The 144,179-nt window shown below is 42.4% G+C and overlaps 6 protein-coding genes and 1 pseudogene across 13 annotated transcripts; 4 read left to right on the top strand and 3 right to left on the bottom strand.

Moving 5' to 3' along the window:
- Window positions 1–26,511: 26,511 nt before the first annotated feature.
- On the top strand, window positions 26,512–31,778 carry LOC311148311 (microphthalmia-associated transcription factor-like; the record flags this gene model as incomplete). 2 transcript variants are annotated; one of them, XM_084185232.1, is made up of 9 exons in its annotated part: window positions 26,512–26,682; window positions 27,310–27,513; window positions 27,789–27,884; window positions 28,433–28,547; window positions 28,757–28,849; window positions 29,342–29,398; window positions 29,543–29,618; window positions 30,977–31,124; window positions 31,350–31,778. In XM_084185232.1, exons 1-9 carry the CDS (start codon window positions 26,650–26,652, stop codon window positions 31,776–31,778), a joined length of 1,251 nt encoding a protein of 416 aa, XP_084041358.1. In that variant the 5' UTR covers window positions 26,512–26,649. The 2 variants fall into 2 exon arrangements, with proteins under 2 accessions (XP_084041358.1, XP_084041359.1); XM_084185233.1 differs by lacking the exon at window positions 28,757–28,849 and having other exon boundaries at window positions 28,433–28,586.
- Window positions 31,779–35,023: 3,245 nt separating this feature from the next.
- On the bottom strand, window positions 35,024–42,233 carry LOC311148105 (2-epi-5-epi-valiolone synthase-like; annotated as a pseudogene). The gene is made up of 7 exons (XR_014615636.1): window positions 42,064–42,233; window positions 41,857–41,867; window positions 41,232–41,764; window positions 40,985–41,071; window positions 38,817–39,045; window positions 38,413–38,642; window positions 35,024–35,895 (listed from the first exon to the last, which is right to left on the bottom strand). The product of XR_014615636.1 is annotated as a 2-epi-5-epi-valiolone synthase-like (transcript).
- A 5,946-nt stretch (window positions 42,234–48,179) lies between these two features.
- LOC311148303 (forkhead box protein P1-B-like) lies at window positions 48,180–73,066 on the bottom strand. 5 transcript variants are annotated; one of them, XM_084185219.1, is made up of 16 exons: window positions 72,934–73,066; window positions 64,056–64,216; window positions 56,171–56,302; window positions 55,633–55,722; window positions 55,371–55,497; window positions 55,010–55,151; window positions 54,816–54,923; window positions 54,592–54,679; window positions 54,397–54,480; window positions 54,007–54,226; window positions 53,782–53,858; window positions 53,558–53,659; window positions 53,276–53,403; window positions 52,840–52,897; window positions 49,168–49,250; window positions 48,180–49,060 (listed from the first exon to the last, which is right to left on the bottom strand). In XM_084185219.1, exons 2-16 carry the CDS (start codon window positions 64,200–64,202, stop codon window positions 48,904–48,906), a joined length of 1,743 nt encoding a protein of 580 aa, XP_084041345.1. In that variant the 5' UTR covers window positions 64,203–64,216; window positions 72,934–73,066; the 3' UTR covers window positions 48,180–48,903. The 5 variants fall into 5 exon arrangements, with proteins under 5 accessions (XP_084041345.1, XP_084041348.1, XP_084041347.1 ...); XM_084185222.1 differs by having other exon boundaries at window positions 49,168–49,296; window positions 72,934–73,051; XM_084185221.1 differs by having other exon boundaries at window positions 49,168–49,247; window positions 72,934–73,050.
- Window positions 73,067–73,133: 67 nt separating this feature from the next.
- LOC311148316 (eukaryotic translation initiation factor 4E type 3-like) lies at window positions 73,134–83,178 on the bottom strand. The gene is made up of 7 exons (XM_084185241.1): window positions 82,829–83,178; window positions 80,317–80,389; window positions 80,037–80,131; window positions 79,854–79,914; window positions 79,667–79,733; window positions 74,638–74,793; window positions 73,134–74,479 (listed from the first exon to the last, which is right to left on the bottom strand). The coding sequence occupies exons 1-7, from the start codon at window positions 82,990–82,992 to the stop codon at window positions 74,433–74,435; spliced, it is 663 nt and encodes a 220-aa protein (XP_084041367.1). The 5' UTR covers window positions 82,993–83,178; the 3' UTR covers window positions 73,134–74,432.
- Window positions 83,179–91,674: 8,496 nt separating this feature from the next.
- Window positions 91,675–100,149, top strand: LOC311148310 (serine/threonine-protein phosphatase 4 regulatory subunit 2-A-like). The gene is made up of 9 exons (XM_084185231.1): window positions 91,675–91,893; window positions 92,391–92,472; window positions 92,771–92,941; window positions 93,085–93,178; window positions 93,497–93,534; window positions 94,490–94,564; window positions 94,875–95,015; window positions 96,820–97,094; window positions 97,248–100,149. Exons 1-9 carry the CDS (start codon window positions 91,860–91,862, stop codon window positions 97,604–97,606), a joined length of 1,269 nt encoding a protein of 422 aa, XP_084041357.1. The 5' UTR covers window positions 91,675–91,859; the 3' UTR covers window positions 97,607–100,149.
- A 1,668-nt stretch (window positions 100,150–101,817) lies between these two features.
- On the top strand, window positions 101,818–112,497 carry LOC311148317 (guanylyl cyclase-activating protein 2-like; the record flags this gene model as incomplete). 2 transcript variants are annotated; one of them, XM_084185242.1, is made up of 4 exons in its annotated part: window positions 101,818–102,021; window positions 102,180–102,329; window positions 102,437–102,551; window positions 111,576–112,497. In XM_084185242.1, 4 exons carry the CDS (start codon window positions 101,818–101,820, stop codon window positions 111,725–111,727), a joined length of 621 nt encoding a protein of 206 aa, XP_084041368.1. In that variant the 3' UTR covers window positions 111,728–112,497. The 2 variants fall into 2 exon arrangements, 1 of the variants encoding a protein (XP_084041368.1); XR_014614885.1 differs by lacking the exons at window positions 101,818–102,021; window positions 102,180–102,329; window positions 102,437–102,551 and adding an exon at window positions 102,965–103,429 and having other exon boundaries at window positions 111,576–111,660.
- Window positions 112,498–115,763: 3,266 nt separating this feature from the next.
- On the top strand, window positions 115,764–117,882 carry LOC311148322 (ADP-ribose glycohydrolase OARD1-like). Its single transcript, XM_084185249.1, has 5 exons — window positions 115,764–116,310; window positions 116,554–116,719; window positions 116,908–116,966; window positions 117,063–117,175; window positions 117,294–117,882. Exons 1-5 carry the CDS (start codon window positions 116,140–116,142, stop codon window positions 117,466–117,468), a joined length of 684 nt encoding a protein of 227 aa, XP_084041375.1. The 5' UTR covers window positions 115,764–116,139; the 3' UTR covers window positions 117,469–117,882.
- The last annotated feature ends 26,297 nt before the right edge of the window (window positions 117,883–144,179 follow it).

The following is a 144,179-nucleotide window of genomic DNA, read 5'->3' as shown; positions in this document are numbered from 1 at the left end:
CCAACTATTTTGCAATCTATATGGGACGGCTGTCAATCCTTTGGTCCTTAAGTGAAACTGATATACTTTTTTATTTATCACAGTTTTCCTTAACCAATTATGTTCTTTAATGCAAGGCCGACAGACAAGTTCCTTACTTTCTCCCCCTTCCACTTTCCTCTTCCACTTTTGCGGTAAGGCTGCAATTATTTGGTTGTAATTTTGGGTAGAGCAGACATTTCCATATGTTTTTGTTAGCTGCATGTGCGACATAACTCCACCAGTCCTACCGATGATATCATTTACGAAGATTATACCTTTTTTAAACATTCTGTCAAAAAATTAAGTTTTTTTGTCAATTAGCATATTTGAATTTAACCACAATATTTGTTGCATTATTTGTTCTGTCGTTTCTGGAGGATTAAATTGAAATTGCAACCAACTTTCTATGGCTTGTTTTAGAAATAGTGATATTTGGGAGATTATTTCCTTTTCAAATAACTGAAAGTGAGAGGTTGTAATCTGAATAAAGGGAAAAAGGCCTTTCTTGAACATTGGGTGAGACAATCTTACTAATTTGCTTGAGAACCAGTTTGGATTTAAGTATAACTTTTGTATGACTGAAGCTTTTAGTGATAGGTCTAATGCTTTAATATTGAATAATTTCTGTCCTCCGAATTCATATTCATTATATAAATATACAATGTTGCACAATAGGCTTATAGTTGTAGTTACACTGTAGCCTACCTATCATAGTCAGAAAAGTAAGATATGTGTGAAAATGATGGAGATGTTGATAAGGATATTATTTTTAAGAACGAATATTGATATTTGTAAATTGAAACAATGTAACCTGCTCCGGTAATTTACCTGAGCAGATTTGAGGGTAAAATGTGGTAAAATCCCATCGGATGTTGCAACCAATGAAAAAGCTGCTGACATTGACAGATCAAAACACCAAACCTGTGGCCTATGGTGCTTGTAGTTTTCTATGCCACAAACCCCCATTTCTACGAGCACTATTCCCTGCTCTACAGAACTACATATTTTTATGCGCTGGGTCTTGGAGCAAGACGGGTTTGCGTTTTCAGTGGCTGGTACAGCGAGTGTTTTAGAGAGGTGGCCATAAAATCGTTGGTTTCTTTATAATTTGAAATTGCCAAGAAGTTGACAGCCGCAAGTATGCAAGCGGAATCGGGCATAGTTCCCGACTTCGAGGTTGGAGATGAGTTTCAAGAGGAACCAAAAACGTATTACGAATTGAAGAGTCAGCCCTTGAAAAAAAACAGGTCGGTGTTTTGACTGTGTGCACTGCTATTTTCTGCGGTAAAGAGGTATTTGCTATTCCATTGATGTTTGTAAAAGTTTTAATAATTGAGGAGATTATTAAAAAAATTTTTTGGGGGGGGGGTATAATTACATTATTTCCAATGGGGGCGTTTCAGCAAGGATGTTATCCTATAGCAAACGGTCCTATCCTATTGAGGACTTTCTAGGAGGAATTTGTTTGCTTTCCATTCCTTATGTCTCTTCTATATTGCTCATTTAGTTATGCAACACTTGGGTGTTGTCTTGTCAACATACAACTTCAAATATTAACCTGTGAAGAATACAGTTTGTTCGTGGATTTTGAACAGCCACAGGGAGTAGACTATGATGTCTTATTCATAGTGATTCCCATAGCGAACTAAACTCCACTTCATGGTGAACTTCCTTCACCATGGAGTGGAGTGAAGTCCGCTTCCATAGTTATTTTCCACATGTATAGTCTAAATGCATTTTCTTTTGAAATAAATATATTTCATGCATTGTAAATGTGTTCAAATGTTTGTCACATTTCACTGGTAAATTACATTTAAAAAACAAGACAATTGTGCCATCTGGTTTGCTTAATATAAGGAATTTGACATTATTTATACTTTTACTTTTGATACTTAAATATATTTTAGCAATTGCATTTACTTTTGATACTTATGTATATTTAAAACCAAATACTTGTAGACTTTTACACAAGTAATATTTTACTGGGTGACTTTCACTTTTACTTGTGTCATTTTCTATGAAGGTATCTTTACTTTTACTCAAGTATGACAATTGAATACTTTTTCCACCACTGATCAATATCAATAGAGACCTAGTAAGAAAATGTGTTATAGATTCTAAAATTAATTCAATAAATATTGTAGGAGCCATGTTACTTTCCAATATAGCTTATTTAACTACATAAAGGAACATGTATTGATACTTTCCTAAACAGTTAACAAATGACTTATTAGAGAGCTATTTGCATCCATATTGTGTCCTCTGTCCCCAGCGCTGAACAAAGAGCAGGGAGCTGAGTCAGGTCTGTTCGCTGGACATTACCTTTTACCCCTCTGCCGCCTGGGGTCCAGGCCTCCGCTGAATTGTTTTCACTTTGGTTATGTCTCTCTGTGTAAGATTACAAATAACTGGGACTTTTCTATTCTAAAGACTTATACATCAGTGGAGGCTGCTGAGGGGAGGACGGCTCATAATAATGTCTGGAATGGAGTCAATGGAATGGTATCAAACACATCAAAGACGTGGTTTCCATGTGGTTCATACCATTCTATTGACTCCATTCCAGCCATTATTATGAGCCGTCCTCCCCTCAGCATTCTCCACTGTTATACATTTAAGTCCTTATACCATAATATTGCCTTCTGTGTAATTACAGTGGGGGAAAAAAGTATTTAGTCTGCCACCAATTGTGCAAGTTCTCCCACTTAAAAAGATGAGAGAGGCCTGTAATTTTCATCATAGGTACACGTCAACTATGACAGACAAATTGAGAATTTTTTTCTCCAGAAAATCACATTGTAGGATTTTTAATGAATTTATTTGCAAATTATGGTGGAAAATAAGTATTTGGTCACCTACAAACATGCAAGATTTCTGGCTCTCACAGACCTGTAACTTCTTCTTTAAGAGGCTCCTCTGTCCTCCACTCGTTACCTGTATTAATGGCACCTGTTTGAACTTGTTATCAGTATAAAATACACCTGTCCACAACCTCAAACAGTCACACTCCAAACTCCACTATGGCCAAGACCAAAGAGCTGTCAAAGGACACCAGAAACAAAATTGTAGACCTGCACCAGGCTGGGAAGACTGAATCTGCAATAGGTAAGCAGCTTGGTTTGAAGAAATCAACTGTGGGAGCAATTATTAGGAAATGGAAGACATACAAGACCACTGATAATCTCCCTCGATCTCGGGCTCCACGCAAGATCTCACCCCGTGGGGTCAAAATGATCACAAGAACGGTGAGCAAAAATCCCAGAACCACACGGGGGGACCTATTGAATGACCTGCAGAGAGCTGGGACCAAAGTAACAAAGCCTACCATCAGTAACACACTACGCCGCCAGGGACTCAAATCCTGCAGTGACAGACGTGTCCCCCTGCTTAAGCCAGTACATGTCCAGGCCCGTCTGAAGTTTGCTAGAGTGCATTTGGATGATCCAGAAGAGGATTGGGAGAATGTCATATGGTCAGATGAAACCAAAATATAACTTTTTGGTAAAAACTCAACTTGTCGTGTTTGGAGGACAAAGAATGCTGAGTTGCATCCAAAGAACACCATACCTACTGTGAAGCATGGGGGTGGAAACATCATGCTTTGGGGCTGTTTTTCCGCAAAGGGACCAGGACGACTGATCCGTGTAAAGGAAAGAATGAATGGGGCCCCCTTCCATCAGCAAGGGCATTGAAGATGAAACGTGGCTGTGTCTTTCAGCATGACAATGATCCCAAACACACCGCCCGGGCAACGAAGGAGTGGCTTCGTAAGAAGCATTTCAAGGTCCTGGAGTGGCCTAGCCAGTCTCCAGATCTCAACCCCATAGAAAATCTTTGGAGGGAGTTGAAAGTCTGTGTTGCCCAGCGACAGCCCCAAAACATCACTGCTCTAGAGGAGATCTGCATGGAGGAATGGGCCAAAATACCAGCAACAGTGTGTGAAAACCTTGTGAAGACTTACAGAAAACATTTGACCTGTGTCATTGCCAACAAAGGGTATATAACAAAGTATTGAGAAACTTTTGTTATTGACCAAATACTTATTTTCCACCATAATTTGCAAATAAATTCATTAAAAATCCTACAATGTGATTTTCTGGAACATTTTTTCTCATTTTGTCTGTCATAGTTGACGTGTACCTATGATGAAAATTACAGGCCTCTCTCATCTTTTTAAGTGGGAAAACTTGCACAATTGGTGGCAGACTAAATACTTTTTTCCCCCACTGTACATAGTTTATGGGGATGTCGACTGTGATGCTTGATTAACTGAGACAAACGTTACATTGAGCAGTGGTCTAAAACGCCTGTCAATACTGTGTGCTTGGCTGCATGCCTATTGCCAGGAAGTAGTTGAAAGCAATCTTGTCTCTTTTCGTCTGGTAATTATGTATCACTTCATTATTGTGCTTAGTGGTGGAGATGTGACCTTTCTGCTAAACAGAAGTTCCCCAGATAGAAATGTTGTGTGTGTCTTAAACACTGTCTAAACATGACAGTGCTCTTCTGTGTCTAGATTTCCTATATCGTACATGTGGTGGACCCAATGAGTTTTTCCTTTCTGGATCTTTTTTTTTCCTCTTTTTTTTTTAGGGGATAGATCTGCTATGAAATGATCAGATAGAATTGAAGTCAAATAACATTACTTGCATCATTTCTAATCCCCTTTTTTTGTATATATTTTTAATTTTTAATTTTTATTATGCCCCTACCCTCCTCTCACCTGGTTGGAGAACTTGGTGGAAAAATGTGATATATATACAACGTTTATATCCTAATCGCGCTGGTCTCCAAGTGTATCGGCCAATCAATCACTCCAATCTTAATTCCAACCCTCAGATGTCCACAGACTTTTTTAATTTTTTTTTATTTCACCTTTATTTAACCAGGTAAGCCAGTTGAGAACAGGTTCTCATTTACAACTGCGACCTGGCCAAGATAAAGCAAAGCAGTGCAATAAAAACAACACAGAGTTACATATGGGGTAAAAAACATAAAGTCAAAAATACAACAGAAAATATATATACAGTGTGTGCAAATGTAGCAAGTTATGGAGGTAAGGCAATAAATAGGCTATAGTGCAGAATAATTACAATAGTATTAACACTAGAATGCTAGATGTGCAAGAGATGATGTGCAAATAGAGATACTGGGGTACAAATGAGCAAAAGAAATAACAATATAGGGATGAGGTAGTTGGGCGGGCTAATTTCAGATGGGCTGTGTACAGGTGCAGTGATCGGTAAGGTGCTCTGACAACTGATGCTTAAAGTTATTGAGGGAGATAAGAGTCTCCAGCTTCAGAGATTTTTGCAATTCGTTCCAGTCATTGGCAGCAGAGAACTGGAAGGAATGGCGGCCAAAGGAGGTGTTGGCTTTGGGAATGACCAGTGAGATATACCTGCTGGAGCACAGACTACGGGTGGGTGCTGCTATGGTGACCAATGAGCTAAGATAAGGCGGGGATTTGCCTAGCAGTGATTTATAGATGGCCTGGAGCCAGTGGGTTTGACGACGAACATGTAGTGAGGACCAGCCAACAAGAGCGTACAGGTCACAGTGGTGGGTAGTGTATGGGGCTTTGGAGACAAAACGGATGGCACTGTGATAGACTAATCCATATTTCCCAGTCCACTACCATTTTACTATTTCCTTTTGCAATACATCCTTCTATTTTACTGTGATGTCTTACGAGGGTCTTGAACCTCTCTATATGTACTATTTCTAAAAATAAATACTTTACCTAAGAGTATAATCATATTTCCCATTGATTGATCTGTTCGATGCCCCATATATTGAGCATTCTTTTTGTGGCGAGAATTTTATATAATAATTTAAATGGAAAAGAACGGATTGATCCGTCAATTGTTGTTTTGTATATCAGTTCAGTAACCCGATGCCATGGTATTTCCTTTCTGGAACTTGGGATTTTGTCAGCAATTAGTTTGATATTTTTTGCAACGAAACATTGCTGTGGAGTTTTTTCCTTTTATTTTTCCCCAAATTCCACCTAAATGTCAGAGAGAGCGAGAGAGCAACCGTCATCTTGTGCAGCCCTTTAACGTAATTCATAATTTAAAACTAATTTCTTCATTAGTAATTTCATTACATTGTTACTAATTTATAAGCTGAATGGTATTTTTGTGCAGTTGCATTGTTAGTGTAACTTAAACAGGCTAGCTGTAGCAGATGCTTTAAGTTGTGATATAATGTACTTTTTTATTGTGACTTCTATGTGTCTCCAAAATTATCTGACATCCATGAATTAATTCAATTGTCTGCTTTTTCTCTGAACTTGAGAATGGCCCACTAAAAGCAGTGCATCCTAATGGCTTTGCAACCATGACAGAAAGCCAAACATTGAGTGCAGTCGTTTTAACCATGCTTATCCTCACACTGTGGTTCATTAGTTTGATGCTGCATACCCTGACTCTACAGTAAAGCAAGGCCAAAGATAAGACATAGATTGACTGGCATGATAGGCCTAAAATGCAGTGTTTCTTCATTTGAAATCATGACGTTGATAACATCATGAATTATCTTGTTTTTACTGACGGACGTTAGTTCGTTTTCTTGCAGTCTCAGAAAGCTTTTGGCACAGACAGCCGAACGAACCCCTGCAGAGTCAGAGCTGTGTGTTCTTAATATAGACGTGAGACAGACGGTGAAACTTGTCTTCTATGCGGTGTAAATTAGCTCTGTAAATTTAGCAATGGATATGTCACCTCCAATGCAAAGAGGGCCTAGCGTTGTTTGTTGCTGGGATTTTTTATCAAGGAGCCAGCTTCACATTCTAATTAGACTGTCAATATTCTGCACATTTCTTGACAGGATTTGTTCACATCTCAGTTTTAATTCACAGTAAAGGCTCATATATTTTGCTTCTGGTAGGCCCAAAGTCAGGATTGGTCAAAATATGTGCTACACCATTTGTAGGGCCACAGCACTAAATGGTAAAATTTACATTAAAATAGGAATGACATAGTTAAAAGCAAACATTTTGATACAGTTTAGAGAGATATTCCATGTCATGACATTATGAATAAAAAAATATGTATCATCACTGGTGTCCAATGGTCACATACCTGTCATACTGTATCTTTCATCTGTCACAGATGTGGATGAGTAGTGAAGTGTCAATGCAGCATGAAACCTGTGTCAAAACGTGTGGCATGTCTGTAAGTCACTTTGTCAATGTTGCATCCTTTTTCCATCATGGATCTTCCCGTTTGTGTAATATGATGACTCGTTGAGCTGTTAAGGATGCACCATTCATGCAGTCAAAAACGACATACAGTATGTGACTATATTACGCTTTCAAGGAGCAGAGATGTCCCAGTTGTCCTCCAAAGGCCATGCACTCCATGCACCCGAACTCAATGGTTTTATAGACTCCCTTCAAGCCCCATTTGACCTAGAAGTTAAAGAATATCAAAGAGCAGAGGTTGTCTTAAGAGTTGTCCTTACATGCAATTGTCTTTATTGTGTTCTAGGCTCTTCCCAAGCCACATCTTGGCCTAGGCATTGAAGTACATATAGGGTCAAGTGTACTCACAGAACGTACATACTGTATTGCATTATAATAATAATAATAGGTCATTTAGCAGACGCTCTTATCCAGAGCGACTTACAGGAGCAATTAGGGTTAAGTGCCTTGCTCAAGGGCACATCGACAGATTTTTCACCTAGTGGGCTCGGGGATTAGAACCAGCGACCTTTCGGTTACTGGCACAACGCTCTTAACCACTAAGCTAACTGCCGCCCACATATTATGATATGTGTTTTTACATGAGCATCCAGTATCCAGTGCTGGTGTCAATGTGGCCTCTGTAAGGGACACTCAAAGTCTCAGGGAGCACTCTGTCCTGTTCTGTTTCTTGGAGTCCATATCATATACCAAAGAGGGAGGCCAGGACCAGGGTGTTCTTCTCCCAATCCAGGATGGGGATCCGATGGGATCTGAGTGACACAGACAGGTGCTAGAGTCCTTACTCCCACTTTGGCTCTAAACACATTCACTGGACGGTGGCCATGAATGTGTTAATTTCATTTATCCATCATTCCAGTTGGATCTGACAGTCAGAGTAAACAGATGTGAGACTGACAAAGGATTTTCTTTATCAATCTGACTCCTCTTCCAGGACACAGTGGGAAACCCAGGTCCTTCTGTATAATTTCCTGGCAATACATAAGCAAAAGAGTAAAACCACAATGTTCCAGTCTACATCATCTATATTTGTGACCATCAGGCACAGGCAGATGTGATCAGTTATTTTCCTCAAGAGTGGGAGGAGAAAGATGGATTATATTTTCAGGCAGCTATCTGTGTACAGAAACTGACATGAGTTATTTTACACTGTTGTCCTGTTTCTGAATTAACAGTATGGTAGCCAACATACACTTCATGAACAAATGTATGTGGACACCTGCTCGTCGAATATCTCATTCCAAAATCATGGGCATTAATATGGAGTTGGTCCCCCCTTTACTGCTATAAGAGCCTCCACTCTTCTGGGAAGGCTTTCCACTAGATGTTGGAACATTGCTGCAGGGACTTGCTTCCATTCAGCAAAACTGTTGCCACAAAGTTGGAAGCACAGAATCGTCCCTTCACTGGAACTAAGGGGTCTAGCCCGAACCATGAAAAACAGCCCCAGACCATTATTCCTCCTCCACCTAACTCTACAGTTGTCACTATGCATTGGGGCAGGTAGTGTTCTCCTGGCATCCGCCAAACCCAGATTCGTCCGTTGGACTGCCAGTTGGTGAAGCATGATTCATCACTCCAGAGAACGCGTTTTCACTGCTCCGGAGTCCAATGGCGGCAAGCTTTACACCACTCCAGCCGATGCTTGGCATTGCGCAAGGTGATCTTAGGCTTGTGTGCGGCTGCTCGGCCATGGAAACCCATTTTATGAAGTTCCCGACGAACAGGTCTTGTGCTGACGTTGCTTCCAGCAGCAGTTTGGAACTCAGTAGTGAGTGTTGCAACCGAGGACAGACGATTTTTACGCACTTTAGCACTCAGCGGTCCCGTTCCGTGAGCTTGTGTGCACTACGACTTTGCGGCTGAGCCGTTGTTGCTCCTAGACGTTTCTACTTCACAATAACAGCACTTACAGTTGACCAGGGCAGCTCTAGGAGGGCAGACATTTTATGAAGTGACTTGTTGGAAAGGTGGCATCCTATGACAGTGCCACGTTGAAGGTCACTGAGCTCTTCAGTAAGGCCATTCTACTGCCAATGTTTGTCTATGGAGATTGCATGGCGGTGTGCTCGATTTTATACACCTGTCAGCAACGGGTGTGGCTGAAATGGCCGAATCCACTAATTTGAAGGGGTGTCCACATACTTTTGTATATATAGTGTATTATCAAATAGAGAACACATTGATGCTGTCAAGGATAATTTGAAGAGCATGTCAGTAGTAGGGTGTGACTTATCTCACATTATAGCCACCCACCATTCTGTATGCAGCAGCAGTAATAATACTGTAATACATTGATACTCTGAATGTGGTTGTTGTTTTTTGATGTGCTTCAGAGTGCTGTCCTAGTCATAGCACACAGAGAGGGGAAGGCGAGCTGGACTGGAGTAGGCCATACTACTGTAAACACGTGAAGAGACTATGAAAGGCATAAATCCTAATTACAGAAATAGGACCCGGCAAGTTCTAATTATCCCAACCAGCCCTTCCCTGGCCGTAACTACAACAACAAAGAACCCCATTATCTGTTGTGATAGTTGGCAACTTGCTGTTTTGTTTTCCTGGCATAACATACACTGAGTGTACAATTAAGTGATAATGCCCGAGAAGCCGGTGTTTGTTGGATATATTGGCACGGGTGTTGTTAGGCCCGAGACAAAAAATAAATATATATGTAAAAATACAAGTTTGCATTTCTGCTGTGCAGGAAAATTCTCAGCAACAAAAGAGTGATCAAATTAAGATCCTACATCTGTAGATCACGCCTGACACTAATAATCCAACAACATATTCAAATAATGATTTACATATTTTCATTAAAAACGTTATTTTGATGAATTTATTCGTACTATTTCATCCTTCCACAAGATATAGTCCAGACACATATCTAGGGTTGCTAGAGACGCGACCCAGTCGTTCGCCTGGCATAGAGAATGTGCTCACTCATCAGGACACTGTTGTTCAGAGGAGCTAGTAAACAACACAGCTACAGTAACATAATCACTTCAAACTGAAGCTGGAAAGACAGCAAATTAGCTGCGTTTCGTTTTACCTTTTTTCAATAGATTTTTTTTTTGTATATATCCAAAAAAATTATGCCAGCTGATTCATGATTTCAACTGGCTGAGAAACGCTGCCTGCCTTTCTGTCTCATCCCGACTCCCGACACGTTCATTACTATCGGACAGCAGGAGATCGAATTTGAATATTGAAACAATGTTGCAAATGTCAGCGAGACAGACATCAAGGTTTATACAAATCTCCACTGTTGAAAACTATATGTTAGTCTAAAAGCAATGTGAGATAATGTCTAGATGCTTTTTATAGTGGAGATCAAGTTTATAAAGTGCCTGACTGGGTTGATGAGACAGTGGATTGGGCAGTCAGATGGAACAGAGTAAATAGGCATTTTAACGTCATAGATTTAGCTGGTGGTAACTTGTGGAATAGACACTGGGTGGAATGCGGTTTTCACAAATCAGCATTCAGGATTAGACCCACCCGTTGTATAAAGCATTAAGAACACCTGCTCTTTCATGACAGACTGACCAGGTGAATCCAGGTGAAAGCTATGATCCCTTATTGACGTCACTTGTTAAATCGACTTCAATCAGTGTAGATGAAGGGGAGGAGACAGGTTAAAGAAGCCTTGAGACAATTGAGACATGGATTGTGTATGTGTGCCATTCAGAGGGTGAATAGGCAAGACAAAATATTTAAGTGCCTTTGAGAAGGGGTATGGTAGTAGGTGCCAGGCACACCGATTTGTGTCAAGAACTGCAACACTGCTGGGTTTTTCACGCTCAACTGTTTCCCGTGTGTATCAAGAATGGTCCACCACCCAAAGGACATCCAGCCAACTTGATACAACTGTGGGAAGCATTGGAGTTAACATGGGCCAGTATCCCTGTGGAATGCTTTCAACACCTTGTAGAGTCCATGCCCCAACGAATTGAGGCTGTTCTAAAGGCAAAAGGAGGGGTGCAACTCAATATTAGGAAGGTGTTCTTAATGTTTTGTACACTAAGTGTATACATCAAATTAATTAATTTGTAACCATAGCACTCTTAACTTTTCTTACTTAACCAAAGCACTGTATACAAGTGCAGAGACTTTCCTCACTGAGTGTTCTTCACAGTTATGTCATGGTCAGTTTTATCTGTGTTAATGTGTCTCTTTCCTTACTGTAGTCAGTGTTTTAGTTAACGTGACCTTTTAACCAGTTTATACATTTGAACTGCAGAATCATTTACATTCTCAGAGATTTGCATAGTAGTAGTGAAGACTCCACAGACAGAGAGGTACATGGATATGCTAGAGGCAGCAGGCGGCAGTGTTCTGAGCAGTGGGGGTTGGGTAGGTCAAGGCATGCAGTAGTGCAGCCAAGCGTGTCATTAGTGCTGCTCTAACTCCACCTCCAGCAGCGCTGTCGGGAACACCTGATCCAACCAGGAACCAAGACACCTGCAGACTGCAGTCACTGGGCTCTGGGTGTCTCAGAAGGTGATTGTGAAGGTGAGCCGTGAGGAAGAAGTGTACCTTCTGGTGGGAGAAAGGGGCGGAGCCAGGATATTTACTTCGGTCCTTCTGCACACATGGCTATTCATTGTTTGAACAGGGTCAATCTTTCCGGTCTGAGGATCTTGATGTTTATGCAGTAAGGAATCTAAGTAGCTCAGTTAGTGTACAAGACCTCCTGTTTGATATAGCATGTCTTGAACAGACAACACAGCACTGCTCCTGCTCTCTCTCTCTCTCTCTCTCTCTCTCTCTCTCTCTCTCTCTCTCTCTCTCTCTCTCTCTCTCTCTCTCTCTCTCTCTCTCTCTCTCTCTCTCTCTCTCTCTCTCTCTCTCTCTCTCTCTCTCTCTCTCTCTCTCTCTCTCTCTCTCTCTCTCTCTCTCTCTCTCTCTCTCTCTCTCTCTCTCTCGCTCTCGCTCTCTCGCTCTCTCTCTCTCTCTCTCTCTCTCTCTCTCTCTCAGGCCTGGCCCTAGAGCCTCCCCCTTGTGACACACTTACAGGGCTGCATTGGCAGCATGACTTTCACTGCTCTCCAAGGACAGCTGTCTGATGCACCTTCAGGAAAAACTAACAAACATGGAGGCCTTAGGAGTCCAAGTGCACAGACCCTGCTCCTTTTACACTAACCACCTGTGAGTAGTTGCACCTCCATGCTGCTATGTGTGCATGCATGTGTTTGAGAGTTGAATGTGCATGTGTTAGAAAGAGTGAGAAAGAAGGTGTATGTGTGTGCAGAGTGAAATGTGCATTTGGACTATAAATACAATACATCTATATGGCTATTAATAGCACTCTCTCTAGGCAGTAACTTTAGGTTGCAGTTTGTTTGCTGCTCAGGGTTGTACTTGCCAATGCAATGTTTTGATTTTGGACGGATAGGTTGGAAGCTTTTGCGTTGGAATTCAAGAAATGTATGTGCAATGTAGGCTAAGTACTATAGCCAGAATGCATTGAATGCTTTGGTATATTATCCTTTTGTTTGGAACTCATATGTCATTATACAGATATGCAGATATGGAAATGTGAAAGATATTCAGCCATTGAAGGACAATTAAAAGTTGACTAGAGAAATACTTATTTAAATGAAAAACAAACGTGTTTTGTCTAATAGCATCGTTATGACGTTTGCAGACAGAATGCAAAGCATATAGATATGCTATAACATGTTATTTATTCAAATCAAATCAAATCTTATTTGTCACATACACGCGTTTAGCAGATGTTGTTGCGGGTGTAGAGAAATGCTTGTGCTTCTAGCTCCGACAGTGCAGTAATATCTAACAAGTAATATCTAACAATTTCACAACATATACCCAATACATACAAATCTAAGTAAGGAATAGAATTAAGAATATATACATATATGGACAAGCAATGACAGAGCGGCATGGACTAAGATACAGTAGAATATTATAGAATACAGTATATACATATGAGATGAATAATGCAAGATATGTAAACATTATTAAAGTGACTAGTGTTCCATTTCTTAAAGTGGCCAGTGATTTCAATAGGCAGCAGCAGCCTCTAATGTGCTAGTGATGGCTATTTAACAGTCTGGTGGCCTTGAGATAGAAGTTGTTTTTCATTCTCTCGGTCCCAGCTTTGATGCACCTGTACTGACCTCGCCTTCTGGATGATAGCGGGGTGAACAGGCAGTGGCTCGGGTGGTTGATGTCCTTGATGATCTTTTTGGCCTTCCTGTGACATCGGGTGCTGTAGGTGTCCTGGAGGGCAGATAGTTTGCCCCCGGTAATGTGTTTTTGAATAGGTATTGTGTTTTTGAAAAGGTATTAGTATTGTTATTGAGCTGTTATTGTGCCATTGTTCATTGTGAGGCAAGATTGACGGCTCTGCCACTAGACCAAACCATTCTTTATCCAGCAGGTCATTAAGGTGTGTGAGGGTGGGCTGCAGCCTCCTCTCCTAAGCTATTGAACCACCTCCAGTCCAGGAGCTCTCTCTCTCCATTAAAAACCTCTCGGCCAGGGGGTGTGGCCATGCAAGACTGTGCAGCCATTGTGTTTACTGATACATATGCACAGAGAGGAGGTGTGTGCACACACAATAGTGGAAAGTTAAACCAGACAAAAGGTCTTTTTATGGGTTTCAGTATTCTGCTTAGGAACAACTGGGCAAAATGCCATCTGGCAGCCGGTCAATGTGTTAGTGAGGGCAGAACCTACACACACAGTGGTCACTGGTTGTAATCTTGAGCCTGCCTCAATACAGTTCTGCTTATTCAACAATGTAAGATGATAGAGGTATACCATATACACAAGGGTTTACTGGTTATGAAACTTTTTCGGATGCAAGAGTTGAGAATCAACATTTGCTGATCTTTGTGTCTCCTGAATGCATGTTAGGGGATGTCCTACAGATGAACTTAATAAAGGGGCACAGCAGCACCACAGATCGATATTGAAAACATTTAAAGTGAGGATGAAAATGATTTTGAATCCACCACAGGAAGCGTTTTGGTCTTGTGTAAGTCAGGTCTCCCAACCACAGTGTCAAACGAAATGATTCACTTGCCCCAGACAAGCCATAATCAGTTTGCAAAAATGGGGAAAAGGCACCGACTGAATTTCCTCCATGTTCTAGACCTCAGAGATGTATATTAACCCCTCTCATTGCGGTTAAAGTGTGGAAAATGGCATTTGGTGCCAGGCTTCTTCAAGTTTATGAACATTTTGGGGCCTAACATTTAGTGTTCAAATGATACAATAAAAAAACGTTATATAAAGTATCTAGGCCTATCTTTAATGCATCTCAGTTGTCAGAAATGTGATGCATAAGATAACTTTTTTATTTTATGAGGGGGTTGACATGTTAGACAATGAGCTTATATAAAATAAAGGGAAAGCTCAGTGTGGAGGGATGGCTGTAGACCAAGGTTACGTTTGACCAGACTGGCTAATTAGTCTGATTACTGCACAGCTTGATTGGCAAGACGTTTTGCTGAGGCTTTTATCAACTCACTTGGGGAAGGCTCCATCCCGACAGCTTCTGCTCCAGCACAACCTCTCTATTTTAGGCCTACAGCAAGTTTCGGTCTGGAAAATAGCAAGTGTCTAAATTTGAGAACATATGGAGAACTGAAACGGTGTGTGAAGAAAAGTTTCCCTTTCTGTGACAGAGTCATTGTTTTGATCTAAGTATGGGATGTTGGCTACATTTAGACACTATACAGACAAGGCTATAAGGAGATGAGTTAGGGTTAAGATTCCTCCTCAGTGAGGGTGTTCAGTATTCTGAAGCAGAAAGGACTCTCTGGCTTGCAGACCAGCAGCTCCTTGTAATATCTAGGAGACATTTAGAAGAAATCTGTAGGTTTTTTCACTGTGAAATGGTGTCTTCCTGATCCCAGTACTGTAGATCCTAATGCTCCAATGCCCCTCTCTTTTCCCTGACCTCTCTTTCACTCCTTAACGCTCACTCTCACCTCCCTAACCCCCCCCCCCCCCTCCTCATTCTCCTCTCTCCTGATGCCCTGCCTGGTGTCTGTCTCTCCGTCCTGCAGTAATCCGTCAGACCAGCAATGCTCGTCTTCCAAGCCCCCGTTGGGCTCTTCCGCCATGACATCACGGATCCTGCTGCGGCAGCAGTTGATGCGAGAGCAGCTCCAGGAGCAGGAGCGGCGGGAGCAGCAGAGACGTCAGGCCTCCTCCACCTCACAGCACCCCCAGACCACCGGCGGCCACACCCACACCCAGACACCGGCCATCAACGTCAGCGCGCCCCCCAGCCTGCCCCCCGCATCCCAGCTACCCATGGAGGTGTTGAAGGTAAGCAATAAGTATTGTCCTCAGTTCTCACACCTGATGACACAGGTGACACACCCCCTCTCTTGCTTGCTGCTTCACTGTGATCTGACAACAATGCCACTCCTCACACAGTTCCAGAGGTCTCACTATCACCTCTAGATGCAGGGATTCATACTCAGATGTTGTTTGAAGAAGATACTGTGGGTTGGATGACTCTGTATTGGCAACTTGATCATTAAACTTCTGGACAGTCGAGCAAGCACGGTTTACTATGATAAGTGTGTTAAAACGCTTATGGGGATTATCTTTCCTGAGAGAATTCCTCTTTAATGCATGCTGTGCTTCCAGCCATTTGGATTTAGCCATCTTTAATCCTATTTGCTGAGCTACATTCATATCTTTTCATAGCTTTGATTCCTTGTTAGTCTGCTCTGGATGACTAGAGACTGTTGCACATTTTCTGAAAGCTAGGGGAGACAGAGATTGATAACTACAGTGGCTTGCAAAAGTATTCACCCCCCTTGGCATTTTTCCTATTTTGTTGCCTTACAACCTGGAATTAAAATATATTTTTTGGGGGGTTTGTATCATTTGATTTACACAACATGCCTACCACTTTGTAAATGCAAAATGTTTTTTGCAAACAAGAAATAAGACAAAAAAAACAAGAATTAAGACAAAAAAACAGAAAACTTGAGCGTGCATAACTATTCACCCCCACAAAGTCAATACTTTGTAGAGCCACCTTTTGCAGCAATTACAGCTGCAAGTCTCTTGGGGTATGTCTCTATAAGCTTGGCACATATAGCCACTGGGATTTTTGCCCATTCTTCAAGGCAAAACTGCTCCAGCTTCTTCAAGTTGGATGGGTTCCACTGGTGTACAGCAATCTTTAAGTCATACCACAGATTCTCAATTGGATTGAGGTCTGGGCTTTGACTAGGCCATTCCAAGACATTGAAGTGTTTCCCCTTAAACCACTCAAGTGTTGCTTTAGCAGTATGCTTAGGGTCATTGTCCTGCTGGAAGGTGAACCTCTGTCCCAGTCTCAAATCTCTGGAAGACTGAAACAGGTTTCCCTCAAGAATTTCCCTGTATTTAGCGCCATCCATCATTCCTTCAATTCTGACCAGTTTCCCAGTCCCTGCCGATGGAAAAACTTCCCCACAGCATGATGCTGCCACCAGCATGCTTCACTGTGGGGATGGTGTTCTCGGTGTGATGAGAGGTGTTGGGTTTGCGCCAGACATAGCGTTTTCCTTGATTGCCAAAAAGCTCAATTTTTGTCTCATCTGACCAGAGTACCTTCTTCCATATGTTTGGGGAGTCTCCCACATGCCTTTTGGCGAACACCAAACGTGTTTGCTTATTTTTTTCTATAAGCAATGGCTTTTTTCTGGCCACTCTTCCGTAAAGCCCAGCTCTGTGGAGTGTACGGCTTAAAGTGGTCCTATGGACAGATACAGTGGCTTGTGAAAGTATTCATCCCCTTGGCATTTTTCCTATTTTGTTGCCTTACAACCTGGAATTAAAATTGATTTTTGGGGGGATTTGTATCATTTGATTTAAACAACATGCCTACCACTTTGTAGATGCAAAATATTTTTTGCAAACAAGAAATAAGACAAAAAAACAAGAAATAAGAAAAAAAACTGAAAACTTGAGCGTGCATAACTATTCACAACCCACAAAGTCAATACTTTGTAGAGCCACCTTTTGCAGCAATTACAGCTGCAAGTCTCTTGGGGTATGTCTCTATAAGCTTGGCACATCTAGCCACTGGAATTTTTGCCCATTCTTCAAGGCAAAACTGCTCCAATACTTATTTCCCTCATTAAAATGCAAATCAATTTATAACATTTTTGACATGCGTTTTTCTGGATTTTTTTGTTGTTATTCTGTCTCTCACTGTTCAAATAAACCTACCATTAAAATTATAGACTGATCATTTCTTTGTCAGTGGGCAAATGTACAAAATCAGCAGGGGATCAAATACTTTTTTCCCTCACTGTATTTCTCCTTTGTCTTTTCCTTTGAATATGAGCATTTCCCTGTTGTTTCCAATATTGTCACTGCAACATTCTGATTGATTGTTATCATTGGAAAAAATCTAATGTTTTCATTTCTTAAGAAAATAGTGAGAATATGAATCATAAACGATAAAGATAATAACACAATGATACCGTTTTATGACACAATGATACAGCACGTGGTAGCTTTATAGCATGAACTGCCTGACAAGCATTTCTTAAGAGCATACTGCCACCCATTCACAAAACGGTGAGGGTATGTTTTTACAATGAATGCATGATTGTTTAAAAAAAAATAACACTTCTGGGGCACAACCTCATTTTAAGTAGATCAGGCGAGACTGAGTCATTTCTGATTCGGAGTCTGACTGCTTTAGAACTTGTTTATCTCTGAACCCTCTGAACATGCAGATTTACTGGAAGTATTGTAGTAATTTAGCAGTAGAAAAGCCCTAGTCCATGTTTTACTGCAATTTGCGTGATTGTTTTGATTGAAGTTTACGCATTTAGGATTTTGCCATCTGGGTAGTCCATTTATAACAATTTCTGTTTGTTAAAGTAGGTTGTATGTGAGCAAGTGTTCCATAGCACTGTAATATTTGATAATGGCAAATATGATTAATATTGTATTGATTGATAGCTTTTGTGGAAATATTTACAGTGCATTCGGAAAATATTCAGAACCCTTTACTTTTTCCACATTTTGTTACGTTACAAGCTTATTCTAAAATTGATTAAAGTATTTTCTTTCCTCATCAATCTACACACACTACCCCATAATAAAAAAGCAAAAACAGGTTTTTAGAAATAGTTGCAAATTTATTGAAACACTGAAATATCACATTTACATAAGTATTCAGACCCTTTACTCAGTACTTTGTTGAAGCACCTTTGGCAGCGATGACAGCCTCGAGTCTTCTTGGGTATGACGCTACAAGCTTGGCACACCTGTATTTGGGGAGTTTCTCCCATTCTTCTCTGCAGATCTCTCAAGCTCTGTCAGGTTGGATGGGGAGTGTCACTGCACAGCTATTTTCAGGTCTCTTCAGAGATGTTCGATCGAGTTCAAGTCTGGGCTCTGGCTGGGCCACTCAAGGACATTAAGAGACTTGTCCCGAAGCCACTCCTGCATTGTCTTGGCTGTGTGCTTAGGGTCATTGCCCTGTTGGAAGGTAAACCTTCGCCCCAGTCTGAGGTCCTGAGCGCTCTGGAGCAGGTTTTCATCAAGGATCTCTCTGTACTTTGCTCCGTTCATCTTTGCTTCGATCCTGACTAGTCTCCCAGTCCCTGCCCTTGAAAAACATTCCCACAGCATGATGCTGCCACCACCATGCTTCACCGTAGGGATGGTGCGAGGTTTCCTCCAGACGTGACACTTGGCATTCAGGCCAAAGAGTTCAATCTTGGTTTCATTAGACCAGACCAGAGAATCTTGTTTCTCATGGTCTGAGAGTCTTTAGGTGCCTTTTGGCAAACTCCAAGCGGGCTGTCATGTGCCTTTTACTGAGGAGTGGTTTCCGTCTTGCCACTCTACCAAAAAGTCCTGATTGGTGGAGTGCTGCAGAGATGGTTGTCCTTCTGGAAGGATCTCCCATCTCCACAGAGGAACTCTGGAGCTCTGTCAGAGTGACCAAGGCCCTTCTCCCCCGATTGCAAGCTCTAGGAAGAGTCTTGGTGGTTCCAAAGTTCTTCCATTTAAGAATGAATTGCCACTGTGTTCTTGAGGCCCTTCAGTGCTGCAGAACATTTTTGGTACCCTACCCCAGATCTGTGCCTTGACACAATCCTGTCTCGGAGTTCTACAGACAATTCCTTCGACCTTATGGCTTGGTTTTTGCTCTTACATGCACTGCTAACTGTGGGACCTTATATAGACAGGTGTGTGCCTTTTCAAATCATGTCCAATCAATTGAATTTAACACAGGTGGACTCCAATCAAGTTGTAGAAACATCTCAAGGATGATCAATGGAAACAGGATGCACCTGAGCTAAATTTCGAGTCTTTCTGGTATTTCTGTTTTGTATTTTTAATACATTCGCAAACATAAAAAAAAAAACTGTTTTCGCTTTGTCATTATGGGTTATTGTGTGTAGATTGATGAGGAACATGTTTTATTTAATCCATTTTATAATAAGGCTGTAATGTAACAAAATGTGGAGAAAGTGAAGGGGTCTGAATACTTTCCGAATGCACTGTATGTGATTATTGTGATTATGTGATCATTTTGTTTTAACTTCCTAAAATTAAAGCCTTAATTCCATTATGTAAAATTCCATTCCATATAGTATAAAGTAGTAGGATAGTAGTAGAAGTAGTGCCCCCCTCTTGTCATCATACGGAACATGTGTGGCATGGGTCTCCCGGTGGCGCAGTGGTCTAAGGCTAGAGGTCCTGGTTCGAATCCAGGCTCTGTCGTAGCCGGCCACGACCGGGAGACCCATGGGGCGGCGCACAATTGGCCCAGCGTCGTCCAGGGTAGGGGAGGGAATGGCCGGCAGGGATGTAGCTCAGTTGGTAGAGCATGGCGTTTGCAACGCCAGGGTTGTGGGTTCGATTCCCACGGGGGGCCAGTATGAAAAATAAAAAAATAATGTATGCACTAACTGTAAGTCGCTCTGGATAAGAGCGTCTGCTAAATGACTAAAATGTAAATGTCCAACCATTGAAACCATTGCCCTCCACATACAGCATAGACATTGCTTATCCTATACTCTGTAAAATCATTATCTCTTTGAGAGGTTTAGGATAACCCCATGAAAGAGTACGATACAACAAGCTGGAAGACATTTCTGTGATTCGGGTTTGGAGCATTCTTCATTGACTGAAATTCCCCCAAATGAAAGGACTGTTCCTGCCTAGCACTAAGCACTGTAGAGTGGGGTTTACCTGCTCGCTTGTCTGTGACTAGATTAGCACAGTCCATACACAAAGCTGCACAAAATTAGCTTAGGGGTACCAGGCGGGGCTGCTGGACCTTAAAAGTGAAAACATTAAGCTCAGATGAGTTTGTCTAAAGACAGATTGGGCCCTTAATTAACCAAGTGACCCCTGACCTTTGAAGGAATATGTACGGGATCAGTTTGGGGATCAGGACAAAGGCAAGCAGTCTTACCACACACCCTAACTCTAATTCAGCGAAGAATGCTCATAATTAGCCCCACTGCTTTCATTCCATGGCATAAGGGAAAAAAACACTAGCTTTGAAATTTATGTAGGATCATTTCTTAAAAGGGTTCAACATGATTTCTAGATTTAGTGAAAAGGAATTAGCGTATTATGAGAAGAACAAAGCATTGTGCGTAGTGTTCAGCTCTGAAAATGACAGGATGTGTTCTTTTGGATCACACTGCATCAAAGTTATGCATTAATGAAGCATTATATACAGATGTAGGATCTTAATTTGAACCAGTTTGCTACAGCAGGAAAATAATCCTGCAGCAACATGAAATGTGAATTATAACGTGGATTATAATTAATGGACATTTTTTGTAGGGGTTGATATGTTTTTCGTTAGGGCAAATCAAGTCTGACAAATTACAAACTTTAGAAGCCTTTTTACACCTCGAATACACTACAAATTTGCAATTCCTGCTGTGCAGGAAAATTATCAGCACCAAAAGAGTGATCAAATTAAGATCCTACATCTGTAATTATCCATGGATGTCACATACAGTAATTTTCGTATTTACTAGTTTACAGATGGTTACACTTTGGTTTAGCTTCAAAGAAACAGTTGAGTTAAACTTGAGAAATTCATCAAATACAATTATTGAACCTTTGAGACATTAGACATTGTAAGATGTCATAATATAATTAAATGAATAGCTCAGGAAAATTGCATTAGGTTTACTCTCATGGATTAGATCAGGGTTCGCAAACGTTTTCACTTAGGCCCCCCTTCCAGCATTGGGGAACATCCCGCGCCCCCCCTGTGTGCGCGCACCACATCTATTTCTATGGGCACAAGCACTGTTCATGACACAAACTGTTCACACCCTTCTTGTTGTCGGAGAGAACATTTAGCAGGTTTAAAGCTTATTTCCTGCAATTCTACACATTTTGTCATGGGGTGCAGAGAAAATGTTGCCGTTTTAATGCTCATTTTCTTGCAAACATTACAACAAAATCTATGGGCTAAAAAACCTAGCTAAAAAAATTGTAATTTACTTTATCGAGGAGGAGTTGCTTGTTGCCTCAGGACTGTGTTGAACAGAGGCCTGTCTTATTTTGGAGGATATTATTTATTGTTTCTTTTATTCTAGTAATGTCCCGTTAATCAAGTTTGATCTAAGACAAAATTCAAGCCATGTACCTTCTGACTTCACACTAGTTACTAGTGTTTCTCTCATGGAAGTTATAAACACCAAATGAGAACCGTAAGGCAAAGAACTTCTAGTTTGAAAGAACTTCTAGTTCAGTTACTAGAGGCGTAAAGTTAAATCTGTATTGAGTGAAATCAAATTGACAAAGCCTGCATTCTGTATTCTGGCCAATTCTAATGCATATTTTAAGTAATGTACAAGTAGTGTCGATTTTTTACCTGCTTCTTGGCTCACTATATTGAGGTAATCCAGTGTTATAATCCATGTTATTATTTCAATTTAAATGTCAATCAATCAATGTAAAAAAAATACATAAAATAAAACGCTGATCTTGTTCCATTGTCTCAATAACACCCTGGTAAATAGATGTCGCTATCGATTCAAACTAATTCATCATAACAAAAGCACTATCCAGGTCAAAAAAATACTGAGTCAGATTAGCTGGAAGTATGCCTTGGTATTCCCTGGTGGGAACAGATGTAGGACTGGAGTGAGAATGTAGAAAGATTAGCGTAAGATGTAGAACTCTGAAATATACAGAAAACATAGTGTCAATGGATTCTAACTTGTGTTTTCCATATGTCAGATTTGCAGCAACATTTGCCTGTCTACTGCACTGTATAATTGTCTCCCGAGTGGCGCAGTGGTCTAAGGCACTGCATCGCAGTGCTAGCTGTGCCACTAGAGATCCTGGTTCGAATCCAGGCTCTGTCGTAGCCGGCCGTGACCGGGAGACCCATGGGGCGGCGCACAATTGGCACAGCGTCGTCCAGGGTAAGGGAGGGAATGGCTGGCAGGGATGTAGCTCAGTTGGTAGAGGATGGCGTTTGCAACGCCAGGGTTGTGGGTTTGATTCCCAGGGGGGGCCAGTATGAAAAATAAAAAAAATAATGTATGCACTCAATAATGTAAGTCGCTCTGGATAAGAGCGTCTGCTAAATGACTAAAATGTAAATGTATAATGATGAAATGTATTGTTACTGTTGGAGGTTGTGCATGTGGCCGTCATATTAGTAGTAATAATAGTGTTAATTGCATGTCAAGACGTTAAGAGACTTATCAGATTGTTCAGCATGTGTTGTTATTGCGCTTTCTAAGAAAACATACATGCTAATTATTTTTTTATAATCAAACACACATGTACAAAAACAGTGCAACTAGTACTTACTCCTCAATTACAGCTCAGAGGCCAAAGTCACCTGTAATTTCGTGTCTAGGATTGTTGGATGATTATTTGGTGTGCCAGGTGTGCCATTTAGATACAAATCAGGGATTGCTCCCACCTCTCTAACATTTAGAAAATATTATTTGATGGTTTGATTTATTTAGGATGCATCTAATTCTGCACAATTCCTCCACCTCTTATTGTTGACGAACAGTGCATTTAAAGGACATTTAAGGCTGGCCCAGAGGGTGACTGACGTTTTAATTGGTCAGGATACATTCTCAACTTTGACCCCTTCAGTTATCACATGTTAACATGCCTGAAATAACTTTCGACTCTCCCCAGGGGAATTCCCAAAATACCTCAGAGCGCTATTAATAGACCTGCCAGTTAGGATACATTCCTTTGGGAATTACTAGAAATAGGGAATGCCAATTTACATTGAGCATTGCACTTCCATTGAATTACCTTTTTTTTGTTTTTGTTGCATAAAACAAATAGGCCTACCAGTAAATGCTTATTACCATGTTATAGTAGAACATTGTACGATATTCTCTATTGATGCTAGTGTGGTGTCAGTTGTTACTGTAGATACTATTTGCAAGGTTAAATTACCCCAGCCAATAAGGGCCCGGGGGAGGAACAGTCTGGTTCTGTTGCTGTGTTGTTGAGCCAAGAGTTCAGGAGGTGAATGGGGTTGTGAGGAGCTCCATCTGCCTCAAGCCTTTCCAAATAACCAGACTCTGTCATCCACACATTTGGTTATCCTGAGCTCATTAACCACCACACCAGTGAATTCAAATGTCATTCTATAAAGTAGTTTATATATTCTGTTGCCTGTGTTTTTTGGTGGATAAGAGTACAGCTGTAAATGCTCTCTAACAGTATTTGGTTTAATTTGAAGTTATTCTACCAGTGATTTTTGTTCAGGTCATAGGGTAGACTGTTTGAACCCTGTATCTGAATTGAACTTACATTTGATTGCCTTTCACATTTACCCCATGTTTTGTCATGGTTTTTGTAACCCAGGATTCTTGTAAAGGGCTTGAAAAGGAAATATTAGATAGTTACAGATTTGAACATTTGGACTTTGGATGGTAAGACAGACTGTCTTTCTCCAGAGCTTGGCAAGGCTTGGCTACAGTCAATTTCTACACGTGATGGATACACACATGCTTCAGTACAACATATTTTAAACTCTGAATTACAGTACCAGTCAAAAGTTTGGACACCCCTACTCATTCCAGGGTTTTTCTTCATTTTACATTGTAGAATAATAGTGAAGACATCAAAACTATGAAATAACACATATTGACTCATGTAGTAACAAAGAAAGTGTTAAACAAATCAAAATATATTTAATTTTTGAGATTCTTCAAATAGCCACCCTTTGCCTTGATGACAGCTTTGCACACTCTTGGCATTCTCTCAACCAGCTTCACCTGGAATGCTTTTCCAACAGTCTTGAAGGAGTTCCTGCATATGCTGAGCACTTGTTGGCTGCTTTTCCTTCACTCTGCGGTCCGACTCATCCCAAACCATCTCAATTTGGTTGAGGTCGGGGGATTGTGGAGGCCAGGTCATCTGATGCAGCACTCCATCACTCTCCTTCTTGGTAAAATAGCCCTTACACAGCCTGGAGGTTTGTTGGGTCATTGTCCTGTTGAAAAACAAATGATAGTCCCACTAAGCCCAAACCAGATGGGATGGCGTATCGCTGCAGAATGCTGTGGTAGCCATGCTGGTTAAATGTGCCTTGAATTCTAAATACATCACAGACAGTGTCACCAGCAAAGCACCCCCACTCCATAACACCTCCTCCTCCATGCTTTACGGTGGGAAATACACATGCGGAGATCATCCGTTCACCCATACAGCGTCTCACAAAGACATGGAACCAAAAATCTCCAATTTGGACACCAGACCAAAGGACAAATTTCCACCGGTCTAATGTCCATTGCTCATGTTTCTTGGCCAAAGCAAGTATTTTCTTCTTATTGGTGTCCTTTAGTAATGGTTTCTTTGCAGCAATTCGACCATGAAGGCCTGATTCACACAGTCTCCTCTGAACAGTTGATGTTGAGATGTGTCTGTTACTTGAACTCTGTGAAGCATTTATTTGGGCTGCAGTTTCTGAGGCTGGTAACTCTAATGTACTTATCCTGTGCAGCAGAGGTAACTCTGGGTCTTCCATTCCTGTGGCGGTCCTCATGAGAGCCAGTTTCATCATAGCGCTTGATGGTTTTTGAGACTGCACTTGAATAAACTTTAAAAGTTCTTGAAAGTTTCCATATTGACTGACCTTCATGTCTTAAAGTAATGATGGACTGTTGTTTCTCTTTGCTTATTTGAGTTGTTCTTGCCATAATATGGACTTGGTCTTTTTCCAAATAGGGCTATCTTCTGAATACCACCCCTACCTTGTCACAACACAACTGATTGGCTCAAATGCATTAAGAAGGAAAGAAATTCCACAAATTAACTTTTAAAAAGGCACACCTGTTAATTGAAATGCATTCCAGGTGACTATCTCATGAAGCTGGCTGAGAGAATGCCAAGAGTGTGCAAAGCTGTCATCAAGGCAAAGGGTGTCTATTTGAAGAATCTCAAATATAAAATATATTTTGATTTGTTTAACACTTTTATGGTTACTACATGATTCCATATGTGTTATTTCATAGTTTTGATGTCTTCACTATTATTCTACAATGCAAAAAACTGTAAAAATAAACAAAAACCCTTGAATGAGTAGGTGTGTCCAAACTTTTGACTGGTAGTGTATATCCAAGCAAATGTCTTAACAAGACATCTTTGTTTTCATTACTGGTTTATAATTGCTAATTTATCAGTTGGTCATCTTTGCTATTGTTGGAACCCTTGAATGCAGTGATGTACTGTCCATGGGTATCTGTTATGATTCAGGAGTAACTTCATATTAGAGATAATGTTACAGGTAGCTGAAGGCTCATGTTTAGAAACATAGACATTTTATTACAATCTGCTGTCTCTCAGGCTTGAGTAAACAATTAATAAAGTAGACCTCCCTTCAGCAACGTAATCACTTTTTTTTTTTTTTTTTTTTCAATTAAGATGTTTAGACAAACAAAAAAATACAGTATATATTTTACTTTATTGTGAAGCCTGTAGTTTACAAGAATAGTTTTAGCTCAGTGATCCTATCATCCAAAAAGAGCAGAGGAACCAGCCAGTGTGCAACAGCTATGCATGGGGTTAAAGAGGAGATGAGAAGTTATCTGGCCTGGGGCAAGTGTCAGTAGACAGGGTGACCTGGCCTAGGCTGTAAAAAGAGCCTCTTTGTAAGACTCCCACTCTGACGTCAAACTAGCACCATAAAGGCATAAATTCATATTTTACATAAATCATCACAACCTTTAAAAGGTTCATCGTGTCTCACTTAGACTTGTTAACATGCGTAGCTAATTACTTTTTTCCGCCTTTTATAAGCTGAGCTAGAGGTGTTCCTCCCAATATTATCAGTGTTGAAAGCAGCGCATGACAGAGGAAGACAGCCTCTCTGGTCCTGCATAGACTTTCAGAGGGAATATAATTAGGTTTTAAGCATCTCTCTTTTGGAGTTGGAATATAAATTGTGCAATATGTTGGAGATGCTTGAATACCACCATTATCAGGTAGGTCCAGTATTATGCTGATTGAAATACATTTTATTTTCCCCCCTTTTCTTTTGGGGTATGGTAAGATAAACATAACATTTATTCAGATGGAACGTGTGACATGGATTGTGAATACATGTATTTATATCTAGGGATATTTAACTATCAAGAGATAGCACAGAAACAAATATACATGAAAAGAAAGTAAATGTCTGCTTACTGCTTACTGCTTACTGCTTTGGGATTTACTAGTAATATTGATAATTTATAACATTTCAACCCATACTTGACTTTCTCTGGTCAAGTCAAGTACTGTATCACTAGTTCAGCTGACATTTATTTTATTTTCATATTAATCAGTAACCAAGTTCAATGCTAATGCCATTTGGTTTCTTTACTCTTTTTACTAATGCTATCTCTTTATTATCATTGTTATAAATGTATGGAAACATTTTCAAGGCTGTTTCTTGTTTATTCAGTGAGATATGAGAGCTCTTTTCTTGAGTGCATAGCACAATTGCAACATGACCAACGATCATCAACCCATCATATCAGCGTTTGAGGATTCTGACTTTCTCACTTATGTCTCTCCCTCTCCTCTCTTAACTCTCCCTCCTTCACACCATCCCTCCCTCCCTCCTCCAGGTGCAGACTCATCTGGAGAACCCCACCAAGTACCACATCCAGCAGGCCCAGCAGCAGCAGGTGAAGCGCTACCTGGGCAAGCTTGGCTCCCTGCCCTGCCCCAACCAGTCCTCTGACCACAGGGGCATGCCTCCGGGGCCGGGCAACAGTGCCCCCAACAGCCCCATGGCCTTACTCACCCTCAACGTCAACTGTGAGAAAGAGGTAACACAACATGCAACATGGCCATAGATGCCGAGCTACAATGCAGTGTGTGTGAATTCAGTGTGCTTTTAAAACCATGATAAATGCCAATTTTCCATTACTTCTGCTTCATAGCAATGTGTATTTGAGTAATGAATGGTAGTAACACCATGGAGTTGGATAATACATATTAATTTAGAAGGAAATTGTATTGTCTGTTGATTAACCCTTAATTGAATCACTGTCTGTTAGAAAATATGTTATCTCGAATTCAATTTTAGTTTTTTTTATTGTAGATGGATGATGTCATTGATGACATAATTAGTCTGGAATCGAGTTATAACGATGATATCCTTGGATTAATGGACCCAGGGCTTCAGATGGCCAATACGGTATGATTGTCTTAATTTACTGTCTGCTTGCGTTAGGCCAGTAACCGAAAGGCTGCTGGTTCGAATACCTGAGCCGACAAGGGGGAAATCTGTCTATGTGCCCTTGAGCAAGGCACTTAACCCTAATTTGCTCCAGGGGCGCCATACTACTATGGCTGACCCTGTAGAACAACACATCTTACTGCGCCTATCCGATGTAGGCCTATGTGACAATAAAACATCAGGGTTTTCTTACCTGCCTGTAGAAAACCCAGATAGCCTTTTCATAGTAGATGTGTCTACAAGTACAGCAGAGTGTTTGCTTACAGATCATTGTGTAAACACATTTTTAAGGGTTAACTACTAATGTTTAAGCACCACCTGGTATATTTTACCCTGCTAACGTTACTATTGTCTGTGGCCCCGTGTAGCTCAGTTGATAGAGCATGGCGCTTGCAACGCCAGGGTTGTGGGTTCGATTCCCACGGGGGGCCAGTATGAAAATGTATGCACTCACTAACTGTAAGTAAATTAAATGAAAAAAATGAAATGTTATCTTGTCTCATCAGATCGCTGTCAACACTAACCTCTTGGACATTTATGGTAACCAGGGCATGCCCCCTCCAGGCCTGGCCATCAACTCCTGCCCTGCCAACCTGCCCAACATCAAAAGGGAATACTCAGGTGAGCATGACCCCATTACATGGAAAAGATTCAAACATGGTGTTACCAATTACTCTACAGACCTTTGTGACTGAGCAATATGTGTAAAAGGGTCAGGGAAATGTGTATGCATGTGCTTTGCATTGATATGGTTTTTGATTATTGTAAACTTTGTTATTTTGTAATTCAAAATAAGGAGAAATGCAATGAACATTTTATGTGCCAAATAGTTTCCCAATCTCCGGCCATCATGCACATGCTGGACAAGTCTGGATCGTGTGGCAAGTTTGAGAACTATCCAAGGCCTGAAGGGTTTCCTGTAGGTACGTCTGCATAGTCATATTCATATTTACTTTAGCTAACTGTGAGTTTGAGTTAGGTTACACGGGTGCATATTGCTTAGCCTTTAATGTGCTCAGCACAGTTTCATTTATTTTCTTCCCGACTAACTAAATGTTTCTGGCATAACTGTTTGTTGTGTGTCAACATCAATGTTTGCCATTGTCTTTCAGATGTAGGATCTTAAATTGATCCAGTTTGAAAATAATCCTGCAGCAACTGCAGGAAATGTGAATTACTATGTGGATTATAATTAATGTACAATTTTGTAGGGGTTGATACATTTTTCATAAGGGAAAATCAAATCTGAAATGTCACAGTGGAAATTACACATTTTAAACCTCAAATACACTACACGTTTTACATTTCCTGCATTGCAAGTATGTTCTCCTGCAACAGGGTTATCAAATTAAGATCCTACATCTGTAGTTTTTATGAGTCATTGTCCATACCTAATGCTAACTGCTTTATTTCAGAAGCAGAGGTCAGGGCAATGGCAAAGGAAAGACAGAAGAAGGATAACCATAATTTGAGTGAGTTTTGTTATACTGTAATTATCAGCTATCTAGTAATATGATGTGGGTTGTTTAGATATGCTGTGATATTACCTGTTCTTTATTACATTTTGCATGATTGATTGTTTCTTATTGTTCTCATCTTGGCCCTATTTGCTGTAGTTGAGAGAAGACGGAGGTTTAACATCAACGACCGGATCAAAGAATTGGGGACAATGATTCCAAAATCAAATGATCCGTAAGTTGCGTATGTTGACGCAGATTTTAAGTCTTTCTATCAGATACAGCACAGTCTGGAATTATTGGATCCCTTGATAAAGATGAGCAAAAAAAACTTTATAAAATCAATAATACAAAAATTTGAACAATTATATATTATTTTATACTAATACAATTGCTCAAAGGAAGAGATGTTGTGTAACAAGTAATAAAAACAAATCTCAAAATGATATGGGTCAAAATTATTGTAACGACACTGAGCCTTTTTCTAAAATGTTTTATTAGATTGGGGAACACACTAGGAGGGATCTTAGACCATTCCTCCGTACAGAATCTTTCCATATCCTTGTATAATTTGTCTGCGCTAATGGACTGCCCTCTTCAATTTAAACCACAGGTTTTCAATATGGTTATGCCATTGCAAAATGTTGATTTTGTTGTCAATTAACCATTTATTTGTGGATATTGTCTTGCTGGAATATTCACTTGCGGCAAAGTTTCAGCCTCCTGGCAGAGGCAACCAGGTTTTGGGCTAAAATATCCTGGTACTTGGTCAAGTTCATAATGCCGTTGACCTTAACAAGGGCCCTAGGACCAGTGGAAGCAAAATAGCCCCATAACATCAAAGATCCACCACCATATTTTACAGTAGGGATGAGGTATTTTACTGCATATGCATTGTTCTTTCGAAGGCCAAACCCATCGCTGGTGTGCATGGCCAAAAATGGTCATCTGACCATAGCACTGGTCCAATCCAAGTGCCAATGCCGTTTAGCAAACTCCAGGTGGTGCTATGGTCAGATGACATGAAAATAGAGGTCTTTGGCAACGAACACCAATGGTGGGTTTGGCCTTTGAGGACCTGGAACGATTCTGTATGGAGGAATGGTCTAAGATCCCTCCCAAAGTGTTCTCCAATCTCATAAAACATTTTAGAAAAAGGCTCAGTGTCGTTATCCTCGCAAAGGGAAGGGTACTGGAGTATTAAAAACAGGGGATCCAAACATTTTAACCCCTATCTTTTAGCGTTTTTTGTTAAATGAAATCTCTTTCTCTGAGCAATTGTATTAGTATAAAATATATTTATTTTTTAACATACAATTAGCTCAGTATTTGTATTATTTATGTTATACAGTCTTTTTGCTCAACTTTATCAAAGGATCCAATAATTCTGGACCCCACTGTATATATCATGGGTCAGACATTCACCCTAGGTTAGAGTTGACGATAATTATAGATCAATGCCTCAGTTTATTTCCAATGCATCCATACCCTTGAGAATAGTGTGAGTTAGAACGTTGTCAGTGGACTCTAGAATGCTAACAGTTCCGGCTGATAAAATCTTGCTGGCCTACCGTGCCCCTTTCTGGTCCTCAGGGATATGCGTTGGAACAAAGGCACCATTCTCAAGGCGTCGGTGGACTACATCAGGAAGCTACAGAGGGAGCAGCAGAGGGCCAAGGAGCTGGAGAACAGACAGAAGAAGCTGGAGCACGCCAATAGACACCTGATGCTGCGGATACAGGTACAGCACTGTAGGCCGTGGCGCACTGGGAGAGAAAAGGAGCTACTAGCCATGCCTTCAAAATGTCACACACTGTATTAGCCAATCAAAGTAGGTTTGAATTGAGATGAGGCTCTTCTATATTCTGGATGGGATCAGATATGCAGCATACAGACAGACAATGTTGATAACACTCTCTCGCTTTCCTTTCTCTTTTCTCTTTCTCCCTCCCTTGATGGGGTTCAGGAGTTGGAGATGCAAGCTCGTGCCCATGGTCTGACCACAGCCTCATCTGCCCTCTGCTCAGCGGAGCGCTCAGCCCGAGGCATCAAGCAGGAGCCAGCCCTGGGAGACTGCCACCAAGATCTGTACCCAATCCACCCCCAACACCAACACCACCCAGCCTGCACTCCAGACCAGGTTCAGTACACCACCTTGGAGCTCAACGATGGAGCATCTCCCTACACCGAGGGCCACAGGGGTGTCTCAGGCGACCAGAGGCATTACGGCGGTCATACTAAGGGGGCCTTGAAGCTCAGTGACATCCTGATGGCCGACATCTTGTCCCCGGTGGGAGGGGGAGACCCCCTGCTCTCCTCTGTCTCGCCCGGGGCCTCTAAGGACAGCAGCTGCTCAGGCAGCATAAGCATGGAAGAGAACGACCAGAGCTGTTAGCACTCACTGCTGCCACTCCCCCCACCTGCATCTTTATCTCCATCCCTCCAACCTGTTCTATGTTGTGTTGAGGCCTCCTCAGACAACTCCCTTCAGTAGATAACTTCAGCCAGCTGCTGGTTGGTTAGTTAGTTAGTTAGTTTGTTTGTTTTCAGGTGTTTACACATATTACATTTTTCATAGCTATTTTTTATTTTAATTTTTTATTATATGGTATCATTGGGTTCTGAAAGACATCAAACTGAATTTAGTTCAGTTTCTCTTATGTATTGAGTTTAAATTACTTTTTAATAGTTTGTTTTAATAGATCATGGTCTGATTTTATAAATACTTTGATGACAATGAGTCAGGGAGTGATATCTCACCAAAGGTATTCATCCCCCTTGGTGTTTTTCCTATTTTGTTGCATTACAACCGGTAATTTAAATGGATTTTTATTTGAATTTCATGTAATGGACATACACAAAATAGTCCAAATTGGTGAAGCCCCTAAATAAGATCTGGTGCAACCAATTACCTTCAGAAGTCACATAATTAGTTAAATAAAGTCCACCTGGGTGCAATCTAAGTGTCACATGATCTCAGTATATATATACCTGTTCTGAAAGGCCCCAGAGTCTGCAACACCACTAAGCAAGGGGCACCACCAAGCAAGCGGCACCATGAAGACCAAGGAGCTCTCCAAACAGGTCAGGGACAAAGTAGTGGAGAGGTACAGATCAGGGTTGGGTTATAAAAAATATCCGAAACTTTGAACATCCCACAGAGCACCATTAAATCCATTATAAAAAAATGGAAAGAATATGGCACCATAACAAACCTGCCAAGAGAGGGCCGCCCACCAAAACTCATGGCCCAGGCAAGGAGGGCATTAATCAGAGAGGCAACAAAGTGACCAAAGATAACCCTGAAGGAGCTGCAAAGCTCCACAGCGGAGATTGGAGTATCTGTCCATAGGACCAGCCGTACACTCCACAGAGCTGGGCTTTACGGAAGAGTGGCCAGAAAAAAGCCATTGCTTAAAGAAAAAAATAAGGCCATCAAGGAAAACGCTATGTCTGGCGCAAACCCAACACATTTCATCATCCCGAGAACACCATCAGCATGATGCGGCCACTACCATGCTTCACTGTGGGGATGTTTTTCATCGTTAGGGACTGGGAAACTGGTCAGAATTGAAGGAATGATGGATGAATACAGGGAAATTCTTGAGGGAAACCTGTTTCAGTCTTCCAGAGATTTGAGACTGGGACGGAGGTTCACCTTCCATCAGGACAATGACCCTAAGCATACTGCTAAAGCAACACTTGAGTGGTTTAAGGGGAAACATTTAAATGTCTTGGAATGGCCTAGTCAAAGCCCAGACCTCAATCCAATTGATAATCTGTGGTATGACTTAAAGATTGCTGTACACCAGCGGAACCCATCCAACTTGAAGGACCTGGAGCAGTTTTGCCTTGAAGAATGGGCAAAAATCCCAGTGGCTAGATGTGCCAAGCTTATAGAGACATACCCCAAGAGACTTGCAGCTGTAATTGCTGCAAAAGGTGGCTCTACAAAGTATTGACTTTGGGGGGGTGAATAGTTATGCACGCTCAAGTTTTCTGTTTTTTTGTCTAATTTCTTGTTTGTTTCACTAGAAAAAATATTTTGCATCTTCAAAGTGGTAGGCATGTTGTGTAAATCAAATGAAATAAAACCCCTAAAAAAATCCATTTAAATTCTAGGAATAGGAAAAATGCCAAGGGGGTGAATACTTTCACAAGCCATTGTACCTGTGTATAGTCATCCTGGTATAGGGCAGACTATGATTGATAAGCTAAAAATGGTGGTTAAATATATTGTTGGTGTGTTACACAGTCACACTACTTGCTTTATAGCATGTCTATTCAGCGCAATATAACAGAAGCGATAATACATTATTTTGATTACTTTTGTGCTTTACTATCGTCTTAGATTGAACTTGAATGAGATAATGTCTTAGTCAGAAGATTTGTAAACGTTTCACATATAGCACAGAACATAATGTCAGTCTACCAATATTGGTAGAAATGCAACATTGATTTCAATACAGGCACATTTTGCTTGATGAAGAAATGAATGATAATAAGATTAAAATGTATTGCAGCAAATACTCACTAAGAAGTGTATATCCTAGGAAGAAAAATAAATTTGGTTTTTAACTTGTCCATTTCCTAAATTATGATTGATTTGTTGTACACTTATTAGGATTTGCATCCATTTCGTGTTTAAGAGATATTCAGGACATTTTTTTCAATTATGTGAATGTTTATATTGCCAGGAATATAAGGAAACTGCTGTGGGATTTTTTTTTGTAAATGTATGAAATTGTTTAAACACTGGAATGACGTCCATAAATTGAAAATGGTTTAGTTGGTAACCAATGTTTTTATATTTACTAACAATTATATTTAGGGTTTTCAAATGATTGATTGTAGTTATAACTATAAGCTGTACTGTTAATGTATATTTCTACTGTTTAACAACTGTAGCAAAGCACTCAAATATGCCTTTGATAATAACTATCTACTGTACATTACACAACTGTATTCTGTGGAACTATGCAATGATTACAGTCGTGCCTGTTTTACCCAGAATACATTAGACACATTAGGCTGGTCATCTATTATGTTGTAATGATTAGTAAGAAGCGCCTAGCAGAATGATTTACATTGACGTGAAGTGCCTTACTGTTAGTTTTTTGTTTTCCACAGATCTAGGAGGACTACTAGACACTGGTATGTTGTTGTTGTTGTTTCTGGTGTTTGGTGTTTCACATATGAAGTGTTGAGCTGCAAGGCCCCTAAGGGAAGCAGTAGGGAAGGGCCTTTTGTCAGACAGAGTAGAAGACCATGTTATGGGCCTCCAAATGTCTCTCTAGGTCATCCATTTTGTTTGGGATGTTTTTGATGCTAGAGTTCTGTTTTGAGGTCAGAATTCCACTCGGAGGGCAATAATCAAAACATTGTTTTACGGAATTCTCAGCTTATTTTTTAAGACCAATTCTTTTTCTGAATGTAACGTAACTCACAGTGTTGACTGCCAAAATGTGTTGCCAAAATCAAAGTGAAGTCTAAAATATGCAAAGAAGGAATTAACATTGTTGTTTTTTGATGTTGTACCTTTGTGTACGGATGTTTCTTCTTTATTTATAGAGCAATAATTTAAGAATAATGGCAATCAGACTGCACGTAAAGCTAAGCACAAAGAAGTCAATACACTTATAGGGGCATTCTCTGTAGTACCATACCACTGCAGAATGGCCCTCATGGTCAAACTGAACCCAGGTCTGTCTGGTAATATTTAGACACAGGCCTGTCATTCACTCACTGCCCTTTGACTGAACACAGATCAGCATATAATTTCCATAGACAATGTCACCCACTTGTGTTGATGACACCATTATGCACTAAGATTGGTGTTTTCAACCATAGAACTTAAATGCATAGAACTAACATTTCCATTTAAAGCAATGGTGACAGTTGATTGATGGTCATTATTTGTAAATAAACATGTTGATTGGTCCACTTGTTACCATGGCACAGTTTGGGTATACCACTAACATTTCAAAGAGCCATGTTTGTTCACACATTGAACACCCCTGGCTGTCAGTTCTATTAATTGTATTTACATGGTTCAGATAGACGCTTCTGCCTCTGCTGAGATTGCCACTGTAATCTGATAATGATTCTGTTGCCAGGGGAGATGGAGGTAGTGATGTTAATACACTGTTTAGGGATGGATCAATGATGTCAAGCCCATTCATTGGAACTGAGTGTGAAAAATATATTGTGACAAACATTAAAGTAAATGAAATATTTGTACCTGTGTCATTGCAGGAGTATTTTTCTTTCTAAGATTTCCTTTTATCAAAGTATTTCACTAATTGTCTCTGAACACTAATGATGGGAAAATAATACGCTATACATTTAGGTTAATGAGAATAGATGATGTATAGAATAGACTATCACCAGCCGTCAAGAAGAACCAAGTTCATCACACCAGCTCTTGAAAGCCTGACACAGAATATCATCACTGATGTCATGCAAGATTTCTGTAGAGATGAGACAGTACAGTAAATGTGCTTGTGTAGCGGACGTAACATTGCTTGCTTAGCGAGAACCACTTCCTCCTAATTCGTCTCACACCGAGGCTCGAACACAGGACCTCTGCCTTGCTAGCACATGTACAGTAACTGCCCTCCCGAAGTGTATTACCAGTCGCGCCACAGAGAAAGCTAGCTATTTGGTGACACAAGTGGGGACACTTCAGGCTGAAGAGTGAGTTTCACAAATCCCCATGTGCTACATTCACCCCTCAAACTTACTCCACAGCGACTCCAGCGTTGAGCTGAGCGCAACTGCAGATCCAGGTCACGGCACCATCTGTAACAGATGTCACGTTGATTGCTTAGCGAGTACCACTTCCTCCTGATTCAAGCTGGAACCCAGGACCTCTGCCTTGCTAGCACACTTGACCGTCCTCCCGAAGCGTCTTACCAGTCTGCCATGCGAAAAGCTAGCTATTCTGCAACAAAGTAGGGACACTTCAGGCTGAGGAGTGAGTTTCACACATCCTCTTGTTTTGGGAATTCCAAAACTCATACTGTATGGTCATGTCTAGGAATGTTCTGATTTAAAAAGGCAGTCTGATGGTGTTCTTAAAGCGGCAATCAGCAGTTGAAACAATAACAAAGTGGGTTCCCCACCCCTATTTCGGTAAAAAGCTGAGGGATGGGGTGGAAGAAATGTAACCACTCTCAAATTCATAGACGGAGCTATGGATGCAAGGACAGACCATCCATGATATTAAAAGTATTGTTTTAACCATGTTTTGAGGCTGTTTGTTTATATTTACTTTCTTTACTAGCATAGGAGTAAAACAAGCTTATATTTTGGGTTCTGATGGAGTACGACAGTTGAATTTAGCTCATGAGGCATTTATAAGTTATATTCCTCAATAATCAATAGGTACATATCATTAATTTATACAGTGCCTTCGGAAAGTATTCACACCCCTTGACTTTTTCCACATTTTGTTACGTTACAGCCTTATTTTAAAATGGTTGAAATAAAACATTTTCCTCAATCTACACACAATAACCCATAATGACAATGTGAAAACAGGTTTTTAGAAAAACAAAAATATCTTATTTACATACGTATTCAGACCCTTTGCTATGAGACTTGAAATTGAGCTCAGGTGCATCCTGTTTCCATTGATCATCCTTGAGATGTTTCTACAACTTGATTGGAGTCCACCTGTGGTATATACAATTGATTGGACATGATTTGGAAAGGCACACACCTGTCTATATAAGGTTCCACAGTTGACAGTGCATGTCAGAGCAAAAACCAAGCCATGAGGTCAAAGGAATTGTCCGTAGAGCTCCGAGACAGGATTGTGTCGAGCCACAAATCTGGGGAAGGGTACCAAAATATTTCTGCAGCACTGAAGGGCCCCAAGAACACAGTGGCCTCCATCATTCTTAAATGGAAGAAGTTTGGAACCACCAAGACTCTTCCTAGAGCTGGCTGCCTGGCCAAACTGAGCAATCGGAGGAGAAGGGCCTTAGTTAGGGAGGTGACCAAGAACTCGATGGTCACTCTGACAGAGCTCTAGAGTTCCTCTGTGGAGATGGGAGAACCTTCCAGAAGGACAACCATCTCTGCAGCACTCCACCAATCAGGCCTTTTTGGTAGAGTGGCCAGACGGAAGCCACTCCTCAGTAAAAGGCACATGACAGCCCGCTTGGAGTTTGCCAAAAGGCACCTAAAGACTCTCAGACCATGAGAAACACGATTCTCTGGTCTGATGAAACCAAGATTGAACTCTTTGGCCTGAATGCCAAGCGTCACGTCTGGAGGAAACCTGGCACCATCCCTACGGTGAAGCATGGTGCTGGCAGCATCATGCTGTGGGGATGTTTTTCAGCGGCAGGGACAGGGAGACTAGTCAGGATCGAGGGAAAGATGAACGGAGCAAAGTACAGAGAGATCTTTGATGAAAACCTGCTCCAGAGCACTCAAGACCTCAGACTGGGGCGAAGGTTCACCTTCCAACAGGACAACGACCCTAAGCACACAGTCAAGACAATGCAGGAGTAGCATTGGGACAAGTCTCTGAATGTCCTTGATTGGCCCACCCAGAGCCCGGACTTGAACCTGATCAAACATCTCTGGAGAGACCTGAAATTAGATGACAGAGCTTGAGAGGATCTGCAGAGAAAAATGGGAGAAACTCCCCAAATACAGGTGTGCCAAGCTTGTAGTGTCATAGCCAAGAAGACTCGAGGCTGTAATTGCTGCCAAAGGTGCTTCAACAAAGTACTGAGTAAAGGGTCTGAATACTTAGGTAAATGTGATATTTCCATTTTTTATTTTTAATACATCTGCCAACATTTCTAAAAACCTGTTTTTGCTTTGTCATTATGAGGTATTGTGTGTAAATTGATGAGGGAAAAACAACAATTTAATACAGTTTAGAATAAGGCTGTAAAGTAACAAAAAGTGAAGGGGTCTGAATACTTTCCGAATGCACTGTATGTCCAAAAATTGATGTAGCAACAGCAGACTGCCCTTTTGAAGGAAAGATGTCCAGACCTGCACAGCACAGTCCTGTGTGAAGAGGCATCCTCAGGGTGTTTAAGTTGTTCACTCAGAGACTTCTGCACCAGGGCCAGAGTGCAGCCCTGGTGCCACAAAGGCAGCTCCAGCCCCACCATGCAGCGGCTGATCCGGGCCTTCTCCTCTTCCGTCTGGAGCCCTTTCTGGCAGCCACGTACACCATGAAGGACATGTTGATGTTCACCGCCTCCCCGTGGAGCAGCACAGGCAGCACTTTCTGCAAAGGTAAAGTTATACTGTATGCATATTTGCCAAATTGTCTCTTTACTTGTCAAAAATATATCTCATCATTCACACCTTCCCTGATGCCTTATTCTCCATCCTTTCATATCCCCTCCATACACCTTTTTTATCATTCACTCTACTATTAACTCAGTGATAAACTTTTTACCATTTGTAGCTCAGGTCTGACTAGGTGGCCAAAGTCCACCAGTCTGTCCAGGTCATCCTCCCACAGGTTGGATGGTTTCTATGGCAATGCATGGGGACGTAGAGCCAGCATCCTCCAGGTCACAGCAGCCACTGGCCTTCTGGTCACAGGACTGAAAGCTGGAGTCCAGCAGGTCCCCGCCTACAGTCTCCAGGAGCTCAAACAGGCCCCTGTGTTTCATCAGGGCCATCTGGAACACAAAGGATGATGGACATAGCTGATTTATTAGCTCCATACAGGGTTTGGAAACACAATGTAAGTAAGACACTATCAACGGGGTGGTTTAGGCTTGTAAAAAGTGCTCAACTTTCTTCATTAACATTTGTTAATTTGTAATCGTGATTAGTAAAGAGTGTAATAGACATGTAATAGACAGCAAACAAATACAACCACCCCTTGCTGTTAAGGGATGGTTGTCCAAAACAACTGGGGTGTCCCGTTTTCCAGATAGGTCTCGAAATGCACAGATCAGTCTCAGTCGTTTTAGAAAGATGATACAGTGGGGGAAAAAAGTATTTAGTCAGCCACCAATTGTGCAAGTTCTCCCACTTAAAAAGATGAGAGAGGCCTGTAATTTTCATCATAGGTACACATCAAATCCTGAAAATCACATTGTAGGATTTTTGATGAATTTATTTGCAAATTATGGTGGAAAATAAGTATTTGGTCAATAACAAAAGTTTCTCAATACTTTGTTATATACCCTTTGTTGGCAATGACACAGGTCAAACGTTTTCTGTAAGTCTTCACAAGGTTTTCACACACTGTTGCTGGTATTTTGGCCCATTCCTCCATGCAGATCTCCTCTAGAGCAGTGATGTTTTGGGGCTGTCGCTGGGCAACACGGACTTTCAACTCCCTCCAAAGATTTTCTATGGGGTTGAGATCTGGAGACTGGCTAGGCCACTCCAGGACCTTGAAATGCTTCTTACGAAGCCACTCCTTCGTTGCCCGGGCGGTGTGTTTGGGATCATTGTCATGCTGAAAGACCCAGCCACGTTTCATCTTCAATGCCCTTGCTGATGGAAGGAGGTTTTCACTCAAAATCTCATGATACATGGCCCCATTCATTCTTTCCTTTACACGGATCAGTCGTCCTGGTCCCTTTGCAGAAAAACAGCCCCAAAGCATGATGTTTCCACCCCCATGCTTCACAGTAGGTATGGTGTTCTTTGGATGCAACTCAGCATTCTTTGTCCTCCAAACACGACGAGTTGAGTTTTTACCAAAAAGTTCTATTTTGGTTTCATCTGACCATATGACATTCTCCCAATCCTCTTCTGGATCATCCAAATGCACTCTAGCAAACTTCAGACGGGCCTGGACATGTACTGGCTTAAGCAGGGGGACACGTCTGGCACTGCAGGATTTGAGTCCCTGGCGGCGTAGTGTGTTACTGATGGTAGGCTTTGTTACTTTGGTCCCAGCTCTCTGCAGGTCATTCACTAGGTCCCCCCGTGTGGTTCTGGGATTTTTGCTCACCGTTCTTGTGATCATTTTGACCCCACGGGGTGAGATCTTGCGTGGAGCCCCAGATCGAGGGAGATTATCAGTGGTCTTGTATGTCTTCCATTTCCTAATAATTGCTCCCACAGTTGATTTCTTCAAACCAAGCTGCTTACCTATTGCAGATTCAGTCTTCCCAGCCTGGTGCAGGTCTACAATTTTGTTTCTGGTGTCCTTTGACAGCTCTTTGGTCTTGGCCATAGTGGAGTTTGGAGTGTGACTGTTTGAGGTTGTGGACAGGTGTCTTTTATACTGATAACAAGTTCAAACAGGTGCCATTAATACAGGTAACGAGTGGAGGACAGAGGAGCCTCTTAAAGAAGAAGTTACAGGTCTGTGAGAGCCAGAAATCTTGCTTGTTTGTAGGTGACCAAATACTTATTTTCCACCATAATTTGCAAATAAATTCATTAAAAATCCTACAATGTGATTTTCTCGATTTTCTTTTCTCAATTTGTCTGTCATATTTGACGTGTACCTATGATGAAAATTACAGGCCTCTCATCTTTTTAAGTGGGAGAACTTGCACAATTGGTGGCTGACTAAATACTTTTTTCCCCCACTGTATGTTCAGTTTGTATTGCTGTCACATATTCAACCCACATGCATACTGTGATGAGTACCTTGAACATTTCTGCCATCCCAATATAAACCTGCCAGCAAGGAACAGTTTGAATGAAAGTACGGTCTAAAAACGTTGCAACCGGGGGATATATAGTCCCCTGTAGCTCAGTTGGTAGAGCATGGCGCATGCAACGCCAGGGTTGTGGGTTCGTTTCCCACGGGGGGCCAGTATGAAAATGTATGCACTCACTAACTGTAAGTTGCTCTGGATAAGAGCGTCTGCTAAATGACTAAAATGTCAAATGTAATATAACTCCCCAGCTTGTTCTTTCCATTGGCAGAGTTGACTCCAGTTTTAGCCCCCACACTTGCATCAATGTAGAAGAGCAGGGTGGTTGGGACGTGGATATAGGGGGTTCGTCTCCGGTAGAGAGAAACAGCTAGGCCCACCACATCCAGACACACCCCTCCTCCAATAGCAATGAGGGGCTCAGAGCGCCTGTCTATGCCAAACTTGTGGACCTCCTCCAGAATCCTGGTCACGAGCTCCATGGACTTGGTCTCCTCTGTAGTGGGCAGTGGGAGGATCCTATAGAGAACATTTAATGGACCTGTTCTCCTCTGTGGGGGCAGTGGAAGGATCTTATACAGAATATTTCTGGCATCAAAGTACCTGGTGACCTGGGAGCCATAGAGCTGATTGACTGTCTCATCGATGACAATGAAGCCGTTGATGCACTGGGTGTTGCTTCTGAAGGCCTTGAGCTCCTCCTGGTCCTCTATATGGCCACACAGCAGTGTGTCGTTCACATCATCCAGCAGGTTGTGGCATTGGATCACTGTGTGTAAACCAAGTAATGGCTCTATGAAAAGGACTGCTGATCCACATTGAGTCAACAAAAATTTAACATCTTATAAGATTAAAATAGGCCCTCTTCTAAACTAACAAATATAGTTTAAATGAACACTAATCAAATGAATTAACTCATTTACGGTTTCCTAGGATTTGGAAACAGAAGTATACTGCCCTTCTTTTACACTGCTGTTTAGCAAGGTCATAATTTTGGCATGCTTATGACTAGATGTGATAAATCCTTCAATTTGTTCCACAAGAAAAATACATGTAAATGCTACTCACATTTTAGCAGCTGATAACCATCCCTCCTTCTGAGACTGTGCACCAGTCTGTCTGTTCCATGCCCCATTCACTTGCACCAGACTGAACTCTGTTTGTTGGCTCGTACCACTATCAGACTCGTCATGTCAGTGCACAACATTTACTGAATGGGATACAGTTGGCTCTGTCATTTTGGAAGGAAATCAATTGTATTATGTATTCCCATTAGCTGTTGCCAAGGCAACTACTACTCTTCTTGGAGTCCAGTAATATTAAGGCAATTTACATACAGTTAAAACATGCTCAATGGGTGACATGTCTGGTGAGTATGCAGGCCTTGGAAGAACTGGGACACTTTCAGCTTCCAGAAATTGTGTACAGATCCTTGCGACATGGGGCTGTGCATTATCATGCTGAAACATGAGGTGATGGTGGCCGATGAATAGCACATCAATGGACCTCAGGATCTCATCTCAGTATCTCTGTGCATTCAAATTGCAATCAATGAAATGCAATTGTGTTCGTTGTCCATACCTTATGCCTGCCCATACCATAACACCACCGCCACCATGTGGCATTCTGTTCACAACGTTGAAGTCAGCAAACCGCTCGCCCTGCAGTTGTGAGGCCGGTTGGACGTATTACCAAATTCTCTGAAACGACATTGGAGGTGGCAATTGGTGGACATTCCTACAGTCAGCATGCCAATTGCACGCTTCTTCAAAACTTGAGACGTCTGTGGCATTGTGTTGTGTGACAAAACTGCACATTTTAGAGTGGCCTTTCAATGTCCCCAGCACAAGGTGCACCAGTGTAATGATCATGCTTTTTAATCAGCTTCTTGATATGCCACACCTGTCAGGTGGATGGACTATCTTGGCAAAGGAGAAACGCTCACTAACAGGGATGTAAACAAATTTGTGCACACAATTTGAGAGAAATACGCTTTTTGTGAGTATGGAAAATTTCTGGGATCTTTTATTTCAGCTCATGAAACATGGGACCAACACTTTACATGTCGCATTTATATTTTTGTTCAGTGTTATTTGTATGGGGTATGGTGGCCGTTGGCTCAATTTACCCCAAGGCAAAACAATTTTTTTACAGAGTCTGGTGCTCTTTAATGTGTGGATAGGCCACTGGGAGTAAACGGATACCGGACTGCACTCTGGGCAAAGAGTGATGACAGACACAGAAGCTCAGTCTAGAAGTTTAATGATGAAACAGAGCATACATGTGCTATTTGGTCAAAAACGCACAAATATCCCTGCAAATGAAAACAGTCTGATGTCCACAAAAGCCAACCTTGCCATGGTGAATAATCCAATAATAATTGGTACAACACATGAAAGGAAACAAAGAGTTTACCAGAATCTCTAAATGAAAATATATATATTTTATATATATATATTATATATTATTATTATATATATATATTTTATATATAAATATTATATATTATTATTATTATATTATAAAATACTGGCAGATCAATAAAATGTCCTTGTAGATCTAATTAAATTCTAAATTAATATCTATGGGGCTTTTATACAATTTTGACTATAATGGTCCACACAGCTACAAGGAAGCACTTTCATTCTAGCTTTAGGACCTTATATTCTAGCTTAGAGATGTATAAAACAATCTTAAAACGTTCTACTTTGGTTTAGATACTGTACAAGCATCATGAAACCTAGAACACAAATTAATTTGCCTTTGTGTAAATCATATTTTTTTACCTAAATTGCTTACCACTTTTTCCATGTGGTTTCTTCCTTCACAGACACCATGAAATGAACTCTTCCTAAATATTTGGTCACATGATTCATTTTATGTATGGTTTCCTAGAAACAAGGGGTGGCTCAACTAACACTTTGGCTCAACTTACCCCACTCTCCCCTACAGAATACAAGTCTGCAGCAGTCAATGTAGAATGGAACCATTTGCTTTGCTTTAGCAATGGAGATATATTCCCCACTATGATACCTGGCACTACCATTACCCAGTAAATACAAAGATGACCCTAACCAGAAAAATAGAAGATAACCAATCTTTAAAAATCCTGCTCTTTTTAGCTGAAGATTAAATTATTTAAAGATTTTGATAAGATTACCACATGCCCATGCAACCTAATAATATAACCTATGCGCCTATATAATATGTGCTAATCATATTCCATTCCTTTCACGTATGCATACTTATGGTAAGATACTTATTCTTAATTATAGATAAAATGGACTTTCCCTGAAACAAAACTTCACGAAGGCTGACAAAAAAAGTATTTATTGTCCACAAAGGGACAGAACCATCCAATCCTTGTAAATCTGCTGGATCCTCCTGTGTGGATGAAGCACAGCTTGGATCACAGTGCTCTGTAAACGTGCAGGACAGGACACACCCCCATATTGATCCGAGCCATAGCCAACCAGGCAGCGCAAAAAGGTTTGACAGTTTTGACAGGATGAGCTTTGGTCAATTGTAAGTACAGTGAGGGAAAAAGTATTTGATCCCCTGCTGATTTTGTACGTTTGCCCACTGACAAAGAACTGATCAGACTATAATTTTAATGGTAGGTTTATCTGAACAGTGAGAGACAGAATAACAACAACAAAATCCAGAAAAACGCATGTCAAAAATGTTATAAATTTATTTGCATTTTAATGAGGGAAATAAGTATTTGACCCCCTCTCAATCAGAAAGATTTCCGGCTCCCAGGTGTCTTTTATACAGGTAACGAGCTGAGATTAGGAGCACACTCTTAAAGGGAGTGCTCCTAATCTCAGTTTGTTACCTGTAGAAAAGACACCTGTCCACAGAAGCAATCAATCAATCAGATTCCAAACTCTCCACCATGGCCAAGACCAAAGAGCTCTCCAAGGATGTCAGGGACAAGATTGTAGACTTACACAAGGCTGGAATGGGCTACAAGACCATCGCCAAGCAGCTTGGTGAGAAGGTGACAACAGTTGGTGCGATTATTCGCAAATGGAAGAAACACAAAATAACTGTCAATCTCCCTCGGCCTGGGGCTCCATGCAAGATATCACCTCGTGGAGTTGCAATGATCATGAGAACGGTGAGGAATCAGCTACAGAACTACATGGGAGGATCTTGTCAATGATCTCAACGCAGCTGGGACCATAGTCACCAAGAAAACAATTGGTAACACACTACGCCGTGAAGGACTGAAATCCTGCAGCGCCCGCAAGGTCCCCCTGCTCAAGAAAGCACATTTACATGCCCGTCTGAAGTTTGCCAATGAACATCTGAATGATTCAGAGGAGAACTGGGTGAAAGTGTTGTTGTCAGATGAGACCAAAATGGATCTCTTTGGCATCAACTCAACTCGCCGTGTTTGGAGAAGGAATGCTGCCTATGACCCCAAGAACACCATCCCCACCGTCAAACATGGAGGTGGAAACATTATGCTTTGGGGGTGTTTTTCTGCTAAGGGGACAGGACAACTTCACCGCATCAAAGGGACGATGGACGTGGCCATGTACCGTCAAATCTTGGGTGAGAACCTCCTTCGCTCAGCCAGGGCATTGAAAATGGGTCGTGGATGGGTATTCCAGCATGACAATGACCCAAAACACACGGCCAAGTCAACAAAGGAGTGGCTCAAGAAAAAGCACATTAAGGTCCTGGAGTGGCCTAGCCAGTCTCCAGACCTTAATCCCATAGAAAATCTGTGGAGGGAGCTGAAGGTTCGAGTTGCCAAACGTCAGCCTCGAAACCTTAATGACTTGAAGAAGATCTGCAAAGAGGAGTGGGACAAAATCCCTCCTGAGATGTGTGCAAACCTGGTGGCCAACTACAAGAAACGTCTGACCTCTGTGATTGCCAACAAGGGTTTTGCCACCAAGTACTAAGTCATGTTTTGCAGACGGGTCAAATACACTGCTCAAAAAAATAAAGGGAACACTTAAACAACACAATGTAACTCCAAGTCAATCACACTTCTGTGAAATCAAACTGTCCACTTAGGAAGCAACACTGATTGACAATACATTTCACATGCTGTTGTGCAAATGGAATAGACAACAGGTGGAAATTATAGGCAATTAGCAAGACACCCCCAATAAAGGACTGGTTTTGCAGGTGGTGACCACAGACCACAGACCACTTCTCAGTTCCTATGCTTCCTGGCTGATGTTTTGGTCACTTTTGAATGCTGGCGGTGCTTTCACTCTAGTGGTAGCATGAGACGGAGTCTACAACCCACACAAGTGGCTCAGGTAGTGCAGCTCATCCAGGATGGCACATCAATGCGAGCTGTGGCAAGAAGGTTTGCTGTGTCTGTCAGCGTAGTGTCCAGAGCATGGAGGCGCTACCAGGAGACAGGCCAGTACATCAGGAGATGTGGAGGAGGCTGTAGGAGGGCAACAACCCAGCAGCAGGACTGCTACCTCCGCCTTTGTGCAAGGAGGAGCAGGAGGAGCACTGCCAGAGCCCTGCAAAATTACCTCCAGCAGGCTACAAATGTGCATGTGTCTGCTCAAATGGTCAGAAACAGACTCCATGAGGGTGGTATGAGGGCCCGACGTCCACAGGTGGGGGTTGTGCTTACAGCCCAACACCGTGCAGGACGTTTGGCATTTGCCAGAGAACACCAAGATTGGCAAATTCGCCACTGGCGCCCTGTGCTCTTCACAGATGAAAGCAGGTTCACACTGAGCACATGTGACAGACGTGACAGAGTCTGGAGACGCCGTGGAGAACGTTCTGCTGCCTGCAACATCCTCCAGCATGACCGGTTTGGCGGTGGGTCAGTCATGGTGTGGGGTGGCATTTCTTTGGGGGGCCGCACAGCCCTCCATGTGCTCGCCAGAGGTAGCCTGACTGCCATTAGGTACCGAGATGAGATCCTCAGACCCCTTGTGAGACCATATGCTGGTGCGGTTGGCCCTGGGTTCCTCCTAATGCAAGACAATTCTAGACCTCATGTGGCTGGAGTGTGTCAGCAGTTCCTGCAAGAGGAAGGCATTGATGCTATGGACTGGCCCGCCCGTTCCCCAGACCTGAATCCAATTGAGCACATCTGGGACTGATGTTTTGGTCACTTTTGAATGCTGGCGGGCCAGTCCATAGCATCAATGCCTTCCTCTTGCAGGAACTGCTGACACACTCCAGCCACATGAGGTCTAGAATTGTCCTCATGTGGCTCCATCCACCAACGCCACGTTGCACCACAGACTGTCCAGGAGTTGGCGGATGCTTTAGTCCAGGTCTGGGAGGAGATCCCTCAGGAGACCATCCGCCACCTCATCAGGAGCATGCCCAGGCGTTGTAGGGAGGTCATACAGGCACGTGGAGGCCACACACACTACTGAGCCTCATTTTGACTTGTTTTAAGGACATTACATCAAAGTTGGATCAGCCTGTAGTGTGGTTTTCCACTTTAATTTTGAGGGTGACTCCGAATCCAGACCTCCATGGGTTGATACATTTGATTTCCATTGATCATTTTTGTGTGATTTTGTTGTCAGCACATTCAACTATGTAAAAAAAAAAAGTATTTAATAAGATTATTTCATTCATTCAGATCTAGGATGTGTTATTTTAGTGTTCCCTTTATTGTTTTGAGCAGTGTACTTATTTCCCTCATTAAAATGCAAATCAATTTATAACATTTTTTGACATGCGTTTTTCTGGATTTTTTTGTTGTTATTCTGTCTCTCACTGTTCAAATAAACCTACCATTAAAATTATAGACTGATCATTTCTTTGTCAGTGGGCAAACGTACAAAATCAGCAGGGGATCAAATACTTTTTTCTCTCACTGTATATTTTATCACTCTGACGACCTGTCTAGTCAGTCAGATAGGATCATACTGTGATAGCCTATATAGATGCCACTATAGGCTACTTACTTATCTCTATGCAGTGTGCACACATCCAGGCCGGTTGATGATGATGATGATGTGGTCTGAACTGAATGAGGGGAGTATATTTACAGTAGATCCTTCTCCTGCCAAACAGTTAGCATCTTCCTCCCATTGCCTGCCATCCATTAGATATCCACATTATATTGACCACTGAAGTATGGCCATTACCACACTGTTAAAACAAACTCAGGTTATAACTCAAAACCTGCACATAAACACAGTAATGAATGCTTCAAACCAGACATTCACCACACTTTTTATACAGAATTTATTAGAGACAGCTTTTAGTGCACAACTATGGGAATGTCTGATACAACGCTAAATAAGTCCAAAAAGCCATGTTTGGGACAGTGGGGAAAAAAAGACCATTAGTAGGCTACACAAATAATAATATCCCAACAGATAGGTTACACATAAATCATATTTTTGGCAGTGTACAGCTCCCTTTTAAAAGTAACCAATTCTCAAGGATGTCATGTCAAACAGAACAGATGGTTACAATCTGGTGGTTGTCTGGTACTCACATGTCAAAATTAATTGGGGGGAGAGAACAAACATTCATCTTCAGGAAGTGCTGTCCATAAATATTGCCAATGCTCTGGTTATTGATATACACATTCTTGAAGGAAAATAAAATTAATCTCTGCATCACTGAGCCAGCTCCCCATAGGGCTTCGTCATTGGTTGTACAGCCTCACAATAAGCCGATTGGGGTACATTATTTGAGGACAAGGGGTGTTACAATGCTTCCGCCATCAGCTCTTGTCTTCAACATGAGCTCCGGTGGATAAAACCCAGTACAACAGTGAGGACAAAATATCCTCAATAAATAAAAGTCATTTATTTCCTCAACAGAAAATGTGTGTTTTTCCACTTGATATGAAGTAGTTCTATATTCATTTGGTATATTTCATAGTTGTCCAATGTGGGAGTCTTGCAGTGGAGATTGACAGGTTGGAATACAGTCCCTCTTTCACTGCGAAGGCACATGAGCCAGCTGCAGGTTGGGTCTCTCTGGGCTACCGCCTTCTTCATCCACATCTGAGCTGTGCTCATCAGAGCTCTCAGTCTCTGAACAGTCATGGGGCACATTCTCATACGCCTCCTCGTCCATTAGCTCTTCTTTTACGCTGAGAAGAAAAGTCATGATAAGGAAAAAGGGTATTTATGATGACTTCTGAAACTGAGAACCATTTCTCCTCTACCAAATCTAGTTTTTAATGGTGATGGAACTCACAGTGGGTGCATAGGGTACTGCTCTTCACTGCTGTCACTGTAGGATCCATTCCCATACCAGAGAGCTGCATTTATCTCCTCCTGCTGGAACATATAGGGCAGAGAACAGAGAGGGAGCTCCTATAGGAGGCTGGATTGAATGGAGGTATACTACTGTCTAGCCATTCAGCCTTAAAAGACACACGCCATAGGTTTATAGAATAATGAGAAAAATACAGGTTTATCGAGGGCCGGTGCCAAAACGAATCAGTTGGACGGGCATTTGATTTCCATAAGCGGGCACCTTTAAAAATAAAAAATATGTTTACGGGACCTCCTATGTGCGCACGCGCATGCACAATTTTTATGGGTGGGTGTTAAAGACCATAGGCAGCTCGTGAGTTTGAAGTTTGCGGAAGCTAACAATTTATCATACCATTTCTACCGATCTGGGTGCTAGTTAAGAATATTTTTATATGCGCATTTTTGATAATAACGTTTTCGTTTCTCAAAACCATTGTCACGTGGTTAATCATAAAAATCTGAATTAAAATGACAAAAGTCTAAAAGTTAAAATTCAACTAATGCGAGAACACCAGCCTCTGGTCACATTCATACACCGTGGTCCATTGGCGGCTAAATAAATTAGCGCATGGAACTCAGAAATAGCCTACAGGCCAATGCAGTAGTAGGGCTACAACTAAGTAAAATACATAGGCCTAAAGTTGACAAATAAAAACATCCTGATTAAAATTCAGGTACTTTCAATCGCATTCATCTCTACTCCGCCTGTCTGCCTCCCTTTCTATCTAATTAGCCTATTTCGGGCCCTCAGAGTTTCCCGCGCCAGTGAGCTCGGAACAGACAGCAGTTTCTTTAAATGACGTTTCCACTGGATATATGGGATCATCAGATCATTATATTTTTGCTCTTTCACACCGAGGCTTGGTGATTATTGAGGCTGGGAGAGTTGGAAAGATTTTTCAAATACTGTGAGGAACTGTTAAAAATAACAAATAAAAAAAACAGACTTTGTTGCCTTACTGTGTGAGGTGAAGAAAAAATTACTGAGAAGCTCAGCTTATTATTAGTGGTGGATGTCAGACAATCAGAAATCAAATGGGCACTTTCCTAAATTTGCAAGCAGCAGGCCAAGTAGGCCTACTCCTATGCGTGCTCAGGCGTGCGCTCCCTCAAAGTTATCAGGACAGAGAAACCAGACATGCTCATCACTCATATGGAGCATTCCAAACAAAAGACACTGAAAAAAAATTATGGTTATGAAATAAACCAAAACTTGTGTAGCAGATTGTGAACTCTGCAAACAACGTTTCCACTCCAAGAATGAGAACAGTAAATGACTAATTAATACATGCATTAACAGAAACGTATGTAACCAAATTATAGGGATTAACGGTACATTTACTAGGCCTATTGTTGACATACAGTACCAGTCAAAGGGTTTTTCTTTATTTTTACTATTTTCTACATTGTAGAATAATGGTGAAGACATCAAAACTATGAAATAACACATATGTAATCATGTAGTAACCAAAAAAAAGTGTTAAACAAATCAAAATATATTTTATATTTGAGATTCTTCAAAGTAGCCACCCTTTGCCTTGATGACAGCTTTGCACACTTTTGGCATTCTCTCAATCAGCTTCATGAGGAATACTTTTCCCACAGTCTTGAAGGAGTTCCCACATATACTGAGCACTTGTTGGCTGCTTTTCCTTCACTCTGCGGTCCAACTCATCCCAAACCATCTCAATTGGGTTGAGATCGGGTGATTGTGGAGGCCAGGTCATCTGATGCAGCACTCCATCACTCTCTTTCTTTGTCAAATAGCCCTTACACAGCCTGGAGGTATGTTTTGGGTCATTGTCCTGTTGAAAAACCAATGATAGTCCCACTAAGCGCAAACCAGATGGGATGGCGTATCGCTGCAGAATGCTGTGGTAGCCATGCTGGTTAAATGTGCCTTGAATTCTAAATAAATCACGACAGTGTCACCAGCAAAGCACCCCACACCACCACACCTCCTCCTCCATGCTTCACGGTGGGAACCACACATGCGGAGATCATCTGTTCACCTACTCTGCGTCTCACAAAGATACGGCGGTTGGAACCAAAAATCTCAAATTTGGACTCATCAGACCAAAGGACAGATTTCCACCTGTCTAATGTCCATTGCTCGTGCTTCTTGGCCCAAGCAAGTCTCTTCTTCTTATTGGTGTCTTTTAGTAGTGGTTTCTTTGCAGCAATTTGACCATGCAGCAGAGGTAACTCTGGGTCTTCCTTTCCTGGGCGGTCCTCATGAGCGCCAGTTTCATCATAGAGATAGATGGTTTTTGCGACTGCACTTGAAGAAACTTTAAAAGTTCTTAATTTTCTGGATTGACTGACCTTCATGTCTTAAAGTAATGATGGACTGTCATTTCTCTTTTCTTATTTGAGCTGTTCTTGGACTTGGTCTTTTACCAAATAGGGCAATCTTCTGTATACCACCCCTACCTTGTCACATCACAACGGATTGCCTCAAATGCATTAATTAACATTTAACAAGGCACACCTGTTAATTGAAATCCATTCCTGGTGACTATCTCATGAAGCTGGTTGAGAGAATGCCAAGTGTGCAAAGTTGTTAACAAGGCAAAGGGTGGCTACTTAGAAAAATCTGAAATATAAAATATATTTTGATTTGTTTAACACTTTTTTGGTTACTACATGATTCCATATGTGTTATTTCATAGTTTTGATGTCTTCACTATTATTCTACAATGTAGAAAATAGTAAAAATAAAGAAAAACCCTGGAATGGAGTAGGTGTGTCTAAACTTTTGACTGTTACTGTGTGTAAATGGAGAATTGATCAAAATAAACAAAACGCAAACAATTCACACAATGAAAGCGCAATAACTGGTGGAAGACAGCTGAGCGCATTCTGGAGACCTGAGTGCATGCATTCTGGAGAGACGCGCCATATCTTCGCCAAACACCTCTCCCCTTCTTCTTGTCAACATTTTAAAATTATACTCAAGACACATTCTCTTCTTCACACATATTTTAGATGCTTTTCACTGACAGCCGCAACTGAATAATCAGCCAGGCTTATTGCCACGTGCGCTGACCAAATTCCGTGCTTCCCAAATAGGCATAGGCACTTGTGATTTGAAAATGCACAGATATTTTTAATTTTTTAAGAAGCTAATGAGAGTCGTTGTCCCAAAGGCAGGAAGGCAGGCGACAAGCTTAGGTCTGCATATTATGCCCATAGAAACGCATTGGGCTTATTCTGGACAGGTTTTGTGGCGAGAGTGAGCCCTCGTGTCACCTCTTCCTTTCTGCTGAAACTCTCACCGGAGAAAGCATCCGAGCGAGCGAAACAGCGCCCCTCTGTCTTACTATATGTAGACCATGTATCTGATGCTGTCTGGGCAGAAATAGTATGACATGCCATATTATTTTTGTCCAGACAGCATCAGATACATGCTTTACACATACTGAGGACAGAGGGGAACTGTTTCGCTCGGATGCTTTATCTGAGATGAATGAGTCTTTCTGTCGGCAGGCTTCTCTGTCAAATAAATGATCAATATTTCATTTGGACGGGAAGGAGTTACAGTATGGTGGCCAGGCCCCCTAACGTCCGTCCTGGGTTTAGCACTCAAAGTAGTCAAAAGAGCATTTACCTTAGGAGTAAGGAAAGCGGAGCTGTGACCATGGCCAGTGTTCTCCCTCTTGAGAGACCTGCAGTTACAAATAAACCCACGTTAATCTATTCAACACACATACTGGGAAATGAAGGGACAACATATCCTCACAATACATTTTTATTTTAGTTACTAGTTCGGAGCGATTAACCGAAATGTCAGTTATTTTAAAATTTTTAATCAACTAATTGACCAATGTCAGTTCAATTATTTGAATTCCATTTAGTTCTGATTTTTTCTGTGAACTCAATGCGCACATTGCACTGCAGTTTCTCTAGAGATAAATCAGATCATGCCCGAACTTAAGTCACATGGTTTCTATTAGTATAATACCAACAGAAATACAGGTTTAACATGTTGAGAAACAGATACATAAAGGGAGCTATACTGGAGAGACCAAGCATGTTAAACATACCCTTCACCAGCAGGCTTCTGTGGCCTTCTCCTCTGGAACTCCATCTCATCAACTGTCCACACAGCTCCTTTTACATTCTCCACTCGCACAAAACACTTGTGGAGGCTGAGGTTGTGTCTCACTGCGTTCTGCAGAGTCAGAAAGCAGAACATTATTCCATACAAGTTGATCTAATGCCATGTAACATTCCTAAAAAACGTAATGAATATGGCATAGCAACTAAACATAGGACAAGGGTATTCATATACATTTAAATGACCACTTAAATAGACAACGAAATACCTTCCATGTTGCTGCGTTGCGTCTAAAATAGGCAAATGTTCGTGTGAACCAATTGTAGATTTCATTTAGTGTCAGCTGCTTATAGGGTGATTCAAATATTGCCTGGAAAAATGCAAACAAATAAACATTCAATTAGCAAACAATAGACTCACTCCTTACGGTATAGCTAACATTTACTCATTGGAGGGTAAACCAGGGTGAAATAAAATTAAAAGATTCCTTACCTGTCTTATTAGGGCTGCGTATGTAAATGGCGGTCTAGCTTCTGTACTGACGTAGAACTCTTTATTCTGAACAATATCTGTTAAAAAAGGAATTTCAAAAATGTGTTTTATTAAAATCAATGATTAAAGCCATTCAAGTAGATAAACCACACAGGCATAAGAGTAGTTCATAGAAATATGTACCCTACTACCCTCATTAGGTTCAGCATCACACTGCTAACTCACCTTGATTCATGGTCTTGCTGTATTTCATGGTCTTGCTGTCTGAGTAGCATCTCCTTCCAGGGCTCACGGTGAGCAGGGTGTGGGGTGGGATGATAGAGGATGAGGTTGGGGGTGGTGTCAGGGGGGTGGAAGGAGCAGTGGCACTTTGAGACAAGCTCATGGAAGGAAGCACCTTGGGAAACGTCACCTGGGAGAAGGAGACGTTGGGCACAAGATTCACCTAGAAAATAAAAAGTTAAGAAGAATTTAAAACACAATATAGAGAACACAGCTGTAGGGAATGCAAACTTGAAGGTGATTATTTTACCATTGTGGCTAATACTCATCTTGCTCTATTGGTAACCTGATTTGAATTTAAGACATGCCCACTTTAATACTCCAGAGACTTACCGTTGGTGTTGCTGGTTTTGACTTTTGCTCAGAGGATTTGAGGTGAGACATCATGGCTTGCAGACGCTCTTTGTCTTTTTTCAACTTAATTGAGGAGAAGATGAAACAACAAAGATGTCATGTGAAGTTGATTACAGTGAGAAGGAACTGTACAATGAATGTGCTTTATTTAAGCAAATGTCTTGTCTACTGTACCTGCAGTTCCAGCTGCTGAACAACCTGCATCTGCACTCGACACTGTGCTGTACTCTTGTCATCCAGTGTATGTTCACTGTTCAGATGCCTGGGGGATGAACACATTTCATGATAAGTCAAGAAAACACTCAAGAAGCCACTGGAACCCAGTGTTGCTAATACAGTAAGAGAGATTGATCTTCATTTGTCTCTCTGACAGATTGAATAGATGAGGAGAAACTCACTTGAGAAAAGCCTGAAAGTCTCCAAAGACAGCCTCACAGCCAGACCATTTGCACATGCCGTGTCCATAGAGAGGGTGAGTGTTTTGTGTGTGATCATCCACAGGACCACTGCAGAGAGACATACATACGTCACTGTTACACTTCAGGAAGAGGTTGGACAGATGAATAAACACTGTTCCAAAATGACTAATCACCCGTCTTTCTTCTTTAGGGGCTGTGATGCATGATTCCCATTGGTGGTGGACTGCTGGCTGTGGAGCAGGTTCTTTTGAAGAGTGGCCGGATTCTCACCACCAGAGGGCAGGCTGGTGCCATTCTCACACCCTTTCATTAAACCTAGGAGAAATACACAAGTACATGTATTAATTCAGCCGAATAACTAAAATATTTTTGCCCAACAACAACCTAAACAAATGAAGCTGCAAGCAGCCATGGTGGAGAACAACAACAAATATAGCTGCCTTGCAGCCATGGCGGAGAACAACCAAGTATCTGCACGGGGCAGAAGGGGAAGGTAGTTTAGATTATGGTTGGGGCTGGGGGATAGACACTTACCCTGAGCTGCAGAGGGGCTCATGGAGGGCAAGACAGACAGGAGACCCTGTCTCTGGAGGCTGAGGAGGTGCTGCTGTTGGACCTGCAAGAGCTGCTGCTGGATGGCCATGTGTTGAGCAGCTAGCTGCTGTAGGGGAGTTGGGAGGAGATACACAAGGCCTCAGCAATACTATAATAATACATAGATTTTATGTAGCGCTTTGGAACATTTGGTTGACAGCAAAATACAGACATATGACAAAAAATATGTAGGCCGGCCTACCTCTTGGCCTGACTTCTCAGCATGCTTCTGCTGTAGGAGCTGGGCATTGAACTGGTCCTGCTGTTTCTGGCAGAGATCCTGTATGTGTTGCTGTAGAAAAAAAACTGTTGAGTTAATGAAAGGTCATGAGGAAATACAGCGGTCACGTTCAAGCCATCAGCATCTCACTGGAAGATCCACATGAAAAATAGGTGATGTATAGTGTCGCAGCCGGCCGCGACCGGGAGACTCATGGGTGGCGCACAATTGGCCCAGCGTTGTCCAGGGTAGGGGAGGGAATGGCCGGCAGGGATGTAGCTCAGTTGATAGAGCATGGCGTTTGCAACGCCAGGGTTGTGGGTTCGATTCCCACGGGGGGCCAGTATAAAAAAATATGTATTCACTAACTGTAAGTCGCTCTGGATAAGAGCGTCTGCTAAATGACTCAAATGTAAATGTATAGAGAAATAAATAAAAATGCTGCTAATATTACAATTTTTTTAAAGTACACAAAAAAGCATTTACATGTAGATTTGTGTGGCGAATATGATGTGATTACCTGGTGTAACATGAGTGCTTTCTGCTGCTGGAGCAGGGCCTGGATCTGCTGTGGATTGAGGACCTGCTGCTGCTTTAGTGTCTGCTGAGGAGTCTCCACCGGAGGTGTCATCATAGACACTGAGACTGGAACCTGCCAACAAACAAATAAAAATGAGCACAGATTAGACCTAGCCTTGCCTGAAAATAACAGAAAAACTAAAACACCAACAACACCATAAGTGATTTTTACATTTAAAAAACCAAAACATATGAACAACCTTTGCTAGGCATCCAACAATTACCACTCCCTCTCTGCCTAACAACCACAGCTCTGGGGATGTTTACAGTAAACATAATTAAAGCCAAATAAATATACTGAACAAAAATATAAACGCAACATGTAAAGTGTTGGTCCCATGTTTCATGACCTAAAATAAAAATAAAAATCCCAGAAATGTTCCATACGCACAAAAAGCTTATTTCTATCAAATTAGGTGCACAAAAATGTAGATCATACAAATAGGATACGTTTCTTCATTTGTAACAGTGTGTGGTGATTTCAGAGGTTTCACAGGTCCCAGAGTGGTGGTGGGGGTGGGCTATGAAGGGACAAGATTATTTTCCTAATCAAGTCTTATGGTAAAAAAAAATACAATAAAAACTCCTGGAAAAACTCCTGGCCCTAGGGAGGATGAAACCCTTTACACAGACAAAGAGAAACCAACTGCGATTGGACAAAAACTAACAGGGCTGAGCTCGCTGTATGGCTGGTTGCATCATGTAAATACTCATACAGAATGTCAGCACTATTGTATTGATTGATTAATTCCAGTCAATAATTACACTACTTGACCAAAAGTATGTGGACACCTGCTCATCGAACATCTAATTCCAAAATCGTTCTGTGAACTTGTGTGGCCTACCACTTCGCGGCTGAGCCGTTGTTGCTCCTAGACGTTTCCACTTCACAATAACAGCATTTAAAAGGTGGCATCCTATGATGGTCTTCAGTAAGGCCATTCTACTGCCAATGTTTGTCTATGGAGATTGCATAATTGTGTGCTTGATTTTATACACCTGTCAGCAACGGGTGTTGCTGAAACAGCCGAATCCACTAATTTGAAGGGGTGTCCTTTACTTTTGTATGTATAGTGTAGGTAGCCTAGCCACCCGAAGTGTGAATTAAAAAAATCATATTTTCTCAGAACACAAATAAATGGGCCTATTTTAGGCTATAAATACAGTGCCTTGCAAAAGTATTCATCCCCCTTGGCGTTTTTCCTATTTTGTTGCATTACAACCTGTCATTTAAATTGATTTTTTATTTGGATTTCATGTAACGGACATACACAAAATAGTCTCAATTGGTGAAGTGAAATGAAAAAAATAACTTGTTTAAAATAAATTCTACAAAATGAATAACTGAAAAGTGGTGCGTGCATACAGTTGAAGTCAGAAGTTTACATACACCTTAGCCAAATACATTTAAACTCAGTTTTTCACAATTCCTGACATTTAATCCTAGTAAAAATTCCCTGTCTTAGGTCAGTTAGGATCACCACTTTATTTTAAGAATGTGAAATGTCAGAATAATAGTAGAGAGAATGATTTATTTCAGCTTTTATTTCTTTCATCACATTCCCAGTGGGTCATAAGTTTACATACACTCAATTAGTATTTGGTAGCATTGCCTTTAAATTGTTTAACTTGGGTGAAATGTTTTGGGTAGCCTTCCACAAGCTTCCCACAATACGTTGGGTGAATTTTGGCCCATTCCTCCTGACAGAGCTGGTGCCATGATGCCATCTATTTTGTGAAGTGCACCAGTCCCTCCTGCAGCAAAGCACCCCCACAGCATGATGCTGCCACCCCAGTGCTTCACGGTTGGGATGGTGTTCTTCGGCTTGCAAGCAACCCCCTTTTTCCTCCAAACATAACGATGGTCATTATGGCCAAACAGTTCAAAAAAAAAAATGTCATCAGACCAGAGGACATTTCTCCAAAAAGTAAATGTTGTATTTTTTTATTTCACCTTTATTTAACCAGGTAAGCCAGTTGAGAACAAGTTCTCATTTACAACTGCGACCTGGCCAAGATAAAGCAAAGCAGTGCGAATCTTTGTCCCCATGTGCAGTTGCAAACCGTAGTCTGGCTTTTTTATGGCGGTTTTGGAGCAGTGGCTTCTTCCTTGCTGAGCGGCCTTTCAGGTTGTGTCGATATAGGACTCGTTTTACTGTGGATATAGATACTTTTGTACCGGTTTCCTCCAGCATCTTCACAAGGTCCTTTGCTGTTGCTCTGGGATTGATTTGCACTTTTCGTCTTGGCTGATTTCTTTTGATTTTGCCATGATGTCAAGCAACGAAGCACTGAGTTTGAAGGTAGGCCTTGAAATACATCCACAGGTACACCTCCAATTGACTCAAATGATGTAAATTAGCCAATCAGAAGCTTCTAAAGCCATGACATCATTTTCTGGAATTTTCCAAGCTGTTTAAAGGCACAGTCAACTTAGTGTATGTAAACTTCTGACCCACTGGAATTGTGATACAGTGAATTATAAGTAAAAGAATCTGTCTAAACTATTGTTGGAAAAATTACTTGTGTCATGCACAAAGTATATGTCCTAACCGACTTGCCAAAACTATAGTTTGTTAACAAGACATTTGTAGAGTGGTTGAAAAACAAGTTTTAATGACTCCAACCTAAGTGTATGTAAACTTCAGACTTCAACTGTATGTATTCACCCCCTTTGCTATGAAGCCCCTAAATAAGATCTGCTGCAACAAATTACCTTCAGAAGTCACATAATTAGTTAAATAAAGTCCACCCGTCACATGATCTCAGTATATATACACCTGTTCTGAAAGGCCCCAGAGTCTGCAACACCACTAAGCAAGGGGCACCACCAAGCAAGCGGCATCATGAAGACCAAGGAGCTCTCCAAACAGGTCAGGGACAAAGTTGTGGAGAAGTACAGATCAGGGTTGGGTTATAAAAAAATATCAGAAACTTTAAACATCCCATGGAGCACCATTAAATCCATTATTAAAAAATTGAAAGAATATGGCACCACAACAAACCTGCCAAGAGAGGGCCGCCCACCAAAACTCACGGAACAGGCAAGGAGGACATTAATCAGAGAAGCAACAAAGAGACCAAAGATAACCCTGAAGGAGCTGCAAAGCTCCACAGCGGAGATTGGAGTATCTGGACCACTTTAAGCCCACAGAGCTGGGCTTTACGAAAGAGTGGCCAGAAAAAAGCCATTGCTTCAAGAAAAAAAAAAGCAAATACGTTTGGTGTTTGCCAAAAGGCATGTGGGAGACTTCCCAAACATATGGAAGAAGGTACTCTGGTCAGATGAGACTAAAATTGAGCTTTATGGCCATCAAGGAAAACACTATGTCTGGCGCAAACCCAACACCGCATCAACCCGAGAACACCATCCCCAAAGTGAAGCATGGTCGTGGCAGCATCATGCTGTGGGGATGTTTTTCATCGGCAGGGACTGGGAAACTGGTCAGAATTAAAGGAATGATGGATGGCGCTAAATACAGAGAAATTCTTGAGGGAAACCTGTTTCAGTCTTCCAGAGATTTGAGACTGGCATGGAAGTTCACTTTCCTGCAGGACAATGAACCCAAGCATACTGCTAAAGCAACACTTGAGTGGTTTAAGGGGAAACATTTAAATGTCTTGGAATGGCCTAGTCAAAGCCCAGACCTCAATCCAATTGAGAATCTGTGGTATGATTTAAAGATTGCTGTACACCAGCGGAACCCATCCAACCTGAAGGACCTGGAGCAGTTTTGCCTTGAAGAATGGGCAAAAATCCCAGTGGCTTGATGTGCCAAGCTTATAGAGATATACCCCAAGAGACTTGCAGCTGTAATTGCTGCAAATGGTGGCTCTACAAAGTATTGACTTTGGGGGTGGTGAATAGTTATGCACACTCAAGTTTTTTATTTTTGATCTTATTTCTTGTTTGTTTCACAAAAAAATATATTTTGCATCTTCAAAGTGGTAGGCATGTTGTGTAAATCAAATGATACAAACCCCCCCAAAAAATCCATTTTAATTCCAGGTTGTAAGGCAACAAAATAGGAAAAATGCTTAGGCTATAAAAACATGACATTAGGTTTTCCTTGGCCAAGCCCAGACGGGATCAGAGCGCATAGGTTTCTCTGGCTACCTGCTGCTGTAGTTATTGTCAGTAGGCTGTAGTTGGTCAGACTGAAGCACAGACTAATTGTGCACGTTGACAAATCATGAGGGTTTTTCTTTTTTTCTTTTTTATTGGTGGCGGGTATGGCTTCCATATAAAACATCTTGTCGTGGGGAATTCAGTTATACTCATGTTTTCAGTCACAATTCGCTTTTACCACATTACATAATTTGCATGATATTGATCAAAATGAAGCCTGGTTTGTTGTAATGTTGTAAGGTAGGCATACTATACTTTTATATTAATATGAGTGGATTAATCATTCATTTTTGATAGGCTAACGTTACTTGATGAAGACATGCTGTTATACCAACTCTGTGCTTTTGTCTTGAAGCTAAAGAGTGTAGCCTACAGACGAGAAAATAAACCCTTTAATTGTCTGCACATACATGCTTGTGAACTGTTGCATTATTCAAGAGTGTAATATGGTTTGGTTGCATTATTCAATTATGTAATATGTTTTAGAAGAAACTTTTGTCATTGTTGAATAGTTTGTGCTTACTGGCTAGTGGCTACTGTGATATTTACATTAAATTTGAGCTATGGACCAAGAATGTTGCGTTACCAGCCACAACGAAAGGTAAGACAAGGATGTAATGTGAATTTAAAAGTTGAATTCTCTTTCGCCACCGCACTCCTCAGACTCTCCTTCATATCTCGTAGTGGGAATAGGGCCTTAATTAAGGTCTGAACAACAAACAGTTCCCACTAAGGCTGGCTCTGTTTGGGTTCCAGTAAACAAACTGCTGGAGGATGTCACAGACGCTCTAAGATAACAATAACAGTGGATTGCCAAGGAGATGGCCCTTTCCCACACTGACTAAACATGCTCTGGTGCTCAGTGCTCACCAAGGTCCTTATAGACCTATACCCTGGAGCAGATACTGAGGATATTAGACCCTTGGCTTACATGACTTAAAGCAGAAGGTAAAATAATTGTATCAGCTGGACTTACAGAAGAAAAAAAATTCAGCCAGCCAGTTAGTCGCTGTATATGGTATGGGAATGGGTCATCTTTTGTATGCACAACATCAACAAAACCTAATCCTGCACCTAATCCTTGTTTCCATGACGTCAGGGCAGACCAGTCCAAACATCTTTTGTTATTGTCGATGTGACAGAAACCCACATACCCATGAAGGACAGTGTAAACACTGGGCTAGTCCTCAAAGAGAGGTATGTGTTCTATGACTAATGTTGCCAAAGACAAGTTACATGCCTTTTCTGAAACCCTGAAGATATAATCACACTTTTCATATAAACAGACCCATACTTAATCTCGCCCTGAACTGAGATTTAACTAACTGTATGTAACCAAAGGCAACAGACACGCACACACAGACAAACCATCAATGGAATATAAACTACAAGACCAGAGTAAGGAAAATGCTTGAAAGAGGCTATAAAGAGCTAAGGACATTATCATATGATTTAAGTAAATTACCTTTGATTATACAGTACAATAACATTATAAATATGTTAGGTAGTAGTGACACATGCAAATTCACTTTGACTAACACAGTCATGATTACTAGCTAGGTCCTTAGTTTTCACAGATATAAGTGATGAACAGTGTTTCATTTTAACATTTAAAATGTTCATCCAGCAAATTCTACCAATGTATATACCAGTAAACAAACAAGTATTATCGACCTACATGTAGAAATAGGCTAGTTGCTGAAAATACAATAATCAAGCTGACAAACCTGACCAACTCCATTTACAGTGGTCGTCTTTGGCAGTTAGAGACGCAGGGTGGAGAAAGACAGTAGTAAGCCGGGCACAACATTACACTGTCTGGCAGTCTGACAGAGTGCTTGTGTGCATAAACAAAAAACTAACCAATAACACAGATCTATCCTTCTCCACCAATCACAAAGTGCCTCAGCAGTCTCTGTCTGCAGCACTACAGTTGGCTCAGAGCTCAGTGAGAGCTATCCTACTCATCATACAAACAAAAAAATATGCAAAATGCGACAATTTGAGAACCCATACAGTGGCTTGCGGAAGTATTCACCCCCCTTGGCATTTTTCCTATTTTGTTGCCTTACAACCTGGAATTAAAATTAATTTTTTTTTTTTTGGGGGGGGGGGTTGTGTCATTTGATTTACACAACATGCCTACCACTTTGAAGATGCAAAATATTTTTTTGTGCGAAACAAATAAGAAATAAGATAAATAAAACTTGAGTATGCATTACTATTCACCACCCCCAAAGTCAATACTTTGTAGAGCCACCTTTTGCAGAAAATACAGCTGCAAGTCTCTTGGGGTATGTCTCTATAAGCTTGGCACATCTAGCCACTGGGATTTTTGCCCATTCTTCAAGGCAAAACTGCTCCAGCTCCTTCAAGTTGGATGGGTTCCGCTGGTGTACAGCAATCTTTAAGTCATACCACAGATTCTCAATTGGATTGAGGTCTGGGCTTTGACTAGGCCATTCCAAGACATGTAAATGTTTCCCCTTAAACTACTCAAGTGTTGCTTTAGCAGTATGCTTAGGGTCATTGTCCTGCTGGAAGGTGAACCTCCGTCCCAGTCTCAAATCTCTGGAAGACTGAAACAGGTTTCCCTCAAGAATTTCCCTGTATTTAGCCACCATCATTCCTTTAATTCTGACCAGTTTCCCAGTCCCTGCCGATGAAAAACATCCCCACAGCATGATGCTGCCACCACCATGCTTTACTGTTGGGATGGTGTTCTCGGGGTGATGAGAGGTGTTGGGTTTGCGCCAGACATAGCGTTTTCCTTGATGGCCAAAAAGCTCAATTTGTCTCATCTGACCAGAGTACCTTCTTCCATATGTTTGGGGAGTCTCCCACATAACTTTTAGCGAACACCAAATCTGTTTGCTTATTCTTTTCTTGAAGCAATGGCTTTTTTCTGGCCACTCTTCCGTAAAGCCCAGTGTACGGCTTAAAGTGGTCCTATGGACATATACTCCAATCCCCGCTGTGGAGCTTTGCAGCTCCTTCAGGGTTATCTTTGGTCTCTTTGTTGCCTCTCTGATTAATGCCCTCCTTGCCTGGTCCGTGAGTTTTGGTGGGCAGCCCTCTCTTGGCAGGTTTGTTGTGGTGCCATATTCTTTCCATTTTTTAATAACGGATTTAAATGGTGCTCCGTGGGATGTTCAAAGTTTCTGATATTTTTTTATAACCCAACCCTGATCTGTACTTCTCCACAACTTTGTCCCTGACCTGTTTGGAGAGCTCCTTGGTCTTCATGATGCCGCTTGCTTGGTGGTGCCCCTTGCTTAGTGGTGTTGCAGACTCTGGGGCCTTCCAGAACAGGTGTATATATACACTGAGATCATGTGACAGATCATGTGACACTTAGATTGCACACAGGTAGACTTTATTTAACTAATTATGTGATGTCTGAAGGTAATTGGTTGCACCAGATCTTATTTAGGGGCTTCATAGCAAAGGGGGTGAATACATATGCACGCACCACTTTTCCGTTATAGATTTTTTTGAATTTTTTGAAACAAGTTATTTTTTTCATTTCACTTCACCAATTTGGACTATTTTGTGTATGTCCATTACATGAAATCCAAATAAAAATCCATTTAAATTACAGGTTGTAATGCAACAAAATAGGAAAAAGTATAGGGGGATGAATACTTTTGCAAGGCACTGTATGCTTTAGTGGTGGAAAGTAAGCAAGTTTAGTAACCTGGTTTTGCTGCTGGCTGTCAGCCCCAGAACCCTCTGGAGTTGGAGTCTGAGTGCTCAGCCAATCATCCTTCTCAGCACTGTCCCCATTCTCTGTCTGATTGGCTGGACTGGTGCAGGCTGTCTGTTCTGACCCAGACTCATGCATCTGGACTCACTGACCTGAGAACAGAACAAGAGAGAGCAGCTGTAAACTTCATGTAAATTGACAATGACTTTCCACAATACTGATCTTAGGCTACATTTATTTTTGAACAATTACATATGAACATGGGCAATTCCACACTAACGGAATTAAGCTTGGACTCAGATTTTTCCATTTAAAATGTATGTCAAATAGAAACCATTGATTTCAAAGTTTAACAAACCATACAACTACATGCACACGGACAACTTTGAACAATTTACACCGAAATTTCACAAAAACACATTTACTCGACAAACTGTGCAGATGCAAAGTTTGGTAACAGAATTACGGTAAAATCTCCCTCCGTTTTTTATTGCGACCACGTTCTCCAAAAACTCTTAAATATCTGCTCTGAATTAAGATTCAAAGAAGTTTGCAGAAAGAATGGGGTGTCAGCTACATGACACCTTGAATTAGGAGAAAAAAAAGTGTTATTGAACTACAGTAGGGGAAGTGGGTTTACATCCGGTAATGGAATTACAGTAACAGAATTACATCCTGACCTGTATTATACAGAAATGCATAATTATGGATATGAATTTCATTCTCTTCATGGTGATGTATCCTGAATAGGTACATAAAAGTAGAAATATGCAATATCCTTTGTTTGCATATTTGGGTATTATGCTACACACTAGCTATTCTTGTAATGAGCGCCACCCCCAAACAAGACCACATCTGAAACAATCAGATGTCTATGATTTACAAGTTTGGAAATCACAGTATAGCACAGTAAAGTAGATATGTTCAGTACATGATATTGTACTCCACTCTAGTGTGCTCTACTATTCTGTACTGTGCTGTCCATTGATCTCTGGTTTCGGTCGGTGGTCAGTGGGTGAGGAGGCTTGTTACACTAAATGGAAAGTGGTTAGGTGGTAGTAAAAGCAGGAAGAGGTGACATTAACTGAAAGACAGACAGACAGACACAGACAGACAGAAAGGACCAGACTGTTTTCACAGTCTTGCTTTGACCACCAGACAAAAGTTATGAGCTGAACAGTATGCCAGTGGAAGGAAGGACAGTTGCAGGTGACCCAACTGTGGTTGATGAATATGATTTCCGATTGTAGCCAATTCAATTGCAGTAATTACGTTACTGATTTGGTAACATAATTATGGGTTTTAAACACTTAAATAATTCATAAACAAATAAATAAAAACTCTATAACTAATAGGTAGGTCTACCTTTACTTGTTACTTCTGTGAACGTTCATTATCCTCCCTCATGAGGGAGAGAAATTAGAAAATATCTTACAAGATATGGGTTTTTGGTAACGGAATTACAAGGCACAAGGAAATGTTTCTTAAATTTACAGAAGGCAAATCATTTCTAAAAAATATAGACTCTTAGCTTTCATTTGACATGCTCCTATGAACTTCACATGTTGGTGCTCATGGGTCCTTTTAGATGGAAATGCCCACATGCAGTTTCTTACTGAAGACAATCTCCTATCTTATCCTAGAAACATCATCAATAATGTTTCAGATCAACAGAGAAAGACAAGATGTTACTCTGCTTTAACTAATCAACAGTTTCCCCTCTTGCCAACATAAACCGGAGATATTTGTTGAGTAGCTGATTGCTGCCATGGCTACGGTAAACAAAGGGGTCCTGGGTCGGTGTTAATGAGTAAACATGTCGTCCTTCTGTAGCAATTTAACATTAACCAGGTGGTGTGATAAACAGATCTGGCAGGCAGCACAATACTTCATTAAAGGAAGGGCTGTGTGTACAGTTGGGGGAGCGTTCGACTCAAAAGCAACACAGCTAAAATAAACAGCAACAGACAAACAAGCTCTTTGAGCTGGGAAGATTCAAATGTCCACTTAGCTAAACACGTAGATACATTTTATGGATGTATTTATGCCTATCTACTTCTAGAGCAAGCTGAAACATAGGCTAAGGTAAGATACAATATTGCATTGCCTATCAAGTCTGACTTCAGTACCTACTAGCCTTTTCATTCCACAGCGAAACTGATTTCTGTTTATTTTAGGCTACAGCAGCCAAGGGTGTATTTGCACACAAAACAGTGTTTCATCCTAATGCCCTTCAACATTCCCAATGTCGGATCCAGTGCTGCTAGCACAGCAGACAAGCAACACAAACATTAGGTTTTTAGGGTAGAAGGGAATCCTCTGAATTCCTACTTCAACTGTCAGAACTGAAAATATAGGCCTAGTCTATACCACAATGCAACAATGCATTTCAATCCTGACTCTTAGATATAGCCTAGCCTACCATAGATTTGTAATAGAGATGAATGAGAAAGAAAAAACACATTTAGAATTAGAACAAAGCGGACTATAGAAAGGTCAAATTAGTAGAATAATCACCAACGAGAGACTGGGTTCTAGTCAAAATATCAAACCAACTGTTCTGCACATCTTTACAATAGTACACCATCCTTACCTTGGCAGAAAAAGCACAGCGCTGTAGGTGTTCAGCTGAGTTCAAAGCAGTAGCGTAAGAAGTGTGTAGCCTATGTGGACTGTGCACACATGAGCAGGTGCTGTGGTTTAATATGCAGGAGTACGCCTGTTTGCATAAACACAAACACTCTGCAAATAGAACAAGGGCAAACCATATGCTCACTGCACTTCCTGTCTGTCCAGGCATACACAAGGAATACCTACATTCTGTTAATTTTATTGAATGCACATTGCATTGTCTAATGTTCGGTTCCTTGCAACTTTTTGGGGATGAACAAAAGGCTTCTTAACAGCTTCTAACCCCAAGCCATAAGACTCCTGAACAGCTAATCATGGCTACCCGGACTATTTGCATTGTCCCCCCCACCCCACCCCATCCCCTCTTTTACGCTGCTGCTACTCTGTTTATTATCTATGCATAGTCATTTTAACTCTACCCACATGTACATATTACCTCAATTACCTCAACTAACCGGTGCCCCCGCACATTGACTCTGTAATGGTACCTCCTGTATATAGCCTCCCTGCTGTTATTTTATTTTACTGCTGCTCTTTAATTATTTGTTATTTTTATTCTTACTTATCTATTTTTTACTTAACACTGCATTGTTGGTTAAGGTAAGTAAGCATTTCACTGTAAGGTCTACACATGTTGTATTCGGCGCATGTGGCAAATAAAATTTGATTTGATAGAATCACCAGAAGGTAATCATTAGCATAATTGCTAACTGTTACACAAAGTGTAGACATACGCACGCACGCGCGCAGCCACCCCATACATCAGGGGTGTCAAACTCATTTTAGCTCAGGGGCCACATGGAGGAAAATCTATTCCCAAGTGGGCCGGACCGGAAAAATCATGGTATATATATAACTTAAAAACAACAACTTCAGATTGTTTTCTTTGTTTTAATACGATCAACATACAACATAAAGCTGGAGCCTGAGGACAGTGTGTCCAAAATAGTACAAGCACAACATCACTATTAATCATAAAACACGTCAAGTTTATTTGAAAATTCTAAAGAAAAAGAACACACAAACACACAATGCCTCAGTGATTAACAGAACTGTTTCACAGATCACAGAACTATATCAGGGTGTCATTTCTCAGGCAGAAATGTAGATAAAAATAATGAAATCCTGTTCCCCAAACAAGTGCAAGAACCACAGAGTCAAGAATAGGTTAAATATACAAATAAAATAAAATCAATTAAAAACAATAGCACATCAACATAAAAACATATAAACATAAATCTGAAAGCGTTGCTCAAACTCCCGTAACAGTCCAGTTATTTTATCTTTGAACCGCTTCATGTCTGCCACATGTTGGGTCGCGCACACATTTTTCAGACAGGGGAAGTGAGCTGCATCACCACCGGCAAGTTGCGTCTCCCACAATGACAGCTTCAACTTGAAAGAACATATGCTGTCATAATACTGCGTGACAACTTTGTTGCGCCCTTGCAGCTGTTTGTTCAAGTTATTCAGGTGCTCTGTAACATCCACCATAAATGCAAGGTCCGGCATCCATTCTGCGGAATGAAATTCTAACACTGGTTTGCCCTTTTCTTCCATGAACTGTTCAATTTCTTCTCGTAAATCAAAGAAACGCCTCAGCACAGCACCTCGGCTTAACCATCTTACCTCAGTGTGGTATGGCAGGCCATTGATGTGGTCTTTCTCTCTGAGAAGGCTGTCAAACTGACGGTGATTCAGGCTTCTGGATTGGATGAAATTAACAGTTTGGATGACCACCTTCATGACGTTATCCATCTTTAATGACTTGCAACACAAAGCCTCCTGGTGCAAAATACAGTGAAAAGTCAAAAAATCACGTCCTCCATTTGCAGATTGCACTTTCTCTCTGAACTTTGTCACAACGCCTGCTTTTTTCCCGATCATTGAGGGCGCACCATCTGTAGCCAGGCTGACAGCGCGGGACCAGTCCACTCCGACCCTGTCCAGCGCGCCGACGAGTGCGGTAAAAATATCAGCTGCTGTCGTTGTATCTGTCATCGGCACCAACTCCACGAACTCCTCGGTGACGGTCAATGTGTCATCAACTCCGCGGATGAAAAAATGGCCAGTTGTGCAACATCTGTAATGTCCGTGCTTTCATCAATTGCAACCGAAAACGCAATAAATGACTTTACTTTTTGCTTCAACTGGCTGTCCAAATCCACTGAAAGATCGGAAATCCTGTCTGCAACGGTGTTTCTTGTCAGGCTGATATTTGCAAAAGCCTGCCGCTTTTCAAGGCACACAATCTCCGCTGCCTTCATCATGCATGTTTTTACAAATTCACCCTCACTAAATGCTTTTGAAGCCACTGCGATTTCATTAGCAATGAGGTAGCTAGCTTTCACTGCAGCGTCACTGATGTCTTGGCTGTGAGTAAACACAGACTGCTGTTTCTTCAGACCCGCCAACAGTTCATTCACCTTCTCTCATCTCCGCTGTCCTTGAAAGTTGTCATATTTGTCGGCATGAAGACTCACATAGTGGCGACGAAGGTTATATTCTTTCAGCACTGCAACATGCTCTGAACACACCAAACATACAGCTTTCCAATTCAATTCCGTGATTAAATAGGATGACCATTTTTCTTGGAACACTCTGCACTCTGCGTCCACTTTTCTCTTTTTTGACAGAGACATATTGGGGCAATGAGGGTGCCAAAGCACATAATGTTAAAAGTAGAAGCCGTAATAAATATCGCGGGCAAAACAAAGTAGCTCATTGGCTGCACGTGCTTGACCTACTTGCTCTGCCCTGGTATAAACAGTTTGCTTGCTTAACACAATTGCTATTGCGCCATCCAGTGGACGCAATTGGAACAGCAGTTTATTTTATAGAAAAATTGCAGCACATTTTTATACTTAAAAAAAAAAATATATATATATATATTTTTTTCATAATCATATCGCGGGCCGGATTAAACCCGTTTGCCCACGGGCCGTACGTTTGACACCCCTGCCCTACATGATCATAATATGCTGTATGCCAGGAATCCTCAACTAGATTCAGCCACGGGCCGATTTTTAACTTGAGCGGATGGTCGTGGCCGGAACATAATTACAAATAATTTGTAGACAGCAAATTGACCACAAGAAGCCCAAACAGATATAATGTTTGACTAAAACATCATTTCAAACCTTGCTTGCGTTTGTATACAATCACATATATCTCTATTATCTGTGGGAATGCTTGGGGGAACAGATTTCTTACATTAAAGTCACTTGGTGTTTTTTACAGTCTTTTCAAATAAAATGTTTATTTGCCACATCCCCCGAATACAACAGGTGTATGTATACCTTACAGTGAAATGCTTATTTACAAGCCCTTAACCAACAATGCAGTTTTAAGAAAATAAAAAAGTGTCAAGTAAAAAATAGATAAGTAAAAAATAAAGATAAAAAATAATTAAAGCAGCAGTAAAATAAAATAACAGTAGGGAGGCTATTTACAGGGGGTACTGGTACAGAGCCAATCTGCGGGGGAAAATAGTCTGGGTAGCCATGATTAGCTGTTCAGGAGTCTTATGGCTTGGGGTTAGAAGAAGCCTTTTGGACCTAGACTTGGCGCTCCGGTACCGCTTGCCGTGCGGTAGCAGAGAGAACAGTCTATGACTAGGGTGGCTGGAGTCTTTGACAATTTTTAGGGCTTTCCTCTGACACCGCCTGGTATAGAGGTCCTGGACAGCAGGAAGCTTGGCCCCAGTGATGTACTGGGCCGAACGCACTACCCTCTGTAGTGCCTTGCGGTCGGAGGCCGAGCAGTTGTCATACCAGGCGGTGATGCAACCAGTCAGGATACTCTCGATGGTGCAGCTGTATAACTTTTTGAGGATCTGAGGACCCATGCCAAATATTTTCAGTCTCCTGAGGGGGAATAGGCTTTTATGTCCAACAATGAAAATTCCACCCAAAAAAATACAACTACTTCCTGTAAAGATGTTGGGAAATGCAAGATGTCTGGCAGCTAAAATGGCGAGGGAACTCATCACTAGGTGCAAAACATGGATTTAATATCTTTCTGAGCTTTCACTGGACATTTCTAAGATAATATTTTTTCACAGAATCGAGAATGAAGAAAGTATCATCAATAACAGGTTAGTTAAAATTCCTTGTATGAGGCTTTCAATTAGCGAACCTGTAAAGGGTATAGAGAATCGCATATCCTGTTAACAATTCTGTAGCAACATCTAGCCTAAATAACTACATTGCACCCCATATGGAAACCATGCAAAAATCTACAAAACAGCCTGGGGTGATAACGTTTGAGCGCATTAGATCTAATGTGAATGCTTTAATGACAGCACACCTGCCAGACATACACCTTCCCTACTGAAAACTGTTTGCAGTTGTTGTAAGTAAGCTCCAGGTTTGGCACAAGACGCTATGGGTATAGTATGTGTGGGAGCCACATTCATCCAGTGTATGGGGGCCACATCCATCCATGAATCAGATTGCCAAACACATGGGAACAGAAGAGGGACAGTCAATTGGTCTGAAGAGGCTACAAGTTGCTAGTGTTGTTGAAATGGGGCATTTTGGGCATTTCACAGTGAGAAAAAAGGAAATGCCAGTGGTGTAATGTACTTAAGTAAAACTTATTTAAAGTACTACTTATGTCGTTTTCTTGGGGTATCTGTACTTTACTATTTATATTATTGACAACTTTTACTTCACTACATTCGTAAATAAAAATGTTTTACTTTTTACTCCATACATTTTTCATGACACCCAAAAGTACTCTTACATTTTGAATGCTTAGCAGGACAGGAACATTGTCCAATTCACACACTTATCAAAAGAACATCCCTGGTCATCCCTACTCCCTCTGATCTGGCGGACTCACTAAACACAAATGTTTTGTTTCTAAATTATGTCTGAGTGTTGGAGTGTACCCCTGGCTATCTGTAAATAAATAAAAAAAACAAGACAATTGTGTCATCTGGTTTGCCTAATATAAGGAATTTGAAATGATTTATACTTTTGATACTTAAGTATATTTTAGCAATTACATTTACTTTTGATACTTAAGTATATTTAAAACCTAATACTTTTAGACTTTTACTCAAGTTGTATTTTACTGGGTGAATTTCACTTTTACTTGAGTCATTTCTAACTGTAAGTCGCTCTGGATAAGAGCGTCTGCTAAATGACTAAAATGTAAAATGTTCTATTAAGGTATCTTTACTTTTACTTAAGTATGACAATTGGGTACTTTTTCCACCACTGGGAAATGCATCGTTTTAGCTAACGTTATCTAGCTAACATAGCAAAATAGCTACAACAACATAACTACGGACCATGGAAATGTACCTTGCTAGCTAGTATTAACACAGATAGAACAATTAAACAGATATTTCACCGGATGTAAAAATGTGAAGCGTCAGCTTGGCGTTTCCACTCACTACCAAATATGGTAGTGAGAGGAAGCCAAGTGGCCAGCAGTGGTAGAAGATGGAACGAGATGGATTTTGGCCGAAATTCTGCACATTTTCTCATTGATGAAACCTTTGATCTCAATAGTTTTCTGTTCCCAAACTATAATCTGCTACCAACAGTGTAGACTTTACCCTTTGCTAAAGTTTCAAAAAATTGCGTTACTGAGGAGTGCAAAGGCGAACTGAGTTATTGCACACGCGCACTTCACAGAGTAGGCGTTCCCTAACTGAAATATGCCAATATATGCTAGAACGCGCCAATGGGATCTTGCTACCTCGTGCTTGGCTCTGCCCACCTCCTTATTGTTCTGCCCACTATGACTAACTTGTTCCCATTTTGTAACGACAGGCTTTGGTCTATCTTGGTTTATTTATAGATACACATTTGGTATTAAAGCGAACTCCCAAATGCTGAAGCTAACATTAGCTAGCAAGTAAATGTAGCGAACGGCTTGCAGTCGTATAGGCAAGTTACCGAACAACATTGGAATTAGCTATCGCTAGCTAGCTAGCTAGATATCCAAGAGAACGTGAGAAATATTGCTTAGTTAGCTAGCTGTTAAAAAGCCACTTCAACGTTGTTGTATAGCGTTAATGTTATTTAGCTAGCAGTATTGTAGCTAGTTAGGCCAGAGAGCGAGGTAATGTTAGCTAAACAACGGGGTTGATGTTGTTTACCGCCTATGTTGGCTATTAGCTGGCTAGGCTAGCTAACATGGCTAACGAGATGAATAAATGGCATTAGCTATTCAATAACAAATACATGTGTCTAGGGTAGCAAGCATACTACATTTCACTTACCGGGGCATCAATGTGTAGCCTGGGCTACTAGCTAGCTATTTGGCACGTCTTGTTGAACAAGATAAGAAGCGATTGACATACACTCACGCAGCATCGACCGTTAGCCAACTCGGATCAACAGTGTACACTGGACTGTGCATTTGATGACATCACAGCCACCTGATTAAAAAACAAACAAAAACAGCACCAGAGCCCATAGATAACAAGGCATGATTGTTTTGCATTTTATTTTTTCAACATTTCAAAATCTATCGGCAACAATATTGATTTTACATTTTCACTGGTTCAATATGTTAAAAATAAACAACTTTCAAGACTGAAATCCAAGGAAAACACAAGGCACCATTCCAGAGATTAACAACAGGTTGAGATCTCAACTTGACTGGGAGCTATAGTAAAAACTGCATGAAAGTCCAGTACATTATGTAAGATTATTATTTCTACAAAAACGTCACTAATTAATGTGCTTAGTGTTTGAACATGGATGACCTGAGTCACAGAGAATGTCATCAATAAACTACAGAGACCTTATCTGATGTCAATTACAACCAACAGGTTACAAAATGTATAAAGCTTGGCAGGGAACATGCGCATGCACGTGACAGAGAGAGAGGGTTAGAAAGGTCTTTGGTAAAGATAAGTACTCATTCAACCCAAAGCATGGTTCACACATCATACCGTTTTTTAAATTTCAAAATGGTTTTCTTTTAAAGTTTGTAGGACTTAAATGAGAATAATATTCATGATAGAAATATAATAAACACAAAAGTGGAAAATAAAGAAAAAAAATTATAAACTTTTCTCTGTTAATGATATGCTTCAGTCAGGTAAGGGTAACAATTGATATGTGCAATATCTCTTCTTCAGAAAACTGATCCCCATCTAGGCGTTGTCTATATTCCTTGATTAAACCACAACTATGTAGCTTATAATAAACGAGTGCAGAACTTAGAAATCAGCATTAGTGAACTGAAGATACTGTAATAGCAATCCTGTTCATTACGAAAAAGGCCTGTTGTTCATTTCAGAAACAACAATTGAGTGTGTTTGTACAATGACCCACTGCTATTACCAAATCACTCAGGGTAAACTAAACTATAGCATTTGTTTGGTACCACACAGAGTGGTGATTTTGTTTTTGTAAAAAAGTTGGGTGTCATTTAACAAATTTAACAACTAGTAAAAGTTAACAGCTTTCTTTCCCCCACCCGCCAAAAACAACAAAAACTTCCAACAAACAAACAAATGTAGAATGTGCAACATTTTCGAAAAAAACTTTATGAATAATACTGGCTTGAGAAAAATACTCTCCATTCTAGAATCTATTGTCCTCTTCAGGTTTAGCTAAATATCTTTGTATAAAAAACAAACACTAAAGAACATGTATAAGTCATCCTAAAATGTTCTGTCTGCCCAAACTGAAGTAATTATATATCACATTTACAAAAGACAGTAGAGCTCAGACCAAAAACAACAAAGTGTCAAATGTGCAAAGCGTGCTAATGTCTTGGGCGACCTCCTTCAAAGGCATGGTGCTCCTCATGTGCTGAAATAGAATAGGCTCATTCATCAGACACTATTATCAAGGTTCTCATGACAACAGTAAGGGAAGAGTAACGTTGTTTTGATGGAGTGGATTAGCACATACTCTACTCTTGATTTTATCATGGCATGTGAATGTCATACAAGATTGAAAGTACTCACGCTTATAAAATACTGCTTTAAAAGTTATCTGTGGAAGAAGTTCATAGATCCTTCCTAGGATGTTTGCTTCGTTAGCAAAAAAGGCATTTCCATTCCAGATTTGAACAACATCTTCTCTGTCTCGAACGCTTACACTAACGCCAACCACCTCATCCTCTGAAACACAACCAGAGGAAAAAAAAACATTTCAGATAAACACATCAATACCCTTGAGTATTTTGAGGTACAACTTTACAATGGAATATTGTAAAGCTGTAAACTTTTTACAACTTTACATGTTAGTCATTTAGCAGATGCTCTTATCCAGAGCGATTTACAGGAGCAATTAGGGTTAAGTGTCTTGCTCAAGGGCACATCGGTAGATTTTTCACCTAGTCAGCTCGGGCATTCGAACCAGCGACCTTTCGGTTACTGGCCCAATGCTCTTAACTGCTAGCCGACCTGCCGCCCACGTTATATTATGTTATATTACAAAGACATCTTATACATCCAAGTAAAATAATAATATATATAATTATATAACAACATATCCATTCAGAACAAAAATAATACATACCATCTAATCTAAAATGATAGACAGATGTAAGATTAATTATCTTTACAGACTATCAAGTAAAACATCTTCATAAAGACCGAAAGTTGATATAAATACAGCGTGACGACAACAGGTTTTTTGAAGGGATTCTCACAGCAATCTCATATGTTGACACACATTAACAAGGTAACATCTTAACATAATAACATAATACTCCTGAGTGGCGCAGTGGTCTAAGGCACTGCACTGCATTGCAGTGCTAACTGTGCCACTAGAGATCCTGGTTTGAATCCAGGCTCTGTCGCAGCTGGCTGTGACCGGGAGACTCATGGGCGGCGCACAATTGGCCCAGCGTTGTCCAGGGTAGGGGAGGGAATGGCCAGCAGGGATGTAGCTCAGTTGATAGAGCATGGCGTTTGCAACGCCAGGGTTGTGGGTTCGATTCCCACGGGGGGCCAGTATATATATATTTTTTTATTCACTAACTGTAAGTCGCTCTGGACAAGAGCGTCTGCTAAATGACTCAAATGTAAATGTAATAACATCAGAGGAGTGTAGTTGTCATGTAATACTACCCTTCTGTTTGTGCCAAGGTTTAGAGAAATTGCTTTTGGGGTTGTCATCGTCACCACCACCATCGTAATACTAAACGCAAATCGAGGAGATTCAAGTACAGGGTTTAAGGTGAATAAAATATTTATTTGTGCAGAAAGAGGAATGTCTCCAAACAGAATCTCACACACACCTGTTTAAGACCGCTACTAAATCCATGTAAGACGTTACTACTAGAAGGTCTGGTCGTGAGACATGCAGAGTTAGTGGGTTAGTAGGTAAACAAACAACACTGGTTTATTCTGGACTGGACCCAACTACCTTGGAGCGGATACACACACAGTATGTGATTGACTCAAGACAGATATAGTCACTAGCGCCACCATTAGAAATGTCCCCCGAGAGAAGATCTACTTATCGCTTTTGACTACTGGACACGGACACAGACACACACACACACTTAGTATGTGATTGCATCAAGACATTGATGACCGTGAGATTTGCTGATTGTATTGGAGTTCAGATAGAGGTTGTGTGTTTGGTTGATTGATTGGTTAGTGTGATTTCTCTAGTCTAGTATAACAGCTCTTGATCAGGGTCCAATCAGGTGGGTGAAATACAATGATCTATAAAGTGCACAAGTTGCTGGACGCTAGCTAGCTAGCAAGCCGAGGATAATTACTTTGTATATAGGACAACCTCTGACCTTACAGACTGTCTAAAGCAGAGGTTACTGCCTATATAGGGAATGAGGACTCATATCAGACAGGTCCCAGGTCTTCAGAATGTGACAATACTACAGCAGGTCTTTAGTATGGGATCTGGTTCTGGTAATACTGAAGCATACCATAGGTCTTGCTCCTGCTGCTGAGGAAGCACCTCTGGATGACCTTGATGATGAAAGCAGCTGCCTCCTTCTCACTCATACTGGGACGAATCGCTGCTGGAGCAGTTTGATGGTCTATCCTCTGAAGCATGGTAGTCCAGTGTCCAGCATCAGAGTGACTAGAGACACCACTGCATCCATGTAGGGCCTGACAGCCAGGTATACCCTGACACACATCTCCATGAACCATTTGAAAGGTATGGCCTCCATCTTGCCTCCCATGATCATCACCATCTCATCAGTCAGCTTGATGTCTGGCTCCCAGTCCAGGTTACCACCAGGAGAACTGAAGCCAAAGTCTGTGTGGATAAGGTGTCCCTTGCTGTCCAGCATGATGTTCCCGTTGTGTCTATCTTTGATTTGTAGCAGGAAGAGCAGCAGCCATACTACAGATGAAGTTATACCTCGCCTTCTGGAAGGCCAGAGTGGACTCGTCTTCATACTGGTTTCTGAAGTAGTCATACATCCCAAAGTCTGTCTGTCTGCCCAGCTGGTCACGGGATTTACAGTCTGGGATACACTGGATCACACCACACCCAGGGACGGTAGCTACCACTCTGTAGGGAAACACAAACAGGTCCAGTCCCACCAGTTGGAAGATGTTCTTACACAGACCAATGATCTGGAGAGCCAGCACATCCTGTCTGCAGTCGTCTCCCACTTTAAAGATGGCGGCCTGCCAGACAATCCTGCGAGCTACGTCTTCGACCGGCTCCACGTCCTGGGAGTCAGTCTGACAACGCAGACCCTCCTTCTCCAGCTCATTGACCCCACAATGCTTCACCTTAAACTTAGCCAGGTACGGGGCCTTGGCAGCACTCTGTATGGGTGTTCCAGACTGGTAGTCAATGTCCAGTACAATGGCCACTGGGTTACTGGGCAGGTAGCAGCCTTGCTGGACTTTGATGTGAGACAGAGCTTTGAGACATGCCCTCTTCCTCTCATCTCCCTTTGGGGTGGGCTTGATGATGGCGGATACGTTGGTGATTTTGTCAAAGAAGTAAAACTCTCTCTGGAAGAAGTATTTTGCTGCACCAGACTGAGAGCCTATTATCTCCTCAACCATCTCCTCCAACAGATCCCTGATGTCAGGGTCTTTGTGGTGTGCCTCCTCGTCCAGGTAGATGTTAGTCTTCATGTTCCAGATGAACTGGTGGGCCAAGAGCTGAGACTTCTGGGCCGCCCACAGGATGTACTCTCTCACATAGCCCATCTTGTCATAGTGCAGGACCTGAACAATCTGAGGAATGTAGAACAGGATGGCATCCGGAGGAAAGGACCGGAAACTGTTGGATGATCATGGCATTTCACAGAGTTCTTCTGTGTGGTTGACAGACTCATTCTACAGTGAGGGAAAAAAGTATTTGATCCCCTGCTGATTTTGTACGTTTGCTCACTGACAAAGAAATGATCAGTCTATAATTGTAATGGTAGGTTTATTTGAACAGTGAGAGACAGAATAACAACAAAAAAATCCAGAAAAACGCATGTCAAAAATGTTATAAATTGATTTGCATTTTAATGAGGGAAATAAGTATTTGACCCCCTCTCAATCAGAAAGATTTCTGGCTCCCAGGTGTCTTTTATACAGGTAACGAGCTGAGATTAGGAGCACACCCTTAAAGGGAGTGCTCCTAATCTCAGCTTGTTACCTGTATAAAAGACACCTGTCCACAGAAGAAATCAATCAATCAGATTCCAAACTCTCCACCATGGCCAAGACCAAAGAGCTCTCCAAGGATGTCAGGGACAAGATTGTAGACCTACACAAGGCTGGAATGGGCTACAAGACCATTGCCAAGCAGCTTGGTGAGAAGGTGACAACAGTTGGTGCGATTATTCGCAAATGGAAGAAACACAAAATAACTGTCAATCTCCCTCGGCCTAGGGCTCCATGCAAGATCTCACCTCGTGGAGTTGCAATGATCATGAGAACGGTGAGGAATCAGCCCAGAACTACACGGGAGGATCTTGTCAATGATCTCAAGGCAGCTGGGACCATAGTCACCAAGAAAACAATTGGTAACACACTACGCCGTGAAGGACCGAAATCCTGCAGCGCCCTCAAGGTCCCCCTGCTCAAGAAAGCACATATACAGGCCCGTCTGAAGTTTGCCAATGAACATCTGAATGATTCAGAGGAAAACTGGGTGAAAGTGTTGTGGTCAGATGAGACCAAAATCGAGCTCTTTAGCATCAACTCAACTCGCCGTGTTTGGAGGAGGAGGAATTCTGCCTATGACCCCAAGAACACCATCCCCACCGTCAAACATGGAGGTGGAAACATTATGCTTTGGGGGTGTTTTTCTTCTAAGGGGACAGGACAACTTCACCGCATCAAAGGGACGATGGACGGGGCCATGTACCGTCAAATCTTGGGTAAGAACCTCCTTCTCTCAGCCAGGGCATTGAAAATGGGTCGTGGATGGGTATTCCAGCATGACAATGACCCAAAACACACAGCCAAGGCAACAAAGGAGTGGCTCAAGAAGAAGCACATTAAGGTCCTGGAGTGGCCTAGCCAGTCTCCAGACCTTAATTCCATAGAAAATCTGTGGAGGGAGCTGAAGGTTCGAGTTGCCAAACATCAGCCTCGAAACCTTAATGACTTGGAGAAGATCTGCAAAGAGGAGTGGGACAAAATCCCTCCTGAGATGTGTGCAAACCTGGTGGCCAACTACAAGAAACGTCTGACCTCTGTGATTGCCAATAAAGATACTTTTTCCACCAAGTACTAAGTCGTGTTTTGCAGAGGGGTCAAATACTTATTTCCCTCATTAAAATGCAAAATCAATTTATAACATTTTTGACATGCGTTTTTCTGGATTTTTTTGTTGTTATTTTGTCTCTCACTGTTCAAATAAACCTACCATTAAAATTATAGACTGATCATGTCTTTGTCAGTGGGCAAACGTACAAAATCAGCAGGGGATCAAATACTTTTTTCCCCTCACTGTACATGACTGTACAAGCTGACAACAGACCATGTAGACCAAAACCCACAGTTGGAGTCTGAAAGACACTGCAAACAATGCTCTCTCTCTTCACACTCTTACCTGAAGCACAGTAATCAGTGAATTGCTCCCCAATAGTGGCCAACAGTAACTCCTTCCATACAGCAGGCTGGGGAAATGAAGACACATTGAGTATGTAACCAATACTACACACATTTACTCAACAAACATTATAAATTACATTTGTATGAATGATTAAAACATAACAGATTACATTTATCGTACTTACAGTGCTTTCTTTGGGTACTTTCATTTTCCAAACTCCCCCCTTCGCATTACTCTCTTCTTCCCTGGATGAAATAGAAAATGCATAGCAGAGAGTAAATAAAAGGTCATAGAATTTACACATAGAATTATGCATAGACTTATGTGTTTATGTATGAATTAGGTGAGTTAGGTGAGTTAGGCTCACCAGAGTGGTCTTCTCTCCCCTCTCATTAAGTGATAGCTACATCTCAGTGGTAGGCTGGACACGCCAGGTATATTGTTGTACACACTCCAAAAGCTCTATTCAAAAAGATGGGAGGAAAAATAGGATCTTTACCATGATTATCAAATGTATATTGTTGCCTTATTACTGATAAACACAAAGCCATAACATAAAGAAGTACCGTACATGTGTATTTACAATGATGTGGCAATGATGTGATGCAGGCAGTTCTTAAACCTCTCAACTAACACACAAACCTTACCTGAACTGTTTGCACAGTGTAGATTTTTTTCAGACCTGATTCACATTCTGCTGCGGTTGTTCCTGGTAAAGATCTGTAGGAAATATCCAAACAAAACTTTAGTGCTGAGCGATTAACTGAAATCTTCTTCATTTTGTAAAATAACGAATTGACCGATGGCGTTTCTCTAGAGAGATTTCTCTCTGAGACATGTTATCCAACTCATCATAGTTATGCGCAAAAAACGTGGTCCTTAACTACAATGACCAGAATCCATTGCGCCTACAGCTGCTTGTTCTCATTGGTTCTTGCCAGGCAAGCCTGTGGGACCCAAGCACCGAGGTATAATAAGAACTGGAGACTGTGTCTACTCACGTTCGCCTACACCGTCTATATCCGGGTTGCATCCGGTTTATATGGACCAACATCACATGCGCACTAGCACTCAGTGTGCACAGGGAGCAGTGCGAGCAGCAACGACATCTTCACGTCTTCCAAAAACATGACAGACATTGGATGAATATAAAATGTTAATAACTTTGGCTGTGAGTGATGGGAAAAAATTTGTCCTCAGCGACAATAATTTGAATTATTCAGTGTTGTTTTGTGCACAAAGGTGATGACTAAAGATATTAGCATTTTATATTCATCCAATGTCTGCCATGTTTTTGGATGATGTGATGATGTTGTCGCTGCTCGCGCTGCTCTCTGTGCGCACTGAGTGCTAGTGCGTATGTGATGTTGGTCTGTATAAACCGGATGCAACCCAGATATAGACGGTCCATGAATCGACTTAAGCGAACGTGAGTAGATTACCTTGAAAACAATGGTCGGACCTCTTTGACGCAGTCTCCAGTTCTTATTATACCTCAGTGGTGGGGCCGGCAGACAGACACAGAGAGGAAGACCAATAGAGAGACACGAGAGGGATAGAGTGGTTGCTTAGGTATCTCTACCCGACAATACATCTAATTGATTGAGAGTTGTTATTTAGCGGTCTTAAAACTATGTCTTATATACTTTGAAGAACTACTGAAATTGTGATTTATTCAGACAGCAGGCAGCTAGCCAGCTAGGCTAGCCGACTAGCCTGAAGGATTACTCTTTGGGGAGCACAGAGATAGATGGCTGGCTGGCTGCTACTGCCTGAGAAGAGATGAGATGATGACTTGGAATAAAATAATAAGTAATAAAATAAAAAATAAAAATATACACAACTACTGAAATATTTTATTAAAGTAAAGTAATGTGAATCAATCATGAGCCTAATAAGTCATAGTATTGGGCAGCCATTACCATCAATGTTTTATTCTGTGTTGTTACAACATTGAACCCACATAATGCATTTATTGTTGGTTTTTTATCGAAACCTAAATTGAAAACCGTGATTATTTTTCAAAAACCGAAACAGAACTGACCTCAAAAAGCAGTTATCGCTCAGCACTACAAAACATCAATATTTAAACTAATTTATAACTCTGCATCTGGCATGATCTATCAGTTTTAGTTTAGTTTAGTTTGGTACATATTGCAAGCCTTAGTACAGTAGTTCTCCAACTCTGTGAACAGGCCTTACTAGATAACTCAGCCAAAACAGTGAGGAGAGGTTGTGCTCAAAGCAGTGCTCAAAGCAGCCAGGTCGGCGATCAGGTGTCAACCCCCTTTCCACTGGACTCTAGCCCAGCAGTAAACAAGACTGACCCATTTTAAATTGTCTTCATTCTCTCTTGGCCAGAGCAGTACATTGATTTAGATACATAATTTCAATAAAACACATTGAAAGGAAAGATCTGTATATGCAAATAGATAATCTATGGCCATTATTGTGACATCCATCACAATGCACAGTTTTTTATTAGAAAAAAGCTAGGTCTAAATTGAAACCAAGACAGAGAAAAATTGCCCACATTACAGCGTCAATGGATGGCAGTAGCCTAAACAAAAACAGACTAGCCTATGATTTGACTTTTAGTCTTGAGATTGGAAATAAATGCTTTCATATTTAGCACAAATCAGTGTTGAGGGCCAAGTGCTTTCCCCACTTAAAACAGGCTACATAAGAGGTAAACAAACTATGCCCCATATACAAGCACTCACAGTGTTCATGAAAATAGACAAAGTCCAATTTCTGCAGATCATGTGTACACCTCCCATAATATAATCATATTTGCAAATACAGTGAAGCAGTGATCTGAAGTTTTACAATGAATCGAAGACTGAGCTTCTGAGAAAATGTTCTAACTAATGGTGCGCATGGCATCAAATCAGCTGAGGAATAAGAAACAATGTATCGTGATTGCAAAAACACAGGCTTATAGTCAAATGTAATAATCATTTAATGTATAATGAATATGGTAGTCATCTTGCCTTATTGCGGCGTTATACGCAGAACTGTCTGCAAGGCCTCCTCCTTTGTTTTGGCAAGAAGCCTTTCTAGCTATCCCAAACGCAGTTTTGTTGACACAAACTCATCCCATGAAAACATAGAAAGAATCGCTATTAAATCCACGTAATGATAAAATGGTGAGCTTACCTATCAAGCCAAAAAGTCCACGGAGAATGTAATGGGAGAGTGCCGTTTCCATCGTTGTTCGTGATGTTCTCCAATTCTCTTTCGTCAATATGGATGTTATGTTCTGGGGAGTTTTGACTTACTGTGTTGTTCAATTGCATTTTCGGGACAGCAGGAACTGCCATTTCCTTGCTCGTAAAAAATAATCGATTTGATTGTTTTTAAAAGATCTCGTTTCACCTTTTGATTATATAGGAAGTGCCTACTCTGCTGACTCATTCGTCGCTTCACGGGTCTGCAGCCACAACAACAGTAAAATGATGACGCCTTGCTGTCTGCAGGCCAAACGTTCTTGTCATAAGCGGCAGTCGCGATGCTGTATAATATAATGGAATATTATACAATGTATTTGTTCTATACTTTTCACAGTCCATTATACAAACATTAATACAATAAATATGGCTAAATCATCAGAACGATCATAATATTCAATCATCCGCATCATGACCTTAAACATCTAATTTCATTTAGCTAACACTCCACTCCTTGTACACGATGTCATTATGCCAAAGATTAGCATGACAGGAGTGTCAAAGAGTAGAATGAAGTAAACAAACTGGTACTCAGACTACAACATCTAAGCATGACTGATATTTTCAGTGACAATTGCATCTGCCAATATAAAATAGATTGATGATCTGAATGTGTGAATGAACATTATAAATGCCCTTTATAATAAAATAAAATCGAATTGTCACATGTTCTAGGAAGAGTCTTGGTGGTTCTAAACTTCCATTTAAGAATGATGGAGGCCACTGTGTTCTTGGGGACCTTCAATGCTGCAGACATTTGTTGGTACCCTTCCCCAGATCTGTGCCTCGACGTAATCCTGTCTCGGAGCTCTACGGACGATTCCTTCGAACTCATGGCTTGGTTTTTACTGTGACATGCCCTGTCAACTGTGGGACCTTTTATAGACAGTTGTGTGCCTTTCCAAATCATGTCCAATCAATTGAATTTATCACAGGTGGAGTCCAATCAAGTTGTAGAAACATCTCAAGGATGATCAATGGAAACAGGATGCACCTGAGCTCAATTTTCGAGTCTCATAGCAAAGGGTCTGAATACTTATGTAAATAAGGTATCATAGCAAAGGGTCTGAATACTTATGTAAATAAGGTATTTGTGTTTTTTATTTTTAATAAATTAGCTAACATTTCTAAAAACCTGTTTTGACATTGTCATTATGGGGTATTGTGTGTTTTGTTATATATAGAAATGTTTTGTTATTTAATCCATTTTAGAATAAGGCTGTAACGTAACAACATTTTGAAAAAGTCAAGGGGTCTGAATACTTTCCGAAGCCACTGTATATGGTCAGGATATAGGTAGGGTGTCTGAGTATATTGTATTTAGGTATGTGGTTTGATGAGAGGCTTACGTGGAAGACCCATGTTGAGTATATTGAAATTAAGTGTAGGAAGGTGCTGAACCTCATGAGGGCAGTGGCAGGATATGATTGGGGGTCGGATAGACAAACACTGTTGTATATGTACCAGGCATTGATCAGGTCGTCTTTGGATTATGGGTGCCTTGTATATGGATCGGCAGCCAAAACGGTACTACAGTGCCTGGATACGATACAGTCAAGATTGTGTGTGGGAGCCTTCAGGACGACACCTGTTGAGGTATTGCAGGTGGATAGTGGGCCTCTGCCACTGAGGATAAAGCGGGACACACTTGCATTAGCATACTGGGCGAGGTTGAAAGAGAGTTCAGAAGGACATACTGCGGTCACGGCAACTGGAGAATGCTAGGAGCGAGGAGGGGGTAAGCAGAGGGCGTACGGGTGGACAATCGGGCAGAAGGTGGTAGAATATGGACTGGGGGAGAGAGCGATAGGGCCGTTAATTGCATTGGGGAACGTTCCTCCGTGCCAAGTATAGATGTGGACATGATTGAGGGCAGCAGAGAATGGGGTGAGGACATGAGACTGTGTGTGGAGAGATATATAGATAATCGGTTTTATTCATTTTTAAGGATATACAGTGGGGAGAACAAGTATTTGATACACTGCCGATTTTGAAGGTTATCCTACTTACAAAGCATGTAGAGGTCTGTAATTTTTATCATAGGTACACTTCAACTGTGAGAGACGGAATCTAAAACAAAAATCCAGAAAATCACATTGTATGATTTTTAAGTAATTCATTAGCATTTTATTGCATGACATAAGTATTTGATACATCAGAAAAGCAGAACTTAATATTTGGTACAGAAACCTTTGTTTGCAATTACAGAGATCATACGTTTCCTGTAGGTCTTGACCAGGTTTGCACACACTGCAGCAGGGATTTTGGCCCACACCTCCATACAGACCTTCTCCAGATCCTTCAGGTTTCGGGGCTGTCGCTGGGCAATACGGACTTTCAGCTCCCTCCAAAGATGTTCTATTGGGTTCAGGTCTGGAGACTGGCTAGGCCACTCCAGGACCTTGAGATGCTTCTTACGGAGCCACTCCTTAGTTTCCCCGGCTGTGTGTTTCGGGTCGTTGTCATGCTGGAAGACCTGCCACGACCCATCTTCAATGCTCTTACTGAGGGAAGGAGGTTGTTGGTCAAGATCTCGCGATACATGGCCCCATCCATCCTCCCCTCAATACGGTGCAGTCGTCCTGTCCCCTTTGCAGAAAAGCATCCCCAAAGAATGATGTTTCCACCTCCATGCTTCACGGTTGGGATGGTGTTATTGGGGTTGTACTCATCCTTCTTCTTCCTCCAAACACGGCGAGTGGAGTTTAGACCAAAAAGCTATATTTTTGTCTCATCAGACCACATGACCTTCTCCAATTCCTCCTCTGGATCATCCAGATGGTCATTGGCAAACTTCAGACGGGCCTGGACATGCGCTGGCTTGAGCAGGGGAACCTTGTGTGCGCTGCAGGATTTTATTCCATGACGGCATAGTGTGTTACTAATGGTTTTCTTTGAGACTGTGGTCCCAGCTCTCTTCAGGTCATTGACCAGGTCCTGCCGTGTAGTTCTGGGCTGATCCCTCACCTTCCTCATGATCATTGATGCCCCACGAGGTGAGATCTTGCATGGAGCCCCAGACCGAGGGTGATTGACCGTCATCTTGAACTTCTTCCATTTTCTAATAGTTGCGCCAACAGTTGTTGCCTTCTCACCAAGCTGCTTGCCTATTGTCCTGTAGCCCATCCCAGCCTTGTGCAGGTATACAATTTTATCCCTGATGTCCTTACACAGCTCTCTGGTCTTGGCCATTGTGGAGAGGTTGGAGTCTGTTTGATTGAGTGTGTGGACAGGTGTCTTTTATACTGGTAACGAGTTCAAACAGGTGCAGTTAATACAGGTAATGAGTGGAGAACAGGAGGGCTTCTTAAAGAAAAACTAACAGATCTGTGAGAGCCAGAATTCTTACTGGTTGGTAGGTGATCAAATACTTATGTCATGCAATAAAATGCAAATCAATTACTTAAAAATCATACAATGTGATTTTCTGGATTTTTTTTTAGATTCCGTCTCTCACAGTTGAAGTGTATCTATGATAAAAATTACAGACCTCTACATGCTTTGTAAGTAGGAAAACCTGCAAAATCGGCAGTGTATCAAATACTTGTTCTCCCCACTGTATACAGATGGTTCAAAGGATCCAGTCAGTGATAGGGTGGGCGGCAGGGGTGTATATCCCAGATTTCAATGTTAGAGTATGTAAGCGGTTAACTGATTATGTGTCAGTGTATGCGGCCGAGTTGATGGCCATGATTATAGGTTTGAGATGGGTGGAGGAGGTGAAACCACTCAGTGGTGATCTGCTCTGATTCGGCTGCAGTGTTGAATAGTGTGAAGACAGTTAGGGTCAGATAGGGAAGACTTGTTTGTGGAGATGATGGGGCTGTTAATGGGATTGGAGAGGATGGGAGTGGTGATAAGCTTTTGCTGGGCCTGCCCATGTGGGTGTGGAGGGTAATGAGAATACCGATGTGGTGGCTAAGAGTCCTGTGAGGAGAGAGGGGGCAGATATTCAGGTCCCGCTGGGCCGCAGGGAAGTCAAGTTCTTGATCCGGGCAAAAGGGCTCAATCTTTGGCAAAGGGAGTGGAATGCTAGTAGTAAGGGGAACAATCCCTTACAAAAAAGATTGCCGTCAGAGTGCAGTATAACTGTAGTTAGAATGCAGTATAACTGCAGTATGCTGCAAAGACTGCGTCCAAAATAACACCGTTTTTTTTACTGCAGTAATTTTGCAATGTAATTGCAGTTACAATGCAGTATAACTGCAGTACACTGCACTTATTCTGCAATCACTGTGTCCAAAATACCATAGTCGACTGCAGTTACTGCACTTTTACTGCAGTTTCAAAACTGGAAGAGATGGGGAGTATGGGAGGTAGGAGAGAGGAAGTTGGGCACACTGGTTTGAATGCCACGTTGTGGATGATGGGGAGACATGAAACAAGTCTGTGTGATGAATGTTTAGTGGAGGAAAAGGTGGAGCATGTGTTGATATTTTGTGAACTGTATGAGGTAGATAGGGAAAGATTGTGTAAAAGGGTTAGAGAGGCTGGAAGGGGTTAGGGTTTGAGTAGTGTAGTGGGGGGAGGGAAGTGGTGTCTAGGGCTCTATTTCAATTTCTTAGAGGAACAGGACTAATGAAGATAATTTAATGTACAGTTGAAGTCGGAAGTTTACATACACCTTAGCCAAATACACTGCTCAAAAAAATAAAGGGAACACTTAAACAACACAATGTAACTCCAAGTCAATCACACTTCTGTGAAATCAAACTGTCCACTTAGGAAGCAACACTGATTGACAATACATTTTACATGCTGTTGTGCAAATGGAATAGACAACAGGTGGAAATTATAGGCAATTAGCAAGACACCCCCAATAAAGGACTGGTTTTGCAGGTGGTGACCACAGACCACTTCTCAGTTCCTATGCTTCCTGGCTGATGTTTTGGTCACTTTTGAATGCTGGCGGTGCTTTCACTCTAGTGGTAGCATGAGACGGAGTCTACAACCCACACAAGTGGCTCAGGTAGTGCAGCTCATCCAGGATGGCACATCAATGCGAGCTGTGGCAAAAAGGTTTGCTGTGTCTGTCAGCGTAGTGTCCAGAGCATGGAGGCGCTACCAGGAGACAGGCCAGTACATCAGGAGACGTGGAGGAGGCCGTAGGAGGGCAACAACCCAGCAGCAGGACTGCTACCTCCGCCTTTGTGCAAGGAGGAGCAGGAGGAGCACAGCCAGAGCCCTGCAAAATGACCTCCAGTAGGCCACAAATGTGCATGTGTCTGCTCAAACGGTCAGAAACAGACTCCATGAGGGTGGTATGAGGGCCCGACGTCCACAGGTGGGGGTTGTGCTTACAGCCCAACACCGTGCAGGTCTTTTGGCATTTGCCAGAGAACACCAAGATTGGCAAATTCGCCACTGTCGACCTGTGCTCTTCACAGATGAAAGCAGGTTCACACTGAGCACATGTGACAGACGTGACAGAGTCTGGAGACGCCGTGGAGAACGTTCTGCTGCCTGCAACATCCTCCAGCATGACCGGTTTGGCGGTGGGTCAGTCATGGTGTGGGGTGGCATTTCTTTGGGGGGCCGCACAGCCCTCCATGTGCTCGCCAGAGGTAGCCTGACTGCCATTAGGTACCGAGATGAGATCCTCAGACCCCTTGTGAGACCATATGCTGGTGCGGTTGGCCCTGGGTTCCTCCTAATGAAAGACAATGCTAGACCTCATGAGGCTGGAGTGTGTCAGCAGTTCCTGCAAGAGGAAGGCATTGATGCTATGGACTGGCCTGCCCGTTCCCCAGACCTGAATCCAATTGAGCACATCTGGGACATCATGTTTTGCTCCATCCACCAAAGCCACGTTGCACCACAGACTGTCCAGGAGTTGGCGGATGCTTTAGTCCAGGTCTGGGAGGAGATCCCTCAGAGATCAAAGTTGGATCAGCCAGTAGTGTGGTTTTCCACTTTAATTTTGAGGGTGACTCCAAATCCAGACCTCCATGGGTTGATAAATTTGATATCCATTGATAATTTTTGTGTGATTTTGTTGTCAGCACATTCAACTATGTAAAGAAAAAAGTATTTAATAAGATTATTTCATTCATTCAGATCTAGGATGTGTTATTTTAGTGTTCCCTTAATTATTTTGAGCAGTTTACATTTAAACTCTGTTTTTCACAATTCCTGACATTTAATCCTAGTAAAAATTCCTTGTCTTAGGAGTTAGGATCACCACTTTATTTTAAGAATGTGAAATGTCAGAATAATAGTAGAGAGAATGATTTATTTCAGCTTTTATTTATTTCATCACATTCCCAGTAGGTCAGAAGTTTACATACACTCAATTAGTATTTGGTAGCATTGCCTTTAAATTGTTTAACTTGGGTTCAAACGTTTCGGGTAGCCTTCCACAAGCTTCGCACAATAAGTTGGGTGAATTTTGGCCCATTCCTCCTGACAGAGCTGGTGTAACTGAGTCAGGTTTGTAGGCCTCCTTGCTCGCACACGCTTTTTCAGTTCTGCCCACACATTTTCTATAGGATTGAGGTCAAGGCTTTGTGATGGCAACTCCAATACCTTGACTTTGTTGTCCTTAAGCCATTTTGCCACAACTTTGGAAGTATGCTATGGAGGACTAAAAGTGCCACAATTAAATAAATAAATACACCATTAAATAATTACTTAAATGTGTCATTAATTAATTAAAATTAGAATTAAATACATAAATGTGTTATTAAATGTGTCATTAATTAATTCAAATACCGATTCATTTTATGTAAAATACATATATAATAATTTCACTATTTACATTTACATTTCATGGTCCTGCGTTGGAGTGCTTCCTGAATTACTTAAAACTGTCAAACTGACCCATCAAAAGTTGGTAGGCGGAACCTAACGCCTGATTGGTTACCCTCTGCATCAAGCCAAGACAAATCAATTCCGGCTAATGTCAGCAGGTCCTGCTTCTACATCCTCTGCTAAGTTTAAAATGTCTCTAACCAACTCCCTGGAAAGTTCACGGAGATCCTCCATTGTCTCTATCCAGGTTGGCCTACTCTACTTCAGACCAAAGCAATGGATCAGACTAGATTCGCGTTAGCCCCGCCCACTGACTTTGATGGGTCAGTTTGACAGTTTTAAGTAATTCATGAATCACTGCAATGCAGGATCATGAAATGTAAATGTAAATAGTGAAATAATTATATATGTATTTTACATAAAATGAATCGGTATTTGAATTAATTAATGATACATTTAATTACACATTTATGTATTTAATTCTAATTTTAATTAATTAATGACACATTTAAGTAATTATTTAATGGTGTATTTATTTATTTAATTGTGGCACTTTTAGTCCTCCATAGTATGCTTGGGGTCATTGTCCATTTGGAAGACCCATTTGCGACCAAGCTTTAACTTCCTGACTGATATCTTGAGATATTGCTTCAATATATCCACATAATTTTCCTTCCTCATGATGCCATCTATTTTGTGAAGTGCACCAGTCCCTCCTGCAGCAAAGCACCCCCACAGCATGATGCTGCCACCCCCGTGCTTCACGGTTGGGATGGTGTTCTTCGGCTTGCAAGCAACCCCCTTTTTCCTCCAAACATAACAATGGTCATTATGGCCAAACAGTTCTATTTTTGTTTCATCAGACCAGAGGACATTTCTCCAAAAAGTAAGTTCTTTGTCCCCATGTGCAGTTGCAAACCGTAGTCTGGCTTTTTAATGGCGGTTTTGGAGCAGTGGCTTCTTCCTTGCTGAGCGGCCTTTCAGGTTATGTTGATATATGACTTGTTTTACTGTGGATATAGATACTTTTGTACCCATTTCCTCCAGCATCTTCACAAGGTCGTTTGCTGTTGTTCTGGGATTGATTTGCACTTTTCGCACCAAAGTACATTCATCTCTAGGAGACAGAACGCGTCTCCTTCCTGAGCGGTATGACGGCTGCGTGGTCCTATGGTGTTTATACTTGCGTACTATTGTTTGTACAGATGAACGTGGTACCTTCAGGCGTTTGGAAATAGCTCCCAAGGATGAACCAGACTTGTGGAGGTCTACAATTTGTTTTCTGAGGTCTTGGCTGATTTCTTTTGATTTTCCCATGATGTCAAGCAAAGAGGCACTGAGTTTGAAGGTAGGCCTTGAAATACATCCACAGGTACACCTCCAATTGACTCAAATGATGTCAATTAGCCTATCAGAAGCTTCTAAAGCCATGACATCATTTTCTGGAATGTTCCAAGCTGTTCAAAGGCACAGTTGTCTTAGTGTATGTAAACTTCTGACCCACTGGAATTGTGATACAGTGAATTGTAAGTGAAAAAAAACAACAACAAAAAACATGTATTTCACCTTTATATAATCAGGTAAGCCAGTTGAGAACAAGTTCTCATTTACAACTGCGACCTGGCCAAGGTAAAGCAAAGCAGTGCGATAAAAACAACAACAACAGAGTTACATATGGAATAAACAAAACGTACAGTCAATAACACAATAGAACATCTATATACAATGTGCGCAAAATAATCTGTCTGTAAACAATTGTTGGAAAAATTACTTGTGTCATGCACAAAGTAGATGTCCTAACCGACTTGCCAAAACTATAGTTTGTTAACAAGAAATGTGTGGAGTGGTTGAAAAACGAGTTTTAATGACTCCAACCTAAGTGTATGTAAACTTCCGACTTCAACTGTAGGTAGGAGGTGACTGGCATCACACTCCAGTACAGTAGGTGGCGGTGTACGCACTTTAAAAGTTGGATGCGATCCTCCAACCCAATCCCAAAGAAGAAGAAGCCCAGTTTGCCAGAGAAACTCTGGTTGAACATGCCCAGTTGTGTGGGTGGCTAACGTTAGCTAGCAAGTGTGTGTGTGATAAACGGCGCCATAAACTTACTGGGATGCATTGTTGCTAGCTAGCGGTAGCTAGCTTTTTCTGTTTCCTGTCACTGTTGTGTAGGGGACATCGCTTGCCATAAGATAGCTTACGTTACAACCATGGAAATCGACACACTTTTGGAGGGTTTTACGGGTAAGTCAACTCGCTTTTGCAGATTTTCTGTATCTGTACATGATTAGCTAGCTACATTTGAATTGCCAAACGTAATGTTAAGTAGCTGCATATATTCTACTCGTTGGATGCCGGTTTTAATGTCTAAATGTATGGTTGGATGCTAACTTAGCTAGCTAGCTTGTAACTAGCAGTCGAAATTGTTAGCTAGCTAACTCGCGCTAGGCCAATTTTATTTTGATAACGTTACTGTACTTGTATAATTAAAAACGTATGTGAATAAGTGTGTTGTGTTGAAGCTATTTTACCCACATTGTAGTTGCATAGTTAGAAAGTCGCTGTAACCTAGTTTATGTTGACCATGTCTAGTTAGTTAAGTGTTCTAACTAGGTACTGTTAGCTCGCTAACGCAGTGGTTGCCTTGCAGTTAATTATTGCTGACCGCTAACGTTACCCTGCACTGCAACGCTGCACATAACTTGAAAGAGTCTTTTCTATTTCCATACATCTACGTTCAGACTTCGAGAAGAAAGGGAAGAAAGATGCCTGTCCTGCCCTGGATAAATTTCTGTGTCATGTCGCCAAAACCGGAGAAACGATGTGAGTGTCTGATAAATGAGCCTCACGGTGCCAGCCACTTTTCTAATGAGTAGACAATGTGTCAATACAGGATAGAAATAAAAGGACTGGTAAATTACACAATGGGTAAATTACAACGCATGGATAGTCATATTCCTGAAATCTCGATATGCTACCAAAACCAAGGCTGTGTTTGAGGAGACATCATTGTGTGGTCCCAAGACTGGCAGTTATCACAACATCAAGGCTGCATCTCTGTTTGATAGGTTACAATGTGTCTGAACTAGAGGATAACTTTTTGGTCTCCCATCTTTTCCAGGATTTCATGGTCACAGTTCAAAAGTTATTTCCTGTTTAAACTTGAGAAAGTAATGGATGACTTCAGAGCCTCGACACCAGACCAGCGAGGGCCAGCCAATCCTAATGTGGAGTACATTCCTTTTGAAGAGATGAAGGAGAGGATTCTCAAAATCGTAGAAGGATACAATGGGTGAGTATCCTCCACTATCCAGTGCTGAAACGTCTAATAAAAACGATCCTTTTGCTTGTTTTACCAGTATGTCTTTGTGTAGCCCTAGTATACAGCCACGGTGAGGAAAGTATACCTTCTTGACAAATATCCATATTTTCCAGGATTCCGTTCACCATCCAGCGTCTGTGTGAGTTACTGACTGAGCCTAAGAGGAACTACACAGGAACAGACAAGTTCCTCAGGGGAGTGGAGAAGGTAAGTATCATCACTTCTACTGAGATTAGTTCTCTTAATGGGTGTTTGAATCAGGGTATTAAGCCTAGTAAGAATACCTATGTCACATACGTCAGTATACATCAGTATGAAAATGTATGCACTCACTAACTGTAAGTCGCTCTGGATAAGAGCGTCTGCTAAATGACTAAAATGTGTCCTTGTGTTGATTTGAGTGAATAATGTTTTCTCGCATGGCCCAGTGTTTTTTATATATATATTTTTAAACTAGTTAGAATTGCTTGTATTAGTATACAATATAAATGCTTGGGGATTTATGGCGTTGTTTATGTTTTGCAGAATGTGATGGTGGTCAGCTGTGTGTATCCTACGTCAGAGTAAGTATTCTGTCATGTTTCTCTACCTACCCCTTTAGCTTATACCTAAAGTGTTTTTTATAGCAAAACGTACTTTAAAGTTGGGGTCAGCTTTAAAGGCGCTAACGTACACATTGGATTTTTTTGCGTTGTAATTACAGAAAATGTCCATAATATATCTGCCGCTAATAGTGGAATGATAGTGTTTCACAGTATTACTTACCCGCTTGTGTTGTGATTGGCTGTGATATTCACTTGTTGATTTCTCCCGCGGAGCAGCATCTGTTGTCAAACTGGGAAAGCTGTTCTGACTTTGGCTGTGTTATCTAGTGGAAATTACTAATTTACTGGTTTTAAAATTTTACACTGTTTGCTCCATTTCTGCTTATGTGAGAAAGCAAGCACTGAATAGTGTAGGGAATCATTGTGCCATCTAAATCGCTGTGAAATATATTTTCAATAACAAAAAAGCTGGTGGATCAAAACTAACGTTTATTTCGTTTTTGGTCCACCCGCTTCAAACAGCGGTTTTGGTCCACCAGCTTCAAACAGCTGTAAAAGTGATATTTTTTTGTTATTGAAAACACATTTCACTGCGATTTAGATGGTACAATGATTCCCAACAATATTCAGTGCTTGTTTTCTCACATAAGCAGAAATTGAGCAAACAGTGTAGGATTTTAGCAACCAAGAAATGAGTGATTTCCAATAGATAACACAGCCACAAAGTCAGAACAGCTATCCTAGTTTTACAACAGATGCCGCACCGGTGAGAGAAATCAATAGGCGAATATCACAGCCAATCACAACACTTGTGGGTAAGTAATACTGTGAAACACTATCATTCTACCATTAGCGCCAGATATATTATGGACATTTTCTAAAATTACAATGCAAAAATTCAAAAAAATCTTGTGTAGCACCTTTAAAGCTAACAATCACTTGGATTTGTTGACTCGCTCTGCCTCTTTTAAAGGAAAAATGGGGCAACCAGTGTAAACAGAATGAATGGAGTGATGTTCCCTGGCAATACCTCTATTTATTCAGAAAGGTGAGAGATACCTACTTGTCAATGGTTAACTTTCAGTTGTACAATTTATTTACATAAAACAGGGGTAAGGAACTCCAATAAAACCCAGAAGTCTTTCTTTCCAGGGATCCCTGAACATAGGTGGAGAAGGATTACTAATTTACTCATACCAAATATGATAGTCAGACAGTAGGTGGCACTGTAGTGTTGCTTGAATTAATCTCCTTGTTATTAATTGGATTCAATTGCAACGTGGATTCAATTGCAACAACATTTGACTGTATGAAAGTGTATTAAGTTATGCAGAGATTTATTCCTCTCCTTACGGTAGGAATGTAAATGGACCAGGCACCCCAAGGCCACTGAACAGACCAAAGCTATCGCTATCCACCTCTCTGGCTACAAACGGTGTCCCTGACAGCACAGATGATAAGGAGCCACTCACAGAACAAGAGGAGGAGCATGTTGTCAGGTAACTAGCATTGTGTGAATGCCAGATGACTGTCAGCAGAAATATAATGTACTGATAACGTGTAAATGTTATATAAGACATATACACTGCTCAAAACAATAAAGGGAACACTAAAATAACACATCCTAGATCTGAATGAATGAAATAATCTTATTAAATACTTTTTTCTTTACATAGTTGAATGTGCTGACAACAAAATCACACAAAAATTATCAATGGAAATCAAATTTATCAACCCATGGAGGTCTGGATTTGGAGTCACCCTCAAAATTAAAGTGGAAAACCACACTACAGGCTGATCCAACTTTGATGTAATGTCCTTAAAACAAGTCAAAATGAGGCTCAGTAGTGTGTGTGGCCTCCACGTGCCTGTATGACCTTCCTACAACGCCTGGGCATGCTCCTGATGAGGTGGCGGATGGTCTCCTGAGGGATCTCCTCCCAGACCTGGACTAAAGCATCCGCCAACTCCTGGACAGTCTGTGGTGCAACGTGGCGTTGGTGGATGGAGCGAGACATGATGTCCCAGATGTGCTCAATTGGATTCAGGTCTGGGGAACGGGCGGTCCATAGCATCAATGCCTTCCTCTTGCAGGAACTGCTGACACACTCCAGCCTCATGAGGTCTAGCATTGTCTTTCATTAGGAGGAACCCAGGGCCAACCGCACCAGCATATGGTCTCACAAGGGGTCTGAGGATCTCATCTCGGTACCTAATGGCAGTCAGGCTACCTCTGGCGAGCACATGGAGGGCTGTGCGGCCCCCCAAAGAAATGCCACCCCACACCATGACTGACCCACCGCCAAACCGGTCATGCTGGAGGATGTTGCAGGCAGCAGAACGTTCTCCATGGCGTCTCCAGACTGTCACGTCTGTCACATGTGCTCAGTGTGAACCTGCTTTCATCTGTGAAGAGCACAGGGCGCCAGTGGCGAATTTGCCAATCTTGGTGTTCTCTGGCAAATGCCAAACGTCCTGCACGGGGTTGGGCTGTAAGCACAACCCCCACCTGTGGACGTCGGGCCCTCATACCACCCTCATGGAGTCTGTTTCTGACCGTTTGAGCAGACACATGCACATTTGTGGCCTACTGGAGGTCATTTTGCAGGGCTCTGGCAGTGCTCCTCCTTGCACAAAGGGTTGTTGCCCTCCTACAGCCTCCTCCACATCTCCTGATGTACTGGCCTGTCTCCTGGTAGCGCCTCCATGCTCTGGACACTACGCTGACAGACACAGCAAACCTTCTTGCCACAGCTCGCATTGATGTACCATCCTGGATGAGCTGCACTACCTGAGCCACTTGTGTGGGTTGTAGACTCCGTCTCATGCTACCACTAGAGTGAAAGCACCGCCAGCATTCAAAAGTGACCAAAACATCAGCCAGGAAGCATAGGAACTGAGAAGTGGTCTGTGGTCACCACCTGCAAAACCAGTCCTTTATTGGGGGTGTCTTGCTAATTGCCTATAATTTCCACCTGTTGTCTATTCCATTTGCACAACAGCATGTGAAATGTATTGTCAATCAGTGTTGCTTCCTAAGTGGACAGTTTGATTTCACAGAAGTGTGATTGACTTGGAGTTACATTGTGTTGTTTAAGTGTTCCCTTTATTTTTTTGAGCAGTTTATTAGAGCAACGTGGTCCTCTAGCTCAATTGGTAGAGCATGGCGCTTGTAACGCCAGGGTAGTGGGTTCGATCCCCGGGACCACCCATACGTAAAAATGTATGCGCACATGACTAAGTCGCTTTGGATAAAAGCGTCTGCTAAATGGCTATTTATTTATTTTTTGACCCTTTCTTTAGTGATTCCTCGGTATCGGAAAGTGATGCCACACAGAGCAGTCCGATGAAGACCAAGCATCCGGAAGAGGATGCAACGGAGGCAGAGAGCCACGAAGTCAAGAGGCTGAAGTTTGACAAAGACATGGATGAAGAGGAAGACGAGGAGGAGAAGGTAGACAAGGAGATGTCCTGTCCTACACCTGCCCAAAGCTCATCAGACATGCCCGAATCGTCAACAGATGTTGTTGAGGAAGAAAAAGAGAGGTCTGCTGATATGCTCACCACAGACGATCATGGTATGTGTTTTGCACAATGGGGCATTTTCAAATAACACTATATGATTGTGGAAGGGAAAATGTGACAAAAATCTAAAAATAACATCGCTAAAATTGATTAATTGATTTATGAAAGGATGTAATGGTATTATTCTTGCCTTCTCTGTCCCCCAGAGCCCTCCAGTACTCAGACAGAAGATCCCTTTGATGATGAGGAAGAGACAGCAGGGACATCAGAGAGGGAGGCTCAGTATGGCCCCACCCACAGTCTAAAGAGTGACAGCACCATGGACCAGTCAGAGGAGCAGCTTGCGCAGTCAGGGAAGGATCTGAGTTTAGAGGAACAGGAGGAAGGAGATTGCAGCGACCCAGTAAGCAGCAGCAGTAGCAGCAATGGAGAAGGAGCACCCAGTGAAGAGTCTGTCCCCTCTGCCTCTCCCAGCAGTACAGCTGAGTCGTTGGCAGACGGCGCTGCTGCAGAAAACAGTTCAGAAAGCCCAGAGAGGGCAGATGAGCCCATGGAACAGGACTAACCTGAGGCCGACGGCCCCCCAACATTATTTTACACTGTATGATATTGATACTGTACCAAACCCAGGAGATCTCTGTACGACCATGGACCTGTAGTCTCCCAGGATAGGGAGGCTTTTTGTGAGGCCTCAAGGATTTTCACCCTCAGGTCTCTTCTTCACCCCTTGTATGACCCACCCACCTCCCGACCCACGCATCCGTCCGTTTTAAAAACTGGAACTTATAATTAAAAGTTCCCCTCCAGTTAGGTTTTTTTTAAGCCTGTGGCATTCATTTACACATTTAAATGCTTTTATCACCCTGATAGTTTTTATTTCTCTCATGGATCACTGTCATTTTAATATTTACTGCTATTTTAGACTCCAATTCCAAAGCTGCTTGGTTAACGTGATGTAGAATGATCAGCCACTTCTGTGTGTTTGTTGTGATCTTAATCTGTGGTGAATGTTTCATGTTGGCCGGCCCAGTTAGGGTCTCCTGAATCTGTGGGATGCCTTGGGTTTTCCCTGGGTAAAGCTACCGTTCACAGCTATGTTTTATTTTTTGGCATAGTAGTTGTCCATACTTTGGAATGTAAAGTATGAAGGATTGTCCATGACACACATCTGTACCATAAAACCACTGGAAGCCCTTGCCCTGCAAGTTTGGTAGTCTTGCAAAGTAAACATACCGAAACCATGGATTGCAACCAATCCTCATGTACTGTGGCACTATGATTGAACAATACAGATAGTGCCTAAAGAAAATGTTCATACTCCTTGACTTATTCCACATTTTGTTACAAAATGGCTTAAATAAAAAAAAAATTCACACACAATACCCCATAATGACAAAGTGAAAACACATTTTTAGAAATCTTTGCAAATTTATTGAAAATGAAATAAATGTCTAACTTCCATAAGTATACACACCTTTTATGTGACACCAGACTGAGCTCAGGTGCATCCAACTTCCTCTGATCATCCTTGAGCTGTCACTACAACTTGATTGGAGTCTGTGGCCAATTAAATTGTTTGGACATGATTTTGAAAAACACCTGTCTATGTAAGGTCGCATAGTTGACAGTGCATGTAAGATCAGGAACTATACCATGAAGTCCAAGGAACTGTCCGTAGGGGGCCGAGATAGAATTGTGATGAGGCATATATCTGGGGGAGTGGTATAAAACCATTTCTAGAGTGTTGAAAGTTTCCAAGAGCACAGTAGTCTCCATCATTGGGAAATTGAAAAAAAAATTGAACTTCCCAGACTCTGCCTAGAGCTGGCCATCCGACCAAACTGAACAACCAAGCAAGAAAGACCTTGGTTAGGGAGGTGACCAAGAACCCAATGACCACTCTGACAGATCTACAGAGTTCCTTGGTTGAGATGAGAGAACCTGCCAGAAGGACAAGTCTTTACAGCGCTTCACCAATCTGAGCTTTATGGGAGAGTGGCCAGAATGAAGCCGCTCCTGAGAAAAAGGCACGTGACCAAAGGCCTGGAGTTTGCAAAAAGGCATATGAAAGATGGAGCATAAGGCAAAATATTCTGTGGTCTGATGAGAGACAAATGTAACTATTTGGCCTGAAATAAAAAGTGCTATGTCTGGAGAAAACCAGGCACAGTGGTGGTGGCAGCATCATGCTATGGGGATGCTTTTCAATGGTAGGGACTGAGAGACTGGTAAGGATAGCGGGAACAATGAATGGCGTCAAATATAGGCAAATCCTTGATGAGAACCTTGTTCCGAGTGCAAATGACCTTGGACTCGGGTGAAGATTTACGTTCCAACAGGACAATGACCCCAAGCATATAGCCAAAGCAACACTGGAATGGCTTCAGAACAAGAATTTGAAAGTCCTTGAGTGGCCCAGCCAAAGCCCATTGAAAATCTGTGGAAAGACTTGAAGATTGCTGTTCACCACCGGTTCCCATTTAACTTAACAGAGCTTGAGAAAATCTGCAAGGAAGAATGGGAGGAAATCCCCAAATCCAGATGTGCAAAGCTGAAGCAGACATACCCAAGACGACTCAAAGTTGTAATTGCCGCCAAAGGTATTTCTACAAAGTATTTACTCAGGGGTGTGAATACTTATGTAAATCCAAAACATTAGAAAACAATAATATTGGCAATTTCCTGATTTCTGTTGTTTGACACTATTGAGTGAATGTTTTTGTCTATTGACCACATTTACTGTCAGTTTTTGTGTCCGATTTACTCAAATGGTATGAAAACATGGTGTCCTTTAATTCTCACAAGATCTTTTCAATTTAATCAAACTACATTTGTCAAATTAAAATGTCAATATCAGCACTAAATGTCATTGATCACATGGAATAACAAGAATCTTGTTTGATTTCTTTTGAGAGTTTACTCGCTGCCATATCTTTACCGGTTTCTGCAACTGTCTTTATATATTAGGATAAACATTTCTGTAAAGTAGATTTTGTAGATTGTAATATGTGTTCACTGCCTTTGTGAAACCAATTGACATCTCTGTAAATTGAATGATTGGGCTTTCAACACAGTATTCATATGAAGCAATAAATGCTAACATTATAAGTGTGGAGTTTGCTTAATTTGTATCAAGAAAGTTTTAAGTAACTTTTGCCAGCTATGAATACATCTTTTGAATACATTATGTCCTTATATCTGTACGTTTTCATAGAAAGTTATGAGAGTATCACCAGATGGCCGTGACACGCAGGCTAATGATGCTTATCCCTGTCCCTATGAAACACCTAGTCAGCAGATTACATGAGCCAAGACGTGTTAGGTGGGGGTGTTCAGTCAACACACTAGGAATATCTCAATTGCATACTCCTTGCGTCCTCAAAATCCAATGGAGGAGGTCAGAGGGGCGGGACCTCTGGCTTTCTCATCCAATTGGTTTTGAGAAGGAGCTGAAGAGAGAGGACACGAGGAGTATGCAATTGAGATCTTCCCACTGTTTGACTATAGGAAACAAGGACACAGTCAGTCCCATAGGTGTTTTTCTACCTCAGCCTCCTGCCACCAGTCTCTTCTGTGTATATCATTTGGATAAATGTTTCTCATATCGATATCAGGATTTTCACATCATGTCTTCCATACAAAAATGTAACGGGGTATTTGGAGACACAGTCAACTGGTAAAATATGTTAGGCCTACTACTGAGCCATGGAATGGAATACAATAATAAATGTTGATCATAAAGTTGATGTACTTATGACATAATTATGCTGCAGCAGAGACACAATGTGTACATTCTGTCTCAGGTTATCAAGGAAGGTCCTAGAAATAGCATCACCTTAAAGAGGGATTACCAAATGCCTGGCCTTTATGAGTCATCGGATTTGCAAACAAAAAAGAGGATCCCATGTAAGGGACATTGTGTAACTAACCTTTAGCAAGACATGGACTTCATATTTTACCTGGGGAATATACTGGGTCCTGCCTGTATATTGCTCAATGTAATTCTCTGTAGAGATGACATGGGCCAGTTTCCTGGACCCTGATTAAACCTAGTCCAGGACGAAAAATATTTTTCAATTTATAGTTTCCATTGAAAGTGCATTTTAGTCCAGGACTAAATTTAACCTGGGTCTGGGAAACTGGCCCTGTACCTTTTCTATGTTGATTTCAATTTTGTCATGTCACACTATTACCCTGATCTTCCTTTTAGGGTTATAGTAGTCTAAATTAGCAGTTCAGTTAGCAGTTTAACATCTTTATACCTATTATTTTGTTCACCGCCTGTCTGTTGCAATAGTTCTAGCAGCTCACTTGCCTTGGACTGACTGGACTTCCTACATTGACCCTTGAGCAATAGAAGATGGACAATGGCAAATCTTTCTCGAGATCTCACTATGAACTAATTGATCCAGACAGTAGGTATGTATTCATAATCCCTTGTGTCATGTGATCTACATCAATCCTTGCCCAGTATCTACCCTCAGTGGAGAATTGGCAGACCAGGGGTAATATACTAACTCACTGTTTTTGTTTGCAGCGTTTTTGTTTATGTGTTGCACCTTTATGGAAATATTTGATTTTTTTTCAGTAATAGTAGACACAGTAGATGAATTCAAAAGTTGCAGTTGTGATGGAAATCAGCACATAGTTGGAAGAGCAAAATAATTTGTGGAATATCCAAAGAGTAGAGCTACACCCCTGACTGACACAACTTTCAACCATGAGAGACAACTTCTTCAACTAGAGGCTCATCACAGTATTTGAGAACTTTCTGTGATGGGTCAGCGACTGAGTGAGGAGAGTGATTCAGACCAGGAAATTGATGTTGCAGAGCTGCAGGAGTGGTATAAGAAGTTTGTGGTGGAGTGCCCAAGTGGAACACTCTTCATGCACGAGTTCAAGAGCTTCTTCGGCGTTACTAACAACAAGGAGGCGGCCGATTATATCGAGAATATGTTTCGCGCATTTGACAAGAACGGAGTGAGTAGCATACAGATTACTGTCATCTGATGGGGGCCTTTGAGGGCCACAGTGTCCACATGTCTTTCAAGTGATAACTGTTGAACATCCCTTTCTCTTCATTTCCGTATTTATTGATGAGTATCATTTAATTATTTTATGATTTTTTTCCTTTGCAGGACAATACAATTGATTTTCTAGAGTATGTTGCAGCCCTGAACCTGGTCTTGAGGGGCAAGTTGGAACATAAACTGAAATGGACTTTCAAAATGTACGACAAAGATGGAAGTGGCTGCATTGACAAAACAGAGCTGCTGGAGATTGTAGAAGTAACAGTCGTTCAAAGATTAGTGTATGATTACATAAAATACAGTTTCTATATGCATATATACATATATGGGATATCATTCCAAAATCTGCTTATCTTCTCTCTCAGTCCATCTACAGACTGAAGAAAGCCTGTCATGGAGAACTGGATGCAGAGTGTAACCTCCTGACCCCAGATCAAGTGGTCGACAGAATATTTGAACTGGTTGATGAAAACGGAGATGGTGAGGACATTTTCTTTACCCCTTTACTTCTGACAGCTTGATCTGTGGTTTTAATACTTTTATGATTTAGCAGGTCCTCACTGTGATTTCCATAGCATTATGACTGTGTAACACATTATTGTGTGTAACATTCTAAAGTATTTAGAAAATTGCACCATTGGACAATGGGTGTTAGAAATGTTTTTCCCTCAGTGTACACAGTGTTTGGTTTCAGTAGTGTAATATTCATGTGTCAGCATACTGAATTGTAATTGGATGCATTCTACCGCCGTATCATACTGCGCTATGATTGGTTAAGACCACCCAGGCAGTGTTGCCAACTTAGTGACTTTGTCGCTATATTCAGCGAGTTTTCAGAGGGTGCATTGTTACCCCCGTCCCAAAGCACTCACAGGCGGCCCAGTCCTCACGCAGCAGTCCCTCCCAGCTGCAGTCAGAGCAGGAGATGTTCACCCCTATGCGTCCAGACTGCAAATGAATCGCGCATGCGGGAAGCCGCCGCTGGCTGATCCCGCCCTGGTTTACATTGTGTTTTTTACTCACTTTTTGTCTCTCCCACAACGTTATTCCTCTCTCCTACAGCGTCCATCACATATACATGCACATGGCCAATTATGCAAAGTAGGTGCTGCATTTGATTATTTTGTACAAAGCATACAAAACAAGTAAAAGGACTAAAAATATGGATTTTTCTGGAGTTCCTTCACCTCGAATGGATTGGGGTTCTACAAATCTACCCGATGCATGGCGTAAGTTCAAACAGCATGTGGAGCTAATGTTCACGGGTCCTCTGAAGGAAAGAGGGAAAAGTGCAGCTACCTGCTCCTCTGGATCGAGACATTTACATCACATGGACAATTGCCGAGGCTGAATCAAAGGTACAGAAAACATACTACGATCATTTTGAAGCATATGTTGTGCCAAAGACCAATACAATTTTCGCTAGGTACAAATTCTATGAGAAAGTACAGGGAGCTAGCGAATCGTTTGAACAGTTTGTCACTGAGCTGCGTCTGCTTGTGAAAGACTGTGATTATGCAAACAAGGATGCGATGGTCAGGGACCGTATTGTATTTGGAATACACTCACCGCGAGTGAGAGAGAAACTTTTGAATGTTGGGTCTGAGCTAACGCTGGACGAAGCTATCGATATAGCCAGATTTCACGAGCTAGCACAAGTTCAGATGAAAACCATTTAGGGCGGCAGCATCACGTGAACAAGCAGTGCACGCAGTCAGGCAGACATCCAATCACAACTCCGGTGCCCAGAGAGCATGTTGCAGAACGGAGAGAGACAGAACTCCAAAACAGAGCGACACAGACTCCAAACGCCCCAAAACGTGGATATTGTGGATACAACGTGCATGACGAACAGGGAAATTGCCCAGCTAAAGGCAAACAGTGTACTAAATGTGGAAAATGGAATCACTTTGCAAAAGTGTGCAGAGCTTACCGTGGAAAAACAGTACATACAGTGAGTGAAGATGAAATGTCAATCAAAGAGTCAAATGCTGATGAACTGTTTATTGATTCAGTGACACAGAAAAGTCAGATATCAGAGACAGAGCAAGCCTTTGCTGACATTGAGATAGGAACACAAGGCACAGAGCTAAAGTTCAAACTAGACACTGATGCACAAGTAAACATTATTCCTCTGAATAAGTACCGAAGCTTGACATCTGAGTGCGAGCAAATACAAGGAAAGTGACATGATGTTGGACTTTTACATTGTTGACACTCAAGCACCTGCAGTGCTAGGTCTTAAAGCATGTTTAGACATGGACCTTGTTAGAAATTGCGTAATTCAAATCTGATATTGGAATAAGAATCAAGAGATCTTCAATCCAAGCTTAATTTATTATATGCAAAATGTATGTATGATAAGTATGAAGGTTCGTATATACGGGTCCACTGAAATACCACGCAGGGCACTCAGAGAACTAAACTATTGTTTACAGGTTCTTTCTCAAATACTCTGACAGAGAGTTCCCACCTCTTCTGTTGGCCAATCAGAGTAAAGGACTGAGTGTGGTTTAGACTTTACTCAGCCAATCCGTTGGTGCACGGGTTAGTCTCACCCCTCGGCACTCCATTTGTTGCACACTGTTGCCAGGCATAAGTTTATCATAACAACCTGTGGAGTCAGCACCCAAAAGACACCATTCCACTGTACTACGTTCAAGGACGGTTCACAGACAACAAAGAGGCAGTGTTCGTATCTGTGAGGAATACAAGTCTTATCTCATCCTAGCCCCTAACGTTCCTCACATGAATCACAGCCTGTTATGTGAAACAATTTATATCAGTACAGTTCAAACCTATGCTCCTCATTAATGCATTCCTTCTAAGCTATTCATCACATACAGATCCAATTATGAGAAAAATAGAACCCAACAACCTCATCAAGCTAGTTTTATCAGTGACAGCACCAGTAGAGATAGAGAATGTCATGGAGGAGTTTGCTGATGTTTTTACAGGAATAGGACTATTCCCAGGAGAATGTACCATTCACCTTGACCCAGACGCAACCCCTGTGGTCTACCCACTGAGAAAGATTCCCCTTACTCTCCACGCCCGTCTGAAGAAAGAGTTGGAGAGCATGGAGCAATCTGACATCGTCACCAAGGTTACAGAACCGACGGATTGGGTCAACGCGTTAGAGGTGGTGGAGAAACCACGCACAGGCAAGCTCAGAGTATGTCTCGACCCAAGAGACTTGAACAAGGCTATCAAACGCCCCCATTACCCCTTACCGACGCTAGATGGCATCACACACAAGCTAGCGGGTGCACGCTACTTCAGCGTCATGGACGCCAGATCAGGCTACTGGGCTATCAAGCTCACAGAAGAGTCATCTAAGCTCACAACGTTCAACACACCGTTTGGACACTACAGGTTTCGTCGCCTGCCTTTTGGGATTATCTCAGCCCAAGACGAGTTTCAGCGAAAGATCGACGAGGTGTACGAAGGCCTCAACGGAGTTGTGGCAATTGTGGACGACATCCTTGTCTATGGTCCAACCAAAGAGGAACACGACAGAAACCTCAGCGCGATGCTGCAAAGGTCCCGCGAGAGAGGAGTCCGGCTCAACCCTGAGAAGAGCACAGTCGGCGCTACAGAGGTCAGCTACTTCGGACATCTTCTCACAGCAAATGGAATCAAGCCAGATCCGCAGAAGAGCTCAGCTATAAAGGAAATGGAGCCACCAAAAAACCGCGCAGAGCTGGAAACAGTGCTTGGCATGGTCAACTACTTAGCCAAGTTCGCACCCAGCCTCTCCAATGCTAATGCACCCCTGTGTCAGCTGCTAAAGCAGTCCAGTGAGTTCCTCTGGGACAAGCAACACATCGCTTTCCAGAAAGTGAAAGACTTGATCACGAGAGAACCAGGACCAATCCTTGCCTACTACGACCCCAACAAAGAGCTTAGACTCCAGGTGGACGCGTCGAAGTATGGACTAGGTGGAGTGCTACTGCAGAAGGAAAACCCATCGGCTACGTTTCCAAATCTCTCACAGACTGTGAAATCAACTACGCTCAAATCAAAAAGGAGCTGTATGCCATTCTGTTCGGATGTAAGCGTTTCCATCAGTATGTCTATGGATGACAAGTCATTGTGGAATCAGACCACAAGCCCCTCGAGTCAATCATGAGGAAACTGTTAGCCGCAGCCCCGCCAAGGCTACAGAGAATGATCCTTCAACTACAAAACACGATTTCACAATCACTCACCGTTGAGGCAAAGACATCCCTGTCGCAGAAGTTTATTACCTACAAGGACAGCAGCCTTAGTGAAGGCATGGATATGCAGGTGCACACTGTGTACAGCAACTTACCAGTTAGTGACACAAAACTGAAGCAGAAACAGAAAAAGACACACAACTCACACAACTGAGGAAAGTCATACAGTCAGGATGGCCTGAGGAGAGGAGAAAATGCCCTCAGAGCGTCTCAGAGTTCTGGAACCATCGTGACGAACTATCACAGATCAACGGAATCATTTTCAAAGGAGAGAAAATCATCATTCCTACCAGTCTCAGAGAAGAGATTTTGACAAAGATCCATGCTGGACACATGGGCATGGAAAAGTGCAAACAGAGAGCACGGGACATTTTGTTTTGGCCCGGAATGTGCAAACAAATAGAGGACATGGTTGGTAAATGCCCCACCTGTCTTGAACGACGCCCCTCAAACACCAAAGAGCCAATGTTACCTCACCGTATCCCAGACCGACCCTGGCAGGTCGTGGCAACCGATCTGATCACCTGGAACAGCGAGGACTACATTATAACAGTGGACTACTACAGCAGATACTTTGAACTCGACAAGCTTCACAGTACCACATCTGCAGCTGTGATACACAAGCTGAAAGCAGCCTTTGCCAGGCATGGCATCAAATGAGTTTGAATCCTTCACAAAAGCATGGGAGTTCACACATGTCACCACAAGGCCACATTATCCTCAAAGTAATGGCCTTGCTGAAAAATCTGTGCAGATTGCTAATTCACTCATGGACAAAGCAAAAGCAGACAAGAGCGACCCCTACCTCAGTCTCCTTCAATACCGCAACACTCCAGTTGACAACTTCAAATCACCAGCCCAGCTGTTGATGAGCCGCAGACTTCGCTCAATCCTTCCCAGCACCAACCAGCAGCTGCAACCTGAGCTGCAACCTGAGGAAATGCATGCAAAACGTGCACAGACAACAACACCAAAAGCGATACAACGACAGGTCAGCTAGACCACTGCCACCACTGAACGACGGAGAGTCAGTTAGAATCCAGGAGCATGGCTACTGGAAGCCAGCAGTCGTCATCCAACCAGCTGACACTGAATGTTCATATCACGTTCGCACCGCAGAAGGAGCGGTGTACCGCCGCAATCGTCGTCACCTACTGAACAAAAAATATGAACTGCTCCCCTGAAAGAGAACTGGATGGACTAAACACAGACACAACACAACATACACCATACTTACCTGCAACACCACAAGAACTGTTGACTGACACAGAAGCATACTCAGCTTCATATCACACAAGGTCAGGAAGAGAGGTCAAGCCTAGAGCTGTCCTAAACCTGTGAAATGGCAAAGGGTGTAGGCGGATTGCTGCCCTAAAAGAGTTCCGGACTGTAAACTTGTTATTGAAAAGTTAACATGAAATGCTTTGGTATTGTATTTGTTTGAAATGTTGAGATGTCATTGCTACAGTGAAAAGCTGAGTTGATGAGAAATATTTGTTCTAAAAGTAACAGTATGCTGAATCAAATCAAATCAAATCAAATTGTATTGGCCACATGCGCCGAATACAACAGGTGCAGACATTACAGTGAAATGCTTACTTACAGCCCTTAACCAACAGTGCATTTATTTGTAATTAAAAAAAGTAAAATAAAACAACAACAAAAAAGTGTTGAGAAAAAAAGAGCAGAAGTAAAATAAAATAACAGTAGGGAGGCTATATATACAGGGGGGTACCGGTGCAGAGTCAATGTGCGGGGGCACCGGCTAGTTGAGGTAGTTGAAGTAATATGTACATGTGGGTAGAGTTAAAGTGACTATGCATAAATAATTAACAGAGTAGCAGCAGCGTAAAAAGATGGGGTGGGGGGTGGGGGTGGGGGGGTGGGGGGGCAGTGCAAATAGTCCGGGTAGCCATGATTAGCTGTTCAGGAGTCTTATGGCTTGGGGGTAGAATCTGTGAGAAGTCTTTTGGACCTACACTTGGCACTCCGGTACCGCTTGCCGTGCGGTAGCAGAGAGAACAGTCTATGACTAGGGTGGCTGGAGTCTTTGACAATTTTGAGGGCCTTCCTCTGACACCGCCTGGTATAGAGGTCCTGGATGGCAGGAAGCTTGGCCCCAGTGATGTACTGGGCCGTACGCACTACCCTCTGTAGTGCCTTGCGGTTGGAAGCCAAGCAGTTGCCATACCAGGCGGTGATGCAACCAGTCAGGATGCTCTCGATGGTGCAGCTGTATAATTTTTTGAGGATCTGAGGACCCATGCCAAATCTTTTCAGTCTCCTGAGGGGGAATAGGCTTTGTCGTGCCCTCTTCACGACTGTCTTGGTGTGTTTGGACCATGATAGTTCGTTGGTGATGTGGACACCAATGAACTTGAAGCTCTCAACCTGTTCCACTACAGCTCAGTCCTTTTTTTTTTCCTGTAGTCCACAATCATCTCCTTTGTCTTGGTCACGTTGAGGGAGAGGTTGTTATCCTGGCACCACACGGCCAGGTCTCTGACCTGTCTCTGACCTCCTCCCTATAGGCTGTCTCATCATTGTCGGTGATCAGGCCTACCACTGTTGTGTCGTCTGCAAACTTAATGATGGTGTTGGAGTCGTGCCTGGTCATGCAGTCATGGGTGAACAGGGAGTACAGGAGGGGACTGAGCACGCACCCCTGAGGGGCCCTCGTGTTGAGGATCAGTGTGGCAGATGTGTTGTTACCTACCCTTACCACCTGGGGGCGGCCCGTCAGGAAGTCCAGGATCCAGTTGCAGAGGGAGGTGTTTAGTCCCAGGATCCTTAGCTTAGTGATGAGCTTTGAGGGCACTATGGTGTTGAATGCTGAGCTGTAGTCAATGAATAGCATTCTCACGTAGGTGTTCCTCTTGTCCAGGTGGAAAAGGGCAGTGTGGAGTGCAATAGAGATTGCATCATCTGTGGATCTGTTGGGGCGGTATGCAAATTTGAGTGGGTCTAGGGTTTCTGGGATAATGGAGTTGATGTGAGCCATGACCAGCCTTTCAAAGCACTTCATGGCTACAGACGTCAGTGCTACGGGTCGGTAGTCATTTAGGCAGGTTATCTTAGTGTCCTTGGGCACGGGGACTATGGTGGTCTGCTTGAAACATGTTGGTATTACAGACTCAGTCAGGGACATGTTGAAAATGTCAGTGAAGACACTTGCCAGTTGGTCAGCACATGCTCGGAGTACACGTCCTGGTAATCCGTCTGGCCCTGCGGCCTTGTGAATGTTGACCTGCTTAAAAGTCTTACTCACATCGGCTACGGAGAGCATGATCACATAGTCATCCGGAACAGCTGGTGCTTTCATGCATGCTTCAGTGTTGCTTGCCTCGAAGCGAGCATAGAAGTGGTTTAGCTCGTCTGGAAGTCTTGTGTCACTGGGCAGCTCGCGGCTGTGCTTCCCTTTGTAGTCTGTAATAGTTTTCAAGCCCTGCCACATCCGACGAGCGTCAGAGCCGGTGTAGTACGATTCAATCTTACTCCTGTATTGACTCTTTGCCTGTTTGATGGTTCGCGGAGGGCATAGCGGGATTTCTTATAAGCGTCCGGGTTAGAGTCCCGCTCCTTGAAAGCGGCAGCTCTACCCTTTAGCTCAGTGTGGATGTTTCCAGTAATCCATGGCTTCTGGTTGGGGTATGTACGTACGGTCACTGTGGGGACGACATCATCGATGCACTTATTGATGAAGCCAGTGACTGATGTGGTGTACTCCTCAATGCTATCTGAAGAATCCCGGAACATGTTCCAGTCTGTGCTCGCAAAACAGTCCTGTAGCTTAGCATCTGCGTCATCTGACCACTTTTTTATTAACCGAGTCACTGGTGCTTCCTGCTTTAGTTTTTGCTTATAAGCAGGAATCAGGAGGATAGAGTTATGGTCAGATTTGCCAAATGGTGGGCGAGGGAGAGCTTTGTATGCGTCTCTGTGTGTGGAGTAAAGGTGGTCTAGAGTTTTTTTTCCTCTGGTTGCACATTTAACATGCTGGTAGAAATTAGGTAGAACGGATTTAAGTTTCCCTGCATTAAAGTCCCCGGCCACTAGGAGTGCTGCCTCTGGATGAGTGTTTTCCTGTTCACTTATGGCCTTATACAGCTCATTCAGTGCAATCGTAATGCCAGCATTGGTTTGTTGTGGTAAATAGACAGCTATGAAAAATATAGATGAAAACTCTCTTGGTAAATAGTGTGGTCTACAGCTTATCATAAGATACTCTACCTCAGGCGAGCAAAACCTCGAGACTTCCTTAGTATTAGATTTTATGCACCAGCTGTTGTTTACAAATATACACAGACCGCCACCCCTTGTCTTACTGGAGTCAGCCGTTCTATCCTGCGGATGTAGCGTATAGCCCGTTAGCTGTATGTTGTCCATGTCCTCGTTCAGCCACGACTCGGTGAAACATAAGATATTACAGTTTTTTTAATGTCCCGTTGGTAGGATAACCGTAATCTTAGGTCATCCAATTTATTCTCAAATTATTGAAGATTGGCTAATAGGATTGATGGGAGAGGCAGTTTACTCGCTCACCGTCGGATCCTTACAAGGCACCCCGACCTACGTCCACGATATCTCCGTCTCTTTCTCATGCGAATGACGGGGATTTGGGACTTGTCGGGTGTCTGTAGGATATCCTTCGCGGCTGCCTCGTTGAAGAAAAAATCTTCGTCCAATACGAGGTGAGTAATCGCTGTCCTGATATCCAGAAGCACTTTTTGGTTATAAGAGACAATGGCAGAAACATTATGTACAAAATAAATTACAAATAACGCGGAAAAACACACATAATAATAGTACAATTGGTTAGAGGGCTGTAAAACGGCAGCCATCTTCTCCGGCGCCATTCATTCATTCATTGTTCATTGTTTCAGAGTCTGTTATGTTGATGCAGTTGGTGCAGTATAAATGGTTACTTACCTCGAGTTCATACTACAGAGCATGTATTCAAAAGAAACGCTTAAAATATGTAGAACATTTTTCATTTTTTTAAAGAAGGGGGATGTAATATTCATATGTGTCAGCATACTGAATTGTAATTGGATGCATTCTACCGTCGTATCATACTGCGCTATGATTGGTTAAGACCATCCAGGTGGGGAGGTCATCTTCAAGATGATCATGGCCAGAGACACATGAACATGCCAGTTATAGCTAGCTAATAAAGAGCTAAGTTTATAAAGATCCTGTCGTGCTGCATTTTATTATTTTGTACAAAGCATACAAAATGAGACAAGTAGTTAGTGAGTAATGCTAACTCTGTGTGTTTCTTCAGGGGAGTTGTCTCTGGATGAGTTCATTGACGGGGCCAGGAGGGACAAGTGGGTGATGAAGATGCTGCAGATGAACGTCAACCCTGGGGACTGGATCAGTGAACGGCGACGCAAGAGCTCTGGAGCAAGCTCTGAAGGTGAACCTCTGCAATAAGTTTCTGCACTTCTTTCGATCAAAAGTTGAATCCATCTACCAGCAGTTTCAGCTATCCTGTGCACTGCCCCTGTGCCCAGGTGTTGGCTGACACTACCACCATACCCACGTGGACTGTGGACTCTTGTGCAGAGGGGGCAACCATTGCTGTAATAACCTCTATCTCCCTCTCTCCCCATAACCTGCACACCACACACCATAACTTGTCGCTTCTTTTATAACTTTCTTTGTTTTCTCTTTTGAAATCCCTAATGTGTACATATCAGCGTGTTTCTGTTCCCACTGATGGGTATGTGTGTGCTCTACTGCTCATGATTGCATTTTAATAATAATAATATGCCATTTAGCAGATGCTTTTATCCAAAGCGACTTACAGTCATGTGTGCATACATTTTTACGTATGGGTTGTCCTGGGGATCGAACCCACTACCCTGGCGTTACAAGCGCCATGCTCTACCAATTGAGCTACAGAGGACCACATTTTGTATATGCAGTGTACAGTAAAAGGGACCAGTTTCCTCCATCTCTATATGGTTGAAAGACAACATGCAGAGGCAGATCGTAAAGTTTATTTTGCAATTATGTTTTGCTAGGGAAAAATGTCAATGGATAGAGCTGACAATAATATAGTATTCCGGTAGCAGTCTTGGTTGTTACATATCTGGCACACTTTTTGAATTTGTAGAACAACTATTTTTGTGTATGTTGAACTTAAAATCCATATTTATCTGAACAGTAAATGTGTATGAAGATGTATAATAAACACACCAATGTTGACCTATTTTATGAAATGTAAGCCTATTATATAGCCCTGACTAAATGCACTGTCAATTTCAGAGTATATGAGGGTAGCTCGTACATCACTTTATCATAAATAACCAGACAATATGGAAATCATACTGCTTTGACAGTATTTACTTCACTTCATCACATTCCAGCATGGATGGTACTGGAGGTAGGTACTGGAGCAGGAGCATAATCAACCTTCAGCTCCTCCTACCTCTAGGTACTTGTAGATATGAAATGATTGGATAGGTTTAAGCAGCTGCACCTTGGGTAATGGCGGTAGGCAGCAGATAATGGCGGCTGGTAGAGCTTTATGAGTCGACGAGACATGGCGGCAAATTCAAGATACAAGAACCATTTGAACAGTTTGCTACTACAGCGGATGAAGGAGTGGAAAGAGCGTGGAGGTTTGTGGAAATGGACATCAAGGAAGAAGGGAAGGAGCTGAGTAGAGGGAAGCGGTGTGGTGAGGGAAGCTGAGTGTAGAGGGAAGGAGCTGAGTAGAGGGAAGTGGTGTGGTGAGGGAAGCTGAGTGTAGAGGGAAGGAGCTGAGTAGAGGGAAGCGGTGTGGTGAGGGAAGCTGAGTGTAGAGGGAAGGAGCTGAGTAGAGGGAAGCGGTGTGGTGAGGGAAGCTGAGTGTAGAGGGAAGGAGCTGAGTAGAGGGAAGCCGTGTGGTGAGGGAAGCTGAGTGTAGAGGGAAGGAGCTGAGTAGAGGGAAGCGGTGTGGTGAGGGAAGCTGAGTGTAGAGGGAAGGAGCTGAGTAGAGGGAAGCGGTGTGGTGAGGGAAGCTGAGTGTAGAGGGAAGGAGCTGAGTAGAGGGAACCACATCTTGATCACAGTAAGTACACTTCTTCAAACAAGCAGCTGTGAGCAAAGTCAGTGCAATCAAGGACAACTACATCTCGATCACAATAAGTACATTTCTTTAAACAAGTCAGTGCTAGCAGGTGAAATAAGTCAGGTGTTAGTTTATACAAAAGACAGTGGTAGTAAAGGGGGGGTATAAGGATTACTATTATACTATTCCAGGTATTCCTTAAAGAGGTAGGGTTTCAAGTGTCTCCGGAAGGTGGTCAGTGACTCCGCTGTCCTGGCGTCATGGGGGAGCTTGTTCCACCATTGGGGTGCCAGAGCAGCGAATAGCTTTGACTGGGCTGAGCGGGAACTGTGCTTCCGTAGAGGTAGGGGGGCTAGCAGACCAGAGGTGGATGAACGTAGTGCCCTCGTTTGGGTGTAGGATCAGAGCCTGAAGGTAAGGAGGTGCCGTTCCCCTCACAGCTCAGTAGGCAAGCACCATGGTTTTGTAGTAGATGCAAGCTTCAACTGGAAGCCAGTGGAGTGTGCGGAGGAGCGGGGAGACGTGAGAGAACTTGGGAAGGTTGAACACCAGACAGGCTGCAGCGTTCTGGATAAGTTGCAGGGGTTTAATGGCACAGGCAGGGAGCCCAGCCAACAGCGAGTTGCAGTAATCCAGACGGGAGATGACAAGTGCCTGGATTAGGACCTGTGCCGCTTTCTGTGTAAGGTAGGGTCGTACTCTGCGAATGTTGTAGAGCATGAACCTGCAGGATCGGGTCACCGCTTTGATGTTAGCAGAGAACGACAGGGTGTTGTCCAGGGTCACGCCAAGGTTCTTTGCACTCTGGGAGGAGGACACAATGGAGTTGTCAACCGTGATGGCGCGATCATGGAGCGGGCAGTCCTTCCCCAGGAGGAAGAGCAGCTCAGTCTTGCCGAGGTTCAGCTTGAGGTGGTGATCCGACATCCACACTGATATGTCTGCCAGACATGCAGAGATGCGATTCGCCACCTGGTTATCAGAAGGGGGAAAGGAGAAAATGAATTGTGTGTTGTCTGCGTAGCAATGATAGGAGAGACCATGTGAGGATATGACAGAGCCAAGTGACTTGGTGTATAGAGAGAATAGGAGAGGGCCTAGAACTGAGCCCTGGGGGACACCAGTGGTGAGAGCACGTGGTGCGGAGACAGATTCTCGCCACACCACCTGGTAGGAGCGACCTGTCAGGTAGGATGCAATCCAAGAGTGAGCAGCGCCGGAGATGCCCAACTTGGGAGAGGGTGGAGAGGAGGATCTGATGGTTCACAGTATCAAAGGCAGCAGATAGGTCTAGAAGGATAAGAGCAGAGGAGAGAGAGTTAGCTTTGGCAGTGCAGAGAGCCTCCGTGACACAGAGAAGAGCAGTCTCAGTTGAATGACCAGTCTTGAAACCTGACTGGTTAGGATCAAGAAGGTCATTCTGAGAGAGTTAGCAGGAGAGTTGGCTAGAGACGGCATGCTCAAGAGTTTTGGAGAGAAAAGAAAGAAGGGATACTGGTCTGTAGTTGTTGACATTGGAGGGATCGAGTGTAGGTTTTTTGAGGAGGGGTGCAACTCTCGAAGGGACATAGCCAGCGGTCAAGGATGAGTTGATGAGCGAGGTGAGGTAAGGGAGAAGGTCTCCGGAAATGGTCTGGAGAAGAGAGGAGGGGATAGGGTCAAGCGGGCAGGTTGTTGGGCGGCCGGCCATCACAAGTCGCAAGATTTCATCTGGAGAGAGAGGGGAGAAAGAAGTCAAAGCATAGGGTAGGGCAGTGTGAGCTGGACCAGCGGTAATAAATGAGGATCGGATGTCGTCAACCTTCTTTTCAAAATGGTTGACGAAGTCATCCACAGAGAGGGAGGAGGGAGGGGGAGGAAGTGTCCGGTGAGAGGTCGAGGTTACCAGGGTCAGAGTAGTACAGAAGGTGTCATAGGCTGAGGCAATGAAGAGAGTAGTAGAGGAAGATGGGTCAAAGGCGAGGGATCCTAAGAGGTTCCCTGTGAGTAGGCCGAGGCCAATAGAGAGTGACAGAAAATAAATGTTGTGGTGGCAGCTGCAGAGAAGTACTTGGCTGCACACAATTTGACTGCAAAAGAGTTACAGCAAGGTGTGTTGAACAATAGTGCCCTGTCCTCTCAGGCTGACGGCCTGGTGTAGGATCAGATAGGGCCAAAGTAGTGGAATAGTGGTGAGGTTTTAATAGGTGTTTGGTTAGTTGGTAGGGCAATTTCTTCCTTTCCCCCCGTTTTTATTTCCCTCCCCTTTTTGTGTCACAGTGTAATTAATTCACAATCCAGAACAGTAGGCGACACAGCAGGCGGCAGCATGCACCTCTAACGTTTATGTTTGCGGACCACGATAATACCATAGAAGAAGCCGCGTCAGCATCACCTTGCCTTCTGATAGGCTTATTTACACCTTGTGGCTTCCTGGTAGTGGGTCATGGCGAGAAGGGATACAGCTGTTGTCGAATTTACGTCAAAAGTTCCTTATTTTTTTCCCATTTTATCTAGCCCTTTTAACAACCTTAACCTAATCATCCCAACCTGCTACGTTTATGCTCCTAACATGCTGCGTAAGTTCTAACCTACGAAAAGTGAAATCTGACAAAAACTGTATCCCGTCTAGTCATAACCCTGAAAATGCCCACATTGGTGAAATTGAAGGAGAAACTTAACGACTTCGACACTAGCTAGCTAGGTGCCGCGTGCGATGATCAGACAAATGTGCCTGCGCTGTAGATGGTAACGTTTGGTCAGGGAGGCACTGCATAGCCAGCTGTGACTGTATTGCTATAACTAGCTAATGCAGCTTCAAATAATCAATGCACTTTCATTTGCTCGCAGTAGCATTGCTTTCCCTCGCAGATTAACAAAACAGATTGCCTATCCCTCCCATCTGGTTGACTACAGCTCACCTGTCAAAGTAATGTCAACTGCGTCTGTGGAGCCAGTACGATCTATTGGCAAATCTAAGGTAAGTGGCCAGCATGAAAACGCCTTAGTTAGCTAGTAGGTAATGATGTCATACCGGTGAATGGCATGTAATCAATGGCCATAAGATGTTGTTACTCACTTACTGTCAACAGTCCTACTTAGCAAGCTAGCTACTTACCTGGAGTTAAAGAGGATGGGAAAACTCTTTGGCATAAATAATGTGTCTAAGGTTTTTGATAGTGGTGGCTGGTTCTGTGGTGTAATGCTGCTCTCTCCTGGCCAGCCTGCAGAAGGCGTCTGGAGCCTGCATCATATGAAGGGGGACCTGTTCTCCTGTCCTGAAGATGAGGCCCTGGCGCACTGTATCAGCAAGGACTGCCACATGGGGGCTGGAATCGCAGTTATGTTCAAGAAGAAGTTTGGTGGAGTGGCTGCGCTAAAGGAACAGAGTGAGTTGTTCTGTGTAATGTATTATTAATGTATTATTTGTTATTATGCACTGCATGCTATGGAAGTATGTTGTGATGTGCCCTTTTCACTTTAAAATAGGCCCTGAATTTGGAAAAGCATGGCTTAAATCATAAGCCCATGTCATTGATCAAGATCACTGTTCACTGGTTTTACTTTTACTTCACAGAGAAGGTGCCAGGGCAATGCGCTGTACTGAAAGGACACAAACGTTTTGTGTACTACCTGGTAAGGCAGTTGCCTTGTTAGTTTCAACCAACTAACACAAATTTGAAAGCATTATTATTATTTTTAAATCTCTGGTTGTGTCTCGCTCTATTACAGATAACAAAGGAAAAGTACAGCAACAAGCCAACCTATGACAGCCTGAGGCAGAGCCTTGAGGACATGAAGTTTCATTGCTTGAAAAACGGAGTAACCGCTATATCAATGCCTCGGTTTGTATGAATACATTGAGCATTCTACACATAAAAAGGCATCATTATTAAATTATTTTAACATGTCATTTATTTCCATTTGATGTGTGACTAAATTTTATATCCTTCTATTCTACAGCATTGGCTGTGGCCTTGATCGACTGAGCTGGGACAAAGTGGCAAAGATGCTTGAGAAGATATTCCAGCCCACCGGTATCCATATCACTGTGTACACCCTCCCTGTAAAAACAACGGGGAAACCAAGTCCACGGGGAAACCAAGTTTCCATTGATGTTTTCTGTAAGACAAAATGAAGTTAAACTCACAGACCATATATCAGCATACTGGTATGCACCTGTATAAAGTCTGCCGAAGGTTGTACTTTTGAAAGGGAATAAAGGACACTTTTCCTTAAAATAATACCCCCTCCTCATCTCTACTTTACCCCTGTGTTTAATTGTTCTATGAAATTACATGTTCATATTTTGCACTTCAATTACTGTCCTATACAGTAGCGAAATCATATTCATAGGAATGCTCTCCACCAGAAGGGGGCACTAATTATTTTCTCCACATCACTTGAGTGACGTGTTCTGTGCTGCTGTTTGTCATATGCTGATTTTAAATACCCTGTAATGCACAAGTTTTTTACATGAGCATGAATAATAAAAAGTAAATGGTGATTTTAATTTCACAAGATAATAAAATGAAATCTGTTTTACACCTTTCACTAGACCTGTGGTTCTTTTGTAATATACAGAAGTTGACTGCTTAGTGTAAATGGTGTTATGTCATTATTGGATCATATTCACCTTATGACTAAATGTAGCTATATCACCGTCATACAATACGGGAGGACATATGATCTTCACAAATAAATGTAGTCCTATCTCTTTGTTTACTGACTACGCTCCATTCACTGTGCTGTGATTCAGGCTTTGCTCATGAGTCACAAGCTTGATGCTGTTGACTGAAAGCTACCTTGAATGTGATTCTAATGCTATGACCGACACAAAAGACTCTGCAGGGTGCAGCTGCTGAAGATATGGCCATGGTATTGTATGACGTAATATTGATCTTGAGTATATTGCACTCTAAAAGCAGCTGAAAGACAAAACAGACACCAGATGTAATGGAGAGTGGGGGAAGGGGGCGGGGAATCTGACACCACAAAATCAAACCCACAGATCCATTTTATGTGTAATATGGGAAAGCCCTCCTGTACATCATGAAACTTGAGTTCAATCTACACAAAACCTGCTATCCTTTTGATGGATTGCCTGTAGTAACATTACTTGAAAGGAAGAGCATATTTAGTTATTAACAATTATAATAAATCTAAATTTGGTTGTGATAACACAAGCTTACAGTAGTTAGCGTACAGTAGTTAGCTAGACAGTGTACAGTCTCTGACTGAGGTCTTTGCCACCCCCACCCACTCCCTATACCTCCTCCTTTCGGGCACCTTCAATAATTCATGAGGAAAATGCATTAGCCGCTGCGTACACTGCGGCTGCCTCCCTCTGTATTCCTGGCTGGAAGACTGTGTGCTTCGGCATCACTGCATCCGACCCCCTCCTCCCATCCCCTTTTGCCCAGCAATTAGACTGCACACTGCAGCAGAGCCACCTTGCCGCTCCGCTCTGCAGCAAGCCCCGGCAAATATCATTTTTTATCTAACACCCCACTGTACTGCAGAGGTCCATCACAGACTGCAGAAATGCAGAGGAGGTCCTTGCTTATGTCTCAAAAATCCTCCTAACCCTGGAAAAATGCTGCATCCTAGCTCGGTGTGTCTGTGTTTGTCCTATGGCATTGATTGCTTCCTTAGTTCTCCCTCCCTCCTATCACTCACTCTCTGTTTTTTTTTCTCATGCCCTCCCTCCTTCCTTCCTCCCTTCCCCTTCTTTTCTACGCTCTGCGTAGAATTTGCAGAGCTCAGCACTCTTCTCCACGGGCGCTCCACGGGCGCTTCAGAGAAGAAAAAAAAGAGAAGCGCTTGGCAGGAGGGGTCCTGATGAACCATGAAACTGCCCCCTCCCAATTAGAACAGAGAGCTTATGTTATTGAAGAGCAGCTTAGCCAATGAGGTGGTGGTGCAGGCAGATAGAGCAGTAACAAAACAGCAGAACGAGTGGGCAAGAAAAAAACTGCAGTGAGTGTGTAGTTTTTATCCCTCCCAAGAGCTGATTTTTATCAATTTACTGTAGTACTCCAGTCTTAGGGTGATTGTGTGTGGATGTGAGGCAAGAGTGCACAGAAGGACTGAGGAAAGGTGTGTTCTAGGACTATACTGTAGCTGTCCAGGCTTATTCATTCTAACACTGGAAATAAGAGAAAGTAATTCTTGAAGGAATATTCATTCTCTTTTTTTCATTCTCTTTTTTTTCTGTCTATCTCAAAGTGCCCTGAAGCCGCTAGAGAAGGTTTGCTGAGGAGGAAGAGACCCAGCACACAAGGTAAGCTGCTTTTCACATCTACTGTTGGGCTGTTGGGATGCTATTGAAGTTATCTATTTTTTTCTTCAATATCTAATTGATATAATTGAGCGTATGTTTCTCACATTGGGTTATGATATGAAGTGTTCCATATGGGAGTGAAATCATTGGTAATTAATTTTGAGAATTTTTTCTTTTTTAATTTTAACATAATTGAGACTTGACAGGGAAGGAGAGAGAGGGTGGGGGAAGGCTGGAGTGGGACTCTCTGATGCTTCCAGGCAAGTTACTCTCTGTGCACACGGCTGTCAAGTGCTGCAGTATCCCATTTCAGTCCATAGCGGAGCTTCCCCAGACCCCAGCATCTTGCTGGCATGGGGCAGGGGGACTGAATATAACCATGCAGTTTTGATGAATTCAGAGCAAACCTGAAGTTTCATGGGACATCTGAGGCTTTTGCCAGAATGTACTAAAACATTTTTTAACAGTTTGATGTTGATGGTTCAAATTTGAGGTCAGGTGGGGACAGGACAGGTGCATCATTTCACGGTGAAGAATATGTAATGCAAAACGATAATCCCAAAATGGGATGGTGTGTGCACTCGTATGTGTGGACTCTGATTTTGTGTGCAGCCGAATGTGAATACTCTGTGATGTGATGCATGCATTTGGGTTGCTTAGATAACGCATGCATTAGGAATGGTGTGTAGATCTTGATTAGTCTTAATCGGGTTCACTGCTGTTGAGGGACTTGCCTTAGTCTGTACCTGCAGCCACAGTGAACTATCTGACAGGGAGGGTAAGCTGGGCTGTAGGAGTCTCCTTCCGTGGAAAGAGGAGGGTTTCGCTCTCACCCCTCAGTGGTCACACAGTCAGAACCGCAGAGGAAAGTGAAGGCTAAGGGCATTTTAAATATGTTTTGAGGGGCTACTGGACACATGACATTATGTAATAGATGGATTAGGTGTTTTCTAAATAAAAAATATATTTTCATCATTTATGAAGTGTATTTACACTTTTTTCATTTGCTCATTGTAGTGTAATTCGATGTTATCATGACCTTCAAATGTTTTGGTTTGAGTAATTTACATCTGCCAGCAGTGGGCGCTGTTTCTTTAATCTGATAGCCTTTCTAATATCATTATAGATGGTACTGTAAAATGAGTGAAGATGATATTTGAATGATTTGCTGTTTATTTTGAAGGGGCAGCTCTGCGATCCACAGTTGTAGGCTATTTAATAAATCTGTAAACCAGGTTCTGTGTTAGTTTGGGAGAGTAGTGTGAAGAATCTGTGTTTTTAAATGATTCACAGACCACGTTATGTCACTGAAAAGCAGCTGCTAAAATCTTCTGTGGAAAATCACTCTTCTTATATTGCTAAAAGGAATTGGGGGGGTTCATAACCATAGATTGAGATGGGCTCCAGCACTTAACACAAGCCCAAGTCCTCATAAGTGGAAGGTACAAGTGGTAAGGACAGTAGGCAGGACAGGAGGAAAGCTAGGGAGGGTCAGGGACCCATTCTCTCCTGACCAGAGCTGCTAACCCGTAGATCCTGGGTCTATAGTAGTCTGACCCAATCTCCCATAGAGCCATAGCAGCTTTGTGAACTTATCCACTTTAATAAAGCAGTTGTGGACCAGGCAGGGAGAAAACCCAGTTTATTATTCGTCTCTCTGCCTTTCTAGAGAATGGTGGCTCTTACAGCCAATTAATTTTGCTCTGAGACACAGCAGAGCTATTTTAGGTGTGTCCCATCCTCAATATTTCAAACCAACATTTTGTTTTACACTACCACTGCCAGCCCAGTACCATAGTGACAAACAATTGTACCTGATGAGTAGTACCTACCCAATTCTATGAGCAACTTCAACAATCACATCCCTTCCTGTGCTTGCCAGTGGCCACAATGAATCACACATTAAAACACAGTCAGAGCAATAATCTTCAAATGGAAAACATCATAACCATGCTGTTTCTGAAGTAGGCATACTACTGTGTATGCTAGACTTACAGTGAGTGTAACATTAATTTAACAAAAATGACCAAATTATTCATAATAAGCTTAGATTTAGCATTCTGGAAAATGAGTAATGTATGAACTGATGTATATTTTGCAGATGAGGTTAATGATTATGCCAACAACACTTTAATGACGGTGCCACCAATGGCATTATGGAAGACTGTTCCTCTTCACATTATCCTGGGGATGAGGTGGAGATACTCCCAGCAGGGTAGAGACATCATGCTGAGGAAGACACTTAAATAGGACAGGCGCCTAATGGCAACACTGCAATGATACCCCTCACTGTGCCCCAGTATAAGCTGCTGTCCTCTAAGACTGAAACTGTGAGAAGTTGAGAACCACTGAAATTTGAAGGAGCCTAAAAGTACTTATCGTAAATTAGCATAGTGGGATTTGAAACATCTGATATCTCGCTGTTGGCCAAAATCATAAGAATATTGTAATCAGGGTAAAACAGCTGGTGGAATCAAGGAGGTATTCAGTCTTCAGTCAGAGGACCAATCACAACAGCAGCTAGAGAGAAACTGATTGCAGAGTGAAATAGTATGGCACCAACTATCCGATCACTCTTATGAAAGAGACAGGTAATGGATAATCAAATCATGCATGTCAGAATATCAGTAGATTCGATATTCACAAGTAGTTTCTACTTAAATAACCAATGAGATTTTGGTAATTTAAGGGTAATAAAAACAAACCTTGTCGAATTTCATTGTTTTTCATTGAGGCATTATGCTACTCTTCCTGGGGTCCAAACAGGAATAAAGTAATACATCATAATAAAACAATACATCATACAACACATTGTGCGTAATACAAATTTAATATAAATGTAAAATGTACAATATTACAGTGTGTGTGTGTGTGTGTCTCTTCACAGTCCGTGATGTTCCGTGAGGTGTTGTTTTATTTGTTTTTTAAATAAGATTTTACTGCTAGCTTGAGTTACCTGAGGTGGAAGAGAGTTCCATGTAGTCATCATGGCTCTATATAGTACTGTGTGTTTCCTAGCCTCTGTTCTGGACTTAGGGACTGTGAAGAGAGCCCTGGTGGCTTGTCTTGTCGGGTATGTATGGGTGTCTGAGCTGTGTGTTAGCTGTTTGAACAGATAGTTCAGTGCTTTCAACACAAGTAGTGATGCAGTCAGTCTCTCCTCTACTTTGAGCCAGGAGAGATTGACATGTATGTTCTTGATATTAGCCCTTCGTGTACATTTAAGGGCCAGCCGTGCTGCTCTGTTCTGGACCAACTGTAATTTGCATATGGCCTTCTTTGCAGCACTTGACCATATAGTCGTGGCTGAATGACAACAATGACAACATTCAGCTAGCAGGCTATACGCTACATCGGCAGGACAGAACGGCAGACTCGGGTAAGACGAGGGGTGGCGGTCTCTGTATTTTTGTAAACAACAGCTGGTGCACAAAATCAAATACTAAGGAAGTCTCAAGGTTTTGCTCGCCTGAGGTAGAGTATCTTATGATAAGCTGTAGACCACACTATTTACCAAGAGAGTTTTCATCTATACTTTTCATAGCTGTCTATTTACCACCACAAACCAATGCTGGCATTAAGATTGCACTGAATGAGTTGTACAAGGCCATTAATCAACAGGAAAACGCTCATCCAGATGCAGCGCTCCTAGTAGCAGGGGACTTTAATGCAGGGAAACTTAAATCCGTTCTACCTCATTTCTACCAGCATGTTAAATGTGCAACCAGAGGGGAAAAAACTCTAGACCACCTTTACTCCACACACAGAGACGCATACAAAGCTCTCCCTCGCCCTCCATTTGGCAAATCTGACCATAACTCTATCCTCCTGATTCCTGCTTATAAGCAAAAACTGAAGCAGGAAGCACCAGTGACTCGGCTAATAAAAAAGTGGTCAGATGACGCAGATGCTAAGCTACAGGACTGTTTTGCTAGCACAGACTGGAACATGTTCAGGGATTCTTCAGACAGCATTGAGGAGTACACCACATCAGTCACTGGCTTCATCAATAAGTGCATCGATGATGTCGTCCCCACAGTGACCGTACGTACATACCCCAACCAGAAGCCATGGATTACAGGAAACATCCGCACTGAGCTAAAGGGTAGAGCTGCCGCTTTCAAGGAACGGGACTCTAACCCGGACGCTTATAAGAAATCCCGCTATGACCTCCGACGAACCATCAAACAGGCAAAGAGTCAATACAGGTCTAAGATTGAATCATACTACACTGGCTCTGACGCTCGTCGGATGTGGCAGGGCTTGAAAACTATTACAGACTACAAAGGGAAGCACAGCCGCGAGCTGCCCAGTGACACAAGCCTACCAGACGAGCTAAACCACTTCTATGCTCGCTTCGAGGCAAGCAACACTGAAGCATGCATGAGAGCACCAGCTGTTCCGGACGACTATGTGATCACGCTCTCCGTAGCCGATGTGAGTAAGACTTTTAAGCAGGTCAACATTCACAAGGCCGCAGGGCCAGACGGATTACCAGGACGTGTACTCCGAGCATGTGCTGACCAACTGGCAAGTGTCTTCACTGACATTTTCAACATGTCCCTGACTGAGTCTGTAATACCAACATGTTTCAAGCAGACCACCATAGTCCCCGTGCCCAAGAACTCTAAGATAACCTGCCTAAATGACTACCGACCCGTGGCACTGACGTCTGTAGCCATGAAGTGCTTTGAAAGACTGGTCATGGCTCACATCAACAGCATAATCCCAGAAACCCTAGACCCACTCCAATTTGCATACCGCCCCAACAGATCCACAGATGATGCAATCTCTATCGCACTCCACACTGCCCTTTCCCACCTGGACAAGAGGAACACCTACGTGAGAATGCTATTCATTGACTACAGCTCAGCATTCAACACCATAGTGCCCTCAAAGCTCATCACTAAGCTAAGGATCCTGGGACTAAACACCTCCCTCTGCAACTGGATCCTGGACTTCCTGACGGGCCGCCCCCAGGTGGTAAGGGTAGGTAACAACACATCTGCCACACTGATCCTCAACACGGGGGCCCCTCAGGGGTGCGTGCTCAGTCCCCTCCTGTACTCTCTGTTCACCCATGACTGCATGGCCAGGCACGACTCCAACACCATCATTAAGTTTGCCGACGACACAACAGTGGTAGGCCTGATCACCGACAACGATGAGACAGCCTATAGGGAGGAGGTCAGAGATCTGGCCGTGTGGTGCCAGGACAACAACCTCTCCCTCAACGTGACCAAGACAAAGGAGATGATTGTGGACTACAGGAAAAAAAAGAGGACTGAGCACGCCCCCATTCTCATCGACGGGGCTGTAGTGGAACAGGTTGAGAGCTTCAAGTTCCTTGGTGTCCACATCACCAACGAACTATCATGGTCCAAACACACCAAGACAGTCGTGAAGAGGGCACGACAAAGCCTATTCCCCCTCAGGAGACTAAAAAGATTTGGCATGGGTCCTCAGATCCTCAAAAAATTCTACAGCTGCACCATCGAGAGCATCCTGACTGGTTGCATCACCGCCTGGTATGGCAACTGCTTGGCCTCTGACCGCAAGGCACTACAGAGGGTAGTGCGTACGGCCCAGTACATCACTGGGGCAAAGCTCCCTGCCATCCAGGACCTCTATACCAGGCGGTGTCAGAGGAAGGCCCTCAAAATTGTCAAAGACTCCAGTCACCCTAGTCATAGACTGTTCTCTCTGCTACCGCACGGCAAGCGGTACCGGAGTGCCAAGTCTAGGTCCAAAAGACTTCTCAACAGCTTCTACCCCCAAGCCATAAGACTCCTGAACAGCTAATCATGGCTACCCGGACTATTTGCACTGCCCCCCCACCCCATCCTTTTTACGCTGCTGCTACTCTGTTAAGTATTTATGCATAGTCACTTTAACTCTACCCACATGTACATATTACCTCAACTAGCCGGTGCCCCCGCACATTGACTATGCAACGGTACCCCCCTGTATATATAGCCTCCCTACTGTCACTTTATTCTATTGTATATATAGCCTCCCTACTGTCACTTTATTTTTTACTTCTGCTCTTTTTTTCTCAACACTTTTTTGTTGTTGTTTTATTCTTACTTTTTTGTTTAAAATAAATGCACTGTTGGTTAAGGGCTGTAAGTAAGCATTTCACTGTAATGTCTGCACCTGTTGTATTCGGCGCATGTGACCAATAAAATTTGATTTGATTTGATTTGATTTGATATAACTGGGCAGTAGTCCAGAGTGGTATACTACGAAGCGAGCTAGATCTACTCAGGCTTTTATACAGCTCGCCAGCTTCAGTTAGCTTCACATTCCTGGTCAGGCTTAATCCGTAATCCATGGGCGAGTCAGTGCCACATTTTCATTTGTGCCAAAATCAAAATGGAAGAAAAGTTGTCTTGCAAATTCAGCAGGCTATGGTGTGAAATAGGCTTTTAGAAGTGTCATCTTTATTTTATTGCATTCTTTGGTGTGCTTATGAATGAACGAGCACCTTTTCCCCACTCCTATCGTTCCTTTCCTATCGTTTCTTCTCCTGGCTGTGGAACAGCTTGTTGCATTGTGGCCATAGACATACAGTTGAAGAAGTCGGAAGTTTACATACACCTTAGCCAAATACATTTAAACTCAGTTTTTCACAGTTCCTGACATTTAATCCTAGTAAAGGTTCCCTGTCTTAGGTCAGTTAGGATCACCACTTTATTTTAAGAATGTGAAATGTCAGAATAATAGTAGAGAGAATGATTTATTTCAGCTTTTATTTCTTTCATCACATTCCCAGTAGGTCTGAAGTTTACATACACTCAAATAGTATTTGGTAGCATTGCCTTCAAATTGTTTAACTTAGGTCAAACGTTTTGGGTAGCCTTCCACAAGCTTCCCACAATAAGTTGGGTGAATTTTGGCCCATTCTTCCAGACAGAGCTGGTGTAACTGAGTCAGGTTTGTAGGCCTCCTTGCTCGCACACGCTTTTTCAGTTCTGCCTACAAATGTTCTATAGGATTGAGGTCAGGGCTTTGTGATGGCCACTCCAATACCTTGACTTTGTTGTCCTTAAGCCATTTTGCCACACCTTTGGAAGTATGCTTGGGGTCATTGTCCATTTGGAAGATCCATTTGCGACCAAGCTTTAACTTCCTGACTGATGTCTTGAGATGTTGCTTCAATATATCCACATAATTTTCCTTCCTCTTGATGCCATCTATTTTGTGAAGTGCACCAGTCCCTCCTGCAGCAAAGCACCCCCACAGCATGATTCTGCCACCCCCGTGCTTCACGGTTGGGATGGTGTTCTTCGGCTTGCAAGCCACCCCCTTTTTCCTCCAAACATAACAATGGTCATTATGGCCAAACTGTTCTATATTTGTTTCATCAGACCAGAGGACATTTCTCCAAAAAGTACAATCTTTGTCCCCATGTGCAGTTGCAAACCGTAGTCTGGCTTTTTTATGGCGGTTATGGAGCAGTGGCTTCTTCCTTGCTGAGTGGCCTTTCAGGTTATGTCGATATAGGACTCATTTTACTGTGGATATAGATAATTGTGGACCTGTTTCCTCCAGCATCTTCACAAGGTCCTTTGCTGTTGTTCTGGGATTGATTTGCACTTTTCGCACCAAAGTACAGTGCTATGAATAAGTATTTGCCCCCTTTCTAATTTTCTCTACTTTTGCATATTTGTGATACTGAATGTTATCAGATCTTCAACCAAAACCTAATATTAGATAAAGGATACATAAAAGTGTTTGGTTTTCGCCAGGCATAATGGGACCCATCTCATCCAAAAAGTTGACTCAAGTTTGCCAAAAAGCACCTGGATGATCATCAAGACTCTTGGAAGAACGTTCTATGGGCAGATGATTCAAAAGTATAACTTTTTGGACGACATGGTTCCAGTAATGCCTGGCGAAAACCAAACTCTGCATTCCACAGTAAGAACATCGTACCAAAGGTCAAGCATGGTGGTGGTGGTGTGATGGTTTGGGGATGCTTTGCTGCCTCAGGACCTGGACGACTTGCCTTAATAGAAGGAACCATGAATTCTGCTCTGCATCAGAGAATTCTACAGGAGAATGTCAGATCATCCGTCTGTGAGCTGAAGCTGAAGCGCAGCTGGGTCATGCAGCATGACAATGATCCAAAACACACAATCAAGTCTACATGAAAATTGCTAAAAAGCAACAAATTTGAAGTTTTGGATTGGCCTAGTCAAAGTCCAGACCTAATCCCAATTGAGATGTTGTGGCAGAACTTGAAACGAGAAGTTCATGCTTGAAAACCCACACGTCACTGAGTTAAAGCAGTTCTGCATGGAAGAGTGGGCCAAAATTCCTCCACAGCGACGTGAGAGACTGATCAACAACTACAGGAAGCATTCGGTTGGAGTCATTGCAGCTAAAGGTGGCACAACCAGTTATTGAGTGTAAGGGGGCAATTACTTTTTCACACAGGGGAATTGGGTGTTGCATAACTTTGTTTATTAAATAAATATGTAATTGTTGTGTTATTTGTTCACTTATGTTCACTTATTCATCCTTGGGAGCAATGTGAATTGCTCCCAAGGATGAACCAGACTTGTGGAGGTCTACAAATTTCTTTCTGAGGTCTTGGCTGATTTCTTTTGATTTTCCCATGATGTCAAGCAAAGAGGCACTGAGTTTGTAGGTAGGCCTTGAAATACATCCACAGGTACACCTCCAATTGACTCAAATGATGTCAATTAGCCTATCAGAAGAATCTAATGCCAAAACATCATTTCCTGGAATTTTCCAAGCTGTTTAAAGGCACAGTCAACTTAGTGTATGTAAACTTCTGACCCACTGGAATTGTGATACAGTGAATTATAAGTGAAATAATCTGTCTGTAAACAATTGTTGGAAAAATTACTTGTGTCATGCACAAAGTAGATGTCCTAACCGACTTGCCAAAACTATAGTTTGTTAACAAGAAATTTGTGGAGTGGTTGAAAAACAAGTTTTAATGACTCTTCAACTGTATAATCCATAGAAGGGTTTTGGATCCTTGACTGTTAAACTCATGGGCACACTAACAATGGCTGCCAGTCTTGACTTAAATGGGAACTACCATCTATAGATTATACTGTATGTCTATGGTTTGAGGCAGTTGTCAGTTTGCCTTTCGCAAATTTCTAAATACAATCGTGTGAAAAACGTACACTTTGGAAAGGAAATGTGTAAAGCAAATGTGTATTGTGACAGACATAAAAAAGAATTGATTAATCAAATATTTCATCTCCCTCAAATGAAGGGGATGTTGACACAATCTTTGCGAGAGGGAGGGTATCTGACTTCATTGGTCCTCAACCGAGAAGGGTGCAATTGCGGCCTGCAATTCGGGGCGTTCCTGCATGTGGGCATTTCTGCATCTGCAGGAACCCCTCTTTATAATTCTATTGGTCCATTTTTTAGCTAGGACAGACGGGAGGTGGGGACACTCCAGTATAGTAGGTACCATAACGTTGGATCCCAAATGGTGATAAACCCCACAGAAGAAGAGGCGAGGGTGACAACGGTAGACAGTGTCCTTCGCCCCCACCTGTCGGGCACTGTTTTCCCGCAGTTCTGTTAAGGACGGTGATGGCAGGCTGGAGCAAAGGACACTGTCTACTGGTGTCACCCCCACCTCCCGCTAGCTAGTAAGGAGGACTCCGGTACACAGCAGACGAGGGGCGAAAAACTCTGACAATACTTTTATTTCCCTTTTGACCCACATTCAAAGTGTCACACCAGCATGAAGATGTTGTGATCGAGGGGGGACGTTCATATAGGGGAGGGGGGGGGGGGGGGGGGGGGCTTCTTTAAGGAACCAATGGGATGCTCGAAGATGCAGGAATGCACCGAATTGCGGGCCGCAATCACATACTATTGCCTCAACCCGCAGCTCAGACATTTCATTGAGGATTAATGAAGTTAGCCCTGAGTTAGCCTGCCCCGGAGCAGGTTAGTTCTGAAGGATTTGTTGCCATAGAAATGTACCTGGCTAAAAGGTGAGACACTTTCGTGGCACCGGTTATTCTGAGTTGAACTCAGAGTTGACCAAAGTTACCTCGCTAACTACTCAAACCTGATTAGTAGTACAGGGCTCAGGTGTGATAAAACTAAGGCATGTAGGACTTATTTGCTTGAGCAGCGCATTATCACGGACAGACCTCTCCCCATCTTAGTAACCATTGCATCAAAATGTTTTGACCTTGTCAGTTTACAATCTAGGGTTACACCAAGCTGTTTAGTCTTCTCAACTTCCTTAATTGCCACATTATAAATTACACACAAGCACAGAGACATGTACACAGCTCTCCCTCGCCCTCCATTTGGCATTCTATCCTCCTGATTCATGCTTACAAGCAAAAACGAAAGCAGGACGTACCAGTGACTTGCTCAATACGGAAGTGGTCAGATGACGCAGATGCTAAGCTACAGGACTGTTCTACTAGCACCGACTGGAATATGTTCCGGGACTCATCCGATGGCATTGAGGAGTATACTACATCAGTTACCGGCTTCATCAATAAGTGCATCGATGACGTCATCCCCACAGTGACCGTACATACATACCCCAACCAGAAGCCATGGATTAAAGGCGACATCCGCACTGAGCTAAAGGGTAGAGCTGCCGCTTTCAAGGAGTGGGACTCTAACCCGGACGCTTATAAGAAATCCTGCTATGCCCTCAGACTAACCATTAAACAGGCAAAGCGTAAATACAGGACTAAGATTGAATCCTACTACACCGGCTCCGACGCTCGTCAGATGTGGCAGGGCTTGCAAACTATTACGGACTACAAAGGGAAGCCCAGACGCGAGCTTCCCAGTGACACAAGCCTACCAGATGAGCTAAATGACTTCTATGCGCGCTTCGAGGCAAGAAACACTGAAGCATGCATGAGAGCACCAGCTGTTCCGGACAACTGTGTGATCACGCTCGCCATAGCCGATGTGAGTAAGACCTTTCAACAGGTCAACATTCACAAGGCCGCAGGGCCAGACGGATTACCAGGACGTGTACTCAGAGCATGCGCTGACCAACTGGCAAGTGTCTTCACTGACACTTTCAACCTGTCCCTGGCCGAGTCTGTAATACCTACGTGTTTCAAGCAGACCAAGGTAACCTGCCTAAATGACTACCGACCCGTAGCACTCACGTCTGTAGCCATGAAGTGCTTTGAAAGGCTGGTCATGGCTCAAATCAACACCATCATCCCAGAAACCCTAGACCCACTCCAATTTGCCTACCACCCCAACAGATCCACAGATGACGCAATCTCTATTGCACTTTCCCACTTGGACAAAAGGAACACCTACGTGAGAATGCTGTCCATTGACTACAGCTCAGCATTCAACACCATAGTGCCCTCAAAGCTCATCACTAAGCTAAGGACCCTGGGACTAAACACCTCCCTCTACAACTGGATCCTGGACTTCCTGACGGGCCGCCCCCAGGTGGTAAGGGTAGGCAACAACACATTTGCCACGCTAATCCTCAACACGAGGGCCCCTCAGGGGTGTGTGCTTAGTCCCCTCCTGTACTCCCTGTTCACCCATGACTGCGTGGCCAAGCACGACTCCAACACCATCATTAAGGTTGCCGACGACACAACGGTGGTAGGCCTGATCACAGACATTGATGAGACAGCCTATAGGGAGGAGGTCAGAGACCTGGAAGTGTGGTGCCAGGACAACAACCTCTCCCTCAACATGATCAAGACAAAGGAGATGATCATGGACTACAGGAAAAGGAGGGCCGAGCACGCCCCCATTCTCATCGACGGGGCTGTAGTGGAGCAGGTTGAGAGCCTCAAGTTCCTTGGTGTCCACATCACCAACAATTGAACATGGTCCAAACACACCAAGACAGTCGTGAAGAGAGCACGACAACGCCTATTCACCCTCAGGAGACTGAAAAAAATTCGCATGGGTCCTCAGATCCTCAAAAAGTTATACAGCTGCACCATCGAGAGCATCCTGACTGGTTGCATCACCGACTGGTATGGCAACTGCTTGGCCTCCGACCGCAAGGCGCTACAGAGGGTAGTGCGTACGGCCCAGTACATCACTGGGGTCAAGCTTCCTGCCATCCAGGACCTCTATACCAGGTGGTGTCAGAGGAAGGCCCTAAAAATGGCCAAAGACTCCAGCCACCCTAGTCATAGACTGTTCTCTCTGCTACTGCACGGCAAGCGGTACCGGAGCGCCAAGTCTAGGTCCAAAAGGCTTCTTAACAGCTTCTACCCCCAAGCCATAAGATTGCTGAACAGCTAATCAAATGGGTACCCGGACTATTTGACTTGACCCCCCCTCGTTATTGTTATTTTATTTTAGCTCTTTTATTTTTTCCTTTAGTTTATTTAGTAAATATTTTTCTTAACTCTTATTTTTCTTAAAACTGTATTGTTGGTTAAGGGCTTGTAAGTAAGCATTTCACGGTAAGGTCTACACCTGTTGTTTTCAGTGCATGTGACAAATATAATTTGATTTGATTTGATTTACAAGATTTCGTTGAGGTTTAGGGTTTAGCGAATGATTTGTCCCAAATGCAATATTTTTAGTGTCCATTGGGTGCTCCTCCTCAAGTAAATAATCCTATTGGAGTGTAAAGCACCTCAGGAAGGGGTAGATCTGGTGTAAAGCACCTCAGGAAGGGGTAGATCTGGTGTAAATCACCTCAGGAAGGGGTAGATCTGGTGTAAAGCACCTCAGGAAGGGGTAGATCTGGTGTAAAGCACCTCAGGAAGGGGTAGATCTGGTGTAAAGCACCTCAGGAAGGGGTAGATCTGGTGTCAAGCACCTTAGGAAGAGGAGTCTTGTCCTCGCTCATCCTCTCAGTGTGACACCCCCTGTCCCAGATTGTGTGATACGGGGCATTTAGTGCGCCCCTGGTACTGATGGCGTAGGCAATATAGCGGCGCCAACACTGCTGTCACCCTGACACCACAGTTAGCAGAGTGCTTAGCTCTGCATGTCAGCCATAGAGATGCACTGTGAGCCTTTTGCCAAACAAACTCAAAACTCTGTTAGATTTGGATCACAATGATAAGACTACATCAGAGAGAGGAACCTGAGTGACTGAATGGATCCAGAGCAATTTGAGTAAATATGAGGCTCTGAATGGATAAAAGTGAATGCCGATGGACACAAGGAATGTTCAGGACAGTGACGTTCTCCAGCCATTCTGTACTGCTGCCAGTCTCTGAGAAAGGGTACAGGAGACAATAGAGGAAAATAAAGGACATAGCAAATGATTAAGGTGAACATTCTCCCAGCAAATGATTAAGGTGAACATTCTCCTCTGGATGAAGTGTCAGCCTGATAAATACACTGGTGTGTAGAGGAGAGAACAGAAGAGAACAGGAGAGAACAGTAGAGAACAGGAGAGAACAGGAGAGAACAGTAGAGAACAGGAGAGAGCAGTAGAGAACAGGAGAGAACAGTAGAGAACAGTAGAGAACAGGAGAGAGCAGTAGAGAACAGGAGAGAACAGTAGAGAACAGTGCAGTTGTACCGTGCTAGCAACCTGGACCAGGGCAAATCCTCACACACCACAGGGAAATGTGTGTGTAGGATACTGTATGTACAGTGGGGGAAAAAAGTATTTAGTCAGCCACCAATTGTGCAAGTTCTCCCACTTAAAAAGATGAGAGAGGCCTGTAATTTTCATCTTAGATACACGTCAACTATGACAGACAAAATTAGGAAAAGAAATCCAGAAAATCACATTGTAGGATTTTTAATGAATTTATTTGCAAATTATGGTGGAAAATAAGTATTTGGTCAATAACAAAAGTTTCTCAATACTTTGTTATATACCCTTTGTTAGCAATGACACAGGTCAAACGTTTTCTGTAAGTCTTCACAAGGTTTTCACACACTGTTGCTGGTATTTTGGCCCATTCCTCCATGCAGATCTCCTCTAGAGCAGTGATGTTTTGGGGCTGTCACTGGGCAACACAGACTTTAAACTCCCTCCAAAGATTTTCTATGGGGTTGAGATCTGGAGACTGGCTAGGCCACTCCAGGACCTTGAAATGCTTCTTACGAAGCCACTCCTTCGTTGCACGGGCGGTGTGTTTGGGATCATTGTCATGCTGAAAGACCCAGCCACGTTTCATCTTCAATGCCCTTGCTGATGGAAGGAGGTTTTCACTCAAAATCTCACGACACATGGCCCCATTCATTCTTTCCTTTACACGGATCAGTCGTCCTGGTCCCTTTGCAGAAAAACAGCCCCAAAGCATGATGTTTCTACCCCCATGTTTCACAGTAGGTATGGTGTTCTTTGGATGCAACTCAGCATTCTTTGTCCTCCAAACACGACGAGTTGAGTTTTTACCAAAAAGTTCTATTTTGGTTTCATCTGACCATATGACATTCTCCCAATCCTCTTCTGGATCATCCAAATGCACTCTAGCAAACTTCAGACGGGCCTGGACATGTACTGGCTTAAGCAGGGGGACACGTCTGGCACTGCAGGATTTGAGTCCCTGGCGGCGTAGTGTGTTACTGATGGTAGGCTTTGTTACTTTGGTCCCAGCTCTCTGCAGGTCATTCACTAGGTCCCCCCGTGTGGTTCTGGGATTTTTGCTCACCGTTCTTGTGATCATTTTGACCCCACGGGGTGAGATCTTGCGTGGAGCCCCAGATCGAGGGAGATTATCTGTGGTCTTGTATGTCTTCCATTTCCTAATAATTGCTCCCACAGTTGATTTCTTCAAACCAAGCTGCTTACCTATTGCAGATTCAGTTTTCCCAGCCTGGTGCAGGTCTACAATTTTGTTTCTGGTGTCCTTTGACAGCTCTTTGGTCTTGGCCATAGTGGAGTTTAGAGTGTGACTGTTTGAGGTTGTGGACAGGTGTCTTTTATACTGATAACAAGTTCAAACAGGTGCCATTAATACAGGTAACGAGTGGAGGACAGAGGAGCCTCTTAAAGAAGAAGTTACAGGTCTGTGAGAGCCAGAAATCTTGCTTGTTTGTAGGTAACCAAATACTTATTTTCCACCATAATTTGCAAATAAATTCATAAAAAATCCTACAATGTGATGTTCTGGATTTTTTTTTCTCAATTTTTCTGTCATAGTTGACGTGTACCTATGATGAAAATTACAGGCCTCTCTCATCTTTTTAAGTGGGAAAACTTGCACAATTGGTGGCTGACTAAATACTTTTTTCCCCCACTGTATGTGTGTGTAAGAAAAGGAGGGGGAGGAGAAAGAAGGACAGTCAAAGACTGAGCACGAGAATAGGATAGAAAGTGGGTGGTGGAGGAAAGGCAAAAATAGAGGGGATTATTAGGAAGAGAACAAAAGGGGAGGGGAAGGGGACATAAGAAATAGAATAAGGGAGACAGATGATGCAAGTATGACAGGGAGAGCAGAGAGCGGGAGAGAAAGAAAAAGAGAGAGAGAGAGAGAGAAAGAGAGAGAGAGTAAGAGAGATAGAGAGTGAAAGAGAGAGAGAGAGAGAGAGAAAGAAAGATATATGGGGCGGCAGGTAGCTTAGTGGGTAAGAGCGTTGTGCCAGTAACCGAAAGGTTGCTGGTTCTAATCCCCGAGCCGACTAGGTGAAAAATCTGTCGATGTGCCCTTGAGCAAGGCACTTAACCCTAATTGCTCCTGTAAGTCGCTCTGGATAAGAGCGTCTGCTAAATGACAAAAAATAAAAAATAAATAAATAAAATAAATAAATAAAATATATATAGAGAGAGAGAGAGCGCGAGAGAGAGAGAGAGAGAGAGAGAGAGAGAGAGAAAGAGAAAGAAAGAAAGAGAGAGAGAAAGCGAGAGAGCGTAAGAGAGAGAGAGAGAGAATGTGCTGGACAAAGCTCGGAGCACTGCAGCACATTGCAGTGCCCAGGCTCCGCTGTGTTCTTGCCATCCGGTTCCATGCACTGAAAAGACCCCTACAGCAGAGCGACATAGAGTGCTGCCTGCCTGGTGGCTGACAAACAGCACAGCAACCAAAAAATCAGCAACCCAATGTTCCTCCATTCCACTTGACCTGATAGATGTTTTCTGTGGTGCTGTTTTTTGGGTTCTTGAAGTGTGCTATTGAATGTTCAGAGTTGAATGGACAATACACGACAATTAATCTCATGTGAAGGCTTTACTGGATTATATGAGCCTATCATGACTACACATTAAGTTCTGCCCAATGTTACCTGTTGTATTCAGTCATAGGATTTTGTCATTTTTCACCGTACGAGCATACTGTAACCATATCAGAGCAAGCCAAATGTGGCCAATAACCCCAGTACCGCTGTATGGTACATCATCTTTCAGATCCCCCTCCATGTTTCTCCTATTAGGAACATTTGCACACATCACATGCTTTTGTCCCTGGGTAGGCTAGCCTAATGTCCTTGCAAATAAAGCCAGCTCCCTTATGGGACATGTTGAAATGACAACAATAGAGGGATAAACACATGGCTAGAAAGGACTTGTGTTTGTCTACTATCTGTCTGTTGCTTTGTTGATGTGCACTGAGCCCATTGGTCAACTTTCCACTCTACACATTAATGCATGTTGAATTAAAATAGGTGTAGCCTAGTTATGGGATGCCTTGTCCAGGCAACCACTACACACAGTTGAGATACACAAGGTTGCTAATCAAGGAAATGAAAGATCAAAGTTATTTCTGCTTCCTCAAACAGTTGTTACGTTACCATCCCACTGTCTGCCTTGGGGGCAGTGGGTGAGCTTAAGGCATGAGAGGCTTATCTGCTGTATTTTATCTTAGTTACTATCATGTTGATGTAACACTGTTATCATATCACTGACTGTGTATTTGGTGTTGTTTAGAGTTATCAGTTCCACTGAGGGGTTTGATGTTCAGTCAGTGTTCCTCTATTTGAGGAGGGCTTGAGTCTGCTATGCCTAGCTGGGTGAGTGTTTGGACTGTGAAGTTTGTTTCCCTACAGCACACCACACTAAGCTTCTCATTTAGCCAACTGTTTACCTGTTACCTCAGATTTACATTGCAAAGAGCAAACAGGCAGGTCTGAACACATCCTAGTTCAGAAATGTATTTCTGGAAAAGCCTATCAGATGCTGGAAATTAATGATTTAACTTGGTGTAGTCTTGAGGGCAAAGTAGTGTAGTTTGTATAACACGTTTCCACCGCTGTACATCAAAGGGGTTTCTTTTAATAGAGTGGACTCTCCCCAGTCAGTCCTCAAATAAATTGGCGAGCAAAGCATTAGAATACACAGGATTCACTTGGTCCAATTATGTTTAGGCTATTCAGGTGTGTAATTGCTGCTTTCCTAAGCTTTGTGTGTTTTAGAGCATCCTCTATCATAAATGCACATTTTTATGACAACACATAGGGCTCTATTTTAACAAACATAACCCAATGGTTAATCTAAGCGCAGGCGGTAGCGCTATAGGTTCAGGGGTGTGTCATATTTTTGCTCTTTTCACTATCACAATTATTGGGTTTTGATTAATAAACAAGTTGTGGGTGTGTCGAGGCTTGGCCCCCCACTGGCCAATCAGAACGTGCTCCATGGTGAAATATGTGGTTGCTTCAAGTTGTGTATTTAGGGTCTTTCATGTATTTCCTTGGAATCAACTCCAATGCCAATGTTAGTCCTTTATAGTTTGTTAAATGGCTTACAGAAACTAAATAACAAAATGTATACCTATCTTTGCTAAATACGTTAACTTGAACCCATTTGCAGTCCACATTGTTCTAAGTAATTGCATGGCTTCAATATCATTCATACTGATATAGGGGCTAGGCCTACTGTAAATTGCATTATGGCTGAACATGGACATGCCAAACATTGTCAATAAGCAAGATTAAATAATTTATCGATAAGGCCTAAAAAGAGAACACATAATTCTAATCAAATTCTAAACAAAACAACAACTTGTTTTAAATATGCTATGTCACACTTTCAGGCACCATACTCTCTCCCTGTGGGCATATAATATTAGAACAACGCAGACTATGGAGGGTTTTACACACATCCAAACTTTTCACAGTAGCTGGACAAAGATCCAATATAAATAGAAAGGGAGAATGCCCACTCACCGTTATACTGCTCCCAAATGGGCCTATGTTTTATGAACTTTATCGGAACCATCTTACAGTTCAGATTGCATTCACACATCTCTAGAAGTTGAATTGCAAGCGTGCCACGGATGTTCTCACCATAAAACCATAAAGGTGAATAATTCAAATAAGTTTGGTTGTAATACAATTTAACGAAAAACAAGCAATCCGTTTATTTTTTAAACAATGTAAAATGTCATAAAATCGTCAGGGTGAAAAAGACACACATATTCACCAAGGTTCACCGGTATTCACCAAGGTTCTAATTTCTCTCGTTTCATGATGGGCATGGACACGTAGCCAACATCACCGAGGGGTTTTATGCACGCCCAACACCGGAGCTGCATGGCTAAAATAATGTGCGCCGCCTACAAGGCACAGATAAAAATGGAATGTCAGTACACTGTTTCACTCCTCTCAAACTTGATATTTTTATAAAGCTTTGGTGATTAAGATTTATTTCCAAACGGTCTCAGGAGCCAAACCCTTTATCGACAGTCTTGACTACTTCGCGATTGCATTGGGGCAGACAAAAAAAGCCTTCATGGTTTTTAATAAAATAAAACTAAATGGGAAAAAACATGTTTTTTTATGTTTCTAAATACGAAGTATACAGGCACCAACAGCACATTAGGCTACTCTTGTTCCTTGCGCATATGGGCAGTGTGCTTCACTGTAACATAGATGCTGGGAGTCGAGAAGCAGGTGGTAAGTTTACTATAACAAAGACCATGGACTGATACAACATAGGCGTAGTGTCTTGACATGAAACACAAACAATACTGCCCGGGGAAAGAACCTAAGGGAGTGCTAGATAAAGGGGAGGTAATGAGTGAGGTAATGGAGTCCAGGTGTGCCTCATGATGAAGCACAGGTGCGCGTAATGACGGTTACCAGGACTGGTGGTTAGTAAACCGGCGACGTCGAACGCCGGAGGGGAGTAGACGTGACAGTCACGGCTGGATAGGCTGCGTTTCCACTGTAAAAATTCATGCCATAACCAACTGCGCTCCTGCTTAAACCAGCTTTTGGTTGGTCTTAAATATCCCTATCAGCGCTGCCTGAATTAGCACTTTGAATCATGTTTTTAAGGATACACCTCAAACATTACCACCCCGCCCATCTGAGCGCAAGCGAACTGATATAAGACAGGTAAATTGCAGAACCTTGCGTTAGGGCTGGAAAATGCCAGTGCGCCAGTTTTTAAATAACTAAATTGCAAACTAATGTGCGTTTGACACTAGCCCCACCTTAACGACAGACAAAAATAGAGCCCATAGCATTAATATGATAAATGAATGCCATATGCCAGTATCAGAATTGTTCTTATAGCCTGACAAATGAGAGCGATAGCGATAGCATCAATCTTAGCATTAGTCTTAAATGGCATGTCAGGCTACACAGTCGCTCGAAGCAAGCACTGTCATGTGTGTGTGAGTAAGGGTGTGTTGTGTGTATTGGCACTCTTCCAGCGAATAATGTCCCAGCCTTGGTCACGACGCAAAGGAAGAAGGAAATAAAATAATAAAGAAAGAGAGATAGAAAGGGGGAGACGAGAGGATGTAGTGTATTGTAGTAGGGTTGAATGGGGGGTGGGGGTGAGCCAGCAAAGCTGCAGCCGGGACTCAGAGTGCTGCATTGAGCTGCATAATTAATCTAGAGGGGGAGGAGAAAGGGGAGGGGCTAAAGGAAGAGCTCCGGTATGAAGAATATAGTGAGCGGTAGAGACAGTAATGCTACTGGAACGGAGCCAGCCTATTCTTGTGTGAAATATCTCTTAAGGAGGCGTGCTGAGCTCTGAGCAGAATATAACATAGAACATATTTTCCTGCAAAAGCAAATAAGGCCCAGGGCCCATTGTGTTTCTGTTTCTATCAGACATATTCAATCAGAGAGATGCAAAACTGCTTGGAGAAGGGAGCAGGGCCAGGGAGGGGGAGAGGGGATGAATATTCAGAGGAAGCACACTCAGCTGTTTGGTCCAGCTCTGCTCTACTCTGCTCTGTTATGCTCTGTGTTCCTGTCCCATCTGTTTTCTCTCCCTCAAAGCCAATCACCTTCCAGAACGCACTGCTATGCAGGGCCCTCTTTCTCTCACTTAGTCTGTTAATATTCAGCCAACTGACTGTAAAATGCTTTCTTATTTGACCCATCTGGTGATAATACACAGATCCATTCTCTGAACAGGGGCATGATACCCTGGGTGTTTCTCTGATGTGTGGGGATCTTTGTCTAGGCTAATCCTCCCCTTTTAAAAGGTTGTTCTTGAGATGGTGACGGGGACCTTGAGTCTTACGTAAGTAGATGTGCTCATATGAACCCCCCTTCCCTTTTTCTCTCTGCGAGGAGTGTGCAAGAAAAGCTTCCAAGGCTTCCTCTCCTCTCTTTTATTTATAACCGCTGTTTCCCTGCAGAGGAGACTTTCTGCCAGATCAGCCATGCGCTCTGCAGCTCTGCAGTTTCACACAAGCAATATGAACGGTGTGTGTGTGTGTGTATATATTTGCGTGGGTGCTTTTGTGTGTGAGAGAGTGTGTGTGTCTGTCTGTGAGTCTGTGTGGCAGGTCTTGGTCAAAATGGTCAAGAAGGTGGTGGCGTGGTTTTGGAATATAGGTCCATACCCTTTCAGAGCTTGCTCCCCCCTAAACCTCTGCTGTCACTGGGAATTGTATAATGTGGCCAGAGCCTTCACCCATATCATACCACCTGGCTGCACCTCTGTCACCTCACCTACCCATCACCGTGGCTCTCCCCATCTCATCCATTTTAAAGTGCTGTAACATGCTAAATTCTCAGTGAGTCTTCATTGCTCTGAGATATGTGGATGCGTAGGTGTGGTGTGACACTATAATTTAAGATGCTCTAAAAGCCGATTTAGGTTGTTTTTGTTTAATCTCTACCTGTTAATTTGTTGCTTCTTGAAAAAACACAATTAAAGAGCCCTTTCATGTCAGTCCATTATTATAATCCCAGGTAACATTTTGATTGAGAATGCTAAGAACCGTTCTAGTTTCCTTAAGATCCGTCTGCCAACGTCTGTCGGTATTGGTTGGGCTATATTTCTCTACCTGGGGGCTGAGGGGGAGCACAGAGGCATTTGAAATGCACCCTGTGTCAGCCCTCAACCTCCCAAAGCACAGCTGGAGAGCTTGTAATGTTTGCAATCTCATTTCCATCTCCTGAGAGCCACCAGACCAGACCTAAATTACAACACTGACATTACCCTGAATACCCACTGTAGCAGTGCAAAGCTGATACCAAGCACAGAGGTGTGGTCCCTCTAGAAAGGTATGCATATACTTGATATAGTTGATTAGCCACAAAGTATAAATTGGCTGTATCGTAAACATTTCTGAAAACTACAATTAGCTTTTTGGTATTTTTTTAAAGGTTAGGATTAGGCATAAGGTTAACAGTGTTGTTAAAGTTAGGGTTAAGACTAGGGTTAGGTTTAAAATCACATTTTAAGAAGAGACATTGTAGAAATGGCAGGGTTTTGACTTTGTGCTTGTGGTAACTAGTGAATACCGTCATAAAGCTTTTAATGCTTCTGGTTTCCCATTTATTTTCTGCCTTGATGATTCTTCAAAGGACATTTGGCATACATTCAGATTTTAAAGCTTCCTATAAACACTCACAAAACAAGTGGCAAAGCATTGCTGTTTAAAACAGTGCTTATTTACATTTTCTGTCAACCAAAATATGAAAAATGAAGAGACATATTCTGGCCCAGTTTTATTCCATTCCCAGGGGCTTTGCAGTGTAAAAATAGAGTTTCCCAACATTGTTGAGTGAGAAAACTGCCCATCTGACATTAAGAATGCCGGAAGTGATGTTTTTCCCAGTTCCAAGAATTTATAATTCAATATCTCCCCCGCAATGTTGTTACTGTATCCTCCAACACATCATGACCAGATTTTATGGTACCACCTCACACTAAAAAGCAATGAACCTTTCTATTCTGTCTTTCTATTCAGCTAGCTCTGGTACTGTGGTGAAGTATGCCTTGAGGTCCTCTGGGATATCTATTTGAATGGCCAAACAGCCAGACTTAAGAGTGCACTGAAGGAACACACACAAGTGCCAGAGCTGGGACGAAAGTTTGCCAGAGAGAGCCGAATTGCTCCTTTAATGACTCCTCCTAACTCCTTTAATGATCCACTTGACTGGGTGCCCGACTACAAGGTTGTTTCAATTCATTGAGTTTTGGAGGCCAGTGACCAGGGAAAGGACATGGCATACAGAGCAGATCCTGTAGGCGCCGTCAGTGCTGCTGCCTGCCTGTCACCTTCCCCTTAACCTAACGTAGCAGGCGTAAAAGAAACGCCTGAAACTAAATTCCCCACATTCTGGTCACGACGAGTGATAAAAAAACTGTCAGGGGAGGTTCTCTTCTGCACTGTTCAACCAATCCAGTAATTGGGGAGGAGGAATTAATGTTGAAAGTGTCGCCTTGTTAATATTCTGGATGGAAACAATTTCAGAGAGCAAGCTAGCAAACGTGCCGTAGCTCATCCGCTATATGTTTCACCGGGGACTGTAAACAGCAAGGCCACATCCAAAAGCGGAAGTCGCGTCACAGGCTCTTTTCCCCTGAAAACCATATGTCTCAGATTTTTGCCAATGGCGCTGAGGGTGCCTTCCCTTTGGTGTTAGAACTCACAGAGAGAGAAAAATAACAGCAAATAAACCTCAAGCAGACACAATAACAAATCCCTCCTGTTCTGCATGCAGAAATAATAAAAATGGCTTTTTATGGAATGGCTTTTCTTGTGTCGTGGCATAGAATATATTTTTGCATATTCATTTTCAAGAATTGTATGATATTTTGCTGAGGTAAAACAACCAACACATTTTGCATTTAATAACACTAATTTGTGTTTGAACAGATTTGAAGAGTATGAACCTGTATGGACGTAGTAAATTAGAGGATGCGACTCATGCTGATGCTGTAAAGTGTTACGAGCTGCCTTACCTACAATAGGTGTTACATTCAACCTTGATTTGGAGTTCCCTATTCAAAGTGTTTGAGTGGCAGGTCACTTAAGATTGTTTAGATTAGAAGAACTCAGTATTGTGTGATCTTCTCCTCTCTGGCCATTGTGCAGATGCCACCCCTAAAGCAATATATTTTTTTAATGAGATACGGGGGTGAAGCTCATTTATACTTATGAGTCACTGTCAGAGTGGTGTAGGTGGATGATAGGAATCAGGCGCAGGAAACCAGGAGGACGTCAACAGAACTTTACTGAGTCCAAAACACAAGTATACGTCGCCAACCCAACCGGGTGGCGCGAACAATTACGCACGAAAATACACAGTGCGAGAAAACACGGAAAAGCGCACACAGTGCGAGCTCTCGTAAAACACAACGAGAGAACAAACTCCAAGAGGCAGGCTGACAAAAACAATCACGCATAACACCTGACCCAAACAAACAAACTAAATAAGGGGAACAATCAAGACACAAATAAGGGACAGGTGTTATGAACAGACAAAACCAAAAGAACAAGAAACATAGAACGGTGGCAGCTAGTACTCCGGAGACGACGACCGCCGAAGTCCGCCCGAACAAGGAAGAGGAGCAGCCTCGGCCGAAACCGTGACAGTCACACCATATTGTTAAGAAGTACTTCTCTACAAGCAAGGCAATCAATTGTGCGATTCTGTCATATTGTGGGACTCTCAAGTCCCAAATATAATACATATTTTTTTTGTTCAGTTAGCTAACCTTGGAGTGCTCAGGGAATGTATAAAAGAGAAAATAATAGAATGTATTATATTTCTCAATTAAAGTCCAAGCAGGTTGCAGAGGCGTTTAGATTTCTCCAGTACTGACAACAAATTGGTCAGGCTTTAAGGCTTCCAGCCCATCTCTTCCATTAGGGCCTAAGGAGTGTCAAAAGGTGGATCACTCAAGAAGAGCTTAACTTGACAACATTTGCCAAATAGCAACCCTGACTGACTGTCATAAACGGTCCATCCACAGTATGCAGGCCTGTCATTTGTAGAGGAAGAGGGTGTTAGAGGCTCCTTGCTACACTCTTACATATCTCTAACAAGGCCTTTGAAGTCTGGTTTGATCTTTCCCTCTCATCTCTCTGTGGTTTGTGAAGGAAACCCTTGACATGGTGGTGGACAATAGTTAGAGAGCAAGGTGAATTATTCATTAGGGCTGTCTCACTCCTTTATGAAATGATGGTGATTCAAGCTGTGAGCTGCTTCGTCCTACTCAGTATCCGTGTGATATTGCTGTGCATGACACTGTGTTGTAGACTGTGTGTGATTGGATTGATGTGACTGTCGGGGTAGGTGTGAATGCGCATGGACCACTCGTAAGGTAGCGGGCAAACAACTGTTCCCCTTCCACGTAATAGATGTCCCGCTTTCTTTACATCTGTTGATTTGTCATCTGCTTAGATCATTGAGCATTACATTGTTTTATATGATTCTATAAAGCAGGAATAGCCAGTGAGATGAATGTTCTGCACCAAGGCAACAGA

Source organism: Coregonus lavaretus (assembly GCF_964263955.1).
Source record: "Coregonus lavaretus genome assembly, chromosome: 20".
NCBI lineage: Eukaryota > Metazoa > Chordata > Actinopteri > Salmoniformes > Salmonidae > Coregonus > Coregonus lavaretus.
This window is presented reverse-complemented; position numbering and strand designations above follow the sequence as displayed.

Bases quoted from the DNA above. Each gene is read 5' to 3' on its own strand.
- LOC311148316 (XM_084185241.1), bottom strand. From the start codon at position 82,992: ATGGCAGTTCCTGCTGTCCCGAAAATGCAATTGAACAACACAGTAAGT. The intron at 74,794-79,666 runs GTAAGAGTGTGA...GTTGTGTTTCAG, and splicing joins CACTGATTACTGTGCTTCAG to AGGATGAGGTGGTTGGCGTT. The intron at 74,480-74,637 runs GTGAGTACTTTC...ATTCTATTTCAG, and splicing joins TAAAGCAGTATTTTATAAGC to CACATGAGGAGCACCATGCC.
- LOC311148303 (XM_084185219.1), bottom strand. From the start codon at position 64,202: ATGCATGAGTCTGGGTCAGAACAGACAGCCTGCACCAGTCCAGCCAAT. The intron at 55,498-55,632 runs GTAGGCCGGCCT...ACTCCCCTACAG, and splicing joins CTGAGAAGTCAGGCCAAGAG to CAGCTAGCTGCTCAACACAT. The intron at 53,859-54,006 runs GTGAGTTAGCAG...CTTTTTTAACAG, and splicing joins CAGCAAGACCATGAATCAAG to ATATTGTTCAGAATAAAGAG.
- LOC311148322 (XM_084185249.1), top strand. From the start codon at position 116,140: ATGCAGCTTCAAATAATCAATGCACTTTCATTTGCTCGCAGTAGCATT. The intron at 116,967-117,062 runs GTAAGGCAGTTG...GCTCTATTACAG, and splicing joins AACGTTTTGTGTACTACCTG to ATAACAAAGGAAAAGTACAG. The intron at 117,176-117,293 runs GTTTGTATGAAT...TCTATTCTACAG, and splicing joins ACCGCTATATCAATGCCTCG to CATTGGCTGTGGCCTTGATC.
- LOC311148310 (XM_084185231.1), top strand. From the start codon at position 91,860: ATGGAAATCGACACACTTTTGGAGGGTTTTACGG. The intron at 93,179-93,496 runs GTAAGTATCATC...TATGTTTTGCAG, and splicing joins TCCTCAGGGGAGTGGAGAAG to AATGTGATGGTGGTCAGCTG. The intron at 93,535-94,489 runs GTAAGTATTCTG...CCTCTTTTAAAG, and splicing joins TGTGTGTATCCTACGTCAGA to GAAAAATGGGGCAACCAGTG.